Source organism: Delphinus delphis, chromosome 7 (assembly GCF_949987515.2).
Source record: "Delphinus delphis chromosome 7, mDelDel1.2, whole genome shotgun sequence".
NCBI classification, from domain to species: domain Eukaryota; kingdom Metazoa; phylum Chordata; class Mammalia; order Artiodactyla; family Delphinidae; genus Delphinus; species Delphinus delphis.
The window spans coordinates 56,674,491-56,818,669 of record NC_082689.1 but is presented as its reverse complement, the minus strand read 5'-3'; the positions used below and the strand labels follow the sequence as shown (position 1 = coordinate 56,818,669).

The window sequence follows — 144,179 nt, the reverse complement described above, 5'->3', positions numbered from 1 at the left end:
TAATTTAAATGAGGATGCATGGAGAACCCCGATACAAATGCAGTGTTTTTGCTGGGGAAGTGGGGCTAAAACCGGGCCAAGAGGACCTGTTGGACCAGGGCCTTTTTGAAGGATCGGAAAAGAGTGTCCCTGACTTATGAGGAGACAGGGAGAAGGTCTTCTGATGGCTCTATTGTTCAGAGTGCTGCCTTACAAATACCACATCCCTCCCAACTTCCACAAGGGCCCAAGGGCCAAGGGAGCGGGAAACTGGGTCGCTTGGGCTGAGCTCCAGGCAGTGGCAGAGCCACGACTGACCTCCCTCACCCGCGTCTCCTAACCTCTTGGGGCAGCAACGATGCCATCTCCGCCGCCGGCAGAAAACACACAAAGGAGGCCCCCACCCATCCTCGAACCTGGGGACACACTGGGGAGGGGCTGGCGTGGACCCCGAGTCCGAGCACCTCCCACCCCCGCGGGGAACAATAGCCGCCGCCTTCCCGGGGCGGCGGGGCGGTCGCGCTGCACAAAGGCCGGCTCGGCCCGCGCCATGTGACGCACGCTCGATCCCGTCTCCCGGAGGCGGCGCGGCGCGGAGCGGCGGGCGGGTGGGTGTTCCTGATCCACCTGGAACACTTTCTGAGAGACAAACGGTGAGTTAATCACCCAACCGGCTGGCGACCGCGTCCCCCTGGCCCGCGGGGAGGCCGGGGGAGGGGCGGGGGTGAAGGCCTGCTCTGCGTGTGTGTCTAGGGTGGGGGCGGGAAAGGTTAGTCCTATTAAGAGTTCATCAATCACCGGTGTGCACTTTTCGCTCGACAGCGGTCCCTCCTACTTCGGAGCAAGTCCGGGCCAGCTGGGATCCGACCAGAAACCGCAAGCGGAGGAGACACAGGCACGCAGGCTGAGCGCTGAGGGCGCGACCCGCCGCCACGCGCTCTGCCGCGCGAGGCCCGAGGGCACCGCGGCCGCGCAGCCGCCCGCCAGCCCAGCCTGCGGAGCACGCAGGGCGCGCAGGCCCCCCAACTGCCCGGCCCCAACGCCTCCCAGCCCCGCCTCCCACGCACCTCCCGCCGCCCCCCCCGACCCCCTTCAACGCTGCTGTCCCCCCAGAAAGGGACAAATCCATCTCTGAGGGCAGGACAAGAAAAATCTCAGTGGGTCGGAAGGTTCTTGCATACACTTTTATTTAAGAGTTTTATACACGATGTCCCGAGGGATCAGAATTAGGGGAGACGCTGAACTAGTTTCGTTCTCTCATTCACCTGCAGGACTATTTGTGTGGGAGGAAGCAGGATGAGACCCCTATTGAACTTGGAACTAAACTTGAATGCCATTTAAAATAACCATAAAAATACACTTAGAACACTAACCACAATGATATGTCTTTTCTCTCTTTTATGGTGTGAGGGAAGGATTGCAGTATTTCTGCTTTGGCTCTTTTGGGTTCATTTTTGAAACACCGTGAAGGAGGAGACTACAAGCGGTGGGGGCGGGGCGGGGGCAGGCTTCAAGTCTTACAGCTGTTCACAGCAGGAAGGCCTGGATGAGCGGGTAGCCCGGGCCTTGTACCCCCTCTTGAGCGGTACCTGTTGTCCTCTCCGTAATAAGTTCTAAGAGAGTTCTGGGCTACCCTCTCTTTAACCTTTGTTCTAAGTGACAACAGATGAGAAGTTTCTCAAGTTAATGTGTTTGCCTCAGCCCATAGGAAAGAGCCCCTGAAGGATAGAAAGTCCCAGATTTCTCTCCCTCCCCTCAGCCCTCTTCTCTCTCACCGTCCTCTTGGGTGGAAAAAACTTGCTCTGGAGGAATGGTCTACTGCCATTTTCCTCAGAAAGATAAAAACTGAAGCATTAAGCCTTGCACAGGGTCCTGAACTTCTCAAGCAATTAAAATACAATTAAAATACTCTTGTCCTTGGTTCAGAGTCCTCTCTCCCTTCACCAATAGCTACTGAACAGCTCCTATGTGCACTGTGCTGGGCTCTGGGATACAAAATTGATGTGTACGCCCTTCGATCTACTGGGGGGAGAAAAAGAATTAATCCTAAGACAGTGTGACAGATGCTATAACATAGGTGTGGCCAAAATGTTCCTGGAATAAAGGCTCCACTAACAGTATCGTCGTGTGAAAAAAGGCTTCTCAGAAGAGGTGAATTTGGGTCCCTGAAGTACAGGAGTTTTTTTAGGCCCAGGAAGGAGGGACATACCAGGTGGAGAGAGCAGCACATACAAAAGCAGGGAGGGAAGAAAGAGCAAGGTGTGGACCTAGAACAAGGATAGGAGCTGGAGTGGGGCATCTGGCTGGACAAGAGAGGTTGTGTAAGGGCCATGGAAAGGCGTCTGGACTTAATGTGTAGGCAAGGGAGAGCCACTGAAGGTTTTAAGCTGGGACATGTGGTTACCTATTATCTATATTTGGAAAGCTGACTCTTGGGGATACTATGTCTGAGGGGACAAAGGAGAGATAGCAAGCAAGAAGAACAAAGGAGGAGGCTGCTGCCATCATCAAGCCTAGAGAGGAAGAAACTGAATACGGATGAAGAGGAGAGCATTTAGGAGGAAGAATTCACAGGACTTGGTGATCAATCGGATCAGTGAAAGAGGAGTTGTGGTTATTAATCCCTAGGTTTCGATTCTGACGCCTGAGGGGGTAGTCAGGTCATCCACCAAAACGAACAGTGGAGGGGGAAGAGAAGACTCCATAGGGGAAATGAATGAGTTCAGGTTTAGGTCTCTGTACATTTGTTTCTGCTTTGCTAACTGATACACTGTGTGACCCTAAGAAATTCACTGAATCTTTCTGGCCTTCAGTTTCATCATCAATAAAACAGTCAATAAAGACATCTACTTTGTAAGTTTATCATTAGAGCAGTGTGCGTGTGTGCATGTGTGTGTGTGTACTCCCACACTTAGGTATTATCTTTACCAGGTCCAAGTGAGTGTCCTATATAATGCTAAAACTTAGGGAAAACGTCCTCTTACCCACACCATGATGATCAATACTTAGATCCTGGGTGGCCAGTGAGAAATGTCTCAGGGAAATTAAAAACAACACCCTACTGCTTTCCAGATATTGAATCCAACCTAATGCTTAGGGCTAGGTCAGATCAGATTGCTAATCAGAGTCCCTCAGCTTCCAGAGGGTACTCTCCAGGGGAACATGCAGAAATGTGGTCTTGGTATCAGACCACTAAAGGAGAGGGCTCTTAGCAGATGTCAAAGCTTCTGTGCTTTTTTTATACCATGTGTCTTTCAGGGAATGCTCTTTGAACCTCCTTAGGCTTCCTTGTGGCACAGTGTAGTATAGGAAAGAGTGCTGAACATCTGACTTTGGCCATTTACATTGGATGTGACTACAGTAAATTGTTTATCTTTTTTCTATGTCAGTATTAGCGTTTGTAAAATAAAATTATAAGAGGATAAAATATGATAAGGAAGAATGACATTTTTGGAGATGCTATAAGGGTAAGTAAAAGGTATTATTTTTCATTGATCAGATTGGCAAAAATAAAAAAAAAGTTTAATATCCCACTGACTTGTCAAAGGTGTGGGGAAACACGAATTTTCATATGCTGCTGGTAGAAGTATAAATTGATTCACTTCTAAAGAGATCAATTTAGCAATATATATCAAAATTGCCAGTGTACATACATTAGACTAAGTAATTTCATGTCTAGGAATTTTTCCAATAGGCAAAAATTTGAACATGTGTTTCTAATACCAAAATGAAAATAAATGCCCATTAATAAGGGACTGGCTAAATAAGTTGTGGTAGATGCATACAATAGAACAGCATAAAATTGTAAAAATAAAGTAGAAAGTTCTGTATGAAATGATCTTCAAGATATAATAGGGGGAAAAGCATGGTGCAGAAGGGTCTTGTAATATGTTATCATTTGTGGAAAAATGCGGGGAGATGTATCTATAACCAAATATATATTTGTCTATAATTGTAAAGGTATAAAGTATTTCTGGAAAGATATACTCATAAAAGTGGTGAAGAAACTCGGAAAATTGTTGTCCATGTGAAGGGGAACTAGGTGGCTGGGGACAGGGGTGGGAGAAGGGCTTTCACTGCACACCATTTTGTACCCTTGAATCTTGAACCATGTAAATTCAAACTTAATACCCTTTATAAAGATAAAGGAGCAAAAAAAAAAAAAAGATCAGTATAATTGACCTGGGTGTACCTATGTGTGTTCACACATGTCCTTATTTGTACTTGCCTATCCAGCTACATTAACCTAGGGACGCCTCTTGTTTTGTCTCCAGGGCCCTGATGCTGATCAAACTGAACAGGAAATGAGGGGATCCTTTACCTTTGCTTGGTGGAGGGTGTGAGGACCCGGGCTCAGTTCTGCCCTTTCTCGCAGGAGCAGCTCAAGGTGGCGCCTCAGAAGTCTGGGGCACAGGTTTAGCAAACAAATGGCAAAGGGAGGGATGCAGGCCTCCCAGTCAGCCCCACTGGCCGTGTGGTGTCCTTGAACACTACTCTGTTGCTCAGCGTGGAGGCCACCACTGTGCACAGGACGGGCTGCCTGACTCCGTCCTCTTTGCACACTGTGGGGATTCAGGAGACCCAAGCTTGTTCCCTCATCTTTTGAAGGATGGCTTTGTCTTCTAAAGTCTGAGTAAATAAAGTAACTTCCCCACTAAAATGAGGGGTTTGATGTCGCTTATCTCTAAGGGGTCTCCTAGCATTGACATCTTATGCTGCTAAAGGTCAATCTCTAGCCAGAGTGAGAGTCACACCTTAGGCCAAGGGACGGTTGGCCCCCTCTGGATCCTGAGGGCTCGAGTGCTCATTCCAGGCAATCTGGGAGACATGGAAGGAAATGAGAGTTGGCTCCTCTCTCTTGAGACCCCCATTCCTACTCCTTCCTTCTTCCCATTGCCTCAGAGCCACTCATCTTTCTCTGAAGGGATTGGGAGAGACAAATCCTTTCTTTCACTTCCTACCCCACTGGCATTCTCAAAGCCAAGTTAGGGAAGTGGCAAGAAGTAAGCTGGGTCTCTTCAAAGCACTATTTTGTCAGCAAAACTTGAGACATTCCTACTGACTACCTTTTAAGGATATTTTCTGGAACTTCAGCCCAGCCAGACTTAAGTTTGACCTTGACATTGACCTCTCTGCCCCTACTACCCAACAGGCTTCTGGACACTTTTCAGGTATAATCCTGCTCCATTTAGCCATGAACTCTCACTTGCTGGTCAAGAATCACCCCTCTCTCCCCACACTGCCCCCCCACCCCCGCTCCTAAAGCAGAAATTTTCAAAGTGTGGTTCCGAAGAACACTGCTTTAGAATCACCCAACAGGCTTATTAAAAAGAAAGACTCCTGAGCCAGACCTAGTAGATTAGAAGCTCAGTGGGGATGCAGGGGAGGCTGAGGAACCTGCACATTTAAACAAGCTTCTCTGGTGATTCCTACCCACCTGGAGTGGTGCCGGGAGCCAATAATCTAAGGATATCCTTTAGCCAATATTGGTCATGGTGAAGACACACCATTCTGTCCATTTTTATTTCTGCCTAACAAACGTTTCTTTTTTTCCCCTTTGAATTTTATTTATTTATTTTATACAGCAGGTTCTTATTAGTTATCTATTTTATACATATTAGCGTATATACGTCAATCCGAGTCTCCCAATTCTTCCCCCCCACCGCCGCTCCCCCCCACCCCCGCTTTCCCCTCTTGGTGTCCATATGCCAACAAACATTTCTCGAATGCCTCTTGTGTGCCAGACACGGGCTTGACCCACAAGTCTTTCACAAAACTCTAGGGAAAGGCACAGCACACTAAACTGTTTTCTTCAGGGAGGGTCACGTTATCAGACTTCAGACAGGTTTTGAATTCCTGTCTTTAGGATCCCGTTCATCCCTACCTCTACCTTAGGATAGAAGGATGCTGCAGAGAGCTGCAAATCTTGCTTAAGAGAAAAGAACCCTCCTTTTTATCCCAACAAGCAAGAGCCCTTCTGTCCTTTGGGGCTGTGGAGCCAAGAGTTTGCATGTGCTCAAGCATCTCCAAGGGATAACACAGTGGGGCTTGTGGAGAGGGATTGTAAGAGGCTTCTTAGGAACAACTGTAAACACACAGAAGACCAGACTGCCACCCTCCATCACTTCTGTCTGCAGAAAAGAAGACTGTTGTTTGAGTGGGAGAGAAGGGTAGTCCTGGGGGGTGGTTAGGGGGTGACTGCTGTGGTGAGTACGATGGGACAGATTTCAAAGCATTCCTACATCAAACACAACCTGGCAATCAGGCCCCTAGGCTGTCACCTCCTGCTGAGAACTCACAGCACCAAGACCCAGCAGGGTAAGTGACCCTCAAGAATCCATGACTCGAACAAGCAATAAAATCAGTAAGACATTTCGTCCATACTCTGTGAACTTCTAGGAGACGAACTTTAAAGTTACCAAAAATATCCTATATTCGTATCTTTATACACACAATTGCCCCAATAATATCTTCCAACATCTCCTTAGAAAATTATAGATTCAGATTTTCCTAGAGTAGATTTATAGTATAGCTAACATGTGCCAGAAATGAATCCCTCGTTCCTTTGGTTTGAGAATATCTTTTTTCTCAGCCTAACCTTCCCCTAACAAAAAAGTTCTTACACAGTAGGTCCTTGGCAAATGTTTATTGAATCTGAGTCTGAGATGATCAGAGTCTTGACTTTCATCCTGAGTAAGTCAAGAACCAGCCCAGGAGTGGAGATGTGGCCACTCTGAGCCCCAAGGTGTAGCATATGCCAAAGGCTGGGAGACGAAAGGGAGTAGAGAGAAGGAGGAACAGAATGTAGCTCTCTGCCTGCAGTTATCAGGGAACTGCTACTGGGTCTGAACACATACTGAACACCCCACCCACCCACCCTCACCCACAGTTGTTAAAATAGCACGATTTTTAAAATCTAATTTTTAGATGATTAATTTTAGATGTCCCTTTCAGGACATTCTCTTCTCTCAGCAAAAGCTCAATCTCCAAAATTTCTCTTTGGGGAAATAGTGTGCACAGCTCACTGGTGCACCAAAGTCAATGCTCAACTGTGACATGAAGGACCCAACCTTTGCTCCAAACGCTTAGCATTAAAAACCTGGTCTTTGTTGCAATGAAGGTTGCCAAGGCACCTAGGCTGCCTGTTTTTCCTGAAACCTTAGAGAAAAGGCTCTTAATTTGCTAGGTTTCGGTCAGATTTGCCAAACAATCAGGCTGGGTTTCCTGTCCTACATCCAGGTTTCTGCCAGCTGGTGTCTTTCTCTAGAGACGTTTACAAGGCCACCCTTCCTTCTTGACCCCTTGGGGCCTCTGGACCTAGAAGCTGTGATCAGATGAGTACCATTTGAGAGCGGGGTCTTATAGTTTTGAGACAAGAGTGTGAGAGCTGAGACATTGTGCTGGTAAAAACTGGTAAAAATTAAAGTCTAGCCAGTGGGGGGATGAGGGGGCATTGTGAACTCAGCAGCATCTGACCTGCTGATACTTTTGCAGAAGGGCACAGAAGGAGGACAGTGAAGAAATGCATCTATATGTGACGCCTGAGCTAGCTCTGAAGAGCTCTATCATTTCCCAACCAAGGTGCTAGAGAAGAGCCTTTTTCTCTTTTTAAAAACTATTAAAAAAAACAAACCTATTTAGGACCTTTGTTGTGGGACTGGCTACAGAAGAGAACTGAAGTAGCAATGTCAAGTTTGAAGGGCTATCTTCCAGCCCAGGATTTTATTTCCCAATTAAATCCAAGAACTTCAGCAGTGCAGGAATCCTCGACCTCTTTAGCTTTGTGCTCATTCCTAGCTGTCTACCCTCTACCTACCCTCTCCCCTCCAGGCTCAACCCTCCCCCATCCTGGCTCAACTTCAGCCTCAACACTGGTAACACTTTTGGTGTGGCTCTATTTATTCACAAGTTCACATCCCTGTAAGGAACTGGCTCCCTGGACTGTAAAAGCTCCTATTTTCCAGACTTCCTCAGACTGGAATTTTAGGCAAGGGCTCAATCGCTCTTTCATGACAAGTGGATCAGTAAAACAATAATAAAACCTCGGTCACCATAACTTAGAGGCTGTAATAGATCAAGTCCTCAAGGGCACTTGAATAAGCCAAAAGTAGACTCTCTATTCACACAGAGTTTTAGGAAACCACCCTCTTTCATTACCGCTGTGTGTAAATAACATTTATTTATTTAATTTGTTATTTGTCCTGGAGCCCCAAAGAGGGAAACATTTAAAAAAATGTTCAAGGAAGTTGGAAGGTTTATCCATGTAAAGCTTGTCTTTGTAACCATTCTACTTTTCATTTCCTGTGCCAATTGCACTTTTATTTCCCGTCTCTCTACACTCAGTAAACAAAACCATATTATCAAGGGAAAGACGTGAGCCCATTAACATTGTGAGACCTCAGATTTCACTCGCAAGAGACGACGCAGCACTTATCTGATGGAACAGAAGCTTTAATTGCTTCGAGGTACAAGGCTCTCCAAACCTCTGAGATCTGACCGGTCCCTGGGAAGCCTTTGCTCCCTGAAGCCAAAGCGCCTCGGAGAAACCGTGCGCAGCAACGGTGCGTGTGCCAACCGCCCAGAGAGCAGCACAACGAGCGTTCCACTCCAAGGGCAGTTTCTTTATTTTACAACCTAGTCAGAGGGGGAGAATCTGCTAAACGTCCCACAAGGCAGAAACTTTCTTCTGTCCAAATCAAACCCCTGGACTCCAATACTCGCCCTTATCATGCCGCCACAAATGGAAGCAATCGAAGAAGCTGCGAAATAACGTGAAAAATCTAGCTTAAAAGTGAAGAGTTTGTGCCGCCCCTGCTACACAGCACCTACAGCATAAAATTTAGTCCCCAGAATCGGGGCGAGAGGGAAAAGAGGAAAAATTAAACGTCTACTCAAGGTTTATGAGAGAGATTAGGAGGAGTGCCAAGAACACTGAAAGCGCTTAAGGGCTCAGAGAAAAAGGGAAGAGGAATAACTTTACCTTCCCAGGAGGAGGCTAGGAGCGGTCCCCGATGGCCTTTTAACACTTTCCACACCGCGGCGCCCACCCTTCACACCCGAGAGACTAGCCACCCACGATGCAGAAGAACGAGCTCACACCCTCTCCATCCTCTTGTCCTCACCCGAGCGGCCAGTCCTGCCTTTCTGCCCCCACCTGGTCCAATACCTGTCCGGGAAGCAGGCGTCCCGCGCTCTCGCCCCGCTCTTCCCCCCAGGCCAGGGCGCCTCTCCGCCGGGCCGGGGTAGGGCGCTGGTCGGCGGCCACCCGCCGGTTGGCAAAGTTGGCGGCCGGGCAGGCGCGTGCAGCGGCGCGCCAGTCGGGACCCAGGCCGTGCTGAGACGGCGCCCATTGGCCGGCCGGCGCCACGTGGCCACCCCGCCCCTATATTAGGCCTCTATTTACCCCCGGCTGGCTTGCCATGGCTCGGCGAGGGTAGTTCGGCTAGAGAGGGAAGGCGGAGCGGCGCCGACCGCGGCGGTCCTGCGGGCCCCGCACCTGGGCGCGGCCGGTGCGCTCAGGTGGGGTGGACCGGAACCATGAGTTCCTACCTGGACTACGTGTCGTGCGGCAGCGGCAGGGGCGGCGGCGACGTGCTGAGCTTTGCGCCCAAGTTGTGCCGCGCCGACGCTCGGCCAGTGGTCCTGCAGCCCGCCTTCCCCATAGGCAGAGGCGACGGCGCCTTCGTGAGCTGCCTTCCCCTGGCCGCGGCCCGAGCGGCGCCCTCGCCCCCGGCTGCTCCGGCGCAGCCTCCCGCGCCGCCCCCGGCCGCGCCCGCGTACGCCCCGTGCCCCCTGGAGGGGACCTACGAGCCGGGCACGGCACCTGCCGCGACTGGCGGCGCGGACTACGGTCTCCCGGGGCCCGGGCCCCCGTACGACTTCCCGTGCGCGCTCGGGCGGCCGGCCGACGACGGCGGGGCGCACGTCCACTACGCCACCTCGGCCGTCTTCTCGGGCGGCGGCTCCTTCCTCCTCAGCAGCCAGGTGGACTACGCGGCCTTCGGCGAGCCCGCCCCCTTCCCGGCGTGTCTCAAAGAGCCGGCCGACGGCCACTCCGGGGCCTTCCAGACCGCGTCCGCCGCCCCCGGCGTCTACCCCAATTCTGCGTCCCCTTCCTCCGGCCTCCCCGCCGCCTTCAGCACGTTCGAGTGGATGAAAGTGAAGAGGAACGCCCCGAAAAAAAGTAAGTGCTTGGGCCTTGGACGGACGGACGCCACTGGGGCTGGGGACGGAGCCTGTCTCGCGTAATTGCGCCGGGGGCGTGCTGTAGCTGTCCCTCTGGACGGCGGTTTGGGTTTTATGGGGGAAACGCGGTCCGAGGCATCATTAAAGCAGGCGAATTCCATTGAGCGTGCCCCGAGTGCCAGGCGTTGAGAAAATTGCGGGAAGGAGCACTCGGTGAAGCTTTTCTCCTGGCACAACTGTGTTCGGAGACCCAAGAGTGACTTTGATTCTAATGTGGCCCCAAAGCTCTCCCGAGCCTCGTCTCCGCGTGTTCTCGCCCCGCTGATTCCCTGTCTTTACGTTGCAGGCAAATTTGCCAAGTATGGAGCCGCCAACTCGTCCAGCGCGATCCGCACGAATTTCAGCACTAAGCAACTAACAGAACTAGAGAAGGAGTTTCATTTCAATAAGTACTTAACTCGGGCCCGACGAATCGAGATAGCCAACTCACTGCAGCTGAATGACACACAAGTCAAAATCTGGTTCCAGAACCGCAGGATGAAACAGAAGAAAAGGGAACGAGAAGGGCTTCTGCCCTTGGCCACCACCGTGACTTCCCTCCAACTTCCCCTCTCAGGAACGAGCCCCGCCAAGTCTGGCAAGAACCTGGGGAGCCCTTCTCAGGCCCAAGAACCTTCATGAGCCTTAGTCACGAGGCTGAGGAACTGTGGCCTGTAGAACTTACAGGCCACCCCACCCCTATCTGGACTTATTAGCTCAGTTTAGGATGGAGGTGGGCAGGGCAGAAATAATAAGAGGTTTCACTTGGGAGAGGAAGTATCCTGGTGGCTTCTGAGTTCGGAGCAGTGGGTGTCCAGATGTTAATTTGAAGTCTCTAAAGCCACCGATCTGTGTATTAATTGTGTCTTATCAGGGAAAAGGAGCCCAGCCGCCCGCCCAGCCCTGCTGCTATGTTGCCTAACTTAGTCATGTGCAATTCTCGGTGCAGAGTGGCAGAGCATTCCTTGCTGAGCTCAACCAACACCTTGATGTGCTCAGAAGAGCATCTACCCAAAGTTTTATCTGGTTTTAATTTAAAAGACAAGACTACATGTATTCAGCTTCTAGAGATGACCAAAGCTAGTTATAGGTAGGGCCTCCTTGATGTATAAGCTGCTTCAGCAATGATCTTCACGTTTGCACTACAGGTTTTTTTTTTTTTTAAAAAAAGCAGTTTCTACCTCTCCATGTGCCTGAGTGACGATACAATCTCTGTTTAGTTAGTAGCTGAACAAATCCGCAGGGTGGGTAAAGATCCTGAACTATACCTTGACACCAGTTACTCAAACTTGAATGTAAATATATACAGTATGTATATATTTTAAGAGGTTTGCTTGTAGTGAACTCATATATGACATTTAATGTCATAGCATGTAAAGGGTTTGAACTTTTTTTTTGTAATAAAAATAACAGAATGTGCTACCTTTTGCTTTTCCTTACACTCTTATGTTTTGATTATCTTTCTTTAAAGCTGATTCAGTTTCTTCTGTTTGGAATTTCTTGATTCAGCTATGGGAATTTGTTAGGCTGATAACTTTAAAAAACAACACTTCTTAAAGGCTGTGTATGTGAACTAGTTAGGGACGATTATCTGAGCCGTTTAAGGGAGAAAAAACTCTACTCTGCCCAATATCCAAGTAATTATGGAAGTATTTCCTTACCTTAAGTGCCCTAGTTTTATGGTGAATATGTAAACTGCACATTAAGTTTAGATGTCCACTGTGGGAATGTTGTATAGCCAAGGGGACACTGCAGAGAGATCTCCTTGTCTTTTTCTCTCCTGCTCTCACAAAAGGAAGAGGAAAGACAACTTGAAGACTTTGTTAGTTGGTTAGTGTTCTGAGAAAGGTAGCTGCACATCAAAAAATCTCAGTGGCTGAATTCCCATTTCCAAAGTCAAGAATTACAAAGGAGGATGGGAGAGACCAGTAGTCGCAGCTTTCCACTTCCTGTAACCCGGACTGTCTAGCCTTGTAAGAGCACAGGGGTGCCTTTCTGTTTTTGAAAAAATGATATATTTTCAAATGAATTCTTTGGAAGAAGTACAGGCAGAAAATTGGAAAGTTGGCAAGAAAGTATGTGATAAAAAACTTCTAACCTTATTTCCATCCAGCCCCCCAGTTCCCATCCCTGAAGGCAACTGTGGTTTTTCAAATATGATTTGAAAAACTGTGGTGTTAATACACAAAATCATCTGGATACTTGGGACAATTGTTGGGGGAGAGGGCAGGTCATTTCCCTCACTTTATAGATAGCTATAGCTCTATCTTTAAATTCTCTGTATAGTTCAACTGAAAGGCTTAAAGGCCCAAAATAATCCAGCTAAGAGCTTCAGCTCTCCTGTTAGCTGAATTTCTAGATTCTAGTGTAGTACTTCAACCCAATAATTCAGAAGTTTAATAACTGTGGAGGAATACTTTCCCTATAAAACAGTCGTGATTGTCTTAGAAGATTGAAGTTACACTTAAACTCTTGTCCATTGAACCCACAGTTGAATGGATTTGAAGAAATAAAATGATCAGCTCTAACAAACTCAGCTGATTAGGGGGGAAAGATATCATTTAAAAAGCAGGTCTGTCAATATTATTCTTGTGTTTCACCATCTGCCCTTCACTAACTTGATGCTAATCGGATCTTGTTTGAGACAACAGCTCCCCCTCTGAGCTCTGTAGCCATTTGAAAGGACTTGTTAAAGACTTGTGATCTGCTTGCTCACAGCTATCTCTGGGCTTACCCTGCAGTGGTCTTTGACAAGACAATGTTTCTTTTTTGATAAGCATTCAAAAGTGCACCTAAACAAAAAAATACCAACACGCTTGGTCATTTCCTTAATCTACCACCCTCTTCTCTGAGAAAATAAAGCTTTTCCTTTTGAAGCTACTACTAGCACTTAGCCCTGATGGATGTCTTCCCTGATGAAGGTGGCTATTTTGTCATACGTATAATGCTGTTCTATGAATCAGGCCAATATTAGCTATTTTTTGACCAACCCCAGGGATCTTTAAAAGCTTTCTTAATGCATATCGCTCTACAGCTATATTCAGTATTAGGGAGAGTCCTGGCTGGAGATTGGGACGAACTAGGTGACCTCTGGAGGTCCCTTCCAGCAATGAACATGTTACAGGAACAACTCGGTGACTTCTGCCGATTTTGTTTTAGGCCTATCATTGGAAGAAAGAGTTCAGTTCTGAGAATGCAGCCCCTAGGATTACAGTGATACTGTATTTATACAGGAAAAGTGCATATTTGACATTATTAAATACATCTCACCATTGGAGATAACCTGGCCCGCGTGGATGTTTGTAGAACATTCCCCTTCCCATTATTCAGAGCCTTGTGTTATTTTGAGTCAGATCCTCGATGAAGTATGATGGTTACTACACAAATTGTGAAATTGCCAGAACAATCCATCCCATTTCTATTTTATAAGATTTCGAACTAAATATGCTAATTTACCCTCTAGCAACTCGCTACAAGAATGAATACACAGTGGACAGCTCTATCTGTTATATAATGAACTATTCAATGTTCTTTTGTCTTCACAGAATGACCATGTGTCTATTTTTCTGGATTCAGGATAGCTGGGAGTGAGGATGAAGAAATAAAGCATTTAATAACATAAAAACTTTTCATTACTGTTCCTGACTACTGGCAAACAAAGGACTTGCTGATGTAAAAACCAAAAGCAATGTCACCTAGATCCTCAAAAGATTAATTGTATGTGATTTATTCTGCCTCAATCTTACATAAGGTGAGGCCCAAGACCAGAAGAGGTTATGTCTGATTATCATGTCATCAGAAAAGAGGAACAGGCTCAGGAGAGTTGCATTAACTCCGAAGTTCTTATTTCTTATGGCCAAACAAATGCTCTGTATTTGCTGAATATTGAATTTGAAGACATCAGGACCTAATCAGCTTCTAAGAGATGTTTAGCTTGACCACAGACCTCTCAACGAGAAAAATACTCATTGTTAAAACTTTATTTGTGGTTTTAAAGTGAAACCATACTGGACGTATCTCACAACTAATGATAAATCTCTATCTAAATAGAAATCAAGATTTTCATGGCTTTGAATTCTACAGCATATTTCTGGGGCCTGAACATGCAACAAATATACAAAATAGTTCTATTTAACATCTCACTTGTAACTGCTTCTGAAGTTATACTTGTTACGCAGAGATATAATTTCAATAGAAACTGTTTTAATTCAAGCCAAATGGAAAGAAATCCTAAATATTGGTATGAAAGTGAGGTCTATTATTTAGATTGTAAAGTGTTAAACACTATGTTGTCTATTTCTAATAGCCTTATTGGTATATTTAATAACTATAAAGAACAGCCAAAGAGTGGTCATTTGGACTTGTAACAGCTAATAAAGCAGGTCACTGACATCTTCGAGGCATTTCTAGAGGGCTCTAGACTATTTAGCACATCCCATTCTTAGGGGTTTTGTGCAGCCTAAACTACAATTTGAGGGAAACTCTTTAAGAAAAAAAAAAACGCCTCAAAATCATAAATACAAAATGGCTAGGGCACCTCCCTAGACCTGGTAGGGCCCAAGTTAGTGAAGTTTAAGTTTCTCTGGCTTCATCTCTGTCCCTTCCTGAAATGGTTGCTCTATTCCCACTGCCCAGCCATTGCCTGTAAGATGATATCAATAATTGCTTTTCTCCGACATCTTGGAGCCAGAATTACTGTTTGCTCCTCTTCAAGTGTATCAAATAGTAGGTAATGTGAACAATGGCTGACTGGGGCTCTGTTCTGCTCTCTGAGCATCTCAACCCCACTCTGTTCTTCTGGACTGCCGGCTGGATGAATTACTTCACTGCCTTGGAGTGGGAGCTCTGTCTCATCCTGGAGGTTCTTTTCTGGCGTGTTTCCTTCTCAATGATACAAAGAGAAGAGAATTGTAGAGCTAAAGATGACACAGCTGCACTGCTGACTTCTAAGCATTTCCTGGAAGGGTGGAATCACTGAGGCTGAGGCAGAGGGCTGGGAAAATAAGAACACTGTTCTTAAGGAAGGGGACCTGGATTTTAGCAGTAGTTGTATTTTCGGATTAAATGGGAAAATAACTTCCCTGGTCTCGGTTTCTCCTATAAAACGAAGGGGGCTGGTCTGGATGATCATTACATTTCCTTATCATCTTAGTATCCTTCCATAATCCTTTGCTGGTTATTACTGAAAAGTTTATTTAACTATAATGTAGCTCTGTAAGATTAGCATCCACAAGAGGCACTTATTGAAGTAATATCTGAGTCTTTGGTAAGTTAACCTACGGAGCTTTAGAATGTATGTGTGGTGTGTGCGAACTGGGTAATGTTTCTCATGGATCTCGATGCACAAAAAAGTTAACAATGAACAATGGTGATAGCCCCCTCCCCTGAAGTTACCGCTTTGCTCTGAACAGATAAATTAGGGTCTACTAAGAAACTTCAAATGGGTGTCAGCGCTTTACATTCAGATTCTCAGTCTCCTTGTTCTTAAGTCCATATTTCAAGCTTTCAGAATAAAGAAGTAATTTTGAATTTGTCTTCTTTGAAGATATGTGGGACTCCAAAGTAAATGCTTCGTTCTGTTGAAGACAAGAGATATGAATAACCAACTCACTCCTGCTTTCCATTAGTCACCAAGTTCTGCCCATTTTTCCTTCACGGGCTCCATCATCATTCATCTGTGCAATGGATGCCTTCCTTGTCTCCTTGCCTTCAGTCTCTTCGGCCAATCCATTTTAAATCCACTTCTTCACCGTGTTGTTCCACTGTTGGTTGTTTTTTTTTAAATATTTATTTATTTATTTAGGCTGCACTGGGTCTCAGTTGCGGCATGCGGACTCTTAGTTGTGGCATCCATGCGGGATCTACTTCCCTGACCAGGGATCGAACTCGGGCCCCCTGCATTGGAAGCATGGAGTCTTACCCGCTGGACCATCCTGTTGTTCCACTTTTAAATCCTTGGTAGCTCCTGGTTGGTTGTCAGTGGGAGAAACTCAAATGTCTTTAGCCTGAGACTCAAGTCCCCCAACATCTGTATTCATCCATGTTAATCTCATACCATTGCCTGACATAAAAACTTAACCCCAGGTAGTGTGATCTGTTCATTCTTTCCCCAAGGCAATTTATGCTTTTCTGCCTCTGAACCACTTCTCATTACATTCCTCTCTTGTAATTTTTCTCCCACCTTCTCTTTGCCTATCCTACGTCATCCTTTATGGCACAGCTCAAATCCTATCACCTCTGTAAAATCTTTTTGCATCATCCAAGTTTCAAGTGAGCTCCTCTGAGCTTCTGTAGCATTTATTGTTTGTATTACTTGTTCAGCACTTACAACCTCCTGCCATTTTATGAGACCTCTTTCTCGTTCACTTTCTCTTTCCTTCTCCCTCTTCCTCCCTGCCACTGTCTCCCTCTTCCCCCTCCCTCATTAGTTCTCTCTCTATACTATTTGCTGAAAGTTGAATGCAGTTTTAGCAGATGAAGCATACAGTGCTACTTGTTAAGTGCCTCTTCTACCAGGTGAAGAACACTATAACCACTTATTTGCTAAGTACTCTTTATATTTTATTATTTACTGTAGAAGACAAGCTATTCTTGACCACAGGATAAAATACCAATAGCAGGCCAGCAGGTGAAGGAGGGAGAACTATACACTTCTTTCATTGTGCCTCGAGGCACATTCTTTTGATTGAATACATTGTAGACTAACAAAGAGTGTGAATGTTGTCTAAAACGATCCATTTTATCCTTTCAGACTATAATTTATAATGTACTTTGGTTGTTGTTTGAGGCTTTCTAATATATTGTGTTAATTACTACAGTTACAGTTACAGTTACTTGAGGACCTTATGGGAGCAGAACCTTTAGAGGAGGATTGTTGAAACCAAACAAGGTCTAGTGTGGAGTTTATTAAGAAAGGTCTGGAAACAATTAAATGTAGTGGTTACAAGAGTGGAGGCAGATAGGCTTGGGAGCAAATGCTGGGACAGATGACTCAGTAACACTTAGCTTCTACATTCCTCCCTTAAGAATGGCAATAATAAAGGGACTTCCCTGGCAGTCCAGTGGTTAAAATTCCAGGCTTCCACTGTAGGGGGCATACGTTCGATCCCTGGTGGGGGAACTAAGATCACGAATGCCACGCAGCGCGGCCTAAAAACCCCCCAAAGTAACCATAAAAATAAAATAAGAATAAATAAAATAAAATAAAAAGCTTCTGCACAGCAAAAGGAACAACGAACAAAATGAAAAAGAAAAAAAGAATGGGAATGATAACGTCCTTACTTCATTGACTTTTGGAGATGAACAGAGATAATACATGCAGACTGCTTAGCACAATGTCTGATGCTTAATAAACAACCACTAATTACTAACACAGAATGAATTATGAGAGTTGTAATAGGCAGCCAGAACGAAAAGATGCAGGCTAAAGGAGAGAAATAATTTAGATATACCACAAATATTTATTGAGCTCCTGGGTGCCAGGCACAGAATATTAACAATCAGAATTGAAGAGATAATGAGAAGAAAACAAGAATTGCAGAGAATCAGTTTGGAGAGAATAAGTAAAGTCCTAGGGTTATTGATAAAGTTAGCAAAATTTGGGGGCACATGGTAACAGACTAAGGTAAAACGGCACTTAATGGATACCTGATGAGAGCAGTGGCTGAGAACTCTCTGAATTAAGTAAGAGCCCAGGACCTTAGAAGAAGCCTGGGGGAAATAAAAACCAAAAGGGGCATTAGGGCTTCCCTGGTGGCACAGTGGTTGAGAGTCCGCCTGCCGATGCAGGGGACGCGGGTTCGTGCTCCGGTCCGGGAAGATCCCACATGCCGCGGAGCAGCTGGGCCCGTGAGCCATGGCCGCTGAGCCTGCGCATCCGGAGCCTGTGCTCAGCAACAGGAGAGGCCACAACAGTGAGGAGCCGGCATACCGCAAAATAAATAAATAAATAAAAATAAAGGGGGCATTAGGCCATTAAACACTGCTTTCAATTTACTGGATCATTCCAGGCGACGCAGAAAACTTAAATCCATCACACTTCTGCTCAATTTTTCTCTATCCAAAGGACATGTGAATTGACATGCATGGTATTTTAAGGGTCAGGTGTCATAAATTAGAACCAAGTGCTGATTTACATGACTTTCCTACATTGGGACACCTCCCTGTGTTGAATGGATCATCCTTAAAAATAGACTCTGGCTGCTGTGTTCTGTTGACTTCAAAGTTAAAATATGATCAACCACGTTTTTTCCTTTGTTACTGCAGAAAGGAGGAATTCCTCTCTTTACCTACTCTGCCAGTGGGGAATTGTGAATTTCTCAACTGTGCATAAACCTATAACTATTTCCATTGTGGGTTTAAGAAAGCCTGCTCTTAACCTAAAACAACAACAACAAAACAAAACAAAACAACTTGCTGCGAAAAGGACACTTTGAGGTCTTATATAAAGTCCTATATAAATAGAAAGTATTTTATTTTTCCTAAATGCCTAGGACCTAATTGTCAAAATAGTGTTAGTATTCAATTGCTTGCATGAGTTATTATTCTACCATATATAAATGTTTATATCTTCTCTTCCATTTGAAACCTGAGCTACATTTCAAATTCATGAATTGTGTTGGCTTCACTATAGGGGGCAAGAAAGAAATTATCAGCTTATGAAAGAATTGTAGAAAAGATAGATTCAATGTAAATAAATAAACTGAGCTCCAAAGGACAAATTAAACTATAATATTTCTCATTCAGATGAAGATAGCATACTATTTGTCCCTAACATCTTCAATTGACTTTAAAAGCAATTTGCATTTTCTTCAGTTTACCTGACAAAAAGCCCAATTTATTCTTCTGTTTTGACTGCAAATAAAATCCCACATGCAATCAGAATAATCTATTTTTCTAGCAGCATATGGTTCGTTTGCAAAATTCAAAAGCAGCTGTGTTTGTACCTCTGAAGACGCTTTGGAATTTGTCACATGTTTACACTATCCAAGAACTAAGTCCACTGTTATCGAAGGTTTGTGATTTTTGCCTTGGCCCTCGATTTTGAAAATGTATATATTTTATAAGAAAATGTTACAGGTTCCTTAACTCATCCCACATAAACACAGGCTATTGTAAGTTACATATTTTGTTATACCACTGCACTGAATAATCTTCATTCTGAATGATCAAAGATAATAAAAGTATTGTTTTATACCTGTCCCTAACTCAGTATGCATCACAAGGACAAAGGCAAGCCAGCCCCGGGTTATTCATAAGTAACAGTTTCATATTTTCCAATTCTGTCCTCTTTCAATTTTAGTTATAAAACATAATTATCATTTGAACTCAGGACAAATAGAATTAACTTAAAGCTTTCTCAATTAAGGTTATGTGGCATTAGGGACACTTTAATAAAATTCAAAAACACATTTGGGTCACTAAAAAATCCAAACTTTTAAATATTTTCTTCCCTTAATGTCAGAAGGCTCTATTAGAAGCTGCTCTCTTAGTGAAGAAGAAACAGTTATCTGTTAGTTTTACTTGTTTCTCTCTTTTGTTAAATTTAATATTTTTATTTAAAAAATAATATGCATGGTATGTAGCCAGTTTTATAAAATTATTTCTGTGTACCAAACTCTCTATGTGTTCATCTATCATTCCTCACATCTATGTATATATAGAGATGTTAATATTAATGATGATTATTTCTACATAGTAGAATTTTGTTGATTTGTTTTCTCTGTAGTACATTTCTATATTGCTTAAAATTTTCAAATAATGAATCATTAAATGTAGAGATAATAAAGTCGTTACTTTAAAATATATGAAAAAGGGAAAAATGCATTTGGTAGCCACATTCTTTGCATTTATTTTTGCCGGTGGAAGACCCCAGAGGAATTAGATAATGCATCTCATGTGCCAATTCCTGAATAATTAAATAAAAATGTCTGTAATATACATGGGTGTACACACGAGTCAAATAAATGATAGATAAGGTCTATCATTCATTTCTTCAATAGGGAATTCAGTACTTGGGTGTCACATATGTTCAATTTTCATCCTACCAGTTGGAAACCAGCTCTGAATTGTGCTGATAAAAGCAGAATTCATGACTAGCATAAGAATACCTTTAGCCTAAGGAAAATGGAGAACCAAGAAATATGGAAAACTACACTTCAGAGTATCATTTTTTCCGTACTTATAAAGCAAAACTAAAGAAATATTGGCTTTTATTTTATTATTATTATTTTTTTTGCGGTACGCGGGCCTCTCGCTGTTGCGGCCTCTCCCGTTGCGGAGCACAGGCTCCGGGGCCATGGCTCATGGGCCCAGCCGCTCCGCGGCATGTGGGATCTTCCCGGACTGGGGCACGAACCCGTGTCCCCTGAATCGGCAGGCGGACTCTCAACCAGTGTGCCACCAGGGAAGCCCCTGCCTTTTATTTTAAAAGCAAGTTTATAAAGATACAAACAAACTTTTTATAAGAATGCGTATTCTTTTTTTTTTTGGCTTCGTTGGGTCTTCCTTGCTGCGTGCGGACTTTCTTTAGTTGCAGAGAGCGGGGGCTACTCTTCTTTGCGGTGCGCAGGCTTCTCATTGCGGTAGCTTCTCTTGTTGCGGAGCACGGGCTCTAGGCGCGCAGGCTTCAGTAGTTGCAGCACACAGGCTTAGTAGTTGTGGCTTGTGGGCTCTAGAGCATGGGCTTAGTTGCTCCACCCGGGCTTGGTTGCTCTGCGGCATGTGGTATCTTCCCGGACCAGGGCTCAAACCCGTGTCCCCTGCACTGGTAGGTGGATTCTTAACCACTGCGCCACCAGGGAAGTCCCTATGAATGCACAGTTTTAATGAGCTTTGCATTTTCCTGGAGAGCAACACCAAAATATTCTTTAATTTCTTTCTTTCATTTCTGTTGCAGAAAGACAAAATTTCATAGTGGTCTGTGAGATAAACACACAAAAGAACAAGTCTAGTTAAGCCTCTAAGAGGGTAGTTAGGAATTAGATAACCATGATGAGAAAATGCTAGTTCTTTCACTGTTTTATTTCGAAGTTGGCTTATTTCATTAGCAACTTGATACCTCTACGTATGTGTGAGAAAACTTAAAATAGATGCCTATGTTTTTCAAACTGTGTTGGATATCTCCATTTGCCTGAAATTGTGAACATTCTGCGGAGCCTCTGCTCTACAACGGCTGCCGTCGTTTGGTTGTTCTGGGCTGCCCAGTATCCACTCTTCCTTCCCGTAACAGCCCTTCACTTTTCCTTAAGGGAAAGGAACGGTTGATTCTAGTGGCCGTGGTGGTGATGCCAGCTCTGGGGCCTGAGCCTGACTTACTTTCAGGGTGTTCTCAGCCGCCTGTGGAGCCACCTGCAAGCCTAGTTCCATGGCCCTCCTGGAGATATAACTAAAATTAATCTTTTTTGTTTTCTGTTTAAACTGGCTTGAATGGGTGCAATATTTGTCTCTCAGAACCCTGTGTGATGCACTGCCCTCAAGGAACTTATAAACTCAGGAGTAAGGGAGATCAGACGAGTCCAAAAATAACGTTAAGTGCTTTAGGGGAGCTTCACATGCTGCGGACGGTGTCTACACAGCACAAAATGAAGTGGCAGTTGGGCATGCATCCAGTTGCTTTAATAATTTTGGCAGCCCATTGAATACATAAGGCTGCAGGGTGGATCATGAGATCTCTGGAGAAGGGGATCCTACAACTTCCACTGGGAGCTTGCTGGGAGTTGCTTCACAGACTCTGGCAATGGAGAAGAAGAGTGGGGTTTTTTCCTTCGTCTCTTTTGGTTCCGAAGAACTTTCTCAGCTCAAAGTGGGAATTTTGGACTAAATGATAACAAAGCTCTCACTACCAATTGCTTCTTGCTTGGTTTCATAGTTTGATTAATTTTAATTCCTTCTGTTTCCACACCCTTCTGTGCTCCACTCTGTACTTCATACACATCTTTATTGTATTCGGATTGCTGGTTATTGCAATGATCTGCGTCCACGTCTCTCTCCTCCAGGGCAGGAACTATAATATGCTCATCTTCCTAACTCCGGATTCTCCACCACACCCATTTTTGCTATGTTTGGTGTTATGCTGATTTTCCGTACCATAATTACTGGAGAGATTTTTTCTTTTAGAAAGTTGTCCATGTGCTCCACTCTGATCCTTTTAGAAGGTGCTTCCTTCCATGCTTGGGTTAGAATGAAAAAGTAAAACAAGTTTGTCTCTGTATCTCCTTTTTCTGAGGCTCCTTCTGTCATAACTCCCCTGTGGGTCTACCCACACCTTCCAGTCAGTCGTGGATTAAGTCAGCTCTAAAGCACTCACTGGCAATGTTCTGTCTTAACCTGGTTACATGAGTGGTCTCTTTTATTGTTATTTAAACTGTACCCAAAATTTCAATGCGCCCTTCTCCAATCAAAATAAGTGAAATAATGCACATTAAGAACATGTATCTTGGGACTTCCCTGATGGTGCGGTGGTTAAGAATCCGCCTGCCAATGTAGGGGACATGGGTTCGATCCCTGGTCCGGGAAGATCCCACATGCCAAGGAGCACCTAAGGCCATGTGCCGCAACTACCAAGCCTGCGCTCTAGAGCCCGCGAGCCACAAATACGGAGCCCATGTGCCACAACTACTGAAGCCCACGCACCTAGAGCCCATGCTCTGCGACAAGAGAAGCCACCGCCATGAGAAGCCCGTGCACCGTAAGGAAGAGAAGCTTCCACTCGCCGCAACTAGAGAAAGCCCGTGCGCAGCAACGAAGACCCAATGCCGCCGAAAATAAATAAGTAAATAAATAAATAAACAATTAAAAAGAAAAAAGATGGGATGCCCAGTTAAATTTGAATTAAAAAAACAAAAGGACATGTATCTACCACTACATATACTGGGTTTCGCTCTGTGTGAGAGAGAAGACTGTCTTACTACATTTTAAGCTTCTTCTAGAGGCAAGAACGAGACACTGAGAGTATTAAGCTCTGAGATGACATGGAAGGCAGTGTTGTAAGATGGATTAGATGGGAAGAGATGGAAGTCAGCCAGGCCATTTCAGGGTTCATTTCCATAGCATTGCTGAGAGATGTTGAAGTCTTGAGGCAAAGAAGACAAAAACATAAAACAGGCACTTGGGAGGAAAAATGGGAAGGCGTTAGTGACTGATGCAAAAGAGGAGTGATAAGACCAGATACAGACCTTAGAGCTCTAGAAACAGAAATGACTAAAACAATTTTTTTTATCATGGTAATATACATAAATTAAAAGTTACCATTTTACCCATTTTTAAATGTACAATTCAGTGGTGTGAAGTACATTCATACTGTTGTGCAATCATCACCCCATCCATCACCAGAACTTTTTCGTCTTCCCAAACTGAAACTCTGTGCCCATTAAAAAGTAACTAACTCGCCATTACTCTTCCCCTCAGCCCTTGGTAACCTACCCTACTTTCTGTCTCTGTGAATTTGCCTATTCTAGGCACCTCACATAAGTGAAACATAATACCTGTCCATTTGTGTCTGGCTTGTTTAAATTAGCATAGAGTTTTCAAAACAGATGAGTTTGCTGTGCCTCACCTCCATTACAAGTCACTTAAAGATAAAGTTGTATTTTTCAAAATGACATCCATTATGTATATGCTTAAATTTAAAAAGCCTAATTCTGGGTTTTCTGATTGCAAACTTCTGGATAATTGAAGCCAAACTTTTCTCTCTATGTGTGTCTGGGGTGTGAGTGGGGTGTGTGTGTGTGTGTGTGTAGGGGGTACTCTCTGCTCACCTACTAAGTAAGCACTCCTCCACTGCTCAGGAGGCCTTCCAACACCTGGAAACGCTACATTTTCAGATCTTCCTTGGACTCACCCCAGATTCAAAGGTATCTGGCCAGTCTCCTATTCCCTTTGGGCTCTGTTCTCTGCTAATAGGTCAAGGAGGGTAACAACAGGTTGGTGTGCATTTCCCAGGTTAAATATTTACACTTTAACCAGGAGTATTTTTAATGGACCTTAATGAATCCTGGAGAAAATGTGGAAATGGAAATGTCAGAAGAGCGGCAAGCTGATGGAGAAGAAGGTGAGACTCATGTGGCCAGGGCAGGCGTGGGGCTCTCCCAAACCTCCCGTGCAGATGAGCACCCAGGATGGCTGCAGGGTCCTGGCACACACCTAAAGGTGGAGGTGCTTTAAGTGCCACGAGGTAGGGTGGAGGAGGAGCCCCTCACGGCACAGAATCCTAACTGTTTGGGTGATTGCCTAGTCCAGTTCCAGAATATGGGCTTGGAAATTAGAGGGCCTGAGTTTGAATTTTGACTTCATGGCTTCGTGCCTAATTTGGGGCATGTCATTTGACCTCTTCTGTGCTTTCCCCACAAGTTGCCTTGTGGGGAAATGAACAAATGGTATCTACCTCATAAGATTGTTGTAAGGATTAAATAAAGACAATCTATTAAAGAGTATTTAAGAATGTTTTCTGGTATATAGTAAGCACTAAATCTATGTTAGCCACCCTTCACTTTACTCTTGAAAAAGACTGAGGCCCAGAGGTATTGCCCTGACGGCTCAGTGTAGAGCCAGGGTTGGAGCTACAGTAATAGGAAACTTTATGTGCCCATTAGCTCTCTGGGTTTCTTTTTTTTTTCCTATTGAAATATAGTTGATTTACAGTGTTATATTAGTTTCAGGTGTACAGCGTAGTGATTTAGTGTTTTTACATCTCTGGGTTTCTTAAAGCCAGGAGGAGGAAGAATAGCAGGTCATAATCAAGAATGTTTTTATCCAAGTCTGAGGGAGAAGGTGACCTACTGCCCAAAGCACTGCATTTTATTTTCCCACGATAGAAAGAAGGCACGGGGCGGGGGGAGCCTGGTGACGCAGAGGCTGACTGCCAGTGAGACTCTTACGCGTGTGCACGCACACGCACGCACACACACACAGACACACACACACACAGACACACACACACACACCCCTACCTGTTATTTCGGCATTTTTTTAAAGTGAGAGATTCTGGTTAAAGTATAAATGCCCCTCAAGAGGGGTTATATATTAACCTCTTGCATTAGTTATCCATTGTGGTGTAACAAGTCCCTCCCAGACTTAGTGGCTTAAAACAACAATAATCATTCATTAGACCCCCCAGTTTCTGGGGTCAGGAATTCTGGAGCGGCGTGGCCGGACGGCTCTGGCTCAGGGTCTCTCACCAGGTTATGGCCAGATGTCAGCTGGGCTGCATCAGCCTGAGGGCCTGACTGAGTCTGAGGATTCAGTCCCAACCCGGCTCGCTCACGTGGCTGGCAACTCGATCTTCTCACGTGGGCCTCTCTGTGGGGCTGCTTGAGTGGCCTCCTGACATGGCTACTGGCTCCCTCCAAAACAAGCAGTCCAAGAAGCCAAGGTCTTTCTGAACAAGCCTCTGAACTGACACACTATCACTTCAGAATGTTCTGTCAGTCGCACAGTCAACTCCACTCGGGGTGGGAGGGGACAGCAAGGTATGAAGACCAGGAGGTGAGGATCTCAGAGGCTGGCTACCACGCCCATCTTCAGCTCCCATCCCAGTCGTGAATTAACCCAGGAATTGGAGAAACATGGAGGTGGTGTGGCGTCTGGAGGGAGGCCTTAAATTGGCCCTGAGGGGGAAGGCAGGAAGACAGGAAGGCAAGCTTCATCCACCTTTCTCCGCCCTAATAGAGGGTCCGAAAGGCAGCTTGAATCACGAAGGCGTAGCCCCTGAAGGAGGCGACAGACGTCAGAAGCACACTCTTCACTAATAAGTACCGATAAAATGTTTCCTCTTTGAAGCAAAGCAGTTAGAACTTTGAAGCTTTTGACAAATGTCCTGGTACTCACTGTCACCTGGCTGGACAGCAGTTTGAGATAGCTGCTGTCGCTTCTGCCAGTCTAATGTGTGTGACATCAAGTCAGTCTCTTCATGTGTTACTGTCTCCATCCCTAGAATGGGTTTGACAATATTAATTCACTGGTGGTTGTTTTGAAGAACAGGTTTATTATTACCAATACACATTATACTTATTTTCATGTTATCATTTTGCTTTAAAAAATTCATTAGTATGTTTAAAAGATAGTACAAAGATTCTCATAGATGCATTAATCAACACACTTACTTGCTCATTTTTCTTTTAATTTTAGTTTTCAAAAATGCCCAAAGGCTACATCCATTACAGGGTAATGGACTGCAAAATGTTATTTAATTGCAATGAACATATTTACTGGAGTTACGGAAAAGAAAAAATATATAATTCTATGAACTTCTATCAATTTAAAGGAATCAAAACAACCCCTGGAAAGGGGTAAGAGAACGCTTCCTCATGTTCTCACTCTCCCTCTCGCTCCCTTCTCTGCTCATTCACCTTAGCTCCACTGACCTTGAGAAAGCAGGAGACCTTGGGCCAGAGTATCTTCTACACTCAGAAGGCCCGAGACCCGTGGCTCAGAACTCTTGGGAGATGGATGTATCTAACACCCTCCTGGTTTGATTCTGATACAGGGCTTTAGAAAATTGCTCCCCACCAGCAATTTTCCAGAGCCTTCCTCCTCTGCAGCCTGAGAATGTTCAGCAGATAGATCTTCCAGGGACTGGCGGGGGGCAGGGGCTGGTGGGGGGGTGGGGTGAGGGTGGGTGCAGCAGCCACAAGCAATCCCACTCGTGAGTTATTCCGGCGCTTTCCTCACTCACCTCACAGATAGTCTGAGCATTTTTTGGAGGTGACTAACCATGGCCTTACACCAACAATCTTATTTATGATTCTTCAATTATAAAATATTTTAAGGGAAGATTTTCCCCATAAATTTAAACTGATAATTAAAAATATCAATAGATAAAACACATAAGTTCAGGTATACTTAATATACCCAAAATTTTCCAGCAGATCCTGGTACCATTACATATACGATTATATTTAATTCCATCGAAGATGATTACTTTGAACTGGATTCGCCTGCTGTCTATTTCTTGTTCCTCAGGGATCCTGTGAAAAATCCAAGGAAATTCCTTGCTGATTGGGGAGATATTAGATGCAACATATGGCCCACACATGTGATTAGTATTCCTCCAAGGAGAAACGCCAAGGGTTATATTTAGAATATGGGGTATGTGTTCAGTGGTTCTGGATGACCCAGGGGATTATTAGATTCTTCGTGTGGAATTTTCTGTAGTTAAAAGAGGAATCTGGAATTCTGACTGTGTGTTGGAGCTCATCTGTAGGTTTTGTCAGGTGTGAGGCCTGCCACATTTTCACTATTGTGTAGTTTCTTGAAAGCTATTCCTATGGCTCTTCAGAGATTTTCTGAGTTTCAGGGTCTCTACCATGTATTTTAGAGGAGGCTAAATTTTTACTTTAGAAAGTACACAGGTACTTTCTAAAGTAAAAAATAATTCACGAACAGTGTTATTGGCTCCCAAATAAAATGGATTGAGCCTATAATAGCATTGCCAGTTTTGCGCCTACCTTAAATGAAATAATTCTACATTTTATTTTATTGTTTGTCCTGATGTTTCACCACAATGGTGTTTTACCATGCATTTGATCACGGCACTAGAGAATGGGATAGGATTTCTGATAAAATTCTGATGTTCATGTCTCCGTCCTGGGAGGCCACATGCTGGTAAGTCGGGATTTCTGCTGCCTTGGTCCAAGGCCTTGGCTCATCTGACCACCTCAGATGCTCCACATTCCCTTCTCCATCTCCTGGTAGGATGTCATCTACTGTACTATGAACTCCTAGTTTTCTGTGTACCCTACTTAAGCCACTGAAGTCCTGAAGAATGTAAGGGCTGCCTATACTTGACTTTTCCACCTGAATATCCTACTCTCAACTCAGAATCAATACCCCTGACCAATTTACTCCTCAGAACTGGAGGTTCCCTTTCCCAGTTACCTGACTGCTGTCCCTGTGGTGACACCTACTTCTCTTCACTTCCAGTCAGCCAGATGAGAACTCTTGGGAAGTATACTTTTCTTCCTTGTCTTACACTAATGTCTAAGTCCCTTTACTCACTTTTCTCTTCAAGTGTTTGGATTCACTTTCCATGTTCTCCTCATTTGACATTGCATGGGAAGCTTTGATTCTAGCTATTTGCCGTGACTCCTGTGTCCTCTCTCTCTCTCTCTCTCATTTGTGCTGCTCCCTTGGCCTCTAGGCAAACTGCACCAAGCTTAACTAGTTTATCTCACTCTCAAGGGCCACCTCTAGTAAGAATTTGCTTAACTCATCCAGCCTGGTTTTCCACTACTGCCAAAAAAAGCTTCACTTCTCTCAGGTTAATTTCCTTTTGTCTTTTATTCATATTAAGATTTTACTTGCTTCTGCTTATTTTTTCAGGCATTTTTTTCTTCCTGAAATATTCCTTTCCCCATCTTTCAGTTCTCCATATTCAGACCTCTGATAACCCCGCCTCACAGTACTTTCTTCTTATCCGGTACTTAAAATTAACGAAACAGATCAAAACCATAAAAATGTGTTCATACTCTTTGATCCAGTAATACCATTTCTAGAACTGTATCCTAAGAAATGAAAAATTAACCAATGAGAGAAAGCTCTTGGGCACAAAGTTTCCTCTCCCGCACAACATTATTGATGATAATATTGAAGAACTGGAAACAAACTATATATCCAATAATAGAATTAAATAATTATCATACATCCCTCTGTGGAAATTTTGCATGCACAAAACAAATATTATAAAGACTGGAATTATATGAAATTTTATTTAAAATATAAAGTTAACTAAACAATAGAAACAGAATGCATAATATTGTATGTATATAAACATTTAAAGTCAGTCCTTAATGTGCAAATTTTAAACAAGCTTGGGTATTCCTCTTTTTTAGATAATTTAACACTAAAGACGTTACTGACAAAAGAAAAACACATCCATTTACAAGTTTCTATGTAAATAAATTTGAATTTTTGTTAAAAAGAATCTAACATCTCTTATGTGCATATGACATTCTAGTTACTTTATAATCATTTAATCCTTAAAACGTACCCAGTGAGACAGGTATTATTAGCTCCATTTTGAAAAAAACAAGCCAGGAGAGGGTAAATAATTCTCCCAGGATCACACAGCTAGGAAATGGTAGATTCAGAATTTTCCCAGACTCTGATGCATGATAATCTGAAACAAAACATTTCAGAGGACTTCAATATTAGATAATGTGACTATTATCATCCTTAAAAAGTAGGGGACAAGAGAAAGAGAAAGAGAGTTTTGGAATTACTTACATGGACTTCTTCCTAAGGAGTAGTGGAAAACATCACAGAGGTTAATGACAAAGGCCATGGTGGTGGGCAGGGTGTCTTCTGGGAGTCCTTGTTCACCATTCTTAGCTTAAGGTTTATGATTCAGAGGTGACAGTGCTAAAATTCTTCAAGCACTTGAATGGTTTGATTAGGATGCAACCCACCTCAAAATCAGATAGAAGATTGGATGCTACTGTCTCGCTATAGATGGCAATTCAGCTTGGTCCTTCATGAGACTTTGGTTGCAAGTAATCTGTCAGCTTTCCAAAGGTAGTTGGAGCTCCAGACTCAGGGCTGTTTCTGGAGCACAGAGGATCCTGGAGTTATCTCCCATGTATAGGTCATAAGAAGCTGTGAGGTTTGGGCAATCTTTGGCTGCAAGGGATACCTTGATCTGCAGAGAATTTTGCAAAAATAATGTTGGCAAAAAGCTAATTTTACTGAATTCATGGAACTGGTAGCCACCTGGAAACGGGTATTTCAGATATTCATACATTTTCCTCTGGGACTTAACAGTGTGGATTCCTGATTGAAGAGGACAGGTAAGATGTAGTTTTTGAGCTTCTTCCATGCTCTTCGAGCTATATGGGGGTGGCCTAGGCACCATGGATGCAGTGCTAGCGAGAATTTTAATCTCACAGTGATTCGGTTATTAGGTCAACCTTTGATTCTACCCAAACTGTGCTGTACTTGTCAGAGCCTATGGATAGATAACGCCATTAGTTAAAAAGATGAGACTGTTCATACCTAAAAAACTCAAAATTTGTTTCACATGGCTATGGGCAGAAAAAAGGTCAGTGGCTAGTTTAGTTACTCATAAGCACCATCAGATAATTTTCAGAACAGTCCATGGGGTTAGCATGAATTGGGGAAATAATGCTTAGAGACAGCCCTTTGTTACTAGAGTGACCAAGACAGACAAGGATGGAGTGTACATTTGTTGTGTGGGAGGAGGGTTGAGGTAGGATGGCTGAAGATCATGTACGGCCAACTCTTATCAAGGTAAAAGGGAATGGAACTGCCTTTCCCCCTTTCCCCACACACATTTCAGACTTCATATTATTCATATTGCATTTATATATAGTATGATTCATATATATTCATATTGCATTGTTTTGACATTTTGTTTGCTTTCAAGTCTGCCCATACTGTGTATTTTAACTTGAAATCCACTGTGCAAAAATTCTGGGGTGCGGGAGGTAGTGAGGAAATTTTAACTTCCCCAAGCATGGTGCTAGCTTTTGTATCTCCCTCAGGGTGGCATTACTTTGGTTAAAATTTGCAGTTTTGTGAAATCTGTTCCCTGTTGAAGAGTGAGGAGTCCAAAGTTTAGAAGTGCCTCATGTCCACCAGTAGCCTTAGCATTGTTACCAACATGTTGTTAAATAACTCGGTTGTGTGGTATTTGCTAATGTGGGTATTAAAATTCCAAACAATTAAAAAAAATTAAAGCTTTTAGTGTGAGCAGCTTCAGGGGACAGAATATGCTGAAATTAGCAGAGGGGCATGGAATGACTAAGAAGATCCACCAACCCTTCTACCTGAAAATCTTAATGCCAGAGTAGAGAGGCCTCTTGGATCTTTGTTTTTCTTTCTTTTTTTTTTTTTAATTTTATTTATTTATTTATTTATGGCTGCGTTGGGTCTTCGTTGCTGCACGCCGGCTTTCTCTAGTTGCAGCGAGCAGGGGTTACTCTTTGTTGCGGTGCGTGGGCTTCTCATTGCGGTGTCTTCTCTTGTTGTGGAGCACAAGGTCTAGGCGTGCGGGCTTCAGTAGCTGTGGCACGTGGGCTCAGTAGTTGTGGCTCACAGGCTCTAGAGCTCAGGCTCAGTAGTTGTGGCTCATGGGCTGTAGGCACGTGGGCTCAGTAGTTGTGGTGCACAGGCTTAGCTGCTCTGCGGTGTGTGGGATCTTCCCGGACCAGGGCTCGAACCCATGTCCCCTGCATTGGCAGGCAGATTCTTAACCACTGTGCTACCAGGGAAGCCCTGTTTTTATTTCTTTTTAAAAGTACTTTTAAGCTTACCTAAAGTCTCTTTTTATTATGGAAATAACAAATATGCAGTCTAAACTTATCTTGAGAATTCTATTCACTTGGATGATTTTCAAGCTAGATAACTGTGATGCAACTTGGATATTTTCTTAGCTTATGTTTTCTGAAAAAAAGATTCAATATTTTGCTTTTGATGTACATCAGATGAGCAAAGAATAGAATATCATATCTCGATATGCTACTTAGGGATTCTATTATGAAGAAATTTTGGAGTTTTCATAGTGGTTGTTATATGAGTGGTATTATTTTTAATAAAAGCATGACTTTTGGCCATCATTTTATTCCCCTTTCACTGAGCTATAAGCAGCATCAGATAACTTTCTTAAGATTGTGAAGAAAAAACCCTATTATTCTATCGGTGACCTTTGCCAGGCACCTGCTCTCTTGAACTGCTCATGTCTCTGGAGTGTCTGACTAAGGTTTCTTCTGGTCAAGCCATCGACAATCCAAATGTCAAACAACAATGTGGCCATTTTTCATCTTGAGATAAGCGTTTCTCCGGTAAGATGATCAATTAGTCTCATTCACATTTTAACACTCCTCCCCATGTATTTTTATGCCATACAAGGATCTCTATAGTCCTATTACCTTCTTATTAGAAAACCTCTTCATTTAAATTTCAGGCTATTAGAACACATAATCAATCCAAACACACCTCATGTATGACCTATACGTGTATTGACAATTTCATTATACCAAAACATCCTGCAAAGGTGGTATTATGAAAAAAAAACTCTCTTCTTAAGGATATGAACTAAAGTCTTTCATAGAAAATGTCCTACTTTATTTCAAGTTCTGGAAATGTTTTTTTTCCTGAAACAAAACTTATGTTTAATTAATTACAAATAGGATTTTTTTTTACTTGGAAATAAAGCATTTCATGGAATGCTATGTAAGAAAAATTCCAAAATGTATTTGCTTTTTGCTGTAAAGACACTTAAGATGCTATATTTTATTCTAAAGAAAAGTATAATGTGGGAAACATTAGGTGTACATTTTGAGAATAATTCTCAGAGAATCATTACATATTACTTTTGGAAAGTTTGAGTGCTGTCTGGGTTTGCATAGATATAGCTATAACCACTGCTTCAAATGCAGCCAGATTTTAAATATGAACTGTTTTTTTCTTAATTCCTTGTTAATGGTTCATCATCCACATCTACCCAAGTTTTTGAAACTGTTTTACATTACAGCTGGATGATTTATAAATCCTGCCCAAGAGATACCTATGTTTTAGAGAGACTTATGAATGCTCTCGTTTTCAGAGAGCTAATTTTTAATTAATGAAATTTAAAAAGACCCTTTCAGAGAATGTTACTTGGGAGCTCAGAGTGCTTACACCTCTGAATATAAACTGTTTCAAGTCATTTTAGGAAGCACAATAAAAATATAGTACTAAATATATATGCATATGTGTGTCTGTGTATAGTGAGAGAGGAAAAATAGTTCCATGTCCAGAATCAGTCTTTAGTAACACACTTCAGAAATTTGGAATAGTTAACATAATCAAAACAGCTGGCTTAAAATAAGAAGATACTTTTTGACATTTGAAAGTGAAACAGCAGTTCCAATAGGCATTATAAATAGAATGATCTTCATTGGTTTATTAATTCATTCTTTCCTAAGACAAGCCAGTGACAAGCACCTAATCTGGGCCAGGTAATGTACAAGGCACTAGAGATACAAAGATAAATGACAATCTGTGCCCTCCTAGAGATTTTTTTCCTCTTGGAGTTTTAATGTTTAATTTCTTTTGTGCTTTTATTAGGAAGGAAAGGCAGAAGAGGAGGAAAATGATTGTCTAAAATAGGAATGGAAGCTTGAGTCAGAAGCCTGAACTCATTCCATTATTAGAATGGTCTCAGTTCTCCAACTGAAATGAAACATACACACTCCTTTTCTCTCATGCAAAGGGAGGATGAATAGTAACAAGAAAAGGGCATGGGTTCTGGAGTCAGGAAGGTATGGGCTGGAATACTAACCCTGCTACCAGTTGGATTGTGCGTTTCTGTAATTTACTTAACTAGCCTCCTCGTAGATTGCTTTCTTCATCGCAGAATGGGAATAGAAATATAGGTTGGTCCTTGCTAAAAGCCAGTTCTTTCCCCTCCTAGTGCCTTCCTTTCCCTTCAAGCACTGAATATCACTGATCTGAAAACAAGGCTCCAAACAAAAAAAATTAAAATAATTTGAAACCTGGGAATTATAACTTTCAAACGATGTAGCTTAACTGCTAACCTTGATGTTTTATAAGTTACTGGAGTAAAAATGATGTTGGGGACCCCTAATTTCTTGGTCTGGCTGTGCATGCTTGGCACTGGTCCCAGACTAAATATAGCACATCTTGCTCCTTGGGTCAATATAATTTCTAATCCCTAGGTTGAATGAGCAAACCTTCCCAGACAAAATTTAATTCTCAAATGCATTTAGGTAGACAGTGGATATATCTAACAGTGCATCACCAAGTGAAAACAGGTCATCAACATTAGCTCAGCTAACTGAAAAGAAACTTGCATTAGGAAGCCAGCAATCTCACCAACAATGCTGCTGGGGATTGACTAAACATAACTGTTAATTGAAAAAAAAAACGAAACATAGAGTATTAGGGATATATTCTCCCACATAATTCCCCGAAGTGTAAATGGAAGCTCAGCAAGTGCATCCTCAGAAGAGAATCTACCTCTTAACATCCATGTTCGTTGCTCAAGCTCCATTCACAGACTCTTGAAGGGGGGTGAAAAAGGAAAGAAAATCCCATGGAATTTTCAGGTAAGAGTCCATCTCTTTGCACTTACCAGTTCATCACAACATAGCCTTAGCTTTAAAATGGCTGAACCGTTTAGAGTCACGTGTTCTCATCTCTGGAGGATGGACTTGGCCCTTTACCTTTCTAGAATAGATTAATGGGTTTCATCTCACTTACCCACATGAAGGACAAGGTTTAAAAAGCCAGGCCCCTCTGATTTAGATGGACTGTAAAGCACTTTTTTTTTTTTTTTGGCCTTGGTCAAAATGTCTCTGAACTCTTAGACTTAAAGCTGAAAACAGGCTTTATGCTCTCAGAGTGTCAGGAGAAGTTAAACGTCTTTATTTTTCCATTCATTTCCCTTGAAATAAACAAGCCTATATTTTCCAGTTTCTTCACTAACTGGAATCAATTTCTGCGGTGGATGAAAGTTACTATCACAACTGAGTGTGAAAAATCAATGAGAAATTTAAGACTGCTGTTTCTGCCACCACTTGTAATGATTACGACAGCAGGCTTAGACTGCCTACACAGTAGTCCTATAAGCCAGGCCCCAAAGAATCCTTATATCTCTGTGCAATCCTTCCTAGTAAAACAACCATTTTAATCTAAATGAGACTGAAAAAGGTATCCTTTAGCAATTTGTTGTTTGGCTTGTGGCTGGTATTAGTTTTCTGTAACTGCCTTAGCAGAGTAGCACAAACTTAGTGGTTTAAAACAATCCAAACTGATTACCTTACAATTCTGGAGGTCAGAAATCTGATGTGGGTCTCACTGGCCTAAAGTCAAGGTGTTGGCAATGCTATATTCCTTTCTAGGGGCCTTAGGGGAGAACCTGTTTCCTGGCACATCCAGGTTCCAGAGGCTCTGTATTCCTTGGTTCAGAATCCTCAAAGCAAGCAATAGTAGGGTGAGTCTTTGTCATATCACATCACTCGACACTGATTCTTCTTCTGCTTCCTGCTTCCACTTTTAAAGACCCTTGTGAATACTGGATAACCCAGGATAATCTTTTTATTTTAAGCTCAGCTGACTAGCAACCTGAACTCCATCTGTAACCTGAATTCTTCTTTGCTCTGGAACATATATCCACAGTTTCCGGGGATTAGGACACAGACATCTTTGTCTGCCACGGGCTGAATAAAACCTCCTCTCAAAACAAATAAAAACAAGCAACAACAAAAAAGGCAATACATTTCCCTTTTTCAGAAGAGTAGAATAAAAACCTTTTTCAGATGAAGACATTTGTCATTTGGTTGGAGCCTTGGGAGCAACTATGTTTGAATCACAAACCCCGAGTGAGCCTTGTCGAGCTGGAGGAGTTCCCAAACTAGTGACAGTCGGAGCTAAAATAAAGTTCTGAGTCCTCTGGGGGTTCACCTCCTGTTTCAAACAGTAAACTGGAGTAAACAATTACTTTCTTATGGGTGTCTGGAGGAAACAGTTTAAATATGTATCATTCTAATCTGAACTGGGCTGAGAGAGCTAGCTGTCTCCCCTTTCCTAAAAGCTTACATTACAAGTTCCTGTACTAGGTGTGAAGACCCTGACTACCGTACTGGCAATCCAGGGTGGGCAATTTTGTAGAGAATGGCTTTGATTGGCAGCTGGCGCATAATTAGATACTTACTATCATTCCATAATTGATACATCCTTCTCTGTCTTTTTCTGATAATCTGGGGATAGGGAGTCATCTTTATTTCCTCTTCTTCCTCCCACCCCTCATTTCTGCCTGATTGTGTCTTTACCCAGTGCCTCGCAAATGGAAGGGTGTAAGTTATCATTCTGTGAAATGTGTGAAGTTTTAACAGCAGAATCCTATGTAACTGAGGCAAATCACCAGACTGGGCTTGGTTTTTCTCTACTGCCTTCTCATTCTTCCTCTGACCGTTTAAAAAATGTGATATAAAGGATCTTTCCCAAGTCAAAAGATTCAAAGTATTTCCATATTGCTATAAAAAATCTTTGTACTTACAACTTTTTATTTATTTACTTATTTTTGGGTGTGGTGGCTCTTTGTTTCTGTGCGAGTGCTTTCTCTAGTTGCGGCGAGCGGGGGCCACTCTTCATCGCGGTGCGCGGGCCTCTCACTATCGCGGCCTCTCTTGCTGTGGAGCACAGGCTCCAGACGCGCAGGCTCAGTAGTTGTGGCACACGGGCTTCATTGCTCCGCGGCATATGGGATCTTCCCAGACCAGGGCTCGAACCCACGTACCCCTGCATTGGCAGGCAGATTCTCAACCACTGCGCCACCAGGGAAGCCTTGTACTTACAACTTTTATTGGCGGCATAATATTCTCGTAAGTGGAAGTACAATAACTTACCTGATTTCCTCGTTCTCTTTGGGCATGTTGGTTACTTTCTATTTTGTTATTTCAATTTGCAGTTGAAAATAACAGCAATTATCGTCTTGTGTATCTGGTGCTGTCTTCTTTTTTTCTTTCACCACTTCGGTTTTTCCTTGGTACAGTTCTCCGTTTGTTGTAGTAAGTCCTCAGATAATCCTCAGTGGTCAGTGGATGGCAAAATTTCTGAGTCACTTCATGTCCAAAGTTATCTTTGTTTTTCTCTTCATTAAATATTAATTTAGATGGCTGTTGATTTAGATGGCTGTTGATTTGGGTTGCAAATTGCCACACGCAAAGATATGGCAATAGCAAACGAGAAATTCCATCTCCTCAATAAGAAGATAATTTAAAAGTTTTCTGCTAAAATTGAATATATGATTTTATACATGCAAACAAAATAGGTAATGTATATTTATAATATTTAACTTAATCTTTAATTTCATAACACAAGCATTTAAAACAACATTAAAAAATTACTTGTTCTTGTTTGAAATACTGCTTTCTTTTTTCTTGTTGAATTCTTTAATATTTTTGTTGTGGTAGAATATACATAACATAAAATTTACCATTTTAACAGTTTTTAAGTGTACAGTTCAGTGGCATTAGTACATTTACATTGTTGTGCAACCATCACTACTATCTATCTCCGATTGGTGTTATCTTCCTTCTGGATTAGGAATTTATTATAGGTGTGATTACGTGGTTAGAGGGTTTGAATCACCTGCCTGCTTTGAAATTCAATAATATTGTAGTGTCAAGCGCATGGATTATAGCGTTAGACAAACCTAGATTTGAGTCTTGAATCTGAGTAATATTTTACAACATTGGGGAAGTTATCTAACCTCACTAAATCTCACTTTCTTCTTCTCCAAAGTGGCGGTAATAATGGGACCTAATAATACCTAATAATAATCTGTCTGAAATGATATATATAAAGTACATAGTATGGTGCCTGGCACATAGGAAAAACCCATTATTTATTTAATAATATGTAAACATATGTAGTATGTAAACCTATTATTTATCATTATCATTATTATTATCATATTCACAATCATATAGAATCAATTATTCTTTGAATACTGTGGCTTCTGGCATTTTACCTCCATATTTTAAGGATATTTTAAACAATATTTTCATTTTGAACAAGTTGTGATAGTATCAGGATTATGTAAGGTGCCATTGGGGTGATTCTTGTTAGACCTGAAGGATCACCTTTTTACAGAACATGGAATTAAACCACAGAAGTATTCACAGCACACCACAAGGCAGATTTCAATATCAGATGAAGTGCGGTGGGAAAGAATATAAAACAATGAAAGAGAGAGACAGAGAGAGAGGGAAATAGATTGATTTTGAAAAAGTCAATAACTAGGGAAGCTTCTAGTTATTAATCCATTAAGGAAAGCAATTGTAGAAAAAAAGGGGATCAACGTATAATCAAGTCCTGCAAATATCCTCACAATACACTCATGAGACAGTGAAGAGTGTCTAAGCCTAAATACAGGAAAGCTTACTATTCCCAGCCTCACACAGCCATTCATTGGCTGATTAGAATTTAGGTTCCCAATCCCATGATTCCATTTGCCCGTGGCTCACTGATTAAGGACTGATTTTAGAAGGAGGTCTTTTTTACTTGGAACAAGTGGGTCTTTACACAGACACAGACTCATGGAGAATAGACAGAGCACAGCTGAGTGGCAGAGCTGACATTTGTCCTATGAGATCCCTGCCTACCCTTCTCTACCTTGCTCCCTGCATCAGAATTGGCAGGCAGAAGTTGCACTAAAGGGCTCTCTCTCTCTTTTTTAAAATATATTTATTGGTGTATAATTGCTTTACAATGGTGTGTTAGTTTCTGCTGTATAACAAAGTGAATCAGCTATATGCATACATATATCCCCATATCCCCTCCCTCTTACGTCTCCCTCTCACTCTCCCTGTCCCATCCCTCTAGGTGGACACAAAGCACCGAGCTGATCTCCCTGTGCTATGCGGCTGCTTCCCACTAGCTATCTATTTTACATTTGGTAGTGTATATAAGTCCATGCCACTCTCTCACTTCATCCCAGCTTACCCTTACCCCTCCCCGTGTCCTCAAGTCCATTCTCTATGTCTGTGTCTTTATTCCTGTCCTGCCCCTAGGTTCTAAAGGGCTCTCTTGCCCTCCAACTTTCTGCTGGTTTTGGCCAAGGAGACTGGAGGGAGGAGAGTTTTATCCTTCTTGTCTCCTCCCTGCGGGCTTGGGTCAGGCTGGCTGTGTCCTGGTTTCTGTCTGGCAGCCCTCTGGGCACAACCCCTCAGGCTTCAGGTTCCGGTAACTTCTCTTCACTCTTGTTAGTGCAGGGTAAAAATAACCCCAGTGCACTATCGTATTGTTCCTTGTTCATTCCTTATACCTTGATCATAACCTTGTAAATAGTCCTTTTACCAAAATCTCCTCAAACAGTCCCCATATTATCAGCTTTCTGCTGAGACTCCAACTGATACACAAGCTTTATTGCTGCTAACCAGAACTTTTGGGGAAGAAAGAGAAGGTGACCTAGCCTAAGAGGGATCTAGATGCTTACCACTCCAGACTGGGTTTGGCCCATGCTGATGGGAAAAGAATGTGAGTGGAGTTATTCCAATAGATATGAGTCCTCCAGAAAACGGGATCCTTCCTCTTCCAGTCAAAGGGGATGTGACATTTGCATTGATGGGGTCTCACCAGGACAAGAAGAGAGACCTGGACTGGGTGGTGTCCTGTTGCCCTGGGCTGTCCTGGAGAGTTGGCCATGAGGCCCCTCCCCTGGGTATAGCCTTTTGTCTAGAGTGGCCAGGCAATCTGGAGCTGGGCAGCCCAGGCATTTACTGATTCTTAAAAGTCATAGAGCTAAAAGGCAGCCGAATCCTTACATTTCAGACCTATCATTGGCACCTAAATTACAGTGATTTTTTTGGCCATACTGTGTAGCATGCAGGATCTTATTTTCCTCACCAGGGATTGAACCCATGCCCCCTGCAGTGGAAGCGTGGAGTCCTAACCACTGGACTGTCAGGGAATCCCTAGTATATATAATCAATATAATATCCCAGTATTATAATCAAGCTTTATATCTAAGGCTTTCAGGCTTTGGATACTTTAAGGAACAGTTTAGTGACCAAATAAAGTCATTTGTTTGGAGGTCTCTAGACTCCTGAGAAGAGATTATCCTGGGAAGCCCTACCACAAGACCAGTGTTGTCCCATATGGGGACAGCAGCTTTGACGTTGGAGTTGCTGCTTTATGCCCTCTCTTGGGAATGCTTTACACATTTGATAGGCTGCCAGGCTCTAGCCAATAGGGAGAGCTTCTTCTATTCTGTACGAAATGGGAAAGCCCAATTCTAACCTTACCTCCAAACCCCTTGACTATCATTTAGCTATCTTCGCTTCTCTAACTGCTTCAGGCTTTAATTTTCTACCCCTCACTTTGGTAGCTGACTGTGTAGAGGCTGCCTTTTGTTGTTACTTCAAAGGTGTATGTTCATTTATTTATTCAATTATTTATTGAGTGGGCAGGGACTGGGCTATAATAGGCAACTGTGAATATGATGAATATAATCTCTGCTGTCCTAGAATTTATAGTCCAGTGGAAGATACAGATACATGGAAAGATAATTACACATGCTTGTTCCTTGTTTTGCCAACTTTATTGTAAGCAAGAGGCAGAATTCATACCTACTGTTTTGTATCCATCAAGTACTAAGTACATAGTAACATTCAGTAAATACTTTGTTTTATACATTTCCTGTTAATAGTTCAAAGTTTGTTACTCTGTGTATTCTTTGGTGTCAAAGGCATCAGATCTGGCCTCTAGGCAAGGAAGGAAATCAGATTGCAAACTGATGCTTGCTCAGCCCTCTCTCTACACTCCGGGACAGCGGTCAAAGCAGACTAGCTCGCTTCGGGTGTCTGCTAGACCTGGCCAGCTCCCCCATTCTAAGCCTTCTTCCTGGAGGTACCCATGCTCCCTCACTGATGAGCCTGCCCACCGCACTGGGAAGAACTATTTTACAGTAAGGAAAAGAAAAAAAGAGGAAAGAACAGAAAGCTCTGTAGCTAAACCAGTTTCATCTCTCAGGGATAAAAAGCTGTTCTCCAAATGACTTCATTGTAGGGAATGGGAAAGGAATCTATCTGAGGCTCACTGGAGTTCAGCCACTATCTCTTACTTTGGTTTTCTTGCTACATTCTGGATATGTATTTCCACTGCTTGATGTATTTTACTATTGCTCTTTTAGGAACTAAAGCCCAGTTATTCCAACTAATATATTCTAATATTGTTTGGGAATGGTTAGTTTCAATTATTAATTTAATTTCCAACATTCTTGACATTTTAAGACTTTTAATTAAGATGAATTTGTTAAATGCATCAGGATTTGCATGATGGAAATGGTTCTTTGCGAGGTTCTTTTTAAACTGAGTGGTTTTAAATGGACAGTAACCCTTATACTGGTCACTATCATTTAGTATTAATACTAGCCTTTCCATCTAGATCAAATTAAAGACTTAAATCAAATGCAAATTCAAGAGTTAAATCAATTATAGTTATAATTACATTCATAAATTTCTTCAAAATTTTATTTTTATGAAGTTACCCACTTAGGTAACTTAATTTTCATTCATCTTAACCAGTTATGATTTTTATTTGATTGTTACCTTAACCTGCCAGCATGTCCATCTTATATTTGTAGTAATTTGTTCATGATCTTAGGCTTTATTATGTATGTATTTATTTACAGTTTTATTGAGAAATGATTGACATATAACACTGTATAAGTTTAAGGCGTATAGCATAACGGTTTGATTTACATATATTGTGAATAGGTTCAGCTAACATCCATCTTCTCATATAGACACAATAAAAAGAAAAGAAAGAAGAAAAGAATAACGGAAAAAAAATTTTCTCCTTATGATGAGAACGCTTAGCATTTACTGTCTTAACTTTCCTGCCTATCACACAGCAGTGTTTGCTATAGTCATCATGTACATTACGTCCCTAGTACTTATTTATCTTATAACTGGAAGTTTGTACCTTTTGAAAACTTTCCTTCAATTTCCCCTCACAAGTCTGATCTCTTTTCTATGAGCTTGGTTTTTTCTTTTTTTCAGATTTCCCATGTATGAGATCACATAGTATTTGTCTTTCTCTGTTTGACTTATTTCACTTAGCAAAATGCCTTCAAGGCCCATCTGTGCTGTTGCAAATGGCAAAATTTCATTCTTTTTTACAACTGAATAGTATTCTATTATATACACACACACACACATATGCTGTATCTTCTTTATCCATTTATCTGCTGATGGACATTTAGGTTTCTTACATATCTTGGCTATTGTAAATAATGCTGTTATGAACATTGGGGTGCATGTATCTTTTTGAATTAGTGTTTTTGTTTTCTTTGGATATATACCCAGGAGTGGAATTGCTGGATCAAATAACAGTTCTATTTTTAGTTTTTTGAGGAGACTTCATACTGTTCTTCACAGTTGCTACACTAATTTACATTCCCATCAACAGTGTACGAGGATTCCCTTTTCTCCACATTCTGGTCAACATTTGTTATTTGTGGTCTTTTAGATGATAGCTATTCTGACAGGTGTGAGGTGATGTGTCGTAGTTTTGATTTGCATTTCTCTGATGAATAGTGATATTGAGCATTTTTTCATGTGCCTGCTGGCCATCTGTATGTCTTCTTTGGAAGAATGCCCATTCTGGTCTTCCGGGTTAGACTTATTTATAATTTTGAGGCCACTGGAACTTCTTCTAACACTGTCTGCAGGGAACGAGGTAAAAGGCTCCTCTGCTGTTTACTCTGCTGCTAGACTAAATCCTAAACTACTCTTCTAGACCCAATCTGGTGCTCGCCGATCCCACTGAGACTTTCTCCACAGGTGACTATAACTCATTTATCCATCTAGTTCTTACCTTGTCCTTCTGTCTGGAAGTGCTCCAATTGTCTTCTGGCTTACAACTTCAGCATCTCCTAACTTCCCCATTCCAGCAACAACTTCAATGGCTACCACAGGAAATGTTCTCCCAACCTCCACATTGGAAGGGAAATGATGCTTCCATCAGACTTGTCCCAGGCTTGAGATGGAACCCAGATGCCCTGTTCCTTAAAAACAAATTTTTTTTTTTTGCTAATTAAATGTTGAATTGTGGAAACTGGTGGGATGGATTGGATCAGAAACCAACCTAGAGGTGGGCTTAGGGCTGAATGCTTTAGATAGAATTAGAATATAGCACGCTTTAGCAGAATTAGAATATGGCAGAAAGCCAATAACTGGTATTTTCAGCTATTACTTTAATGTTTGCAGCTATTCTGCTGTTTAAATCTTTTTTATAACTAGGATGGATTAACCAGAGCTGTGAAAAGCATAATTTTTCTCAAGGAATCTCTAGGAGAAGGAGTAATGATTTTCAAGGTAGAGAAAAAAGTATAAGTATTAAGAATGAATTCACCTAAGATGGAATAAACCAGGAATCTATAAGAAAATACATCAGTTAGGTTTAGACCTTGTAGCAAGTAACAGGAACCCAAAATAATAGTGGCTTTACTTAAGTGGAGCTTTATTTCTCTCCATGTAAAAATATTTCTCGATTTCTCGATTTCTACTTCTGTAGACAGTCCTTGAAGTCATCAGGGATTCAGGCTCCCCCGTCTTTTGGCTTTACTGTCTCTAGTGTTCCATTTCCTGGCCCAAAGTGGCTGCTAAAGCTCCGGCTGTCACGTTTGCATTCCAGCCAACAGGAAAGAAGGCTATTACATATATATATATTACTTTATCACATTAGATGTAACTTAGTCATATGGCCATACCTAGCTGCTAGGAAAGCTGGGAAATGTCTTTTACCAAGTGGCCACATGCCCAGCTAAAAATCAGTACTATTGCAAGGAAGAAGGAAAGATGTTGGGGAATAGATAAATATGATGTAACTGGGGACTGTTGGGGGTAAAAGGATCCATGAGCATTCTATGAAAACAACTGCCAAAGAATTTCTGCCTTCTAACATTAAGCAAATAATTTAAAATAGATGTGAAATCATTTTCTGGAACATTTTTATAATAGAACTACAGCACAACTCTCAAGAGCCCGGTAGTAAAAGCACATGACAAGTTATAACTCTTAATGTAGGTGCTGAGAATGAAGAAGAGTGAGTGACTGTTGAAAACAAAGACCTCAGAGACTTTCGGATGAAGGGACACCAGAAGTGTAACAGCAGCCTGTCACAACGTGAGGAATGGTTTTGATCATTGTCAGAGGAGTACCTCTGAATCGCAGATTTGGGACTTGCAGAGTTTTATTTGGGTCAGGTTCTCATGGGAAGCATTTCTGTACTTAGATTTTCAAATCAGAGAAACTGAAATCTCAACTCCAGAGGATACCAATTATTTTCAAAGTAGCATTTTCCTTCCAAATGAGTCAATTTCAGTCCCTTCTTGCCATTTCCTGAAGCAATAATATATTTATCCAGTGTACTCCAAGTTAACTTAATGTGCTTAATTTGTCATGAGGGAATGATTCATGTACCCTGAAAAATAGAATTCACTAGTTTGAGTGTGGGGAAAAAATCCAAAAGAATGTTCCCTATGAACCACCAGATCACTTACCATCACATTTGGCCTCATTTGTTCCCTCTGGAGGACTTTCAGATCAAAATCTCTTGAGGCTAGGGAATCTTTCTATTTCACTTGGTATCCCAAGTGCCTAGCACAGTGGCTTTCACAGAGCTAGCTCTCCATAAACATTTGTTGAAATAGTCTGAAGATGGTTCATCAGAGACATTGACAGAAAAGCACAGAATCAAAATTAACAACACAGCTCTTAGTTAGTCTTGGGTTGTTTTTAGTACTTCTAAGAGAAAAGAAAATTCACAGCAAGACGGCCCTGGGAAGTCTTGAGCTTTTGTAAAGAAGTGATGAAGGAAAAATATTTATTTGACAACTGCTCTTCAGTGTGAAAAATCCACAGCTGTAAACCACAACGAAGCAAAGAAAACCTAATCTATAAGAGCTTAAGCATTTTTCCATACTACATGTCAGGATACACGATTATTCCTTTTGCTACTTCTGTTTGCCAGTTCTGCCCATTTGCCAAAATAAAGACGTTCTTTCTCCAGCCAAACCTCAGCTGTGAGAGTGAACTAATGACTTAAGAATGGAAAACATGCTTCCTGCAGGAGGATTCCTGGGGAAGACAAAAATCATGTAACTAAGACCAGTTATAGAGTTTGTGAGGCTCAGGGCAAAATGAAGATGTTGGGGCCCTTTGTTCAAAAGTCAGGAAAAAAGTGCCATTAAAGTTACTAAAATATAAAGCTTTTTCCTTTCTTCCACCGCCTCTCTCTTGACTTGTCACATTGCTTTTTTATTATTACTTAGTTTTGCTTTAAGTAAAGAAGAATTAGACAGTTTAAATTACTGGTATGATTTTTACCATTCATCTTTTTATCGTGGAATTCCAGTTTTTTTTTTTTTTTTTTTTTTCCGGTACTAGGGCCTCTCACCGTTGTGGCCTCTCCCGTTGCGGAGCACAGGCTCCGGACGCAGAGGCTTAGCGGCCATGGCTCACGGGCCTAGCCGCTCCGCGGCATGTGGAATCTTCCCGGACCGGGGCACGAACACGCGTCCCCTGCATCAGCAGGCAGACTCTCAACCATTGCGCCATCGGGGAAGCCCTCAACTGTTTTTTATTTCACTTCTCGATACATGCACATTCTACCAACACTCCACAGAAGCCAATGTCTTCCATAAAATGCTTACCTTGTACTTGCTTTGAGTCCTGCTGAACTCCCATGCTGAGTCCACTAGAATTCTGTGCTCATGCAGCACCAGGACCGCTACATGCAAATGGGCTGGCAAGGAACTATGGACACACATATATTGTGCATATCTGCTTATGCTGCACTATGCTGTGCCTTTGGACTTCACTTACAAAACACAAGTTCAAAGATAAAATTATTATGAATTTCAACACAGTGACAGTAGCACATTAAACCAAGTATGGGGCCCTTCTGAATGTGGGGCTATGTGACTGCCCAGGTCACACATCCATGAAGCCAGCCCTGCAAGTAACCAAAGTAAGAGTTACTCTTTCTTTTTCAATAAGTTGAAAAATGTGTAATCATAGGAGGAGCACAAACAAAATGAGCACATGGCAATAGGGGCAATATAAAAAAATAGTACTGTGATGGGTAACTCAAGCATGAGGTGAATCTTGAAATATTTAAAAGAGTTAATAGGAAACAAAGAATCTGAAGGCAAATTTCAATTGAGAGACATCTGAAGTGCAATAATAGTTGTGTGGAAAATTAGTGGATTAAAAATTTTTAAAGAATTAAACATTTTTGTTTATTGCTGCAAACCTTACAACTTTTAAGAACTAAAGTTTAAAAATTACAGAGCGGTCGTATTAAAAAACTACTCACAATTTTAATATATTTTGAAAAATTTGTTGCATATATCTCTAACATAACCATGTTTACTCCTAAATCAGGGAGATGACTTAAGAATAAACAGTCTTGTTCTTTTCATGCACTCAAATTTTGTATAACTTTGTCGATGAGAGTCAGCGCCATAACAGCCCCAAAGGAAAATCCATCTAAACATTTTCAACTTGAAGAATTTAAAGAAACAATGATAAAGAAGCCATTAATTTGTTTTCATTTTAATGTATCTTGTTTTATATTAGGGTGAAAAATTCAGCTATATATTCAAATGATCAATAAAAATAGAAATAGCTATATTAGAATGATACAGAAAATCATTTGTGACAAGAGGGCCATGATTAAGTTGTATGAATATACAGCTCTGTGAGTATTAAAGTGTTGCTGCCAAATAAAGATGTATTATACACTCACTAATAATATTTTATAATAAAATTAACCAAAAGCCAGATTGTTCTTGTGCTTAATCAAATATTCCTTAAAAATAACTCTTCCAAACACATACGCATGCGTGCACGTACACACACCCACACCCACACCCACACACACTTGACTATGCATTGAATATTTCTAAAAGAACGTTCAAGAATGTGTAGTTAGGTGGTTCCACACCTCTGGGAGTGAGATTGGGTGTTGAGAGAAAGACTTTTACTTTTCACCATTTCCCTATCTTCTATGCTATTTGGATTGTTTGTCAGGAACTTGATTTTGTTTTAATAATTTAAAAACTGGTTAATTAACAAAGGTAGTCATTCAGTGTGTATACACTAAAACACAGTCTACAGGCACACAAGGAAGACACATGTTTCTACCTTGCCTTCATTTCTTTCTTAAGTTGGTTGCAGCCAGCCTCTAGCCAGGGGGGCATCTCTGCATGAATAATGTCATTGGGGGTCCCCAGAGAAACAAGCGTCTGCAAAGGAGAGGCACTTCTTGCAATAGAAAGGCTTAATTGTCAATCATGAGGAAGAGCAGTATCCATGAACCTTTTCCTGTCATATGTTGTATGTAAATGATATTCTCTCATACTTTTAAAACATTTTTTAAATGGAAAAATTCAGATATATACAAAGGTAGAGAGAAACGAGGCCCCACGTATCCATCACCCAACTTCAGCCATGGTCAACTTACGCACAATCTTGTTTTGTTTATACTCCCACCCATCCCCTCCTCCCAACTGAATTATTTTGGAGCAAATCCAAATATCCTATCTTTTCATCCATAAATATTTCAGTATGTATTCCTACGAGGACTATAAAAAAAAAACCACAATACATTATCACATCTAAGAAAATTCTCAGGAATTCCTTACTATTGTTAAGTATACAGTTACTCTTAAAATTTCCCTGATTGTCTCATAAATGTTTTTTATGGTTGACTTGTGTCTCTGTTTTTTTCCTTACCCTTTATTTGTTGAAGAAACCAGGTACTTTGTCCTACAGAATTTTCCGTAGCTTCAATTTTGCTGATTGCATCCCCGTTATCAACATGTTTTCTGTCCCCTGTATTTCTTGTAAATTAGTAGTTAGATCTGGATGTTTGGTCAGAGCATCTCCTATTATTGGGGAAGACTACTTCATAAGTGGTACTGTGTACTCCCTGCTACATTACCTCGGAAGCTGCATCATGCCTGGATGTCTCTCTCTGTGTGAGGCTAGCATTGACCGGCAGTTTAGGGGCTGTCAGTAGAGCGCACTGTAGTATCCTTCTCACTGGTCTCCCCACTTTGCCCTTGCTCCCACTCCATAAGGGGTATTTTCTGGGGAGACTGAGCTGTAGGTTGGCTCGGTGATTCTACTGATCTCTGTGGGTCGGCTGGGCTTGGCTGGGTGATTTTTCTGGGCTCATCTAGGGCTCACACACTAGTTGGTCAACTAGCAGTCTGATCTAAGGTGGCCTCCAGTGGGATGGGATGAGCCCAAGCATGTTCTCATGGGTAATTACAAAGGTCCAAGAGCTTTCCATATTTGATATAATCTGAGTCATTAAAAAGAGCAATCTTTCTTAGAAAATTCTTCATTGGGCTTCCAGTTAGTTTTCAATATGAGCATTCAATACAGATATACTATCGGATAGAGCTGACCTTTCTGAAGTTTCGGCAGTTCATTTTGTTTCTTATGTAACAGGATAAGGTTTATCATTAACGTTTTCTTGTTCTTGTACTTACATAGTTTTATAGACTTTCTGACGTGATTAAAGGTCTTTATCATTTTATTCTTGAGCTTGTCAGTTCAGTCCGCACCAGAATTCTTTATTTCCTTTAATTTGTCTCATTGACTCTTTTACTTCCTGAACAATTCTTTTTCTTTTGGAAGCCCAAGCAGATTTACAGACATTCCTGTTTTAGCTGTGCTGGCCTGTTTATTCAATTTATCCTTAGGAGATTCAGGTGAAACCTGTTGCAGTTAGCTTATAAGCTTCTGTGATATTTACTTAACAAATGTGGCCTTTAGGAGATCAAGGTAGGCATTGACTGAGTTGACAAATAAGAAAAATAGTGGGATGGCAAACTCAGGCACAGGTAGAGGGGACAGTCACTCTGGTATGATGCTTATATGAGATGAGGGATATTTTCCCCCCCAATGTTGGAAGCAGCTCTGCCAAATCATTCATTTCTTCAATAATTTACAACTTCTTGGGCCTCTTAGAGTATAAAAATTATATCTATATCTATTTTTGCCCCCTTGGCTTGACCAAATATATCTTATTTGTTGCTTCATACTCTTCAAACAATTTTAAAAGTAATAATTCACTTCATAGTGACAAAACCTTGTGTCATACACACTTCAGGAAGTATTAATTCAGAGGCAAAAAAAAAAAAGACCCTAAAGCTCAGGAAGATGGCTTTCCTCTAGCTCATGGCAGAGACGAGAGCACACAAGCCTAACTCTGTGCTTACAGGCAACCCCTTACTCACCCCATATGCAAAAGCAGGTAACTTACAGCCTGAACTTGAAGGATGTTGCATAAGAAAGTATTTTGCTGGAAATTAAGAATTGAAAGCCTTGGATGGATTTTGCTAAACAACACAGTGATCTGTGAATGCTAAAGAAGTGGAAAAGAGAAGCAACTCTTTTTTCAGAGCTTAGCCAGCCTTATGTGGACCCTAAGGGACAAGCTCAACAATAATTAAAAGTGAGAAAGAGCTTGAGTGTCTTACGTTATAAACAACCTTACAATCTGGGAACTTCAAAAAGCCTTCTGGAATACCATTATGACGAATCAGTTAAAAATATTATCAGTTTAACACTGATCAATAAAACACTCTCAGTTTAAAAATATTTCTTGAATGTCTTAACACTGTGTTTGGTACTTCCAGGGAAGGCAGATGAAAAGAAATTGGCCCTCATAACTTTTTAAAGAGACAGTAACCTCTTTTGAGTCACAGACTACTTAAGGATCATTTGAAAGCTATGAATTGTCTCCTCAGGAAAATGCACATCTGAACATACACTCCAAATTTTACATTTGGTTTTGGGGAGTTTAGTGGGCTTTCCAGAAGCCCTTTCATGGATCCTCTTGGGGTGAGTTATGGACTTCAGTTGCCCCTAGTGCACTGGGAAGAAACTAAGTAGGAGTCAGATATTCCCCTAACTTGCCATTTGATCTTGGTGAAGTCATTCATCATCTTCAGGACTCAGTTTCTCCATCTGTGGAAAAAAGAATAATGGACTCAATAACCTTCTTTACATAACGTCCTCTGTCTTTTGGACAGTAATCTGGCTGGAAAGTTAAAATGAACGCTCACAAAAATTCAAGGCAAAATTTTCCCAACATTTATTATGAAAACTGTTAGACAAACAGTGAGAGAGAGCGCCGAATCCTAACCACTAGACCACCAGGGAAGACTAGACAAACAGTGAAAAGGGGAGAATTTTATAGTGACCACCCATATCTCCTTCACTTGAATTCTACCATTAAGTTTTATCACATATTTATGCACTTAGTAATTCCTCTATTCATCTATCAATTCATCTCTTTAAAAATGCATTTCAGGGCTTCCCTGGTGGCACAGTGGTTAAGAATCCACCTGCCAATGCATGGGACAAGGGTTCGAGCCCTGGTCTGGGAAGATCCCACATGCCACGGAGAAACTAAGCCCGTGAGCCACAACTACTGAGCCCTCAAGCCGCAACTACTGAAGCCCATGCACCTAGAGCCCGTGCTCTGTAACAAGAGAAGCCACCGCAATGAGAAGTCCGCACACCGCAACAAAGAGTAGCCCCCGCTCGCCGCAGCTAGAGAAAGCCTGCGCACAGCAACAAAGACCCAATACAGCCAAAAATAAATAAAATTAAATAAATTTTAAAAAGTGCATTTCAAAGTAAATTAGACATCCCTACTTTCTAAGTTCTTCAGTACACATATCATTAAGTTGAGTTCAACATTTGTTTGCAGTTTTCTTCTTTTGGTGTGAAATTTACATATAAGGGAATGCACAAATCTTAAGTTTATGTTTGTTGAGTTTTGACAAACTAGTCACTCTATAATTGATCACTTGCTACACCCCAACTCTTCTGTTCCTTCTCTGTTTATTGTACTCAGCTGGAGAAACAAAACTCTGCTTAAATCCAGCTCTCCAACCAATAAAAACTTATCTGTGATGCTTAATGAGATGAGACAGAAACAACTATGTTGACTGTGTGTTTTAAATTCATGATTACTAGCATCAAGTGGGGGCATCATGCTTCCTAGCAGTTATACTGTTTGCTTAGTCAGTTTCTCCCACATTTTAAACAAGTGTTTTTCAAACTATCTGTGGTGAAGGGCCAGTTTCTTATAATTTAAAATTCATTTTAGAATAATACTTTTTTTTTTTTTTTTTTTCGGTACGCGGGCCTCTCACTGCTGCGGCCTCTCCTGTTGCGGAGCACAGGCTCCGGACGCACAGGCTCAGTGGCCATGGCTCACGGGCCCAGCCGCTCCGCGGCATGGGGGATCCTCCTGACCGGGGCACGAACCCGTGTCCCTTGCATCGGCAGGCGGACTCTCAACCACTGCGTCACCAGGGAAGCCCTAGAATAATACTTTTATAAAATACAACTGAAATGGGTTACAAGAAAAATGAAATAAAGACATGCAAAATGCAAATTCTAAATTTGTCTAAAAATTACTCTGTCAAATTGCTATAAAAGATTCTAAATGCTTACTCTTAATTTCTGTATTTATCCTTTCATGGACAGGTAACAGAATTTGCAAGAAAGCACTGGTCTGCGTGCTACCCTTTGAGTAGCACTACTGTAAGTGTCTAGACTATTTTGTACCTTCTCTCCTCAAACCGCCACCACCTCCTTGCCTTTTTTTACTCTCAGTTGATGACTTCCCTTCACCAAGACACTTGAATGAATCAGAAGAGAATTTTCACAGCTCTCACCATCTACCTGTATCCGCATCCACATGCACTGTCCTTTCTCATGTTACTGTGGATGAAGTGCCACATTCCTTGAAAAGGCCAATCCTTTCATCCATTTACGGCGTCACACTCTGAACTCAAGGGTGTTGCAACGGCAATTCTCTCCCTCTCTTCTGCATCGTTGTTCCCCCTACCTGTCTCTATATATTATTCCCATCAGCATACAATCATGTTGTTATTGCTCCCATCTTAGAAAACCTCCCTTGGCCCTCCCTTCCTGTCCAGCTACACACTTACCTCTCTGTCCCTTTCCTGCAAAACTCTCTGAATGAGTTGTTTATACCAGCCCTCTCCAATTTCTCTCCTAATTCTCTCTTCGACCCACTTTAGACAGATCTTCACCCCCAGCACTGCATTGAAACTGCTTTTTTTAATGTCACCAAAGGCATTCGCATTTCCAAACCAGTAGTCATCTCTTAGTCCTCATCTTCCTTGACCAATTGGCAACATTTGACAGTTGATCCTGTTTCTTAGAACACTTTCTACCGTCTTCCAGGACATCACTCTAGTTTGCCTTTCCTCCGACTTTTCTGGCCTTTCCTTTGGAAATGTTTGAGTACCCAATCCTTGGATTTCTCCTTTTTCCTGTCTCCATTTATTCTCTATATGATCTTAGTCAAATTCATGACTTTAAATATCATCTATAGGCTGATGAATCTGAGGTTCTTGGAACCTCTCCCCTGAACCCCAGATCACCTGCTTATATCTCTCATTGGGTGTCTAGTGAGCAACTGAGCATTTCAAACTTAACATGTTCAAGCATGGCTCCAGATACTTCCTTCTGCCCCCAAATGCTTTCTCAGTCCTCTGTATTTTAGTTAATAGCAACTCCATCCTTCCAAAGCCCTAAAACTTTGGCATCATCATTGGCATTTCTCTTTCTCACACACCACATCTAATCCCTCAGCGATTCTTGTTAGGTATCTCAGTTTATCCAAATGATGAAGAGTTTTTGCATAAAGATTGAAGAGTAATACTTTTTAAAACAGAAATACTAGGAGAATGCCAATATAGCCTCTGTGCCCATTGCATATGGGGATGGAAAATGAGCAGCCTCCATTCCAGAGGGCTGCAGAGGGTTGCTGGGGCACAGAATGTTCTCAGATTCTCCACAGGCAAGAGAGGAGTCAGATTTTGTAAACAGACTGAGGATGAGAGGAATTTGCTAACGTTAGAATTACTGTTCAGAGGGCACAAAGGAGAAGACTCAGGAGATAACACTGGGAGGTTATGTCATCGCCATCATCATCACCATCATTGTCGTCATCTCCGTGTAGTCTAACAGCCTATTAGAAGAGTAGTAGGGATACGTATACATATAGATGCATTGGGTTGGACCCTAACATCTTAAATGTGACATACATGTGGCAATGTTAACTTAATAATTTAATGCCAAGGCCAAGTAATCAATAATGAAGTCCCAAATTGTAGCTAATTTATAAGAATTGAAGAAAAAGGACAAATATTGCATGATTCCACTTACCTAAGATACCTAGAGTAGTCAGATTCATAGAGACAGAAAGAATGGTGGCTGCCAAGGGCCACGGGAGGAAGGAGGGGAGTTAGTGTTTAATGGGTAGAGAGTCTCAGCTTGAGAAGATGAGAAAATTCCGGAGATAGATGGTGGTGGTGGTGATGGTTGCACAACGATGTGCATGTACTTCACGCCACTGAACTGCACACTTAAAAATGGTTAAAATGGTACAGTTTATGTCATTTATTTTTTACCACAATAAAAAAATTGAAGCAGTGTGCATTTTAATCCAAGTGAGTTCACAGAATGTCAATTGCACACACTAATAGGGGTCTAATGCTGTGGAAAGTGTTCTACTCAGTTCCTTTTGTTTAATCCTCACTCAGCCTCATCAGGGAAGTATAACTATCTTCATAAGGGAAAACAGAGAACCAGAGAGTGTTCCTTTTTTTTGTTTGTTTTCTGTTTTAGTTGATTTATAATGTGTTAGTTTCAGCAAAGTGATCAGTCATATGTATATATATATATATATATATATATATACACACACACACACACATATAAAATATATATATAAAAGAATCTGAAAAAGTATGTATATATAATATAGATTATTACAAGATATTGAATATAGTTCCCTGTGCTATACAGTAGGTCCTTGTTGTTAGCCAGAGAGTATTCTTATCCAGTCATATAGCTGGTAAGCAATGGAGCTGGGAATTATATCAAAGCAAACGTGTCTCCAAAGTGTATGTGCTTTCTACATGCTAATCCCATCACACTGCAATAGGGGAGATGTCAGTTCTGTTTTTAAAATGTTCTGAGGTCCACATTTAAGCATGTGGCACAGTAGCGGACCGCTGGCAAACACTAGCAACAGACAGTTAAGGCAGCTTCTTGTAGACAAAAGCCAGACTGTGCTCAAGTTGAGAAGCCAGTGCTGTGAACCAGAGCAAGTTCCAGGAGAAGTGACCGAGGCCTTTAATGAAAGAACACTGCTCAGTGGGAACACTGCCGAAGGACTCACCAACATACATCAGATTCCTCAGCCATCTCTGCACACACAGGCGGTAATTGCTGTCATGGGGCATCACCTCTGGATAACGCACAGCCAAAACACGATGTGCTCAGAGGGAAAATTAAAAGTTTATATCTGTACTTTATAAATATAAGCATTTCATAAATACAAGGCATGAAAATGATTTAGATTTCACAAAGCAGTGTGGGAACAGGAACGGTTTTATCAGATGCGTGTCATAAAGTTCATGAACTGCCAAAACAACGGTGCCCGAAAGGAATTAGGTACAGACCACTCAGGGAAGCTTTGTATAATGCCACCTTGATTTTTTTTTTTCTTTTTCCCGCCAAAGCATGTTTTGGAAAATCTATGCATGTATCCTATTGTATAGAAAACTTCAAAAGACTAAAGTGGACCACTGCAGAAACCTCAGAATACTGTCTTGAGAATACTTCAAATATTTTCAAAACACATCAGTATAAAACATCTGCACTCTAAGTTAAAGATGCCAATTGGGTTGCCAGTAAGGGCAAAGTTTAATATTCCCAGATGTTATTATACAGTATCTGTGATATGCTGGCTGAGTAGGGTATTTGAATACCCTGTACCACATGTACACTGTGGTATTTTTTCAAAATGTAAATCTAGTCCCTGGAGATATAACAATAGCAAGACTGAATAAATTGTCTGAAAAGTAAAATTCATATTTCTTTTTTATTGTTAGTTTGAAAGATGGGGGAGGGAAAGAGCAAGAGAGCTAATTCCGCTATTAAACAATATATTTTTCTTATCAAAATTATAAGTAAATTCTTAATAAGCATAGATGTGAAATGAATAGTTTTTAATTTTGGCACTGAATATTCCTATTACAGATCTTCAGGAGGAAATAATGGAAAGTAAATATGCTAATTTACTTAATAAACTCTCTTGTTGTGGTATTGACCGTGTTATAGTATACTCCATTTTTAAAGCTTCCTATATTTTAAGACAATTGGTTGAATTCTATCTAAGATGTTCAAAACAAAACAAAGCATGGTGATTTCACAACATCAAAAAGCCACACCTATGTTACAGAAGTATTTTGGAGAATCCATAACATCCTTCCCCTTGTGGGAGTTGGTAGCGACGATAGAATAGTAAAAGCAGTTTCATTCTCGAAACTTTCTCCTACTTAACTCCATTCAGAGTTGAGATTCAGTGATAATAACCACAAAGAACATTTTTAAGTGCAAAGTTATTTTGGTTAACCCAAAGAAAAATTTTTATCCAGTCACTGTCTCATTCAATTATTCGATAGATTTTGAACTCAAAATATCATTATAGAAAGCAGAAAGGGAAAGTTATCAAGTTGTCCTTCATAAAAGTAATATAGCTAATGTACCAGTCTCCAAATATTCTGGCATTATGCAAAAACCTTCAAGGTATAGATCAGTAAACAAGATTTCTAAACTCTAACAGTGGGCAGTTGTGCAACATTGGAAAAGTAATTTTAGCTCTTTGGAACTATGTTTCTTTATCTTCAAAATAAGAAAGTTAGGTTAGACTGATGAAGTTAGCATTATCATCAGAGTACCTCATTTCAGCAGTTGTCAGAGGTGTCCTAGTTTGGAACTTCTAATTAGCTTATGTAGTCAATCTGAGGACAAATGCACAATGTCTGTTTGATGTTAGGCTAGGATGAGGGGGTTTTCAAAGTTTCCTTCCATCTCTAACCATCTATGATCCTATGACTTATTTGGTGGCTATCTTTCAATCATCTTCAACAACAATGTGTTATGGGTGTTATTGGACTAGGCAAGGAGGATACTAAAAAGTTTAAAAGATTCGTCTTCAGTCTAATTGGGAAGATAGGTTAGATAGATAAAATTAAGGGAACAGAATAGTGTGTACTGGTTGGGAATGACGCTCTAGGACCAGAGTGTTGAGGAAGGCCTTCACAGATTGGACTGGAAAGAGTTAACAAGGTAGAAGAGGGTGGACCTGTGCGAAGGAGTGATAAAGCCTTTCTAGGTGGGATAAACAGAGTCACTGGGAACATAGGAGCAGGAATATTTAATGTCTGTCTTGGAATAATGCGTAGGCCAGTTCAGCTGGAAAGAATTGTGTTATTATTTAATGAGTCTTTAATCCCAAATTGTGTACAGCAGCTTAGCTGTTATTTTAGCAAATGTGGTAGTTATTATTGCTATGTTTAGCCAGCCTGTGGTGCATCAGACTATCCAACTGTTTACAATTACTTTTATTAACCCTAGGGAAATTATTGATGTGTCTCAAAATCTAACATTGACACAATGGAACAATCGACAAATATTTATTGAATCCATATAGCGTGCAAGTCTTTATGGGGCCTAAAGCTGGATTGGAAAGTTTCTGGCCCTAAGGGAGAACACTAGCTGCTGTTATAAAATGCCCTCGAGGAAAAGCAAAATAAAATACAAGACAATATAGCCAGTTTAGCACCTTAAAAAATAAACCTTCAAGCCACCTATACTTACAAAAATGATCTTACTCATACCCACGATGCGAATGATTATCTTGGTATGCTGATCAGTCTAAACCTCTAGCTCTGGTCCAAGTCACTTTTTTTTTTTTTTTTTTTTGGCTGTGCTACATGGCTTGCGGAATCTTAGTTCCATGACCAGGGGTTGAACCCAGGACCTCGGCAGTGAAAGTGAGGAGTCCTAACCACTGGACTGCCAGGGAATTCCCCCAAGTCACTTCTTACCCTCATAAGCTCTGAAACAGCATTTCCTTTATTTTTTTCTGCGGATCTCTACCTGGTATCTCACAAGCATGCCAAACTTTAAGCTCCAATAGATTTTGACATAATCTTCTCTCCCCAACACAACATCTCTCTCCCAAACAAAATATAACAAAAGCAGAAACCACTACCATCATAAAAAAGCAGCCGCTAAAAAACTCCAAACCAAACAAATCCAAACCCATCCTTTCTCTGGCAATTCCCACCTTGGTGAATGGCACTACTTCCAATAACCCAGTCACTAGGTCAGAAATTTTGGACCCTGTAAGAAGGGCATGATGAGATGAGGGAGTATGGCATACACGAAGGGGGTAGGGATAAGGAACCACTATGAGGCCAAGGGATGTGCCTGTCTTAATCACTGTATTTCTACAGAATCTGTCACTTAGTAATTGTCCAATAAATGTTTGTTAAATTAAGTAGAAAGTTGCCCAAGAGCAGAAATTATTGCTTTATCAAAAGGGAGGAGTAAATTGTTATTCATCTTTTTGCTTTTTTTGGACAGCATAAAATTTTGACCCACAGATTCTTAAACTGGTCCTGAGCTCTTGGGTTCAGTTTCCTTAAAGGCTAAGTAGACTTCTGTGAGCTAGCTTCAAAATCTACACAGATAAAAATGAACTTATTTACAAAACAGAAATAGACTTACAGACTTTAGAGAACGAATTTATGGTTACCAGCGGGGAAGGGTAGTGGGGAGGGATAGTTAGGGAGTTTGGGATTGACGTGCACACACTGCTCTGTCTAAAATGGATAAACAACAAGGACCTACTGTATAGCACAGGGAACTCTGCTCAATATTATGTAACAACCTAAATGGGAAAAGAATTTGAAAACGAATAGATACATGTATATGTGTAAATGAATCACTTTACTGTACACCTGAAACTAACACAACATTGCTCATCAACTATACGCCAATATAAAATAAAAAGTTAAAAAAAATCCAACCAGCATTTATAATCTGACTTCTGAGGGAGATCATATTCAGCATTTCAAGCAGCCAATTTATAAAGATATCTTTGGAATACAACTTGTTTGTAAATTGGGGATTCTTTGTACTCTATGTGACAATGATGGGTGAATATTTGAGATGCTAGAACCTAATGGTGTACTCAGAGGGGCAAGATTCCTTCCAGGGTGTAGGTGAGAGAGCTTTTCAAGATGAAAGATTTGAATAGAAACTTTAAAAAATGGGCAGGGATTGAAAAGGAATAGAGAAGGAAGACGGGCATTCTAGATGAGAGTAAAATTATGAACAAAATCAAGAATTAACAAGGAGTACAGGCGGATAGTGAGTAAATGTCTAAGTTGTATAGGGAAGTATGAGAGAAATGTAGAAAGCATGTCACTCAAAGAGCAGCTTTTTAGGAAGATTAATCTGGTGGTTACCTGTGGCATGATTTGGAATTGAGAGAGACTGGAAATGGTAAAATTGGTTGAGTCTATTTTATAAATTCCGGCATGAGGTACTGGCCTGAACCAGGGTGATAGTAGATGTACAAGGAATATGAAAAAAGATAATAGGAAATGAATGATATTTTATTATTTCACAGAGCAGAAATTGTATCCTAAGCCTTCTGATTTATAACTAATATATAAACTATAGTGAGACATTCTCTGAAATACATCACTGTAAGATCTTGTATTATTTTTCTTGAAGGTACTTTTTAAAAAAAATTATTTATTTGTTTGTTTTTTTTGGCTGTGTTGGGTCTTCGTTGCAGTGCCCAGGCTTCCCATTCTCGTGGCTTCTCTTGTTGCAGAGCACGGGCTCTAGGTGTGCGGGCTTCAGTAGTTGTGGCACAAGGGCTCAGTAGTTGTGGCTCACAGGCTTAGTTGCTCCGCAGCATGTGGGGTCTTCCCAGACCAGGGCATGAACCCGTGTCCCCTGCATCGGCAGGCAGACTCTCAACCACTGCGCCACCAGGGAAGCCCCTCCTGGGCCTTTTGACTCCATTGGTTTGGTGTTCTCCCTAACCCTCAACAGCGTCCCTCTCGTCTTCAAAGCACCCTCCTGCTCCCCCCAAGCTCACAGGTGCCGGCTTTAGAGTAATTCTCAGCATGCTGTTCAGCTGGGGCTGCGGTGTGTCAACACTAGGAGTACTCTGGCAATCTTCCAGGGTAGGAAAGTTCTGTTTCCTGTAAAATAAAAATAAAATTCCTAGATTCTGTGTTTGACTTTGAAGGCAGAGAGGAGGCTGAAGAAAATTGGTTTACAGTGTGCTCTAAAATTTCCAAAGTGTATTCCAAGATACATCTTGTCCTGAGGATCCCTTTGGAAAAAAAGATTGGTTAGGGCATCATTAGGTGGGACTTCCCTGGTGGTCCAGTGGGTAAGACTCCGTTCTCCCAGTGCAGGCGCCCGGGTTCCATCCCTAGTCGGGGAACTAGATCCCACATGCATGCCTCAACTAAGAAGTCTGCAGGCCACAACTAAGAACTAAATATACTGCATGCCACAACTAAACATGCTGCAGTGAAGATCCCACTTGCTGCAACTAAGACCCGGCGCAGTCAAAAAAAAAAAAAAAAAGGCATCATTAGGTTAATTTACTACAAAACGTATGCAAAATATTTCTTTTTGCACATAGTATGACCTCTATTAAAATGAATGCTACAACTCAATGAACAGATTTTTGAGAAATCCATCCAACTCTTTGTTATCTGGCTTCCACTGTTACTCTAATTTCTTTAACTTTTAGTTGGTTAAAAAAAAAGTGTAGAGATCTGCATACTGTTCTCTCTTATGGGAATTCATAATCCATGGAAGTATGTTAATAGCTCTGAGAAATCCTGTTTAATTTTGATTAATCCAATGTTTTTCAAAACTTTTTGCTCTCCATTAACATTTTTCGAATAATACCTGTTATCAGCCTGAAGGAACTAGAATGCTGGGAACTGAGCTTTGGGAAACACCAGAATTACCTGCATTCAATGGCGTTTGCTCAGGCCTCACTGACTTTGCAGCTTCTGCATAGAGGCTCACTTTTACTCTCTGGATCTTTCTTCTTTCTTGGCCTCTGTGACTTCCCTTAGTCTGATGTTCCTCCTACCACTGTGTGTCCTAGGCCTGGGTGTTCTTCAAAGTTCAGGCCTCAGCTTCCAGTTTTCATCTTCTTTTTAAAAACTCTCTTCCTTTGGTATTACATTCCCTCTCCTGGTTTCAATTATCATCCATACCTAGATTAAAAGAAAAAAATTCAGTCCCTAATACTTCTCCTAGCTTGAGTCCTGCATCTCAAAATGCCTCCAAAACATTTTCACTGCCACCTCAAATTCGACATGTCTACACTTCTCTTCCCACAATATGTGCCCCTTTCTGTGTATATACACAAACAATAACCAGTTACAGTTTATAAATTTGGAGAAAACCCCATTTTAATAGCAATAAAGAAGATTAAATACTCAGGAATAAACATAATAAGAAATGTGAAAAACCTAGATGTGAAAAGTTTAAAACACTCCTGAAAGCCAAAAATGTAGACTTGAACAAATGGAAAGACATTCTCTATTCCTGGATAGGATGAGTCAACATTATAAAGATGTCAGTTCTCCTTAAATCAGTGTATAGATTTAATGCAATTCCAATAAAAATACCAACAAGCTTTTTTTTATGGAGCAATATAAGTTGATACTGAAGTTCATGTGTAAAAATAAACATGCAAGAATATACAGGATAACATTCAAAATTTATGAGAAGAGAAAGACACTGAAGAAGATAAGTTACTTCATGTAAAAAGGAAGGAGGTTTTAAGAAAAGAAACATTTATCTGCTAACTTCTACAAAAGAAATGCAGGAACAATAAACCAGAAATAATGAGATTGGTTACTTATAGGGAGTGGATGAGAATGGGTAGAAAGAATGTGTACGATGAATGAGGGAGACTGACATTTCTCTGTGACCGTCTTTTTATATTGCTTTGACTCTTAGAACCATGGTAGTGTTTCACTTGCTCCCCCCTCCCCAAAACAAATAATTGAAATAAGCCAGGACTTGGGGGTAACCTCAACTAGAACATGAAGAGCCATAAATGAACCTAAATGTATTAAATGAATAACATAGTCACACTGAAATGTGTGGGGAAGAAAAGAACTAACTTAACTAACCTTGGAAAAATAGTTTTTTAGCTATAAACTATAAGGCTAAAGCCAAAAATCCTGCACAGAAATATTGTACTCTATTTAGTAAATTTGTTTCCCATGGAGATATGGCTTTGCAATTCTGAAACTACTTTATGTGTACACTATGATTGAACAAATAAGAAAATATATTGTGGATAATGCGAGCCAGGCTTCTCACTGTCAGAGAAAGAAGTTACAAATAAGGAAAGGGGGGAAGGCTAAAATGAATTTTGTGGTGTTGGATTAAAATTGAAGGTATCAGTATGAACTCATGGTTTTATATATTTATAATGTATATTTTATATAATGTATACATATATGTATTGTGAAAATAAAGGAAACCTCATCTGAACTGGAGTGGGGAAGTCCTGAAGGAGGAGCTCTCATATACTACCACTTGCCACTCCTTGCAGACTCCAGCAGGAAGAAGCTTGCTTTACACCTCTGCAGAAGGTGGAAAGATTTTTCTCCTTCCCTAGCCAATGAGAAACCACTACACTCAGCCAACCAGAAGCTACCACCACCCTGAACTCCTGCTCCCCTCCAATAAACTTTTGTGGCAGACAGCCCCTCCTAACCTCCTCCTTTTCTCTGTAAAAGAAGATGGCTTCTCCTCTGTTCTCTAGATTTGTCTATGTATGGTTCACCATGGTTTGCATGTCCCGAACTGCAATTCCTCTGCTATTCCTGAATAAACTTAATTTTGCTAGCTAAACCACTTACCATTTTGTTTATATATGTTGATATATATATATATATACATACATACAGATATATGTGTTGATATATTCACACACACGGATGAATAGTTTTAGAAATAAATATAGGTGTGTGTGTGCATGCGTTACCATACACACATTTATTTCCTACCTTTGTTCACTGAGTGGGTCTGAAAGCAATAAAAACCCAGTGGCATTGGGCATACCTAGCAACCAGATCTTGATTTCTAACTACCACTCCACTAAAAGAAATCAGGCTTCCTTAGAAAATGATTGATTCCATGGCTGGAGCAGGGAAAATACAAAATGAGCCTGGAACATCTTCTAGTGCTAGAAAATAAGGAAATGCTCAAAAAATGATAGAGCCATTTTGAAAAGACACAGGAATCAACTTGAAAGATCTACCAATAGATCTTCCCCAAATCTGGGGAAATTTGAGCAACAAAATAAACTATGATAGCTTTGGTTTATAACCAATAGAATAAAATTAATATTCATGAATCCATACTGATATAAATGAAAAATCAAATGAATAAATAAATAAATTTAAAAAAGAGGAGAAAGCACAGCCCTTTCTCGAAGTAGGATTCTATTTATAAATGTGAGAGGAAAGACAAAAGTAGAAAGTCACCATTAGGCAAACATCAAAGTAGTAATTGTTGCAGGCAAGAACCATCAATGGGTATCAAAATTAGTGGACAGAAGTATGATCAGAGACAGGATTTTGTATAGTCTCAAAGTATCTTCCACAATGTACTTATCAATTACAAAATAAAATGTAACTGTGCAGTGGAGAAAACTCAGTATCTTAACCAATGATCAGATTGAACATGACCAGTAATAAGATGTATTGATGTCTACCCCTCATATGATGTATTGAAAAAGACACAACATCACTTCTGGGGGACTCTTGCCAAAAACTCATAACCTCAATTTATCATGGAAATATCAGAGAAATTCAAATTGAGAGACATTGTACAAGATAACTGAGCAGTATTTTTCAAAAGTGTCAATGTCATGGAAAACAAAGAAAAAGAAAACCGGAGAAACTGTCACATATTGGAGGAGACTAGAGACATGACAACTAAATGCATGTGAGAGCCTGGACCAGAAAAAGTAAGTTAGTAGGAAAACTGGAGAAATTAGTATAGGTCTGTAGATTCGCTAATGGTATTATATCACTGTTAATTTCCTGGTTTCAGTAATTTTATCATGTTTTATTTTACATTTACAAATGCACATACATTTTACAAATACATTACATTTACAAATACAATTTTGTATTTACATAAAATATAAAATTATATTTTTCTCTAAGATATTAACATTAGATAGAGCTGAATAAAGTTTATATGGGAACTCTGTACAATTTTTGTCACTTTTCTGTAAGTCTAAAATTATTCAAGACAATAGTTAAAAACAATTAGATAAAAGGACTTAACTACAGCTACTAGGAAGATATACTTCAATACTCAGGAATGGAAATTTTAAAAATACTGGGAAGGCTATGATACTAATTTTAATTTTAGGCTTGTTATTGTGTGTTTTAATCCAACTTACACTTTCCTTAATATGCTTTCTTACCACAAAATGATCAGGCAGTGCTGGTAAGCTTAAAGTGTTTTCCAGTGTGCCATTCTTTTTCTAAAAGCCTTATATCTTGCTGTTAACATACACTTCAACATGATGGACATTAAAGAAAAGTTGAAAGATATATTTTTAGCTTATCATAGGAATATATTGGCTACTTATATGACCTTTAAGTTGTTAGATACCAAAGTAAATTTATTATTATTAAAAAAAGTTCTCTTAGGTATCATCTTTTTTCATTCTGTCTTCATCGCATCTTAAGATACTGAGATTCGTTGTTTTTCACACTTGTGTTTATGTATGTGTGAAACTACATCTTTCTAGATACATTATATATGCAGGTTCTCTTTCTCAGATATGGGGGAGTTTAGCTACAAATCCTCTGGAGAAAACTGGATGAGGGAGTCCTGTGCAAAGAAACAAAATTCTCTTATCCCTCCTTAGCTAGTGAAAGGCCTTCCTATTTGAGTTTTTAATACTTCAGCTTTAGATTACAGTTGAGATGCAACTAATGTGCTTTGAGTGCTCCTCATACAGTACTTTTTCTCATGATTTTGGAGTAGTAGCCTAACACTGCTGGTGTTATAAATACGACTTTAAACAAAGCAAAGGCAGTTATTCTTTGTGATTTTATAGTTGGAATTAGGTTCTTTACTGACAGTAATATACAGACAAAACTAAATAGAAGATCTCAGTAAAGTTCATGTGGGCTCATGCGAATGACCGGGTTCAACAGCAAAGAGAGGAATATTCAGTCACTTATTAAAAACTTTCCAGGAAGAAAATGGGAAACATTGCTGTGATTGGTGAGAAGTGCTGCTTTCCAATATTAGTTGCTTCTATTCCTTTTGAGTTCCTGTGTTTTATTTCTGGGATACTGTTTTAAAAAAAGGGAAGCTGGTAAGATACCAAATGTTTCATGCTGAAATTTGAGCTGACCAACAGCTTAAAATCGTTGCTTTTAATTTTGAGGAGTATATGGTGAGATGTTTTCATTTTATCTAGAAAGGAAAAAAATAATGAATTGCCATGAACAGAAGCACGTTGTGCCCCTGAGAGACTGTGAGGTTCACACATGTGCCAAAATAAGGTTGCTCGTTACCCCTGTGAAGGCTAAGATATTTGATGAGTTTTCAGGTTACTGAAGGTGCACTACGTACCAGCCTAAGGAGTTAATTTTCAGACATCTAATTTCAGAAAGGCATTTGGTGTCCTGGCAAGGGCATTTCACTTACCCTGAAGAGTTGTGGTAGCTATGGCAACACAGCAACTTAAAATATTTCTTACGTCACATTGCCTGTGACTTTGAATGGGTTTGGACACTCATAACGCTTGTTACACTGTTGAAATGGCTTGTTTGCTTGTGCATCTTCTCAACTGGGTCCATCTCAATTAGATGGTAATTCAGAGCAGACACTGAATTTTGTTCACCATAGTATCTCCATGATCATGTTAAGGGCCTAGCATTACAAAAGGGGGGCCAATAATTACCTGATGAATGAATGAATGAGTGAATAAATCTCATGCTCTAATACAGATTCTGATTTGAAAAAAGGGCAAAGGAAAACAGTGGTGGCCATGTTGATGGACATAATCTTATAGATGCCAACTTTATATCAGAGGTGACCTATTTTTCCATAATGAGAACCTTTTCCTCCAAGTGTCTCCAAGTGTTCAGGCGTCCTTTCAAATTTCTGCTGTCTTAGGCCCATTCTTTACCAGTTGTTGGTGACACACATGTTGTAGACACTCTTGCTTCAGGTTCCTTAACCACTTTCCTCTTCAGCTTTGTTTAAGGGTTATAAGGTAAAACATGAAAACTCAGACAAAGTTTAAAGTCAATGCCAAACCATCATCAAAAGCAAGAGTCTCTATAACTAGTCTACAAAGTTTGCTAGTTTCTCCCTATTCAATGCACCAATCAGTATTTGACGATAGGAGTCACGCTTTGAGATATATCTCGTCCAGGTGTGTGCAGCATTGACTAAGGACATGCAATCAAGCAGTAATGTATTTTGGATGTTGTTCTGTCTGCACGTGTTCTTCTCTCGCTACTGTAGCAGTGAATCTCTGCTATGGAACATGCAACTTGTTAAGGCAGGTTCTCAAGAGTATAATTAAGGCCGTGGAGACCTGTACTGTGAGGCCTGCATGTAGACAGGCCAGCGTGCTTGTCCTCCTAGTCACCTTCTAAAAAGTTCTACTCAGTGTGATAAAAACACTTTTTTCCTAAGTTGTAAAAGTGGTAGAAAATACGGCAGAAAGTTTAGAAGACAGCCAAAAGAAAAAAGATCAAAATCCCATCCCTATGTTGCGACAGTTTTACCACATATGAGAAATCCCACCCAGTTATTTTTGTGCATATTTTTACATCGTGGTATTCACAATAAAATACATTTCACTTTCTGCTCTTATTACTTAACATTGCATCATTCATATTTTCCATGTTTCCATGTTGTTATATTCACACATATTATTTATAGCTTCAGAAAGCGTATATCCTTGTTAGCCCGCTCTGGAAGGATAATATATACACCAAGGGATGAGACAATTGTGTGTGGGTTTTTCGTTTTGTTTTGCAAACCTGTAAGTTTACTGCTCTAGTGATTTAGGACTGAGTTAGCTTATTACATTTATGTAAAAGTAATTACTTTTCCGTAAGTATAATAATGTCATAATAAATATATATAAATAATAAATATAACTTGTTGAAGGTATCCTCAGCTCTTCCTTTTAGTTAACACAATCATCAGAATTTCTCTCTCTTTCCCCCACCTCAGAGACTGTAGTTAAGACGTCATTGCATTTTATTATCCCCTTTGTAGAAATAAAAAATACCAAAGAGGTTAAATGGCTTTTCTAGTTTTAAAACAAGTGGCAGCCACAGTGTAGCACTCTTGAGTCTTACTGTAGACTGTGGTACTATGGTTTTGGCTCCTAGCATCTTTTCTTCCATTTTTACTTCTTATAACACGTCCCATTTCTCCCTGGCCTGGTTGATCACTGAACCCATTCACTTGGACAAAATATTAATCCAGAGGTGAGAACATCCAAGCAATTATCATTCTTCCCTGGGATTGATTTAAGGAAGTTGGGGTTGCCTGACTAGGAAGGTGTTAAGTCGGTGCTGCTGGCAGCTATCTTTCCTGCCATCTGGGAGAAGGTGTGTCTTCAATTTAAAAAAAAAAAAAAAGCTGAACAGAGATGAGAGGTGGTGAGACAGAGAGCTGAAGCACTAAGGTCCTGGTTCCTAGAGCTCTTCATTCAGTTCTGGGAATTACTCTCGTGTCTTTTCTGCCACTATGAGGCAAAAAACTTAAACTTTCTTATGTTAGGTTTAATTGTGTTTTTATAACTTGCAACCAGAGAAGTCCTAACTCATTCAGTTCCTGTAACTGTAGATAAGACATTTATCCACCACCAGTGAAGAGCACCCTCAGTAGATACGGTTAAGAGACTCAGCTCCCAATAATAATGAAAAGCTGTGAAAATGAGGTAACATACATATCCTGCAGAATATTTTGGAAATTAAGCATTTTCACTTCTTTTGATAACCAGTTAATGTTTGAAGAATCTAGGCCCACTAGAATCGATAATGTAGATAGTTCCCAAAGTGTAGGCCAATAGACTTGCAGTTCATATGAGGGTGTGCTAACGTAAAATGCAGGAGGGTGGGATCAGAAAGTGAGAAAGGGGTAAGAACCTAATAGTCCTGGATTGACCATGATTTCTTAGGAATTAAACAAAATGCGGGAAAGAGGGGTTGAGAGAGATAAGAACCAATGGCTGTCACATTTCTGTACCCTTTAAAAAAAAAATCTCTGTAATATATTAGATTGCTTATAGTTGCCTACAGTTCCATTGTTTTTAAAGAAGTAAAAACTGTTAACAGATGAACAGAAAAGCTCTGGTGCATAACATGGTTACCTTAGTGTTTTAAACTATATTAACACTCTATTTGGATTGATTGAATTCATCATAGTTAATTCTGTTGATGGGAGTTGGGGGGGGAACTAATTTGACAAAAAAGACCTGAATTTATTATATCATTGTTAAGTAAATAGTATAATTTTGAAGAAATCTCAGTCTCAAATTTTCTCTTGCAGGCATTTTTGAAAAAAGAAAATATTTACATTTAAAATATTAACATTCTGCTACAGAAAAACGAAACGAAGATAAAATGCCTTAGTACTTTAAGCTTAATAAAGCATATATTCATCATGATCACTATATATTTTTAATTTAACATGGTAATATAAAATCCAGATTAAGACTTGAAAATGACATTGACAGAACAGTTTTGCAAGAAAAGTGATTTTGTTAGGGCAAACAGTAAGGCTGTTAGCGTCATGCATTAATATTTTATTTTAAATAATTGTGTGATTATCCTTTTAGTAACATATGAATTCCCTAGCACTTTTGTTTTATGACCTCATTCTTAGAAATTCCAGTGGCTTGTTTTCTTGTATGTTCCCTAATTGTGGTGATCTTAAACAGATCTTCAGTTTTAAATCTGCCAGTTGTTCTAATACAGATGCATAAATATATTTTCTCCAGTTGGCTATTTATTACAAAGACAGCTTGTTTGTGGGCACCGTCAGGACATCTGCATTTTATTGGATTTAATTTTTAGTAATAAAGACCTCCCACATTTATAGATTCTTTCCAGCACAAATTAGCCTGTGTGGGAAGCAAAGAACTATCAGTCAGGGAGAAAAAGTGAATCCATATGGTGCCAATGATTCTGTTTCCCTGGCTACAATGAAGAAAGAGTTGAGCATAGACGGTTTCCCCTAGCAGATCTTTGTTTTTTTCTCAAAAGCTTGCTAGAACAGGATTGGTGTCAGTCCCAACGCAGTACCTTTCAGCCAGCCCAGCTCATCCATGTACCACGCATCAAGTCATAGACGCTCAACTGAAATATCGAGGGTGAATTCTCCTTTTCTTCTAATCTTGTTCTGTTTCTCTTACATGTGTGCCCAGTCCCTGGCTCTTGCCATTCTCTTCCATTTTGGGGCTCACCTCTGCCCTTTGTACTTGTTTTGGTTTTGCCAGTCCAAATCCTCAGCACTTTCTCAGGGCTTTGGTTCAGGTTCCCACACAGGGTCTATGATATGGAGAAATCTTTTAAAAAAAACGTGCTTGTGTCAAAAAGCAGTCAAAACATTCTATCTTCAGCTTTTTAAAGGTGACAAACTATACTTGGTAATAGAACTTGAACAGATGATGGCTATTCTTCACTTTTAAAAGTTATATATAATTCCCTGTTGTGAGAGAACAGACAGGAACTGAAAGTTTTTCTTTCAGTTGACACCAAAGTACCCGGAACAGTTCATTTCCCTTGGTCAATGTCATCCATGGGATGAGGAGGAAACTGGGCATAGCATGCATACACTTTACTATCAGTGTTAAGTCCTTCAGCACAAGAAGAAACCTATTATCTCTGCCTCTTGGCAACTCTTAATCTCAGCCAGAGAGAAGATGCTGCTTTTTTTTTTTTTTCCGGTGCGCGGGCCTCTCACTGTTGTGGCCTCTCCCATTGCGGAGCACAGGCTCCGGACGCGCAGGCTCAGCGGCCATGGCTCACGGGCCCAGCCGCTCCGCGGCATGTGGGATCTTCCCGGACCGGGGCACGAACCCGTTTCCCCTGCCTCGGTAGGCGGACTCTCAACCACTGCGCCACCAGGGAAGCCCGATGCTGCTTCTTAAACACTACTATGTTTATGTCTCCGTGAGATTTTGGTAAATTTAAATTTAGTTTAACAAGTTTCCTAGCTGTAGAAGGTGATACAAATATTGATGACTTATCCTTAAAAATTTATTATCTAGTACAGTGGGTAGAACTGTGTTCCCTACCCCCCACCCCCAATAAGATATGTACACATTTCTAAACGCTGGTACCTGTGAATGTGACCTTAGTTGGAAATAGGGTCATTGCAGATGAAACCAGTTTAAGATGAGGTCATACTGAATTAGGGTGGGCCCTAAGCCAATGACTGGTGCCTTATAAGAAGAGGGAAATGTGCCCACATAGACACAGAGGGAGAACACCGTGTGATGACGGAGGCAGAGATTTGAGTGATGTGTCTATAAGCCAAAGAAGGCCAAGGACCGATTGCTGGCAACCCCCGAAAGCTACAAAGAGGAATTCCCTAAAAATTCTTCCCTGCAGCTTGGAGAGAAAGCATGGCTCTGTTGACACCTTGATTTCAAACTTCTAGCTTCCACATTTTTGAGAGAATAAATTTCTACTGTTTTTAGCCACTCAGTTTGTGGTTATCTGTTATGAAACTACTGCACTAGTTAAGGAGGCAGAAATGTGAACAATAAACTGTCACACAGTTTTAGAGACCTATGGAAGCGTAAAGAAAGGAGACATTGCTTTCTAAATGTCATGGGCAATAATTTTTGGAACATCAGGTTTCTTTGCAGAAACTTAGTAAGCTATCTGACTTCTAAATGTACTGTGTGATTCTTTTTTTATTGAGGTATGATTGACATACAACATTGTATGAGTTTCAGATGTACAGCTAAATGATTCCATGTTTGTATGTACAGTTGCAAAATGATCACCACAATAAGTCTAGTTAACAGTCTGTCACTATACATAGTTACAGAAGTTTTTTCTTGTGATGAGAACTTTTAAGATTTAGCAATTTTTAAATATGCAATACATTATTGTTAACTATGGTCACCACGATGTACATTATATCCCCTTGACGTATTTTATAACTGGAAGTTTGTACCTTTTGACTCCCTTCAGCCATTTCACCCAATACTTACACCCCGCCTCTGGCAACCACCAATCTGTTCTCTGTATCTATAAGCTTTTTTTCTTTTCTTTTCTTTCTTTCTTTTTTTGAGATTTCACTTATAAATGAGATCATATGTTGTCTTTCTCTGACTTATTTCAGTTAGCATAATGCCCTCAAGGTCCATCCATGTTGTTGCAAATGGCAAGATTTCATTATTTTGTATGGCTGAATAATACCCCATTGCATGTATAAACGAGTACCACATCTTCTTTATCCATTCATCTGTTGATGGACACAGGTTGCTTCCAAATCTTGGCTATTGTAAATAATGCTGTGAACATGGGGGTGCATATATCTTTTCGAGTTAGCATTTTCCTTTCTTCAAATGAACACCCAGGATTGGAATTGCTGGTTTGTATGGTAGTTCGATTTTTAATTATTTTGAGGAAACTTTATACTGTTTTCCATAGTGGCTACACCAACTTACATTCTCATCTACAGTGCATAAGTTTCCCTTTTCTCCATATCCTCACCAACAATGTTATTTCTTGACTTTTTGATGATAGCTGTTCCAACAGGTGTGAGGTGTATCTCATTGTGATTTCGAATTGCATTGCCCTGATGATTTGTGATGTTGAACATCTTTTCATGTTGGCCATCTGTATGTCTTCTTTGGAAAAAAGCCTGTTCAAGTTGTCTGACCATTTCTATTTTACTTTATTTTATTTTATTTTGGCTGCACTGCACAGCTTGTGGGATCTTAGTTCCCTGACCAGGGATTGAGCCCGGGCCCTGAGCAGTGAAAGCACAGAGTCCTAAACACTGGAATGCCAGGGAATTCCCTCTGCCCATTTTAAAACCATATTTTAAAAAATATTGAGTTGTATGAGTTCTTTATGTATTATAGATATTAACCCCTTAACAGCTATATGATTTGCAAATATTTTATCCCATTCAGTAGGTTGCCTTTTCATTTTGTTGATTGTTTCCTTTGCTGTGCAGAGCTTCTTAGTTTGATGTAGTCTCACTTGTTTATTTTCACTTTTTTTTTTTTTTTTTTGCGGTATGGAGGCCTCTCCCTGTTGTGGCCTCTCCCGTTGCGGAGCACAGGCTCCGGACGCGCAGGCTCAGCAGCCATGGCTCACGGGCCCAGCCGCTTTGCGGCATGTGGGATCTTCCCCAACCGGGGCACAAACCTGCGTCCTCTGCATCAGCAGGCGGACTCTCAACCACTGCACCACCAGGGAAGCCCTATTTTCACTTTTGTTGCCTTTGCTTTTGGTATCAAATCTAAAAAAATCATCACCAAGATCGATGTCAAGTTGCTTACTGCCCATGTTTTCTTCTAGGAGATTTATGGTTTTAGGTCTTATATTCAAGTCTTTAATCCATTTTGAGTTAACTTTGGTGTATGGTGTAAGGTAGCGGTCCAGTTTTATCCTTTGCATGCAGCTGTCCAATTTTCCCAGTATCATTTATTGAAGAGATTGTCCTTTCTCCACTGTATATCCTTGGCTCCTTTGTCATAAATTAACTGACATATACATTGGTTTATTTCTGAGCTTTCTATTCTGTTTTATTAATCCATGTGCCTGTTTTTATGCTAATACCATTCTCTTTAGATTACTACTGCTTTGTAATATAAATAGTTTGAAACCAGGAAGCATGATGCCTCCAGCTTTGTTTTTCTTTCTCAAGATTACTTTCGCTATTTGGAGTTTTTTGTGGTTCCATACAAATTTTAGAATTGTTTGTTCTATTTCTGTGAAAAATGCCATTGGAATTTTTATAGGGATTGCATTGAATCTGTATATTGCTTTGGGCATTATGGACATTTAAAAAATATTAATTCTTCCAATCCATAGCACAGAATATTTTCCATTTATTTGTGTCTTCTTCAATTTTTTAAAATCAATTATTATTATTTTTTATGTTTATTTATTTATTTATTTTTGGCTGCGTTGGGTCTTCGTTGCTGCGCACGGGCTTTCTCTAGCTGCGGCGAGTGGGGGCTACTCTTCGTTGTGGTGCGTGTGCTTCTCATTGCGGTGGCTTCTCTTGTTGCGGAGCATGGGCTCTAGATGAGTGGGCTTCAGTAGCTGTGGCATGCGGGCTTAGTTGCTCCGCAGCATGTGGGATCTTCCTGGTCCAGGGCTCTAACCTGTGTCTCTTGCATTGGCAGGCCGATTCTTAACCACTGCGCCACCAGGGAAGTCCCTATTTTATTATTTTTGATGGAATTGTAAATGGGATTGTTTTCTTAATTTTTCTTTATGACATTTTGTTGTTACTGTATGGAAACAACAGATTTCTATGTATTTATTTTGTATCCTGAAACTTCACTGAATTCATTTATTAGTTTAAAGTGTTTTTGGTGGTCTTTAGGGTTTTCTACATTTAATATCATAGCATCTGCAAATAGTGACAGTTTTTCTTCTTCATTTCCAAACTGAATTTCTATTATTTCCTTTTCTTGCCTAATTGCTATGGCTTGGATTTCCAATTACTGTGTGATTTAAAATGAGTCACCTCATCACTCTGAACCTGTTTATCATCAGTGAAAGAGGGGCTTTGGCCCTCCAGATGATCTCTGAAGTCTGTTTCACTTGTAATATTTCATTCCTCTAAATCTGTAATATAGTCTGAGTTTTCTTGAATTGTTTATGTATAATTTAAAAAGTTATTAGGTTAAGGGGTAAAAAGTCACCTATGGGATTTAGGTGTCTCCACTTCCTGCCCCTCTTACCCCTGAAAGGGATGAACTGAAGTGTGTGACTAGAGTATTTTATTCTCCAAGATGAGCTTCATTTCAGGTGTACAGAGATGAAGGGCAAACTTTTAGCTTAGGTGCTGCTCAAGCCGCCTTCTCTCTGGCAAGCATGTTTGAATAAAGAAGTAAACACTAACGTCTGTCCATGGACTAATCAACCTAACAGTATAGTTGAACAGAGGAAATTAATGTGGGTTTGAATCTGGGCTTGAGTGGACTCCCTGCGCAGGCAGTTTAAAATCCCTAAGCCTGTTTCTTTATCTGTAAAATGGCAAAAACATCATCTTATTGGTCATCTAGAGGATGACATGAAATAGAATACTGTACATATTTTTTAAGTGCCTAGTATCCAGTGGACACTTAAAACTGTTACTTGCCTTGATGATATCCCTTATTTGTGGAATCTAAAAAATACAACAAATATTGTATTTGTGAATATAACAAAAAGGAAACAGACTCACGGATATAGAGAACAAATTAATGGTTATCAGTGGCAGGGCGTAGAGGCAATACAGGGGTGGCGGAGTGGGAGGTACAAACTACGGGGTGTAAGATTAGCTACAGGGATGTACTGTATCAATACAACACGGGGAATATAGCCAATATTTCGTAATAACTGTAAATAGAGTTTAACCTTTAAAACTTATATAAAAAATAGAATTAAAAAAATCACCAACCTATACAATTAAGAGCAAACAAATGCTTGTTGTTTGAAACGACTTTAAAAAAAAGTTACTTGCTTACAAAATCCTCGCTTAGAAAGGAAACTGAAAACGTCTGGGGTACCCCCGCCTTCCGGGTAGGCTGGAGTCGGGAATCAAACACCCTTCTCCCCTCTCCCTCCCCTCCCCCCGCCCACCGGCGGCCCCCAGCGGCCGTGAGCCCGGAACAGCACCGCCGGGAGGAGTCAGAGGCGGGGCCGGCGGAAGTGCTTGCTCGCCGCTGTCAGCTGCGCCGGAAGTTCCTGGCCTGGCCTGGAGGTAACCTTAGGGTCTTCGCCGCAGGAGCAGGCACGGCCGCCGCGGGGGTGGGCTTTTCTAGTCCGAGCCTCAGCCGGTGCCAGGTCTGTTAGGTGCCAGGAATCGCCGGGGTGCGCAGGAGTTCGCTGAGGTTCCCGGGGAGTAGGAACCGCGGGCGCAGGGCCGCCCAGCCGACATGTCTCTAGTGGCAGAAGCCTTCGTCTCGCAGATTGCAGGTAGCGTGCATGGCCGCGGACCCGGACGGAGGCGGGGACCGGCGTGGGGCAGTCGTGGGGAGCACTGTGGGCTTTAGGACTGCAGGTTTCCTCCAGCCTTGCAGCATTAGACGCTGAACTCAGGCCTGGGGATGGAGGTGGGCACTGACTACCAGCCGCATCTCATAGATGAGAAGACGGAGGGGGAGAAATTTGGCCAAGGTCACCCGGTAGGACTGGGAGTTCCATCTGTCTTTCCTGGGCACTGCTTTGTCCAGCTGCCCACTGGGTCTGGACGTGTTGGGGTGCGTGGAGAACGCCGTGGGTTGGAATTAAGGTAGGGGCGTGGCCACAGGGGCAGGGCTTCCGAAGGCTTCAGTGATTAACTATGGGGGCAACCTCGGTGTGGGACCTGAAGTTTAAGGTGATTGTCACTAGTGAGTCGCCATTGTCATTTGAGTGGCCACCGAAGTTTCCTCTCCGAGCAGCACAGTATTATCATTTGCTACGTCTCTAGGATTCATTGACACATTTTTAAGTCTACATGAATTTTTTGAAACACCTTTGACTTGACGGACTGAACATGACTGATGTAAATAGATTTATAATGTATTTCTGTTATCGAGGTTCTTATTTACTGTAGTGAAAGAAATTACATATTGTTGAGAAAGTGAGGAGACTATTGTAAGTGTAGGTTGATGGGTCATCGTTAATCTTTAAATGGAGTTAACCTTAAACAGCCTAGCAGTATTCTCACGGTGAGTACGGTAAATATTCAGTCACGAGGATAAATAGGTACATTTACAATAAGGTAGTATTTTTGAAATGGAAAGTACTGAATGTGTTACAGAATTTGCCAAAATGTTTTTCATTGCATTTGTGTGAACATACACTTCTTTTTTTCCTTTTTTCACTTAAAGACTGTTTTCTAAAAGAGAGGGAGGCTCCCACTAGATTGCAAGCTTCATAAAAGCTGGGATAATACTTACTTTGTCTCTAGTATCCTTTTTTCTTTTTAAAATTTATTTATTTATTTTTGGCTGCCTTGCGTCTTCATTGCTGCGTGAGGGCTTCTCTCTAGTTGCGGTGAGCAGGGCCTACTCTTTGTAGCGGTGCGCAGGCTTCTCATTGCAGTGGCTTCTCTTGTTGTAGAGCACGGGCTCTAGGCATGTGAGCATCAGTAGTTGTGGTACGTGGGCTCAGTAGTTGTGGCTCGTGGGCTCTAGAGCGCAGGCTCAGTAGTTGTGGCGCACGGGCTTCGTTGCTCCGCAGCATGTGACATCTTCCTGGACCAGGGCTAGAACCCCTGTCCCCTGCGTTGGCAGGTGGATTCTTAACCACTGCACCACCAGGAAAGTCCCTGTCTCTAGTATCTTGAGGACCTGTCAGTTGGTGCTCAGTAAATATTCGTGACCTGAATCAATGAATATTCTTGAGATTTCAAACAACGATTATTTCTATTTATACCATTTATGTTTAAAACAAATTAGATCATTAATTTAATTTAGATTGCTGCTATGTTAAAATATTTCAGTGTATGCTGATATTAGTATACTGTATTCCCTAATGTGTGATTTCTTTTAAAGAAAAAATGATGAATATCTTTTAGTAAGCTTTTAATAAGTTTGGAACTTTGCTTCCATTAGTGAAATTTAAGAATTTCTAGGAATTTTATCAGTCTTTCATCTTAGCTTTTTGGAGTGGTCACTCTAGGAGGAGGCGTTTATAGATGGATAATTCAATAAATGGTGTTGGGACAACTCGTAAGTCATAACATTGCTAGAATAAATTCCAGATGAATTAAAGATTTAAGTGTAAAATAAGAACAAAAACCAAACTGTAATAAAATAATTAGGAAAAAATATAGGAGATATAGCGTAGGAGGCCCAAGCAAGACACAGAATTCAGAGTTCATGGAAGAAAAAAATTATGGATTTTATTGCACATAAATTTAAAAAGCTTTGTACAATGAGAGACATAAGTTTCTACAAATTAAGAAAAAGACAGTCCAACAGAATCAAAGATAAAGGACAGGAACAGGCAGTTCACAAAAGGGGAAATGCAAATCAGCAGTGAAGGTATGAAAAGATGCTCTCCACTAATTTCCACTCAGTTGGACCCTCAAAGTATTGGTGAGTCTGTAAGAAATCACTGCCTTTTGGGAACTTAACATAGCAATATTTATTTAAATGCTGTTACTTGACCCAGAAATTCTTCTTAATGAGATTTATCTGATAGAAATAGAAGGACCAGTATTTAAAGAAATATACAACAGTAATAATTGTGGTATTATTTGTAATAGCAAAAACCCAGAAATGTCCTAAGTTATGGCATGCCCACATTATTACAGATACTAAAAATGAAGAGGTATATCTGTTAAATGTATTGGCTTGAAAACTCTGATTATCTTAAGTAAAAACAAGTTATAGAATAGTGTATGTGTGTATATGTATATAGTATGAACCCACTGTCGTTAAATAAACGAACCCTGTATAAACATGTATATGTAAGCAAAGAAAAATGTAGAATAATATTCAACTAATTTTAACTAGTAATGTCAGGGTAATAAGGTTAGGATGTTAGTGGAGTGAGAATATTTTACTTTTGAATTTAAATGGTTCTAATTTTAAAAATTTGAAAGATTATATTTTGGCAACAGCGAAAAAAGGGTGGCTATACCAATAATTTATATGAAACCTTGTATTTGACTTGTAAGTGTGACTCAAATCTAACAACTAATCACAGCAGTCTGCTTCTGGCAGTAATAACGTTGTTCTTGGAAGAGATCAACCTCAAGAGATTAGAGATATATATCTACATAGTCCCGTTATAACTTAATAAGTAAATGTGAATCTGTTTTTGTAGTTGAGAGCTCTGTTTTTTAATGTGTTTAACACTTTGCTTATTATTCTTTCTTTCAGTGGGCCAACAAACTGGTATTTCTTTGGAAACATTTAACGACATCTTACATCTATCTGTGCTATTCATGAAGTGCCTTCCTTGAGAACCTCATTCTTAAGGACATCTTTTTGAAAGCCTTCTCTGAACTCCCCCATTTAAATGAACCTTCTGTCGCTTTACCACTAGTGTATCCCTCACCAAGTCCTCTCAGTTCTTACTCCTTATTATGACTCAGTAGCTATTCTCTCCGTCTCCACTGCTATATTATTACCTTAGTTTACAGCTTTGTTATTTCTTGCTTGGATTACTGTAGTAGTGTCTGAATAGGTTTTCCTGCTTTCAGTCTGTTCTCTTTCTAGTACAGCCTCTACACTGCAAAGCCTCTGTGGGTTTTTGTCTGTTTGTGTTGTTTTATTTTTATTTTCCTAAAATGCAGATTTAACTCCTCTTGTTTTAACACCTCATTGGTTCCCCACTGTCAGTAGACTGGAGTGAGGCATACAAGAGCCTCCGTGAGTTATTCCAAGTCTGTCTCTCCAGCCTCATCTCTCATCACCCCTTTCCTTGAACTCTTGCCTTTCTAAACTATTAGTAAATAAATAAACTATTAGTAGTGTCCATTTTTGGCAAATGTTGCCTTTTCCCTGAACTGTCCACTTTGCTTGGATAACTCCTGTTTGTCCTTTAAGACTCTGAGCACATTTTAGCCTGTAAGTCTACCTGACATTTTTTTCCTGTGTAATAAGAAAGGTTTATTGTTTTTTTTCTTTTTTTCTCATAATAAAAATGATACATTACTACTGTAGAAAATGAAAACAATCCAAAAGAATACAAAGTAAAAATCACCTAAAATCATAAATTTAAAATCTCATCCTCATCATTAAAACTTTGGTGAACAAAGCTACCTCATTTACTCTCCCTACAAATAAAAAAAATGAACATAGATAATATATAATATGATTACTTTTTTGTAATCTGTTTAGTCATGTAGCATATCGAGATCTCCTTCCATGTCTATGAATGGACTGACATATATATCATCATTGTTAAATGGTTGCATTAGTATTTCACGGTAATGAAGAAATCATAATTAGCTTATCTAGTCTTATTATGATGGGTATTTGGGTGTTGTATTAATTCGGCCTGAGAAGCAGAAGTGGTAGGAGCTCTAGCGCTACTTCTAGCTCTGTATACACTCTCACACACACACACACACACACACCCACCCCTCATGCACGCACGCACGTGGAACTGGCTTATGCTGTTGTTGTGGGGTTGGCCAAGCAAATGCTAAGTCCAAAGGCAGACAGCCCTGAAGGGGGTCCAGGAAGAGGAGGGAGCACGTGCCACAGGTGCTGCTTGCAGGGCCCGAGCTCAGGGAGGACTTAGGTCCTCTGTTGGTAAGTTGGGCCCACCCAGGATAATCTCCCTTTTGATTAACACAAGGTCAGCTGATCCTGGACTTTAATTATATCAGCAAAATCCCTTCACAGCAACGCCTAGATTAGTATTTGAATAACTGGGAGGTGTTTGCTACAAAATGGCTGTTGCCTCCCTTCTGTCTTCCCAACACCTGCTGGAGGATACCCCTTGTAGCTCACCCTAATAAACAGTAGAAAGGGTATTCTGGCAGATGTAGTTCAGTCTAGCCAGTTTCACGTACCTCAAAACCATCACAGGTGTATATGACTTTGTAAACAGTGCTTACAAATACATATTTGTGTATCTGAGTAGTTTCTTTGGATAAATTTCTTAAAGTGGGAGAGAATTTTGAATTTTTCTTTTAACTCAGTGACATGGAAATAAATGGTAACTTATGATTTTGAATTAATAGCTTGGATCTCTAGATAATGATATGCTAGATTAAGAACTTTAAAAAGAGGATGAAAATAGTCCTGGATATTGAGTGGTTTTCAAAATCTTTTGTAATAGCGTATGTATTTTAAATTTTAACTTGTTTTTTTAACTGGCAAAATTTTCCAATACATTAGTCGAGTTTCAGGTTAAAAAAAATTATTTTTTTCAGATAGTTGGGTAGGCACATATCCCGGGGAAGGATTGAGTATTCCCATTTGGGTTGTATGACCATATTTGGAGTAGTTACTGTAGCCGAAAGGACAGAGTACTGTGATGGACAGGCCTGACTCACTTGCCCATCTCTTTACCAGGAGCGACTCCAGTTTTTAGGGCTCCACAGTGCCACCAGATACACGCAAAAAGCTTAGAGAGGTGCTGAGCGCTAAACTGCAGGAATCTCTTACAGTGTTGATCACTTCCTTCACCTTGCTTTCTTCCTGTGGACTTGGAAGTGAGAGTCAGACCTGGGTTCTTATTCAGCTACTTGCTAAATGTGTGACCTTGGGCAAATTACTTGCCTTTTTAAGCCTCAGGTTTCTTATTTGCAAAGTGGTAAAGATAATTATAGATTATTTAAGGAATAGATGACAAAGGATAGAAAATGCTTGGCATTGTGTCTGGGACATAGTAAGCACTCAATAAGTGTTCATTAATATTATTTTTAGCTCATTTACCTATCAGTTTTTCTCTTTTACTGGACTTTGCTTCTGTCTTCCTGTGTGAAGATATAAGTTTGGTAAAGGTTTTAAAATTACCTATAAATAGGGCTTCCGTGGTGGCGCAGTGGTTGAGAGTCCGCCTGCTAATGCAGGCGACACGGGTTCGTGCCCCGGTCCGGGAGGATCCCACATGCCGCGGAGCGGCTGGGCCCGTGAGCCATGGCCGCTGGGCCTGCGCGTCCGGGGCCTGCGCGTCCGGAGCCTGCGCTCCGCAGCGGGAGAGGCCACAACAGTGAAGGGCCTGCGTACCGGAAAAAAAAAAAATTACCTATAAATAGAATACATAATTTATTTCAATAATATAAAACATCTGTAAACAGTTACTTTTATTAAAATTACTCCTGTAATAAATTATTATAAGATATTTGTTTCAAGATTATACCTTTGATAAGTTCCAACCATATTTATCTTCATTATATAATTGGATCTTCAGTATAGGTCATAGGTATAAATACTCTGAGACTTTTTCAGTGGTGATTTGTTTGTTAGCATTGCCAAAAGGTTTTAGCCTTAAAAACTTAGCTGCTAAGTATCTGGTTGATGATAAGAGTAAGCGTCCTTTTTTTTTTTCCCTTTTCTGCGGTACGCAGGCCTCTCACTGCTGTGGCCTGTCCAGTTGCGGAGCACAGGCTCCGGACGCGCTGGCCCAGAGGCCATGGCTCACGGGCCCAGCCGCTCTGCGGCATGTGGGATCCTCCTAGACCGGGGCACGAACCCGTGTCCCCTGCATTGGCAGGCGGACTCTCAACCACTGCGCCGCCACCAGGGAAGCCCCTAAGCGTCCATTTTTGACCGACTGTGCTAGATGATATATTGATACATAGTTGCTAGTATTAACAATTTGATCATGTTAGGCATTTTTCTTGTTTTATGGATGAGGAAATTGAAACTCTGTTAGGTAATAGAGTATAAAGGTTAGGAACAAGGCCATTGGAGTGAGACAACTGAATTCTAAGCTCAGTTCTGCTTTCTGTTTTATGATCTTGGGCAGAGCTTTCTAGGCCACAGTTTCCTTATTTGTGAAAAGGGGATAGTATATTTTATAATGTATTCTAATCACCGAGGGTAGTACATGGTATGTTCAGTATGTGGTAGTTTGTTACTGCTTTTGTTCCCTAGGTGCCTCTGAGGATGTTACCTTTGTACTGTTATCCCTTTACCATTTTGGTCAGCAAAATATCCAAAGTGTCTTTATTTTTATTAATTTCTATACCATCGTTTCTGAATGATCTTATTACTTCACTAATGTGTTGATATAGTTTAAGCATATTAGTTAATTTCATCATACTATGATTATTAATCTTTTGAAATCAGGACAATATCTGTTCTGTTCTTTATTTAGAAGCTCTGTAAACTATGTAAAGGATGAAAAAGAAGACTTGGAATATTTCATTTATCTCATTGTGGGCATGCAGGTGCTTAATTATTTAAATTCATTATTAATTTCATTCTCGCAGTTGCATTAATTTATGGTATGATCTAGGAAAGTAGTTTTATAGGTTCCATGGCACCGATATATAAGCATTTTGAAAGTAAGTATAATCAATATAGGCATGTTTAAAAAATTTTGTTTTTATATCAGTAATAAAGTGCTTTTTATTCCATCTTTCTTCCACATGAATACTGGGAAATTTGGACTTTGAAAGCATCTCAGAAGCGTCTTAGAGGCCCAAAGTGGAAACTATGGGTTAAAGGTCCTTTGTAAGATAGAAGTGATGCTATTGCTCACAAGATACATTAAGAGTGAAGAAAATGATAGTCAAGGCTCTTACATCTGTATATCTAATATCTAATAATTGCAACAGATATTTGAAAAAATACAATACGTTCAATTCTTTTGCTCTTGAAAATAAAGATATTTTGTTAGTTATTTGTAGTCCACATTCTGAGGATTCTCCAGTATTGAGGGAGGCACGGAGGAATTATTGAGAGGTTATTGAAGTGGCCATTACATTTCAGAGAATCTTTTTTCATTTGTATTAGTTGTATGAATAGACTCAGACCGTAGTGCTTATCACCTTGGCACATGTAAAGTTGATATTGAAGGGGCAGATGGAGAAGCAAAACAAAGACAAAATAGGTTATACTTTAGATTAGAGGCAAAATACAGTTGATTGACAGCAGTGTGACCTATTTTCTTTTATCATATGAACAGGTTGAAAACCAAATTCTTAAAGACAATGTTTATTTCCTTTTAGAAAACTTTGGTATGCTGTTAAGATCACTTGGAACGCTTGTTTTTGATCTCGTATAATAGTCCATATTAAGCATAATGTGAGTTTTGATTTTCTTGTGTGCTTCATTAACATTCTGTACTATGAAATTACATGATTTTTCATTTTTAACTTAAAAGATTTTGGTGATGTATGCCCCATAAAATTTGTCAGTCTTTCTTCTGTGAAGACTTTTTTTTTTTTTGCGGTACGCAGGCCTCTCACTGTTGTGGCCTCTCCCGTTGCAGAGCACAGGCTCAGGACGCGCAGGTTCAGCGGCCATGGCTCACGGGCCCAGCCGCTACGCAGCATGTGGGATCTTCCCCGACCGGGGCACGAACCCGTGTCCCCTGCATCGGCAGGCGGACTCTCAACCACTGCGCCACCAGGGAAGCCCCTTCTGTGAAGACTTCTGAGTTATTAATGTTAGCTCAAGCCTTTCATATATGAGTGAAAATTGAAAGAAAACATCAAACTTCTTAACATTTTTCAAACATTTTTGATATTTCTTGATAAGTAGTTTTCAGATGGGCTGAAGATGTCACATGAAGATGAGATATTAAATTCAGGCTTCTCATTTTTTGTTCAAAGACAGAAGTTATAATATTCAGCAAATCCAGCCACAGACATTTATGTGTAGCAGTTTCTGCCTTGCCAGTAAGAGAAATGCACATTTTAATTTTTTATTGCTTTGTAAATGATCCTGTACTCTATTCTTGAACACTTCTTATTTTTGTACGCTCTATAAATGAATCATGGTTTTGAACTTTCCTACATCAGTAATAAAAATGAAATTTGATTGGTTAGTAATAAAGAAGGTTCTTTTCATAAAAACAATCATTTTGTCATGGCAATTCCCATTAACTGTAACTGCATTAGCAAAATAGAAACCATAAAAAGCATTTCATTATGCTTGTACACTTAGCTATGTTTTTGTACTGATTATATATATATATATATATATATATTTAAACATCTTTATTGGGGTATAATTGCTTTACAATGGTGTGTTAGTTTCTGCTTTATAACAAAGTGAATCAGTTATACATATACATTGATTATATATTTTTATCTCTAAGAACTTTTATAAACCAGAGAAGTTTCTTCATGGCTTAACCTGAGATGTTATCATTCCTAATTTGGTTAGATGGTTTTATTGCTAGACTTACAGCAATTTTTTGCTGTCAGATATCTTTTAGGCTTTAGATAGCAAAAGACCTGCTTGTATTTTCCACAGAATATGTCTTTAGGTTGCGTATCTAATTTGCATTAGGTGCTCTGCTAAGTGCTGGGGTACAAAAATGAGTAACAGTTGTTGCCTTTGGTGAACTTATATTCTTGTGTTGGTCAGATCCATTGAAACAAATACAAAGTGGTGTATCCTGTAATAGAAATGCTAATTTACTGAGCCTTTTACCTCACTTCTCTCAAACTGAATTAGGGGTGTTAGATATTTAGTGAACATCTCAACTCCTCTCCCTGCCCGTCACCTTCTGTCTAGCACACTTGTGATTATTTTTTTTACCCGGTTCATATTTCGTCTCCTCTCGTGAATTCTTTCCTGTTTTCCTCAAGCTGATTGTTATTTCTTCAAGAGGATTCCTGTAGTGCTTTATACATCCCTCTGGTCTGATGCTTATATTAATAACTGCTACTGAGTACATTCTGTGAGCTTAGAGACTGTATATGGCATTTACGTAGTTTATCTAATTTTATTCTTCCAAGAACCTTACAAGGTAGATGATATTTCCCGTTTTTACAGATGAAGTAAATGAGGCAAGAAGAGGCTATGCAACTTGGCTAAGGTCACTTAGGCAATAAGTTGTAGAGTTGGGAGGGGAACCCGGGCATGTCTCACTTCAAGACTTATGTTTTTTCCCTACACCACCTGTATTCATTTATTGTATTGTAAATGGTTATGTGCATCTCAGTCACCTCTTCTCACTTCCTCTGCTCTGTGCCCCCCACCCGCTCAACAAAATTAGATCTTAGAGAGCAATGGCAGTTTTATATTCATCATAGTCCCTGGTACATTTTCCAAGTTTAATAACCTATGGTTGTTTAGTTAAGTGCTTTAATATATTTTTTCTAGCCTCTCTGAGGATTTTCTATCCCTGTGCTTCTGTTCATGAAGGGATTCTGTGATGGTTGGTCTATGTTATCTTATTTCTTGTTTGTTTTTTCCTTTTTTTGCTGTTGTTGTTCTTGGGGAATCTGGCAATTCTGCCAAGACTTCTGCAGGTATAACAACAGATCAAATCCTCTGTAGGGAGTCATCTGTTTCACGGCTAGCTGAGAGGAGTGAGGGAGGAGGAATAGAGAGTTCTTTGGTTACCTAGCTTGATATGAGAGAGTGAGTATATGTCACGTACTAGAAAAGGGCAGATACTTAAAATAATAGGTACTATTGTTACAGTGATTGTAATTGGTTTAGAGTAGTGGAGAGGATTGTTTCTTAGTTGGAGGGACATTTATTTTCCATTTTCTCGGATTAGATTTAGAGAACCATTAAATCTTGAAGGTTAACACTGTTAACAATGTTGAGGTCTGATACTTGTGTGGGACTGTTTGTCTTCTCTCTGTTTTTTGGCCAGATACTGCACTTTTAATCTTAACCAGCTGTTTTTGCATAGTTCTGCTATCGATCTCATATTCATCTCTATTTCTGAGAAAAGTTCAGACACAGTGTCAGTGTTTCCTCTTTTATGAATTACAGATTACCATTTTTAAAAAGAGAATTCAAATTTTGAGCCCTAGCTACAAGGTTCATATCTGTTCATAGTCACCTGGAGTTGGCCTGCTGTTTATTGGAAATTAATGAAAAATGGTGGATCTTTTTTATAATGGGGTGAAGTCTAAATATAACCATTTGAGAGGATGACACATGAATCCTTACTAAGAATGGAAGGTTTTCAGTTTAACTTGTATTCATTTTAGCCTGAGTTATTGGCTTGCTGATGCTGTGAATTTGTTTTCTTCACCCTTGTTAACCTCCAGAAGTTTGTCAGTTTTATGAAATTGATCCTTGAATACTATTTTGAAATTGATCTCTAGTGTCACATAGATAGGTTCAGATGGCTCACGTTCAAGTCTCATAACTACTAACTTAATTTTACTTTCCTTATTGATTACATCTAATGGAAAAACTATCATTTAACCACTTTTTGGTTCCAAAGCAAGTGCAGCCTCAGTTCATTAGTCTTAAAAGCTTATTCTGGAACACTATTAAATTGCAGCATGTTACTAAAGCATGTTTTAAAACATGGCTTTAAGCCATATCCACAAATACTTAAGTAGAATAAGATGGGTAAGAATCTTCTTGAATAAAATTAATCTACATAGATCCTTACTGCCACATTCTATGAGGCAAATGAATAAAAGGGGTGAAAAGAACTTAATCTTATTTGAAGTGTACTCCATGTCCTGTGGACAGTACTTTTTTTTTTTTGTGATGGTGGTCGCAGACCATCTGCATCAGATTTACTGGAAGTGTGTGTGGCAAGTTTGGATTCTTGGCCCTCGTTTCTACAGTATCAGAATATCTGAGTTTAGGGTTTGGTGGAAATATGCAATTTTACAGAGTTCCTTAGCGGATTCATGTACATTAATGGTTGAGAACCATTGTTGTAGGATGATTGTAATTTCTTTAATTATAATTAATTAATTATTATAATTATTACCTAAGAACGTTTATTTGTGGGCTTTGTAAGAAGTTAGCTAATACAGTTCTGTGTTCATTGAATCCGGAGCCAGACTACCTGGGTTCAAACCCTGGCTCTTGTCACTTACTAGTCACTGTGACTTTGGCAAATTACTTATGGTTGTTCCTTAATTTTCTTATTGTAAAATAGGGATAATAATAGTAGTGTCTACCTCATAAAGTTGTTGTGAGGTAGTTACTATGTCAGGCACTTAAGTGCACAATAAATGCAATAAGTCTTTTAAAATCTATTTCAGTTTTACTGAGGTATAATTTATATACCCTTTTAAAGTGTACAATTAATTTTTAAAATATATTTGCAGAGTTGTGATTATTACCACAATCCAGTTGTAGAAGAAACATTTTCATCACCCCCAAAAGAAATTTCTTGCCTGTTTACAGTCATTCCCATTCCCATCCCAGCCTGAATCAACCACTAACCTACTTTCTGTTTCTGTAGATTTGCCTATTCTGAACATTTCATATAAATGGAATCATACAATGTGTTTTCTTTAGTGACTGGCTTTTTTCACTGGGAATAATGCTTTTGAAGTTAATCTGTGTCGTAACAGGTATTAATGCTTGACTCTTTTTTTATTGCCAAATAGTATTCTATGGTATGGATATACCGCATTTAGTTTATCGACTCATCAGTTGATAGTCATTTAGGTTGTTTCCACCTTTTGTTTACTGTGAATAACACTGCTGTGAACATTCTTGTACAAATCTTTGTGTGGATATGTTTTTCCATTTCTCCTGGGTGAATACCTAGGAGTGGAATTGCTGAGTCATAATGGCAATTCTGTGTTTAACATTTTAAGAAACCTCCAAACATTTTATACTCCCACCAGCAGTGTGTGAGAGTTCCAAATGCTGTACATCCTCTAAACATTTGTTATTGTCTGTCTTGTTGATTAAAGCCATTCTAGTGGGTGTGAGGTGGTGGCATCTCATTGTGGTTTTGATTTGCATTTCTCTAACAACTCATGATACTGAGTATCTTTTCATGTGCTTGTTTGGCCATTCATGTATCTCCTTTGGAGAAATATCTATTCATATCCTATGCCCATTGAAAGGATTGAGTTATTTGTCATCTTTGTTATTGAGTTGTAAGTTTTTTATATATTCTAGATACTAGCTATAAGGGTCTTAAGGGACTCTTAACTGCTGTCACCATCCCCCCCGCCCCCCACCATTATCATCTGCCTCAGTAGCAGTCTAGGTAGTTTTTGACCAGAAAGAGGTAGATTCTCATTATTCTCTAGTTTCATTTGGGCACCGGCTTTGGTTGTAAGAGAGAAGTTCTGCCCTTTACAAGTTTTCCTAAATTTTCAATCTGTTTTGCTTTCCTTCTTCTGCCTCCTGAATGGCAGGATATTAGAACCCATTTGCCTTGGATATTAATTCTAATGTATCATTCATTCATGTGCCCTCACTTTGAATCATTTTAGTCCTTTGTTTACCACGTTGTTACAAATGAATAGGTGGTTGGAGATATTGATGAGGGATTTGTGGGGTTGATGATTTGTCTGCCATGGGCTCAGTAAATTGGCATTCATTTGGCATTCTGGAGATTGTGTGCTGTTTTATGTAATTTTTTTTCTTAGCTCTGTGTAACATGTAGACAGAATTAAGCCTTGTTATGGGTGTATCAGATGATCTTTATTGTTATTTTCAGATAGGTTCCAGTATTCGTCAGAGTTTTAAACTTGAAACATTATAAAGATAACAGATAGGGAGATGGGCCATATGGTACCACTAAAGTCTAAGTGCCTTAAAGGCAGTGACTTGATTTTCTTTATAATTTTATCCCTGGTGCTTAGAATGGTACCTGGCACATTATATTCAGGGTGTGTGTGTGTGTGTGTGTGTTTGTGTGTGTGTGTGTGTGTGTGTGTGTGTGTTCTGTGAATATTTATTGAACGACTGATAAAATGGATTTGTAGAATGTGGCTTAATTTACTTTCTAAAATGAGAGCTATGTACAGTTTACTACACATACTTATATGCAGCAAGCAATATAGAATATGCAGTGGATTCTGATGTCAATCAACAAGTTTTTAAGGACTGATGATAACTTGTAGCCAAGGGAATGGTTCTAGTGTGAATCTTCTTCCAAAGTTTGGCAATCCCTTTGTATTTTTGTCTTACACTTCTCTAGTCTGTCTTAGAATGTCTGCTCCTTGCTTCAGGACCCTTATTTCAATCTAAGGTTTTTTTTTTTTTTTTTTTTTGGTGGTACGCGGGCCTCTCACTGTTGCGGCCTCTCCCATTGCGGAGCACAGGCTCCGGACGCGCAGGCTCAGCGGCCATGGCTCACGGGCCCAGCTGCTCCGGGGCATGTGGGATCTTTCTGGACAAGAGCACGAACCCATGTCCCCTGCATTGGCAGGCAGATTCTTAACCACTGCGCCACCAGGGAAGCCCTAAGGTATTCTTTAATCTTTCTATCTGCACTTCCTTGCAGTATATATTTTAAGTGCCTCCTGTGATCTGAATGTTTGTGTCCCCTCCAAATTTATGCATTGAAACCCTAATCCCAAGGTGATGGTATTAGAAGGTGGGGACCGTTGGGAGGTGATTGGGTAATGAGGGCAGAACCCTCATGATTGGAATTAGTGCCAAGAGATCCCAGAGAGCTCCCTAGCCCCTTCCACCATGTGAGGACCCAGCAAGAAGTTGCAGTCAGTGACCTGGAAGAGGTCTCCTACCAGAACCCAACCATGCTGGCACCCTGATGTTGGACTTTGAGCTTCCAGAACTGTGAGAAACAAATTTCTGTTGTTTATAAGCCACCCAATCTGTGGTATTTCGTTATAGTAGCCCAAGTGGACTAAGACAGAGAGTAGCCTTACCACTGTGTTACAAAATACTACCTGTCAGTATTTTAACTATTGGAACTATTTTAAGTTTATGGAAATGACAGCATGGCACTACACCTCTCCATTCTCTAACATGAGCCACTTTCTTTAAAATTTTTAAAAATTGAAGTATAGTTGATGTACAATATTGTATAAGTTATGAGTGTACAATATAGTGATTCACAATTTTTAAAGGTTATATTCCATTTATAGTTATTATGAAATATTGGGTATATTCCCTGGGTTGTACGATACATGAGCCACTTTCTGACGTGAACATTGATCTCCAACTGTTGAGGTGATGGGAGAATGTTTTTTTTTTTTTTTTTTAATAAATTTATTTATTTATTTTTGGCTGAGTTGGGTCTTCCTTGCTGTGCGCAATCTTTCTCTAGTTGCAGCCAGCGGGGGCTACTCTTTGATGCGTTGCTCGGGCTTCTCACTGCGTTGGCTTCTCTTTGTTGCAGAGCACGGACTTTAGGTGTGTGGGCTTCAGTAGTTGTGTCACGTGGGCTCAGTTGTTGTGGCTCACGGGCTCTAGAGCGCAGGCTCAGTAGTTGTGGAGCACGGGCTTAGTTGCTCCGCGGCATGTGGGATCTTCCCGGACCGGGGCCCGAACCCATGTTCCCTGCATTGGCAGGTGGATTCTTAATCACTGCGCCACCAGGGAAGTCTGAGAATGATTTTAAACTCTTATTGTGCGAAGCGTCATGTCCTGCTTACACATCTTTGAATTGTACTATAGTTTGCAGGCTGAATTGTTGAATCTAATATATAGCTCTTAAAATTCTAGCTTTGATAAAGTCACATGTCATCATATTTTAACTCTGAACATCTTAAAAATCTACTTTAAATGAAGGCTTCAGATCATAACTGCCTAAAACTTGACAGGTGTTGAACTTAGTGTCTATGTTGATATCGCTGAGATCATCAGTATAGTATTTATGTCAAACAGTAAATTTATTTCCTTCCTTTCTCTGTGTGTCTTGCAGTAACTTGTCCATGTTTAAGAACTGTCAAATGTTCTTTGAGCATTTTGTTATATTAGTCGTATTTGCATTTACACCTTTGGCAGAACGACATCCAAATTTGGAGATAGGTTGCATGCGTTTCTTATTCCTTTAGACTGTCTAAATAGTCTTTGGAAGCAGAAGAGATGACATCAATGAGCTTTTGGAATCTAGTTGCCTAAGGATAAACTGGGTTTGACTTCATTAGTGCACAAATGATAGTTTTGTGTACAGTTATTATAGCATTAATCTACTTGATGGATTGGAAATATGACAGTACTGAAGCAGCATGTAATATTAGTGCCTATTATCCTACAAATTATGTCTTCACCTACATTCATATGCCAGAGGAGTCATGTTGTACATTAAGAATGAAGAATTAAAAAAAAAAAAAACCCCAACAACAGAGGGCATCTCTTTTTATGGCCCTTCTCTTGTCCTTTTAGATTAGATCATCAAGAGATGGACTTTAGAATTAGACTTGTTTATTAGGTCATAGCACTTTCATACTGTGAAATACCCTGAATTGAATGGAATAGATAGATCATTTGCCACCAGAATGACTTGATACTATAGAGAATACTGCAGGTAAAATGGAGTCTTTAAGAAACCTAGGTATATACATATGTGAATTTGTTGGCCAGTAGTCATTTCTCTAAAAATTGTAATGGATTTGTAGTAAAGAATATTGATGTTTTTGTTATATTGGTTGATAAAGCTTAAAAATAATAGGTACCTGGGGCTTCCCTGGTGGAGCAGTGGTTGAGAGTCCGCCTGTCGATGCAGGGGACACGGGTTCGTGCCCCGGTCCAGGAAGATACCACATGCCACGGAGCGGCTGGGCCCGTGGGCCATGGCCGCTGAGCCTGTGCGTCCGGAGCCTGTGCTCCACAACAGGAGAGGCCGCAACAGTGAGAGGCCCGCGTACCACAAAAAAAAAAAAAAAAAAAAGTAATAGGTACCTTAAAGATAATTAAATGAGAATCAAGTATGTATTTCTGGGGGCTATGGGTTTTGCTTTATCATGTGTGTATTTCTAGCACAAATTCATTTATTTATGTATTGTTTATTTTATTTTATTTATTTATTTTTTTGCGGTACGCGGGCCTCTCACCGCTGTGGCCTCTCCCGCTGTGGAGCAACAGGCTCCGGACGCGCAGGCTCAGCGGCCATGGCCCATGGGCCCAGCCGCTCCGCGGCATGTGGGACCCTCCCGGACCGGGGCACGAACCCGTGTCCCCTGCATCGGCAGGCGGACTCTCAACCACTGCGCCACCAGGGAAGCCCTGTATTGTTTGTTTTATATTAGGGCTTTCAAAAGTCCAAAAGTATGTGTTCTCTCTCTTTCTAAGCTTTTTCCTCCTCCAACATAAATACTTGTGGGAGGTAGAAAATATCTTTGAAAAATTTAAAAACATTCCTTTGCATAAAAAAAGCTATCACTAAAGGCTGAGACTTTAAGAGGAATCACCTTTGCTCCTGGTAAAAGAGACACTAGTGTAAAATACTCGGGGCAGTTTTACCTGGGCAAAATTGGAAAGAAAGTAAAGGATAAAGGGGTTAAAAGACCTTTAATAATGTTATTTGGATAGAAAGTTATGCGGTGTTCTGATATTTGCTTTATTTCTAGATGTTTTTTATTTATACCTGTAAAATAGGAATATATTTCTTCTTTATAAAAATGATAAACACTTTCATGGACCTTTTGCTAGGGAATAAGAAGTCATTCTAATTTTCAAGAATGAATGTAGGTCACTAAGAGTATCTTGGAGTAAGTTATTGCTTTGGTATGAAAATGATATAGTAGTTTCTGATTGTGAAAGAATTAATTTCTGAAAGGTGGGTAGTTTTACTTTGGAACTCTTGTGGTAAAGATTAGTTTTAAATGATACTTAGACCAAAAAAATTTAAATATTGCTTAATTTGAATTTCATATTTTGGCATGTATTGTACATATTATTATAAATGCTATATTCAAGTTTGGAGCAATTGAGAAGCCTAGTCTTTAATAAATAATCTCAGGACCATAGGAATTTTCACATTCTAGGAACTTAACTGCCTAGAAACGGAGATAAGATATTGACATAATAATAGAATAGAGAAGAAAGCAATATATGATATAAGACAAGTACAAACTGCTATGAGCAGTATAGATAAAGGAGAAATTAGATTTGTTTAGTTACAAAAGCCTTCTTGATAGAGGTAGCATTTTAAGCTTGGTCTTGAAAAAGGTGTAGGATTTGGATATGTGGTAGGGAAGGAATATTCTGGACAGAGGGGAACAATTTGAGCAAAGTCACTAAGGTGAGGAAGTATGAAGTATATGGGGGAAATTTTAAGTACTCTGGTAGGATACAAGGGTACTATTATTAGGTAGATGGGTAGGCAGGTATTCCCCCCCCTGCCATTAATTTGTGTGTGTTTTTTCCAAGCTTTTTTCGTGGTCAAAAAAGGTGATTTCACTAGAATAGAGGAGGACTCTTCTTTGTTCAAGGGTACGTGAATGGCTGGGTTCCCTGTTGAAACTTCAAATAAGTAGTTATTTAATTAGAACAATGTTTTCCAAGGTGGGGTGAGGTATATATACACCCTGTTTTATGCAGGACAATCCTTTGAAGTACAGGAAGAAAATATTGGAACTTAGGTTTCAGTTTATTTTTAACTGTTTTTTTTTTTTAGTGTATGTTTAATAATGTGCATGATTTATTAGCTTAGGAATACCAGCCATATGATTTCCAAATCTATTTGGGTCTGCATACTCGAGTATTTCTTTTTTTTTTGGCTGCGTTGGGTCTTCCTTGCTGCGCACGGGCCCTCTCTAGCGCAGCGAGCCGGCGCTACCCGTCGTGGTGGTGGGCGGGCTTCTCATTGGGTGGCCTCTCCCGTTGTCAAGCACAGGCTCCAGCAGCCGCAGCACGCAGGCTCAGTAGTTGTGGCTTGCGGGCTCCAGAGTGCAGGCTCAGCAGCTGTGGCACACGGGCCCAGCTGCTCCGCAGCATGTGGGATCCGCCCCGACCAGGGCTTGAACCCGTGTCCCCTGCATCGGCAGGCAGATTCCCAAACACTGTGCCACCGGAGAAGCCCCCTCAAGTATTTTATTGATGGGGACATGAGATTTTAAAAAGTGATATGTTAGAGTTAAAGAATATGGAAAGGGGAATAGTGAGATGACTTGTCAGATGGTTGAGGGCCGTGTGTTGGTCTTAGGAGCATTTCAACAGTAACATCCAGTGAAAATTGTATATTTGGTATAAAACATAGAAACAGATTTCCAGTTTTAGGGTCAGTGCATAGGTAAGTTTACAGGATTAGATTCTGCCAACTATTTCAGGCAGCTGTTTAATATTTTCATAGTTGTGCGATTGGTTGTAGTATTGGAGTTCTCTGGGTAAAAGTTTCCCTTTTTTTGGCCAGGTTGTGTAGTTTTCTTATCTTCCCTGATTCATTCTTAGCCTAAACAGTACAGAATCATAATAATGATAGTAGTAATAGTAAACACAAACATTTATTCAACCAGCATTTACTGATTGCCTGTTTGGTGCTAGGTTCTAGGAATTAGGTGGTAAGCAAAAATCAGACATGAACACTGGATTCATGTGCTTATTTTCTAGTGGAGGAGGTAAACAAGTAGTCCTCAAATCCCTGTAAAAATGTTGACTGTGATAAGTGGTTCAAAGAAGTGTGCATCTTATTCAAGCTTGAAACAGAGAGGGTTTGAACTATTCCGGAGGTCACTGAAGTCTTCCCTGAGGACAGGACCAGCTATATAATTTGTAGGGCCCAGTGCAAAATGAAAATATGAGGCCCCTGTTTAAAAGAACAGGGGCCTCAAGACTGGCACAGCAGAACATAAAAGCACCCGTGGAGCCCTTCTAAGTACGGGCTCTGTGCAGCTGTTTAGGTTGTAAGTCCATGAAGCTGGCCCAACCTGAGGAAGTGATGTTTTTGCTAAGATGTAAGGACACTAAAGGAGGGGAAGATAGCTCCAGGGTAGAGGAAACAGCTTAAATGAATCTCTGGGGCAGGAAGGAACGTGATGCATTCAGAAACTGGGTGAAGGCCATTGTGGCTGGTGTATAGAGTGGGTGGAGAGGAATGATGAGGCCAGAGAGGGAGAGAGGGTGATGTGTAAGGCCAAGCCGATCTTTATTCCAAGAGCCACACAAACTACTGATGTGTATGAAGCATAAAAATTACTTTTGATATGCAAATAATACCAGTAATTGGCACCTTGACAGTGTTGGACAACGTTGTCTCTCAGTCCTCATTTTCTATCAGTCTCCTTTTCAGAAACATTTATCCTCACCTTCTATATTTATTCTAAGCCTGGCCCTTCCCTAAGGCAGGTTTAAAAAGGCTCTTCACATCAGGGAGAGATTTTGGTGGTAGAAATTGAAAATAGGATAGGTGAGTCATGAAATTTTATTCACTATTGAATTAGTCTGTGGTCTAAAACATTTTAGGTTGGCTAAAGTAAAACTAGTAAGAGATGAAAATGTTTTATTATTTATTTTTAAAGATTTTTCTTTTTAAATGAGGCAGATTTTTAAGGTCTATTATTTTGAATTCTTAATCTCCCTCTCTTTTACACATGATCAGGGACAAGGGTGGATATTAACTTCCCTAACCTTGGGAAAGAGGAGTGGGGAAGAAATTGTATTTTTGGACTTTGTCTTTCACATAACAGGCATTCTCAGTGAAAAGGCTTTAATTAATATTACCCAAACCAAGAAATAGGCTTTGTACTTTGTTATGTGTAGATAATGTTCATGATTCATGGACTTACTTATGAAAGCTCATTTCCTAGAAAGAAACCTACATGGTTGATTTGTAGATCCATTGCCATGTCACACAACTTAGTATTTTCACTATTGTCTCTCTGTTGAATAACACACCAGCCATTTCTTCTCCCATGTCATTCATTCCCTGATCATTCCCTGCATACTCTGCTATTTCTTGCCTCCTGGACTATGGATATACTGGAATTCCAAGCTGCTAAAATAGCATGGTTATATAGGTTTATATCCGCCTACTTGCCTTCTCTTTTTAAATGATAGGTTCTGTTTGTGAAGATAACATCAAATGTTTTGGCAGAGTTACTTTCTGAGAATTTACTTTCAATAATAATTCCTGAGTTGGAACATAGTCTGTATATTGGAGCAAGGAAAATATACTCCGTCATCCCCATTTCCAGCTTTAGGTTCTTAATAACAGAGCTTTTAGTATTTGTAGATAACTCCTTTGTTCTTACTTGCAGTCGGGTAATATGTTGCAAGATTTCTCTTACTTTTACATATGTAGGTTGTATTATATCAGGAGAAAGGGGGTGATGATAAATGAACTTTTAACTGGAATTACTGAACACAGAAGTTCCTATTCATATGAGAACTCTGATACTGCAGAGTAGTGATGTAGCTTCTGATTTATCAAAGAACACTTATATTCAGCATATATTTAATGCTAAATGTATGTTTTTCCATTGTTTTGAAAATTTGTAATTCATGTCTAATATGTACACAAAATAGCTAACCGAAAGTTAAAATTACCGGAATATTTAATTAGAGCACCCTATTACTTTAACATAGTTGATAATTAAGTTCAGTAAAACTTTGATTAGCCAGAATGTTTAGGAGATTGACTGGTAGGTTTCTTTCCATGCACAATTAATGATCACCAACTGTACGCAAAACATGGCACAGTGTGGCATACACAGATGCATATGACATATTTGTGTCCTCAAGGAACTTAATTTCAATGTCTTTGGAACTTCTGTAAATTTTATTCCTCTGCCTTATTGCTTTCTTTAATAAGATTAATATAATGCATATAATTAAGTCTTTGATGATGTAGACTCTTATAATGAATGAACCTCATTGTATTGTTTCTTATATAGATGTAAACAGTGTAGGTGTGCTGATCATACAGTTTATCCTAAAAGGTTATTTTTTAGTAAATTGCTGATGTCAGCTTGTTTTTGTTTCCCTGACTTTTATTTTTAAAACTGTTACACAGGTTAATTGGGTTCTTATTGAAATTTTACTTTGTTAAAAAGTTTACAGTAACATGTAGTAATATTTAGTTGCACTGCCTTTTTGTTATGTGAGTTGAAATTCAGTAGCCTTTACATATATGTATACAGACAGTCCCTAACTTACAACGGTTTGACTTACGATTTTTCGACTTTATGATAGAGCAAAAGCAATACGCATTCAGTAGAAACTGTATTTCAAGTTGTGAATCTTGATCTTTGCTTGGGCTAGCGATATGTAACTAGATACTCTTGATGCTGGGCAGCAGCAGGGAGTCACAGCTCCCAGTCAGCCACGAAATCACAAAATCAAAAGGGTGAACAACTGATACGCTTACCACCATTCTGTACCCATAAAACCATCCTGTTTTTCACTTTCAGTACAGTATTCCATAAATTACATGAGGTATTCAACACTTTATTATAAAACAGGCTTTGTGTTAGATGATTTTGCCCAACTGTAAGCTAATGTAAGTGTTTTGAGCACGTTTAATGTGGGCTAGGCTAGGCTATGATGTTTGGTAGGTGAGGTATATTAAATGCATTTTCAACTTACAGTGGGTTTATCGGGATGTAAACCCATGGTAGGTCAAGGGAGGTCTGTAATACTGTGGATAACAGTGTGCAAAACTGTGTATGGTCCATTATTTGCTTGGTGACTTCATGTATTATCCCTAAGTATGAGTTTAATTTTGTGTAGCCCAGACCAAACCAAAATTTATAATTTACAATAATACAATGTTTTTCTTTTCATTCTAAAGTGGAAGTAAAAGGAAATTAAGGTGTCCACCCCTCCCTCCCACTCCTAAGACTGTTTTAGTGCATCTTAAATGATCAGTCTTAAGAAAAAAATGCTTCATGTGTATAAATTTCTTTTTTAAAAAACCAGCTGGAAGTATATATTAAAAAAATAATTTGTTACTGTGTCACAGAGACTGTATTAATTTAAACACAGTAAGAAAAATACCAATTATTATCAAATTTCATATTTGACTTTCTTGCTGACAGCAAATATAGTTAGAATGTTAGAATTGGTGATTCTGATGTTTTATGGCTTTTACAAAGAGGAATTCAACAAATGATATACTGTATATTCTGTCAGTGGAGGCATTGCTTCTTAAGTGCAGTTGATTAGACAAATTCAATCCTAGTGCTTTTTCCAAGCACTGGTAGGTTGCTAATATTCTCTTTGTAGTTGGAGTCTTCTCTGGATGAGAGATTGAGTCAAGGTCAAGCCTGGCTTCAGGCCTAAAATTAGCTTTAGTAGCTCTATTTCACATTGTAGGTACTTAACTGCTTCATCATGTTACTTCCCTTTGTTTTTGTGAGATGGTATTGGTGAGGTCAAGGCAATGAAATGTAGACAACAACAGGATTCCTCTGTCTGTTTAAATACTACCAGCTTATGAGGAAAGATGCACAGCCTGATACAGATGTATTTGATTCTTTCATACAGTGTTGTCTTTTGAAAATTTGCTTTGTTAAAAGTTTACAGTAAAATATTATAAATATTGCTTCACTACTTTTCTTTTTGATAGTGAACTGAAATTCAGTATCTTTTTATATGCATGAGTAACATTTTGGATATGTCTGTGTTTGAAGGAGGCTAAAGGAATAGTAGCATTTAGGCTGTTTTATTTTTTTAATTTTCCCTTTTGATTGGGCAAGATGTCTTCCACCTCCTCCCCATAAAAAATGAAACTGCCACCAAACATTCACTTAAAAGAAATTATCTAACCTGCTTATATAGGTTCCCATAGAATCTGAAGTAGTGTGACTAGTTGCCATATTTAAGGTGTCCTTGGCAATTGACTTTAAATGCTCTAGGCAAATGTATGTGATTATTAATTTGGTTGGTCATTGATATGTTTTTACCCTATGTGCCTAATTATCACTGCTGTGTTTCCACAGCTGCAGAACCTTGGCCTGAAAATGCTACATTATATCAGCAGCTGAAAGGTAGGTACTTGTTCTCAGTTAAAAATGGCTTTGTATCAAAATATATTTATTACCAAAAACACCCTTCAATAATAGAATCCTTTGCAAAGAGAACATAAAATATAAAGAAGGGATTCCCTTGTATAATTTGTCTAGGAGATTTTACCTAAATTTATATCTGCCAGTGTAAACCAACTATTCATGGCATATAAGGTCCTTAGTTTATTATTGACTCATTATATTGGCTGCTGTAGGCAGTGTAAAATGATGTGGTTGCAGGAGCAGTTGGCAGATTTACTGTGCCAATAGCTGACACAGCAGATTTTTGAAGTCCTGTGGTAAAGTGGGCTCTCAGTAAAAAGGAACTGTTAAAATGTATAGGCTAGGATGGTTCAGGCTCCCTTTAGCAGCTCTTCATATATCATCAGGTCACATTATGGACCCCATTTGGGGCTCAGCAGCCTGCTACAGTTGTCAGAAGACTGCAAAGTAATGAAGACTAATAGGCAGCAGCCCTAGTCTTCTAAGCATGGAATTTTTATTGCAGCGAACTTGTCATCTTTCTTTTGTGTGACAGACCTAGACACACTGTGTAATATTAACTGTAAGCTGGTTTTATATGATTTTGAATGCTTTTACTTTTAACTAGAGAGGTTTGAGTAGAGATACTATTTTACTTAATTTTAATGAAAAGAAGAGGAGTTTCTTGAAAACTTGGAAAACGAATTTGTTTTTAAGTGAGCGATTTTCATTATATATTGTTGATAAAATACAGTAAGTGATCAATTAGTTTTAGAGGAAATTGTTGATAATATACAATAAGTGATCAAATAGTTTCAGAGTAAATAGTTTTGTTTCATTGTTATTTACATACTATGATAATTTAATCAAAATTATAATCACACATTGATATAGACATATAGACACAACAGCATTGATATAGAACTTCATGATTACATTTTCTTTTTAGAAATAGGAATACTTTTAAAAAATAAAAACACTTATAAATGTATTTTACTTGTTTAGCAGTTATGCTTTTGACTCAGACCTTTCATTGTATTTCCACAGGGGAGCAAATTTTGCTTTCTGACAATGCAGCTTCTCTTGCTGTGCAGGTAAGTATGTAAATAATGTAATTTTTTAAATTTTGAGTTGCAAATTTTTTTCCTCTCCAGTCTGATACTGTATGTTTAGAATTTTTTATGATTTATCATTATCAATATAACATCTCTTTGTGAAGTATAATTTTATTATGTAATATTATTCAGGTAATTGTTGCCAGTACATTATCAATATAACATCTCTTTGTGAAGTATAATTTTATTATGTAATATTATTCAGGTAATTGTTGCCAGTACATTATCAATATAACATCTCTTTGTGAAGTATAATTTTATTATGTAATATTATTCAGGTAATTGTTGCCAGTATGTAAAGTGAACATAAAAATCTTCATTATTCATTCTTTTTATAAACATCACTTATGTTGTGGGTGCATTTTCTTTATTTGCTGTTTTGCTTTTGGCTAGATATGATGGTATTGATTAGTTGGGGTGATATGTTCATTTATAGGCACAAAACTATTTTCTAACTTATTTGTAAAGTTTTATTCACTACATATTTTTAAGCATCATTCTCTCATTCTAGCCTTAATCCATTTGGTAATCATGAAGCAAACATATTCTTCTCCAGCCATTCCTTATATATTTATCGATTACATTAGTGTCTGTTATCCCCAGACCACTTACTGAATATAATAACTCTTCAAGTTGTATATCACAGTTGTGTAATCCAAAAGATTAGTGGCCCTGTAAACTTTAAACTGCACTATAGGAAGAATAGGATACTTGGGAATTGTTTGCCTTAAAAAAAAAAAGAGAAATGTTTATGTAGATTATGGAATTATAATTATTGAAACATTTTACATATTTAGTTGCTGTTTGGTTAGCTTACATAGTTTGAATCACAGAGGATTTTATTGTGTAGCACTTAAAAGAGAAATCTAAGACGTGACATTTGTTGGAGATGAGACTGTGAGCTTCTTGAGGACAGAAAGAAAAGGAAGAAGAGGGAGTGCTTTTGCTGCGTTCTAGGCATGATGCTAGGCACTTGGTCATCTTGTTTTTTTTAAATTCAACTTGATAATCATCTGGGCTTAATAACTATGTCTGATACATAGTTTGTCATTCAGTACATTTTAGTTTTGTTTAAGGCAGGGAAAGAAAGAAAAGACAGAAAGAAATGTGTTTGGACAATAATTTATTTGTATGAGTATGAGCTTTTTTAAGTTTCTTTCTTTTAGAAGATTTATATATTTTTACCAAGAATATAAATTTTGTTTATTTTATTTACTTACCTTTATTTTATCTTTAGGCACTAGTACTATAACTAGTGTATTTTCTTTCTTACGGTAATCTTTGAGAGGCAGAACTTCTTAGTTGGTTATACTTAATAAATATGGACTTTATACTGCCTTTTTGGCAGGGGGGATAAGGAAGTTGAAATTTAAGTTTAGTTTTCAAATACTAATGACACAGTGTCTAGCTTATAAAATGTACTCAATAAATATTTGTTGAATGAAGGGTTTATAAGTGTGGTAGAAGCAATCTTGCTTGATAACTGATAGCACAAGTAAATTATCTGCTGTGTGTGAAATAGTGTCTTCAATCTTTATACTTTTGAAAAGATAGCTTCAGGGCACAGTGAATTTTTTTTTTTTTAACATCTTTATTGGAGTATAATTGCTTTACAGTGGTGTGTTAGTTTCTGCTTTATAACAAAGTGAATCAGCTATACATATACATATATCCCCATATCTCTTCCCTCTTGTGTCTCCCTCTCTCCCACCCTCCCTATCCCACCCCTCTAGGTGGTCACAAAGCACCGAACTGATCTCCCTGTGCTATGCGGCTGCTTCCCACCAGCTATCGATTTTACATTTGGTAGTGTATATATGTCCATGCCACTCTCTCACTTTGTCCCAGCTTACCTTTCCCCCTCCCTGTGTCCTCAAGTCCATTCTCTAGTAGGTCTGCATCTTTATTCCCGTCCTGCTTCTAGGTTCTTCATGACCATTTTTTTTTTTTTTTAGATTCCATATATATGTGTTAGCATACTGTATTTGTTTTTCTCTTTCTGACTTACTTCACTCTGTATGACAGACTCTAGGTCCATCTACCTCATTACAAATAACTCAATTTCGTTTCTTTTTATGGCTGAGTAATATTCCATTGTATATATGTGCCACATCTTCTTTATCCATTCATCTGTTGATGGACACTTAGGTTGCTTCCATGTCCTGGCTGTTGTAAATAGAGCTGCAATGAACATTGTGGTACATGACTCTTTTTGAATTATGGTTTTCTCAGAGTATATGCCCAGTAGTGGGATTGCTGGGTCGTATGGTAATTCCATTTTTAGTTTTTTAAGGAACCTCCATCCTGTTCTCCATAGTGGCTGTATCAATTTACATTCCCACCAACAGTGCAGGAGGGTTCCCTTTTCTCCACACCCTCTCCAGCATTTATGGTTTGTAGATTTTTTGATGATGGCCATTCTGACTGGTGTCAGGTGATACCTCATTGTAGTATTGATTTGCATTTTTCTAATGATTAGTGATGTTGAGCATCCTTTCATGTGTTTGTTGGCAATCTGTATACCTTCTTTGGAGAAATGTCTGTTTAGGTCTTCTGCCCATTTTTGGATTGGGTTGTTTGTTTTTTTGATATTGAGCTGCATGAGCTGCTTGTAAATTTTGGAGAGTAATCCTTTGTCAGTTGCTTCATTTGCAAATATTTTCTCCCATTCTGAGGGTTGTCTTTTCGTCTTGTTTATGGTTTCCTTTGCTGCACAAAAGCTTTTGAGTTTCATTAGGTCCCATTTGTTTATTTTTGTTTTTATTTCCATTTCTTTAGGAAGTGGGTCAAAAAGGATCTTGCTGTGATTTATGTCATAGAGTGTTCTGCCTATGTTTTCCTCTAAGTTTTATAGTGTCTGGCCTTACATTTAGGTCTTTAATCCATTTTGAGTTTATTTTTGTGTATGGTGTTAGGGAGTGTTCTAATTTCATTCTTTTACATGTAGCTGTCCAGTTTTCTCAGCACCACTTATTGAAGAGGCTGTCTTTTCTCCATTGTATATTCTTGCCTCCTTTATCAAAAATCAGGTGACCATATGAGGGCACAGTGAATATTTTAGCTCAAGCACTAATTCTTAACCCTTTTTTTAAAAAAATATTTATTTATTTATTTTTGGCTGTGTTGAGTCTTCGTTTCTGTGTGAGGGCTTTCTCTAGTTGTGGCAAGCGGGGGCCACTCTTCATCACGGTGCGTAGGCCTCTCACTATTGCGGCCTCTCTTGTTGCAGAGCACAGGCTCCAGACGTGCAGGCTCAGTAGTTGTGGCTCACGGGCCAAGTTGCTCCGCGGCATGTGGGATCTTCCCAGACCAGGGCTCGAACCCGTGTCCCCTGCATTAGCAGGCAGATTCTCAACCACTGCGCCACAAGGGAAGCCCCCTCTTAACCCTCTTTTAGTTGCCATTTTTGGGATAACTCTTTCAGGATCTCATGAAAGCTACTATGGAATGTTTCTCTAGGAAACATTCCAGTGCGTATAGAAGTATAAACATACCCAGGCAATTCTGCATGTGGTTTCAGGAGGCTTACTGATATCCCTGCTGAAGGTATCTGGGGGTCCCTTGTTAAGAGCCTCTAAAACTAAAGAATAGTAGTTTAGGAAGTACTGAAGTAATTTTCACCAATAGGAAGGTTATTTTGGGTAGGAATAGACCAGTAGTTCTTAACTGAGGGAGGATTACTACCCCACAGAGGACATTTGACAGTGTTTAGACATTTATTTTTTTTTTAACATCTTTATTGGAGTATAATTGCTTTACAGTGGTGTGTTAGTTTCTGCTTTATAACAAAGTGAATCAGCTATACATATACATATATCCCCATATCTCTTCCCTCTTGTGTCTCCCTCTCTCCCACCCTCCCTATCCCACCCCTCTAGGTGGTCACAAAGCACCGAACTGATCTCCCTGTGCTATGCGGCTGCTTCCCACCAGCTATCGATTTTACATTTGGTAGTGTATATATGTCCATGCCACTCTCTCACTTTGTCCCAGCTTACCTTTCCCCCTCCCTGTGTCCTCAAGTCCATTCTCTAGTAGGTCTGCATCTTTATTCCCGTCCTGCTTCTAGGTTCTTCATGACCATTTTTTTTTTTTTTTAGATTCCATATATATGTGTTAGCATACTGTATTTGTTTTTCTCTTTCTGACTTACTTCACTCTGTATGACAGACTCTAGGTCCATCTACCTCATTACAAATAACTCAATTTCGTTTCTTTTTATGGCTGAGTAATATTCCATTGTATATATGTGCCACATCTTCTTTATCCATTCATCTGTTGATGGACACTTAGGTTGCTTCCATGTCCTGGCTGTTGTAAATAGAGCTGCAATGAACATTGTGGTACATGACTCTTTTTGAATTATGGTTTTCTCAGAGTATATGCCCAGTAGTGGGATTGCTGGGTCGTATGGTAATTCCATTTTTAGTTTTTTAAGGAACCTCCATCCTGTTCTCCATAGTGGCTGTATCAATTTACATTCCCACCAACAGTGCAGGAGGGTTCCCTTTTCTCCACACCCTCTCCAGCATTTATGGTTTGTAGATTTTTTGATGATGGCCATTCTGACTGGTGTCAGGTGATACCTCATTGTAGTATTGATTTGCATTTTTCTAATGATTAGTGATGTTGAGCATCCTTTCATGTGTTTGTTGGCAATCTGTATACCTTCTTTGGAGAAATGTCTGTTTAGGTCTTCTGCCCATTTTTGGATTGGGTTGTTTGTTTTTTTGATATTGAGCTGCATGAGCTGCTTGTAAATTTTGGAGAGTAATCCTTTGTCAGTTGCTTCATTTGCAAATATTTTCTCCCATTCTGAGGGTTGTCTTTTCGTCTTGTTTATGGTTTCCTTTGCTGCACAAAAGCTTTTGAGTTTCATTAGGTCCCATTTGTTTATTTTTGTTTTTATTTCCATTTCTTTAGGAAGTGGGTCAAAAAGGATCTTGCTGTGATTTATGTCATAGAGTGTTCTGCCTATGTTTTCCTCTAAGTTTTATAGTGTCTGGCCTTACATTTAGGTCTTTAATCCATTTTGAGTTTATTTTTGTGTATGGTGTTAGGGAGTGTTCTAATTTCATTCTTTTACATGTAGCTGTCCAGTTTTCTCAGCACCACTTATTGAAGAGGCTGTCTTTTCTCCATTGTATATTCTTGCCTCCTTTATCAAAAATCAGGTGACCATATGAGGGCACAGTGAATATTTTAGCTCAAGCACTAATTCTTAACCCTTTTTTTAAAAAAATATTTATTTATTTATTTTTGGCTGTGTTGAGTCTTCGTTTCTGTGTGAGGGCTTTCTCTAGTTGTGGCAAGCGGGGGCCACTCTTCATCACGGTGCGTAGGCCTCTCACTATTGCGGCCTCTCTTGTTGCAGAGCACAGGCTCCAGACGTGCAGGCTCAGTAGTTGTGGCTCACGGGCCAAGTTGCTCCGCGGCATGTGGGATCTTCCCAGACCAGGGCTCGAACCCGTGTCCCCTGCATTAGCAGGCAGATTCTCAACCACTGCGCCACAAGGGAAGCCCCCTCTTAACCCTTTTTTAGTTGCCATTTTTGGGATAACTCTTTCAGGATCTCATGAAAGCTACTATGGAATGTTTCTCTAGGAAACATTCCAGTGCGTATAGAAGTATAAACATACCCAGGCAATTCTGCATGTGGTTTCAGGAGGCTTACTGATATCCCTGCTGAAGGTATCTGGGGGTCCCTTGTTAAGAGCCTCTAAAACTAAAGAATAGTAGTTTAGGAAGTACTGAAGTAATTTTCACCAATAGGAAGGTTATTTTGGGTAGGAATAGACCAGTAGTTCTTAACTGAGGGAGGATTACTACCCCACAGAGGACATTTGACAGTGTTTAGACATTTATTTTTTTTTTAACATCTTTATTGGAGTATAATTGCTTTACAAACTTGTGTTAGTTTCTGCTGTATAACAAAGTGAATCAGCTATATGCATACATATATCCCCATATCCCCTCCCTCTTGCATCTCCCTCCCACCCTCCCTATCCCACCCCTCTAGGTGGTCACAAAGCACCAAGCTGATCTCCCTGTGCTATGCAGCTGCTTCCCACTAGCCATCTATTTTACATTTGGTGCTGTATATGTCAATGTTACTCTCTCACTTCATCCCAGTTTACCCTTCCCCGTCCCCGTGTCCTCAAGTCCATTCTCTACATCTGCATCTTTATTCCTGTCCTGCCCCTAGTTTCATGAGAACCATGCTTTTTTTTTCTTTTTTTAGATTCCATATATATGTGTTAGCATACAGTATTTGTTTTTCTCTTTCTGACTTACTTCACCCTGTATGACAGATTCTAGGTCCATCCACCTCACTACAAATAACTCAATTTCGTTTCCTTTTATGGCCAAGTAATATTCCATTGTATATACGTGCCACATCTTCTTTATCCATTCATCTGTCAGTGGACACTTAGGTTACTTCCGTGTCCTGGCTATTGTAAATAGAGCTGCAATGAACATTGTGGTACATGACTCTTTTTTGATTATGGTTTTCTCAGGGTATATGCCCAGTAGTGGGATCGCTGGGTCATATGGTAGTTCTGTATCAATTTACATTCCCACCAACAGTGCAAGAGGGTTCCCTTTTCTCCACACCCTCTCTAGCATTTATGGTTTGTAGATTTTTTGATGATGGCCATTCTGACTGGTGTGAGGTGATACTTCATTGTAGTTTTTTTTTTTTTTTCCTCATTGTAGTTTTGATTTGCATTTCTCTAATGATTAGCGATGCTGAGCATCTTTTCATGTATTTGTTGGCAATCTGTATGCCTTCTCTGGAGAAATGTCTATTTAGATCTTCCGCCCATCATTGGTTTGGGTTGTTTGTTTTTTTGATCTGGAGCTGCATGAGCTGTTTGCGTATTTTGGAGATTAATCCTTTGTCTGTTGCTTCATTTGCATATATTTTCTCCCATTCTGAGGGTTGTTTTTCCGTCTTGTTTATGGTTTCCTTTGCTGTGCAAAAGTTTTTAAGTTTCATTAGGTCCCATTTGTATTTTGGGTAGGAATAGACCAGTAGTTCTTAACTGAGGGAGGATTACTACCCCAAAGAGGACACTTGACAGTGTTTAGACATTTTTGATTGTCACAACTGCTAGGGAGGCTGCTTTTGGCATCTATTGGGTAGACACCAGGGATGCTGTGAAACAGTGCATGAGATAGTCCCTCCACGGAAAGAATTATCCAGCCCCAAATGTAAATGGTGTCAATGTTGAGAAACCCTAGAATAGGTGGTTTAAATAGTTTTCAGCCCAAACCAAGATATCGTTATATTACTGTTAAAAAAAATTAACATTTTAAATAATCTGGGGAAGGAAAGAATAAAGAAATCTTAGTGTGTACCTTATCTAGTAATTCTGTTTTTATGGTTCTTATTAATTTCCTTTCTCACCATGGCATCTCAAATCACAGTTGCAATTAAAACCAGAAAATAAGAACCTTTTAAAATGCAGAATTTTGCATAACTGTTTTAATTTTTTTTGTTATCCTACGTATGTCACTTAGATGATAAATTAACCAGCATATATTAAAAATTCTTGGTTTTCTTCAATATTCTTTGACTTGACAGCTGATAGTAGCCATGACTATAAATGTGACTTTTCCAGATATCTGATGTAAACTTTATGGAGTAATTTTCTTCTATATAGTGGACCAGTATCCGTTTAGAAGAATCAGTTAAATGTATAAAATTGATCAAAACAATGTGATGGGTATCCATAAACTGGTTATTTTCTAGAAGATATCAGATATCAAGCATCGGATATTTTAGTAGTCTGCCAGTTAAGCCATCAGGAAATTTAAATTTTACTTACCACATAGAATTGGCATTTATTATATTCCTGGAACTGAGTGGTTAGATTTTTTTTTGTTGTTGTTAAAGGAACTTTTATGATTTCAGTTTAAAAGAAAATAAATTTTTTTTCCCCCATGGCTGTTATTTCCTCTTAGATTTGCTTTCCTTCTTTCATCCACAAAGTATTGGTATTACCTGAAGTGTTTGCCTAGTCATAAAATAATCTTGTATGTTGAATATTTTGAAGTATTAGAGTAGCGTGTTCCTCTGGTTCTCATGAGCAGTGTGTGTGTGTATAAATATATATACACACACACATATATATGGCAAGGTGCACATACACAGTATTACATACACAAACATGGGGGAGAGAAATCTTCTATTTCATAATATTACTTCCACTTTGAAGCTTGTAATGGTTGGTAAAAGAATTTTGATAACAATTCTCTGTTGCTGTCCTCTCATCCCCTAAACCTAAATCAACTGTCCAGTAAATATATAATGTATATAATGTTGCCCATATATGTAATTTAAAATTTTGAAGTAGCCCCACTAAAAGAAGTAAAAAGAAACAGGTGAAATTAATTTTAATAATATATTTTATTTAATATTATCAAATATTATCATTTTAACATGTAATCAGTACATAATTTATTAACGTGATGTTTTTGGTTTTTTTATATTAAGTTCAAAATCTGTTGTGTATTTCACACTTACAGCACATCTCAATTTCTGCCAACCACATTTCAGGTACTCTGTATGTAGCTGGTGGCTCTTGTATTGGGCAGTACGTGTCCAGAAATACTGTATGAGCAAATGCATATGGACTTCAAAGTTTTCTGCAGAAAATGTTTCATTTGATTTTTCTTCAAGAAGTTTATGTCTTTACTGATTCAGTATATGTTGTTTTTTATAGCAGATTCCACAAATGAAAATGGGTGGTTGGTCTCTGTTGCAAATACCTTAAACATTACTCTTTGTTTCAAGTTTCCTCATCTGTAAAATGGAGATATAATAGAAGCTATCCTACTGGGTGTCATGAAGACTGAATGTGTTAAAAAATATGTAAAATATATATAAAAATTAAAGCATTTAGAAAAGCACCTGGCATATTGTAAACATGCAATGAATATTGGTTATTATTTCCTTCTTTCCTGATTCTTTGACAGAAATATACATAATCAGTGTCAGCATCAGGAATGGAAGCTTGCAGGCTTTGTAATGCCTAAAGTAATTAAAATAAATGTTAGGTGTAAGAATTATTTTTGGACATATTTAAAGCTGTATGAACATTAATAATTTTTATATTCATTGTTTCATTCCGTAACTAAAAGTTGTTAATATAGAGTGCTTGAATTCAAACAAACCATTATTTTAATAATACTAAATAAGGTTTGTTTTAAAGTTGAGTATTTATTGAATGCTTTTATTGTCTAAGGCACCTTATTGAGAGCTTTTATGTGCATTATCTCATTCAATCTTTACCGTAACCCTAGTGTAGGGCACTATTATTAAGCTCATTTTAAAGATGTGGAAACTGAAGCTCAGGAAAGCTCTGGCCAAGGTCATAGAGCCCACAAATTGAGGAGGTAAACAGACACCAACAGCATTGGTGGAGTGCCTACTATGTACTCATCACTGTGCTGAGCACTTAATTCTTATGAGCTCATTTAATCCTTATAATAACTCTATGAGGTCAGTGCTGTTATAATCCCCATTCTGCAGATAATATTAATAAGAACAACAGTAATAACTGAAGCTAAAATTTACACAGCACTTACTCCATGCGCCAGGTCTTGTTCTGTGTACTTTAGGTATCATAGATAATGTTTACACACAGGCACCATATGAGGTAGGTAGCATTGTTATTTCCATTTTGCAGATTAGGAAGTTGAGGCAGAGAGGTTAAGCAATTGGCCCAAACTTATATAATTAGTAGTTGACAGAGTTGGAATGCAAATCCAGGGAGTCTGGGTCTAGAGTCCACCCTTGTAACACCTTGCTGCATACCAGTCCAGTCCAGTGATACAGACCTTTGGAGTTTTATCCAAAAATAAGTAGACACTTAATTCAAAAATCATTTCTGACATTTCCTAGCAAATTATATCTTACAGTTTACGGATTACATTAAGATGTGAGAGAGAGATATGTTGCAGCTTTTGGATCTCTGAGATGTGATAAAGGTAGTATTACCTATGTTATGGGTTATTAGGAAGTTCAAGTTAGGTAATAAATGGGAAATTCTTTTGAAAAAAGTGAAAGCAATAGAACTACAAGATGATGTTGAATGCTGAGTTAGTGCCTATTTTTGCTTCAAAGATTTTATATACATATTTTGTGAATGTCTTTATATAATAAAATGTTACTTCTAGTAAGTTTTAGAAAGGATTTTTGTTTATTATATATGAAGCCAATTTAAAAAGAAACCTGTTTTCCTTTTTTGTATGGCTTAATCTAAATATTGTAAAAGTTTAGTTATTGAATTTATTTTTTAGAGAGTGTCTCAAACTGATGATTATTAGAATGCTGAATGAAAAAGTAGTCTTACTTTTTACTTCTTCATTTTTTAGTTACTTCAAGTAAGAATAACATTTAAGCTCAGGTTAAGGGAAATAATATTCTTATTTTTTCCTATCCTTTGTGAATAAATACTTAATCTCTAAAAATGAAAGGGAACACACAGAAAAAAACTATATTCTTTCTGTTGAATATGTTGTTTTTTTTCCTTCAGGTTTTGTGGTTTTTATTAACACAGGCTGTTACAAAAAAAAATTTGTTTTGCTTTTTAAAATTATATCTAGTCATATAGATAGACTAGAAAGAATTATTTACTATTGGTACAAAAGGAAATAAACTCGGAGACCGAAGTCCTATTTTAACAGTAGGAAAATATAGTTTAAGCTATTCCATTGAGAGCCTGCCTCTCTGTATGCTCCCCCAAGTTTAATCATTAAAAATGTCAGCATTTTTATAGGCCCCATTAATACTGGGCCATGAACACTAACATGTCAGATCTGCTGATAAGCAGTTAGCTGACCCTTGCTTTTTCCTTTTCACAATTGATGCTTTTTAGGTGGACATAATAATTTGAAGTTAAATGATAACATCCTAATGTAGTGATTGGGGAGGAACAGGAAAGAGGAGTATCTCTCTTTCCTTCAGGACTGCAGGTCAATTGTTGCATTGGAGAAAGAACTGTGATTATGAAATTACAGCTGTTGTAAACTTGTTGTGTCATTCAGATGGTCACAGTGGACAACTTACCTATAGAACTTTAGAGGAAATGATTTTGAATTTTCAGTTTGGTTTAATACATTTTCTACTTTAAACAGCTTGTTTATGGTTGTATGTAGTTTCTAAGTGTCAGTTTAAACCTGATATAAATACAATAGGTGGGAATGCAGTGATACATTCATTTTAATAGAGAATTAATAGAATACTATTTTATGTAAAACATTTTTAAATTGATATCTTTCTTAAAGTTTTATAAAGTATAAAATTTTAGTTTTTTAAAGTATGTTTATCCCTTCCACTTGATCATTTTCTGCAAGATGAGGCTTCTGTGTTCACTTTCAGGATTTGGAGAAGGAAAGCTAAGGGATAGAGAGAATTTAGTGGATCCTTTTCAGTGTTCTAAAATGAGCAAAATAAAGGCTGCAGATGTTTCCTTGATATCACTGAATTTAAATTCTTCAGATTGAATGTGTTACATTACATTACCTTTTTTATATCAGAAGTATTATAAAGCATTTTGGTGATATATGCATATAACACCTGGAATGATTTAAATGTATAAAATGTGACCTTTAGGAGGGATGATTGTGAACTTAAAGTGCAAATAGAATTTAGCAGATTAAAAAATTCTCAGTGTTAATATTAATCCCTCAACACATAAATGGTATGGTGTATATAAAACATTTAAATTAATCTTACAGATTTGTGAAAATGAAGTATATTCAAAATAGAATTAGATGGCTATTAGAGTTGTCATTTTTAGTAATTAGTGAAATAATGTAAAATGGTTATACAGGATAATGGTTTGCTAATATAAATATCTATTTAACTTAGCAGAAATTTACATTTCTGTAGTTCTGAGAGTTTGCAAGTTAGAGTATCAACCGTATACTTTTCTGTTTAAAAAGTAAATAGCAAGCAGGATTTTAAAATTTGTTACTGTTAAACAGAACAATAAAGACATAGCAGTAAGATGAAAAAAATGACAGTCTATTTTTTAAACAGAAAAAGGCTAGAATTCTTCATGATTAGATATACAGTATCAACGTAATCGATCTAGCAGCATTATATTTGAGCTGAAAATGCACTTAAATTTGAGACCATACACTACCCCGTGTGAGCGAAACATCTTTCATATAGTTCTAAGATGAAATTACCCTTGAATGAATAGCATCTTCATTTATCTTCAAACCTCTTCTGTGCTTTTAGTGAATCTACTCTTTCAACATTCTACAACAAGAATTACATTATACCATTATACCAGAGTATTTCTGCAGTGTGAAATAGATTGGTTTGGAAAATGAACCTGGCTTTGATATAAATTACATTGCCAGGTACAAAGGAATTTGTTATTTTGTTTAAAATAGTCACAAATATAATTAAGGTCTTAATTTATGTTAAACTACAAATATGGCTATTATTTTAACTGGATTAGGAACTTAATCTGTCACTTCAAGAACGATACCTAACACTCTTCATTTGTAACCTTAGATACATTATTTCAATTACAGGGTCTGCAGCTGTTTGATATAAAAAGTGAATTATTTTGTAGATAGATTTGTTCATGGTTTTTAATTTTAAAACATGTCTCTTCAGTAAGGTGGAAAATAATCCTTCAGTTGTTGTCACAGATTCTCCTTTGTGTTTGGGTAAAACAAGATATGAATTAAAATTCAGAACCATTTTTATTTTGTGCCCTGAAAATGGTATTGCGTGCTTTAGAATAGTTCTTAGTGAGTTCTTACCTAAAATATTTCAAATTTAATTATGAAATGAATAGAAGCTTTGTCCTAAAGAAGAAAACCTGAGGCCTGCTGTCTAAGGATAACTGGTAATGGTTGGACTGAAAATGGATTTTTTTCTATTTAGAATTTGGATAATTTTGTTAATGTTAAGTTTACATACATTTAGAAACTATGTTTATAATCCCTTAAATTCTACAGTGTTAATCAATTTAAAGCACTCAATCTTTTAAAAGGTTATTGAGGACAATTCTTTAAAATGTTGAGTTCTTTTAATATTTTTATTGGCAAGCAATGTTGATTTTATTGCTTAAGTGCAATTAAAGAGTATTGTTATGTATTTAACTTATAAGATAAATGTTCATTTTATTTTTGGAATAAAGAAAAGAAGTTAATTGGTGTTGTTCACTGGTAAATGATTCAGTATCGAGTTACCGTTAGGTTATTAAAATGAAATGAATACATTTTATATTGCTGCCATCTACTATTTAACTTATACTGAGAATTTTAAATTTAGTGGGTTTTGTTGTTGTTGTTATTGTTATTTTTCTCAGTTGGGAATATTTAATCTGTAAATCACAAAACTTTACAACATACATTATAGGAACTCAGAAAAAAAGTAGTTTCCTGTCATTATTCCCAAATTGTTCATTGAGTGCCAGCTCTGTGACTGGTACTATATTAGGTTCTTGGGTTACGAGAATTATTCTTTCTGTGTCTTTGACTATTTTATAACTCTTTTACTTAATTTTGACCCTATGATTTACTTTTATTTATATTTAATTCTAACAGGGAAAGCTTGTATCTTTTCCTATTCTGGTTATCTTTTTTGTTGCTTTCTTTCTGCACTTGATTTTTTTTCTACAGCTGTCAGATATTGATATATTTAAACTTGAGTCATATATTCCAAGAGTGGTTTTCAGGTGAGAGTTGTGTTAATTAGGAAGGTCCTATTTTCTGATGTAGTGTTTCATATGTGCTCCCAATAGCATTTCATGTTTTTGGTAACAAACTTGCTGTATTTAGAGCTTTTTGTGCATATTGAATTGTGGTTTCTGATGATTTCTGCATAGCTAATTTTTTAAGAAGTTGAATTCCTGTTATTGTTTTTCTAAAACATACCTACTTAAATACCTCTGAATTTAACAGGAGTTACATTGATCTTTTTAATGCAGTGAGCTTTGGTAACATAAAATGCTAATCTTTGTTGTAGCTTACTCGTTTTCTATGAACTTAGGTATGTTTGTATTTATTATTGTGAATATCTGTGTCTTATTCATTAAGCAATCGTTTATTGAGAACCTGTGGTGTGCTGAGGATAAAGTAGTGAACAAGATAGGCGTGGTCATCATGTACTAATGGAACTTATGTTCTGTAGGGGGAGGCCTTTTATCAGTTTCATCAGTGTGTATGACTTTGAAAAATTATTTGTAAAGTAAAAGTTTATGTCAATACCAAAATGTCTTCAGTTGTTTTTGCCTTGTTGAGAAGATTTTATATTGTATAAGCTTTTGGTTATGTTCCCTTATTTATTCTTTTAATATCTACTTAGAGATTTCTGTCTTAGTGCACAATTTTTCCATTTTGATTATAAATAAATATAACTAAGTTACAGTATATAATTATTATTTGCCCTTTTCTCTTAAGGAGGTGTTTAATAGGTAATAAAATAAGTGAAGTTTTCTTGTGAAATCACCAAGATTAAATAGTCTTTCTTCTTTTGCAGATAGCTTTATGAGTATTTATTATTACTAATATTATTACTACTAATTTTAATAATAATACCTTATATTTATTGAAATACTATTTGCCAGACAGTATGTAAAGTGTTTTACATACAATACTTCAGTTAATTTGCAGAATAAGGTGTCTTCATTTTAGAAATGGGAAAGCTTACAAGGTAAAGAAACTTTCTCAGATTAACAGTCATCACCAAGATTCCACCCAGAGCTGTCTTACTGCTCTATTAACTTTTTTTTGTTCTATATTGACTTTTAAGACTGATGCAGGGGATTCCCATTTTTCAAAAGACACTATAGTCTCCCACTTAAACAGTTTGCTTCTTAAATCTCTACTCTGTTAGGATCCATTAGGTTCTGCTAGGGCACTTAACCAGTGACAAACAAGGAGTGAGAGTGTGCTAATAGTAGCCCAGTCATAAGAGTGGTATGGCTTATGAGTCAGCAACAGAAAGTCAAATTACTCTAAATGATGGTAAGGACAGCATCTCAATGAGGCAGCATCTTCCATGTGCAAATGCAGTGACCAGGGTGGGCCTGTTGTTGGCTGGCTGTGTTTCCATTCAACCAGGGTTGAGCCCTTTACACCATTTCATGAACTGAATATTTTTAATTACCTTTTTGGTTGTTGTTAACATAATGCAATTAAAACAAAGGATATTTGATATTTTAAGGTTTTTAAGGTTGTAGATTCTATTTCCTTACTTTTGTCAGGGACCATCATAATTATTGTTTTCTGTAAAAGAAATTGATGACTTTTTGGCTTAAATTTAATTCCACTGATTTCCCTCTAGATTTTTTCTGGAACACTATTTGAGATGTTTCGTTTTGTTTGATTTGCTCATTAATGTTATTCTGCTTACCTGCTTATATTAATTGTGAGACTTGCATGCTTATTTTAAATTTTCTGACAACTGGGACATAGTTGCTGAGATTTTAAAGGACTCCGGCTGACAGTGGCTCCTTCATGTGTTACTTCTCAGTAAATTTTCAGAAGATAATACTGTTCTTATCAGATGGTTTCTTAGCTTCTTAAAGCTTCTTGTTTAACCAGGTGTTAAATTGACTTTTCAGTTTTTAAGCGTGGTGGGCTATAGATGCAGAAAAGATCAAAGATTAAAACTGTCCTTGATTGTGTTTTTATTCTGCATAATATCTGTAGCTCTACCCATTTCTTAACACCTTGATATTACCATACTTGCAGGAAAGTGTTGACAAAGATGATACTGATTTGTGGGTATTTCTGTCACCTTTGTTCATAAAAGAGATGGGGTGGCCTTTGAGATTGGGCTTCTTGATGTTTCATTAGAATCTGTTTATTTGGTTTCAAAGCATATAACTGTGCCATTTGCAACTCCAGACCTTTGAAAAGAGAGCAGAGTTTTCTGCTGTTCATTGCCTGTCAGAAGTCTAATGGAGAAGCGGTAATTAGAGAAGACCATCTAAAGACCCCTGAATCCTCCTCCTCGCACCAAAACCTGCTCATCCCACAGTTTTTCCTATTTTGGTAAATGGCAATTCTGTCTTTCTTATTGTTTATGTGAGAAACTTTGAGTCATCTTTGGAGTCCTCTCTTTTTTTGCTATGTCCACATCCAGTTACCAGCAAATCTTTTTGGCCCTACCTTGAAAACATAGCCAGAATCTGACTTCTTACCACCTCCAGCTCTCCTATCCTGGCCTGGGCTGCCATCATTTCTTGCCTGGATTAGTGCAAAATTTTCTTAACTAGTTCTTGTGTTTCCACCCTTCTACTCTTTACAATCTAATCTCTGTATAGTGGTTTGTAATCCTTTAAAATGTCAGTCAGATTCCAGCAATCCTCAGCTCAAGCCCCTGTAATGATTGTTCGTCTCACTCGGATTAAAAGCCACAATCCTTACAATTATCTATATGTCCTACATGATCTCCTGGTTGTCTCTCTGAGCTTGTCTCTTACCACTCACTTCCTTAGTCTGCATTGTCACACAGGTCTCGTTGCTGTTCCTCAAACACTCCAGTTGAAGCACAGAACTGCTTTGAACTTGGACTGCTCTTCTCCTAGAAACCTACATGGCTTGCTCCCTGACTTTCTTCAGGTTTATGCTCAAATGTTATGTTACCGGTGAACCCTTATCTGACCATCCTACATATAGTGGCAATACCCTCACACTGCTTTGTATTTCTAAGTAGCAGGAATCACAGTGGATCTATTCTTGCTTATTTGTTTATCATCTGTCTCCATTAGAATGTAAACTCCATGAGGTCTGGGACCACTCTATTCCCAGTGTCAAGAACAGTTTCTGATATTATAGCACGTGCTCAATAATACTGAGTGAGTGAGTGAATAATTGCTTTCCATTCATTCTTCTAGATATTCAAAATTATATCCTCCTACCAAGTTAGTTCACAGGAAGCTATGCAATGGACCAAATAAATTAGCTTTTTGCAGGCCTTATTAAGCTATGGTTTAAGTGATTTGCTCCAGGCCTTTAGAAGAAAAATAATACAAAAAAGAATTCTGCATTTGGTGTATACTGTCTTATGTCATTCAGTAGCCCAGATGAGAAATGTCTTTGGAGTTTAGTGTGAGAAGTTCAGTTGAGGGGCAACCCCATTCTCTTTTGAAGGCTACAAATATTCCATTAATAGATTCACCACAGTTTATTGAACCAGTCTCTTATTGATGGATATTAGGCTATTGTTATAATTATTACTTTGCTACTATAAATAGGGCTTAGGTGTGAATATCCTTATATATATCTTATATAATCTTATGTAAATATGCCCATATGATATATTTCTAGCAATACAATTACTGGGTCAAAGGCTATGTGTATTTAGAATTTTGGTAGATGTTACCAATGTGCCCTTTAAAAAGATTACATTGATTTATACCCCGACCAGTGGTTGAGTATAAATTTTGTTTTGAATTCTGACAAAAGCAGCCTTTTTTTTCCCCCTGTGTTTTTATTATCAGAAGTTTCTATTGTTTCATTTAGAAAAGTTCATGTATGACTAGAACTAGGTGTACTGAGTTTTGGATTCTCTACTCTTTGTTTATTTTGTGGTTTACGTATTGTTCAGATTTTTGTGTGTTTGTTCATTTATTCATTGAGCTGATAATTATTATCTGTTATGTACCAGGCACATAACTGGGAATTACAGCAGTAAAAGCTAGTTTTAGAAGACAGAGTGTTCTGAAATGAGAAGGAAGAGGAATCAGAAGCCTTGCCACCGTGTTACTGAAGGATTGCTGTTACAGGATCCCTGTCTATATTTCTGACATTCTTTTTTTAAAAATTTATTTTATTGACGTATAGTTGATTGACAATGTTGTGTTAATTTCTACTATACAGGAAAGTGATTCAGTTATACATATATATACATTCTTTTTCATATTCTTTCCCATTCTGGTCTATCACAGGATACTGAATGTAGTTCCCTGTGCTCTACAGTAGGACCTTGTTGTTTATCCATCCTATATATAGTAGTTTGTTTCTGCTAACCCCACACTCCCAGTTCATTCATCCCTCCCACTGCTGCCACCCCCACCCCACCTGACCCCAGCAATCACAAGACATTCCTTTATCTGCAACATGTGTTAGGTTTTCCCCCAACATTTAAGATGCTAGTTTTATGATCTAATAAAAGGAGTGGCACTGTTATCTAAAATAACTTTAGAATATAGGATTTAAAGTATTTGTAAGGGTCAAATTGATTGGTAACAGATTGTTCTTATTTCTTTAGACTCCTGGCCTTAGTTTCAATTATATGTAAATGAAATATATTGTTTCTCAAAACTAGTTTTTACAAAATATTTGAGCTGTAGTTCCCAGAAGATATGATTCAGAAGTAATTACTGAAGAAATAGAATTTAGAATCTTCATGGATTATCATAGGTGTTACCTTCTGGGATTGTTTCTAGAATTTCTCTGATTTAAAAGTTGTCCAAGTATGCTATTTCTAAAGAATTTAGAGTTAAGAAAAATGTGTAATCTTTTTATATTTTTTGCTTTTTTATAATAGCAATTGGTAACATTATATATCCTTTTTAGCTTGGAATCAGGAATTTTAGAGTTGCTGCTCATGTTAACGGACATTTGAGTTCCTTTATTTGATTATATGGACGAAGTTGCTAGGAGCATTCTTGTATGTTAGTGGCTATATGCCTCGTTTCTTTTTGGTGTATTTCTGGGAGGGGAATTGTTGCCTGACAGAGTAGGCATCTGCTTAATAGTCAATATTACCAAACAGTTCAAAGTGGTTGGCTCGTTTACCACTCCCACCATCAATATATGGGAGTCTTATCACACACAGAAAACAGTCGACTGTCCCACCCTTACCTCACCCCAAATCCTGATACCCAGAAACAACCACTTTCTGTTCTTTCAGCTGTATTTTTTTCCCCTTGGTATTTACCTCTATATTTCTAAGTAAGATGCTTGTGTTGCCATTTCATTTTTTAATTTAAATATATCTATTGAATTCCACTATGAAATTTACCATTTGCAGCTCTCTTCCGCTTCTCCTTCTCCATTTTCCCAATAGTTCTTTAACTTTTGTTAAATTAATATTCAGTGTTTATATTATAATTAGAATGTAAATATTGACCCCAACTGAGTGGCTTAGTGTACAATGAACATATTCTTTCTATATGATTTTTTTTCCATTGAGTAAATAATTGCTTTATTTAATTCATTTGGGTAGTTTTCTCTCCTAAACTCTTTGAACTGTAAAACTCCCCCTCACAATGGTCAAACGCGTCAGGTCCTTTATTTATTTATTTATTTATTTATTTCTTGGAACTATTACCTTTGAAAGCCCTGTTCCTTCTACTGTAATTGGGACAGTTTCTTACTTGGTTGGCGTCATAGCTCGTTGTTAAGACTGCTGTTCATCATCATTCAGGGAATTCTTCTTGCCTTCCTTTTGTGTTGGATTCCCTAATTTTCTGCATCCTATGTTCTTTTTTTCTTGGTTTATTATTTTTATTTTAGGCTTTTAAAAAAGACCTTGCTTGTGTTATGTTTTTTTAAAATTCTATCGTCACACCTGATTGATTCCTTGGCCACATGTAGAATTTTAGGTTGGCAAGATTTTTTGTTAGAATTTTGAAAGCCTTTTGTCATCCTTTAGCTTTTGGAGCTTCTTTTGAGACATTCAGTGTCATCTCAGTCCTTTGTATGCTTTGCTTCTTTTCATTTTCCTTTTTTCCCTTTTTCTTTCTTTCTTTTTTTCCTTTCTTTCCCTTTTTCTCTCCTTTCTTCCCTCCCTCCTTTCCTTTCTTCCTATATGCCTTGAAAAGATTCCTTGACCTCCCTGTACTTCTGTTTTCTCATCTTAAAATAGGGATTTTTTTTTTGTACCTACCTCATAGAGTTAAGCTCTTATGCAAGTACCTGGCACATAGTAAGTGCTCAATGAATATTAGCCATTATAATTTTTCTTTGAAGTTGCTGTCTGCATTTTCTGTTTCCTCTCAACTACTTTTTTTTGTAGTTTGTTTTGGCTCTGTATGTTTGAGGCTTTCCTCAAATATCTGTTGATCTCTGCTAACAATTTATATTTAAGATTGAGGCACTAAAAAGCTGATGGGGCATTGAGGAACTTTTTGACATGCAGGCTTCACTATAGACTGATTGCACGGTGGCCATTTTTTGGCCACTGTCCCTACCCCTCACTAAAATCATCAGTATTGGTAGGTGTTTTCTATGGAGGGGTACTCTGGAGGACTTACTGTGGCTGCCAGTGTTTGGGAGCTGAGAGGGAGAGGGTGCTGTGGCTCTCTACAGTGTACATACTTTCCCTTAACCTTCCTTCCAGTGTGACCCTCTACCCAGGGCCCTCTGCTGTGCTTGGGTCCTGCGTCAGGAGCCTCTCTGGTTGGGTTTCTCCAGAGAATGAACCCCTGTCTCCTGCCAGATTGGGGGCGGGCTAGTTGTCTGATGCTTTTATAGACTTTCATCCAATTCTATTTGTAGTCCTTTACCTCACCTCTGCCTTCTGTGGTACTTGGTGCCTCCAGTTTCGGAATCTTCCCAGTTTCTGTGTTGCAAATGTATTGATTTTCTCCTCTGCATGCCCTTAGGTTTCAGCTTGCTCTGCCCTGCTAAGTCTGCTTTTTATCTTTAAAAATGGGTTGACATCTCTGGTCTGCTTTGGTCTCCTCTTCCATTCTTTGTGTTTTTCTGGGTTTACACATTTTCTGCTTCTTCACAGTTCCTTCATTGGATTTTTTGAAAGGTTGCAGAGATAAATGTGTAAGTTCAATCCTTCATGTTTAACTGGTTCTCGATGATCTAGTATTACTTTTTTCCTCTGAATTTTTTTGTGGAAATAAAAAAATATACAGACATACCCTTCAATGAATTTTTTTGACGCTATGAACTCAATTAATTCACTCAATATGTTGAAACTGCATGAAGCTGATTAAATTTCAGGGTCTTAGACTTTAGGTACTGGGTATTATGTTCTGTGTGCATGTGTGTGTGTGTGTGTTTAAAAAAGTCCTACCATGTCATATGTTTAGGTACTCAGTAAATTTATATTCAAAGAATATATTGATTGGCTGTGCTTTAATTTATTCATTCTAAAGTTCTTAGTTTTCACATTTTAATAAACTTACCTGACCCATTTTGTCAATTGGGGTTGCTCAGCAAATGAGTAAACCCTATATTAGTTCTTTCTGAAAATTGAAAATATTATGGTGTTTAATGTCTCACAGTCATCACTGTAATACTATGCAGGTTGTTTTTATAATATTTAGCCTAATCTCTTTCAGATGATGTCAGCCTGTTTTGCTAAGGTATCTTTTATGCACTGATTACCATTGCTATTGCTATTACCATTGCTATTGCAATAGACCCACAGTGTCCAGTAGAACTTTCTGTGATGATGGAAATGTTCTGTTATTTGTACTGGCCAATAAATATGGTAGCCACTAGCCACATATGGCTATTGAGCATGTGAAATGGCTATTGAGCATGTGAAATGGCTAGTGTGACTGGGGAACTGAATTAAAAATTTTATTCAAATTTAATCAATTTAAATTTAAGTTAAATAGCCACAGGTGGCTAGTGGCTACCATACTAGACAGCACAGTTATAAATCATTGTTCTCATAGGATGTGCTAAATTTTTTATTTAAATTATTTTATGTTGTCAATCACTTGAATTAGTTTGGAATAATGTATCCAACAGAGGAATAGGAGTTGGCTGAATTTTCCTAACTTTCCTTATTATGATTAGAACTACATTTTTCTTTGTATTTACATAAGAATAAAAGTATGCAGATTGCTATTCAGAATTGAAAATAAAATGTGTTTTAGGTTGGTGTATCACACCTGTTTTAATTAGAGTATTTGAGGTGCTGATAAGAGATTGAAAATGCAAGTGAAAGGTGAAAGTCCTATTCTGGAGCCTCAGAGATTTTTCTCCTGTGCTACAAGAGAAAGGAGAAATACTGTTGAATCAAAGTCTGTTTTGGATTTGGAATTTTTATATTCTTGAAGACAGTAATGGTAATGTTTTGGTTTGCATTTTTAATGTTTGGATGAAAATACTGTGTTTGTGACATCAGACTTCTTTGTGATTAATTCAGATTAATTCAGAAAATTTCTTTTGAATCAGGGATGAAGAATAATTGCAGTAAATGCCATAAAATTAATCTTTGGCTAAGTAGAATTGTGCCATCAATTGAGGTCTGTGGTAAGTTGAATGTTGTTAAATTGGTTAAAATTAAGCCAGTTATTTTTTAGTAAAGAAGTAAAAAATTCACAGGACTGGAAACACGGCTTCAATTGTAGAATGTTTCAATTTTGCTTAATCTCTTTTAGTGAAACACAGCTTTTTGGAACAATGATTAGTACAGTTACCAATATACATGGAGGTTAGCAAAATATACCATATTTACTATTTTATATAGTACTGTGATTGTTAACTAACAACTGAGTATTATTCTGACCTTTGCGAAGACGCATTAAGCAGTTCTTTCAAATTCTTTTTGTTCTTCTGAAGGCCTAAACCCCCTCTTGGTCCTACATTCTCGGCAGATGGTTTTTTCTCCCATTTCACAGAATATGAGCACTCCCTCATTTTCTTGTCCTTCTCACTTATCAGCTTGCAGTCATCATCACTGATGCTGACCACCCCTTGCAAGTACAGTGGAAAAAGTGTCCTGTTTCCTGAAAAAAACAGATGCTTCCACCTGTGCTCTTATTTCATTCCTTTTTATCTTCTCATGGATCTTGTATGTCAGTTATTCTGCCTGGTTCTTGTCATTTCAGCCTATTTCCTATATATGTTTTAATGAGCTCAACCTTTTTCCATCATTGGGTACAGATACATATATAATAGAAGGGAGCTGACCCTTCTTAATTCCCTTCCTCCTTCTCAGTCTTCTTGAAAGGTCTCTTTATACTTATTCTAATTCTTCCCTTCTTAGCAATCCGTGTTTTAACAAGCCTTCCACATGACTTTGATGGTACACTGAAGCTTGAGAACCACTACCTGGAGTCCATACTTGTGGGCCAACCAAGAAGCTCACTATTATTGTTATAAATTGGGAGCATAGGTTATAGTATTTAGAGGACTGTTAGTTATACTTACATAGACATAGAGGAGTCAACTTTTGTTTGGGTGAGGTGCTGTTTCAACTTAGAAACAGTAATTGTTGGTAAATTAGTCAGGATTAGGTTTGGCTGTGAGTCATGGAAAACCCAAAATAGCAGTGGCTTAAAAAGATAGAAGTTTCTTTCTTTTCTTTCTTTCTTTTTTTAATACAAGTAATCCAGGTTTGGGACTGAATGATTATCAAAAACTTAGACTTCCTGCCTCTTCTTGTTGCTCTACCATCTTCAACACTCAGCTTTTACTGTGATTCAGTTTGGCTACGGTGGCTGTAAGTCATCTTTTTCACATTCTAGTCAGCAAGAAGGAAAAACAGGAGAGGTCATATCTCTTCTTTTTAAAGAAACTTCCCGAGCAGTTGCCCAGAACTTTGAGTCCTGTTGGCCAGAATTTAGACATTGGTCACACCCAGTTGGAAGGAAGCTTTGGAAATAAAGTTCTTATTTCAGGCAGTCATGTGTGAAGATATAATTAATGATTTTAAAAAATTGTTGTATAAAATTATATGGTTTGCATTTACCATAAATAATTTAACAGTTCCCTATTGTTAGACAATTAAGTCACTTATAAAATTTTTGTTGCTATAAACAAAGTAAAAATAAACAATTCTATATCTTTAAAAAGTGAGTTAATAAGCATGAAAGCTACACATTAGGATGCTGAGTATTATTGGAGAGAACTTTGAAGTAGTAAAATTAACATTTTGAGAGTTTTCCCCTAAGACGGGAAAGATAAGGATTCTGTAAAGAGTGGTGGAAGTTAGTAATAGCTTATAAAGTTTGGACTTCAGTCATCTGTTAAAGAAAATTAAATAAATACACAGTATTGCTGACTTACATAAACTAATGCAGTAAAATAAGTGGATAATTTACATTTTTGTGTATAAATGCTTTAAGTTTTATACATTTACTGGTGTCTAAGTCATATTGATTTTTAGTATTGAAATGACATTTTATTTTTGTTTTAGAGTACAAATCTTTCACTTTAAGTTGATTCATTCTTTTTCTTTTCCTGAGCTATTAAGTTTGGAAAAGAAATAAATAAAAAGTTGTGTTCGAATATGCATATACTTTCACTAGACTTACTGTAGACTTCTCTTGGTTGACAGGCCTTTTTGCAGATGTGTAATCTGCCCGTCAAAGTGGTTTGCAGGGCAAATGCAGAATATATGTCTCCATCTGGTAAGTGTTTTTTAGTTTTGTTTTTCTTCTCTGTTAATATTCTGCATTGATAAAATTGCAGTGATAGTCCAGTTTGTACCTAGATTTTTTAAATGCCTATATTTTTTGTTTACCCTTTGAAGAATTTTCCCATTCTATAAAGTAACAGTTGCAAACTTGACAGTCTTGGGGTGACATGTCTACTCATTTCAACTCTGTGGTCAGAGATGATTACTGGAAAGTTAGGGGAATTGTTTCAAATAGTAAATGTTAAGAAAATGCATAATCTCAGATTTCCCCCAGTCTTATTTACATAAGACTGTTCCTTCTTCAGAAAACAAATTTTAATATATGAATCCATTTATTATTAAATACACTTCTCTAAATTGTATTCTGCCATTATGCCAATGGAAGAAGAGAGATTGTGGAATAATTAAATTAACATGTCATAGATCTGTCTTTGAATGTCTTTGGTCTTTGGTTTCTGATTCTTTTTGTTTCATTTTAAGTTTTTAAGTTACTTTTTCTTACTAAGGTTTTAGCCTTTCTGTTATTTTTTATAATCAGTATTGCCTTTTCTGTGTATCATGTATTAGTAGATTAAGGTACAGTTTTAAATAAATATGATTCAGGTAATTTTTAATATAAAAATATAGTGCCACCAAATCTGATAAATAAATAGAATTGGTATGGGTTATTATAATTATGGTTTTGCTGGAGCAATAATAACACATAGAACCACTGCTTTATGAATAAATTCGTTGAATATAACTGATTGGTACAAGTGTATTACGTTGCTTTTTAGGGAGACATTTATCGATCTCTTTATTGTGGTGATAATTTAGGAATGACTTGGATTGTTAGGAATGACATTTTTTTCATCATAAACTCTTAAGGGTGGTAATAATTGTCAACAGTTGTGAAGACACCCTCTCTATACACACTGAAAATTCTATATGAATATCTCTACATTTATAGGTTTATGAATATACATTTTAAAAACGTTTCAATAAAAGAATTTTTAGACTTATAAACATATACATCTTTTAGATTCTTGAAGGCTATTAATTGAATCATTTTGTTTTAAGTTTATACATAGGTTTTATAAACTGTATTGAATTCTGGTGAAATGAATTATATTGGGTTCTGTCCATCTTTTTCCTCTGTGTAGTCATACAAAGAGTGTAGATATACATATAAAAAGGTTAGTAATCTAATACTAAAGTTAATATCTTTGACAAATCAAGGAGAAGCCATATAGCTTATCCACCTATTTCCTAAAATGACTGTACTATATGTAGTATTACCTAGGTAGTTATCCATCTTTATAGATTCTAGGAAAGACAAACATAAATAGTATAGAGACTACAATACATGCATATATACATATATGCATAGGAGAAGTCTCCTATAGGTAGATGAAAATGACACTTTCTATTAAGGTATTTAAATTTCATCATCTCTAGTGTTTCTTTCATCATATGATTTGGGTGACCATGGGAATGTGTTATACTTTATTTGCTTGTTTGATCTGGTTGTTGGTAGATTTTTAAAGCAGAGAACATCATGGAATAGTCAGAAGACCACTTGGCTAAGAGTTAGGAAATTTTTAGTCTAACCCTTCTGTGACTTTGTCACATGTTAACAGTTTTCTTGGGAAATTCACTTCTTTTCTTTGAGCCTCAGTGGCTTCATCTGTAATATGAGGTGGTTTCATTAGATGACATCCAAGGTCCTTTCTATTTCTAATATTCTCTGAATAAATAAACTTGCTTGGCAACATCTTGCTTTCTTTAAATATAAAAGTTCCAAAAATGATTATTCTGCCTAAAATGAGAAGCAGGGCCTTTGGGGTTTTTTTTTATGACCTTTGATTGGTACCAGAGAATAACTGTCTCACTCTGCATTTGCCTGATCACCTCCAATAATAAGGATATAACACTGGCTCCACCTTAAGTCAGGCTAGTGACAGAAAACATTATTTACTTCTAATTTGTTGCCTTGATTTTTTAAAAAAATTAATTTTTTGGCTGCGTTGGGTCTTCGTTGCTGTGAACGGGCTTTCTCTAGTTGTGGCGAGCAGGGGCTACTCTTCATTGTGGTGCGCGGGCTTCTCATTGTGGTGGCTTCTCTTGTTGCGGAGCATGGGCTTTAGGTGCCTGAGCTTCAGTAGTTGTGGCACGTGGGCTCAGTATTTGTGGTTCGCGGGCTCTAGAGCGCAAGCTCAGTAGTTGTGGAATGTGGGCTCAGTTGCTCCATGGCATGTGAGATCTTCCTGGACCAGGGCTCAAACCCGTGTCCCCTGCATTGGCAGGTGGATTGTTATCCACTGCGCCAACCAGGTAAGTTCCTTGTTGCCTTGATTTTTATTTATTTCTTTGTATTTAGAGATATATGAGTATTCAATTGGCTCCCCACACTGCTTCCCTGCTTCAGAATCTACAATGCTCGAAGTATTTTTAAGAAAAGAAATAAAATACAGGCATACCTTGAGATACTGTGGGGTTTGGTTCCAGACCACCACAGTAAAGCGAATATCGCAATAAAGTGAGTCACATGGATATTTTTGGTTTCCCGATGCATATAAAAGTTATGTTTACACTGTACTGTAGTCTGTTAAGTGTGAAATAACATTGTGGCTAAAAAAACACTATACATATCTCCATTAGGAATATTTTATTGCTAAAAAATGCTAACCATCATCTGAGCCTTCAGTGAGTCAAAACCTTTTTGCTGGCGGAGGGTCTTACCTCCATATTGATGGCTGCTGGCTGATCAGGGTGGTGGTTGCTGAAGGTTGGGGTGGCTCTGGCCATTTCTTATTGTTTCTTTCATTCATTCATTCATTCACTCATTGATTGATTGATTGATTGCTGTGTTGGGTCTTCGTTGGTGTGCGCGGGCCCCCTCCAGTTGCGGTCAGTGGGGGCCACTCTTCGTTGTGGTGTGGGGGCTTTTCATTGCAGTGGCTTCCCTTGTTGCGGAGCACGGGCTCTAGGTGCGTGGGCTTCAGTAGTTGTGGCACATGGCATCAGTAGTTGTGGCTCACGGGCTGTAGAGTGTAGGCTCAGTAGCTGTGGCGCACGGGCTCAGCTGCTCCGCAGTACGTGGGATCTTCCCGGACCAGGTCTCGAACCCGTGTCCCGTGCATTGGCAGGCGGATTCTCAACCACTGTGCCACCAGGGAAGTCCCTGGCCATTTCTTAAAATAAGACAGCATTGAAGTTTGCCTTTTCGATTGACTCTTCCTTTCACAAACGATTTCTCTGTAGCATGGAATGCTGTTTGATGGCGTTTTACCCACAGTAGAACGTCTTTCAGAATTGGAGTCAATCCTCTCAAACCCTGGTGCTGTTTTATAAACTAAGTTTATGTAATATTCTAAATCCTTTGTTGTCATTTCAACAGTCTTCACAGCATCTTCACTAAGAGTAGATTTTATTTCAAGAAACCACTTTCTTTGCTCATCCATAAGAAGCAACTCCTCATCCTTTAAAGTTTTATATTTATAACAAATATAATAATCATGAAAATGTTTGAAGTATTGTGAAAATTACCAAAATGTGATATAGAGACATAAAGTAAGCAAATGCTGTTGGAAAAATGGCACCAATACACTTACGCAATTCGGGGTTGCCACATACCTTCAGTTTGTAAAAACACGCAATATCTGCAAAGCACAATAAAGCAAAGTACAATAAGACAAGGTATGCCATTATAAACTCTGTCTTCCAAGAACTCCAAACTGGATAATGAAAATGAGAAATATACTTTGATCTCAAAATGTACCACCACAAAATACTCTTCAGTCTAGACATTCATTCACAAATCGTTTTCATTCTCTGGTCATATTATCTCAGAGGACCTGCACTATTTCTATCAGTATAGTAGTTACAAAGATATTATCCCAAGTTTAAAAAGAGTATGATCTAATTCTTAATGCAGATAAGAAATTTTTTTCTCTTTTGAAAGATTTATAAAGCGGTAGAATAAAGGAATGCAGAATTCAGTGTTTTTATATTGGTAAATGGAAATGTCTTCTAAATACCTCTGTTGAGTTGTATTCCAAAAGGCCTGCCTTTCCTTTGTAATGTCCTGTGGACGCAGATGAAGCTTTTGTTGGTGCTGTGCACCTCATCCATTACCCTCAGGCTGTCTAAGCCAGAGAGGAGTGAATCTCTTGAAAAGGACCACGAAGAAGCCAGCTGTTAGTGTGAACTCTATTTGAACTAGGTCTGACAAAGTTTCATCCTCTAGCATTTGAGGTAGACTTTATTGCTATTTGGAGATCGTCATCTCTGATAATTTCATCTATTATTAGTATTTAAAAAAATGAAATATTACTTTTTTAATGTGGCATTTATTTAGGGAAACCAGTTTTTGTAAGCATACTAATTCTTTTTTCCCCACATGTGTTGGGAGCATACTTTGTATTATAATTCATAAGCTAGCATACCTTCAAAGATTGTTATTGTCTTAATTCCTGAAATTTTTGAGTCAGATAACATTTATTAATGTACCATTATGTGCTTAAACAGTTGATCTGAATGGGTACCTGAGATTTGAAAGTAGTAGATGTAAAAAAAAAAAAAATAAGCTTCATAAATGTAGCTTAAATATAGATTGATTCATTGTACTCTGAAGAGAAGGCCCAGTTTAATTTTTTCGGATCTATCAGTGGTCATGAACCAATGACTAGGCTTGGTTCATATAATTTGAATAATTAGTATTTACTGCTATATAGTGATTTATTAGTGTTAGCTCTGAAAAGGGAATATTTTGATCTGTTATTACATATAAGAACTCTAGAAATGAATCTCCTTTTTTTTTCTTTTGTTTTAAAATTAGTAATGTTTAAAAAGTTTTAGAATTTAACATACACATTTAACTATGATTTTCAAAAGTCAGTGTTAGGAAACTGTGTGTATTAATAAAACATATCCCAGTTTTGTGTTGATTTCCTTTTTAGCACAAACTTTAATTTATGAAGAGTGTTTTCACATTTTTTTTCCCCCTCAACAGGTAAAGTACCTTTTATTCACGTAGGAAATCAAGTAGTATCGGAACTTGGTCCAATAGTCCAATTCGTTAAAGCCAAGGTAATAAAAAAGATATTAAATGCATTTGATCACAGTTACTTTTAAATAAGTCATTCATCATTCTTTAGGGTGTTGTAACATTTACGTTGATTTTAACCTAGTTTTACAAAATGCTGATATAAACTACCAGAGAAATATTTCTAAAGAGTAAGTTTTTTTCCCCCCATAATGTAAGTCAGTGGCAGAAGAGGCCATTTGACCTTTACAAAGTGATAGATAATTTTCTAACTCACGCTTAAGAGAATTTTGGTCACAAATGAAAACTCTTCATTGTTGTAAAATATCAAGTTAACCTTTGAGAAGGGAGTTATAGAATATGTTTAAAAGTTGAATGTATCAATGCTAATTTACCCATTTGAATTATTATTCAGTTTAGATTTTAATAGTTATCAAAGAACAACCTCCATTAACATTTTGGGGAACATGCTTCCAGAATTTTTTTTTGCATATGTAGAAAAATACAGGTCATACTATTATGTATTATTTCGCAACCTGCCTTTTAAAATCATAAGTGTGTTTTGAAATTCTTCCATTTAATGACTATAGATATATGTCATCCTTTTAAATTGTTGTATAATATTCTATCATATGGATGTATTATGATTTATTTAAGTCTTTATTGATGGACACTGAAATTGTTGCCAATTTTCTGCTGTTATTGAGTGCTAATACAAATATTCTTGTACGTACACCTTTGTACACTCGTTAAGTTATTTCCTTAGGATAAATTCCTAAGAGTGATAATACAGTGTTATAGGGTATGCATTTTAAAAATCTTACAACTAAAGCTTATACTATTTTATGCATCTACTCATTACTATACTGTATTAGAATTTAAAAATTAGTGTCTATTTCCCTATCCTTTACTAATAACATTTAAGAAAATCTTTGACCACTTTGTAAGTAACACATGTCAATCTTTGGAATTTGTTTTATTACTAAAAAGGTTAGTCTCTGAAAAAAAACAAGGTTTACTGACCATCGCTCTTTTCTTCTTTTGTGAAATAATTAATTTTGTCTCTTGAAAGATACATTTTTATAATGACAAGTAAATACTTCTTATTAATATTTTGTAGTGATATTAATATTTTGTAGTGATAGCAAAGTATTATTTTTTCACATAAAATAATTATGTTTTAGGGGGCATTTTGGAAATGAATCCATTGGACATTTACAGTAAAACATTGATGGTGTATTACTTGGTAGTAAGATAACTGAAAGTTTTTGTATATTTAATATGATGCTCTTTTAAAGTTTTTTAAATTCCCTTTAGGGCCATTCTCTTAGTGATGGGCTGGATGAAGTCCAAAAAGCAGAAATGAAAGCCTACATGGAATTAGTCAACAATATGCTGTTGACTGCAGAGGTATAATAGAAGATAATAGGCCTTGAAAATAAGCTTTTTCTCTCATAAAAGATCATCTTTTTTATGGGTTATGTTAAAGTTACTGAAAAATAGGAAAACATTCAAGCCACTTCTTGGGCTAGTGTCGTTACCCAAATTATTTGATCATTATCATTGAACAAGTTGCCTGATATTATCATTTCTAGTTTTTCTGTTTGTAAACAGGAGTGACTCTTGCCCACTCATTATTTTATTTTGGTCTTGTGAAATTCACTTAAATGGTATCTGTAAAATACTTTAATGGCATTTAGAGATGTATTCTATGAATAAGAAATATTTTTATAGGTACCACCATTAAGTTTAATAATTCTGTATAGCAACATTAGCCAAGAAAAAACAAAAACAACCCTCACATATGTGACTTTTATGACGTTGGCTTATAAAAAATTACCCTGGCAAGAAGTAACTTTCTTTATCCATTTTCTCTTTGATACTTTAAAGTTTTGGTGACTGTTTTTTTTTTCCTAGTTGTATCTTCAGTGGTGTGATGAAGCTACTGTAGGGGAGGTGAGTGGTTCTGCAACATTTATCTTAATTAAAATTTAATGAAAAAACACTTTTGCTCAGAATCATAGGTCCCTGCTCATAAATGAAACATTGTGGTTTATACCATTAGTGATATAGTTTTTCACTTTAATTTTGCTTGCACATACATTTTAAGGAAGCTGTGTGTCATTGTTTGATATAACTGGTTGCAGAGTATGTGAAAGTTTATATATTTTTAAAGAGAATGGTTTAAAATTTTAATTTTTAGATTGCAAGCTATGTTTTGTTTTATTTTTTCAGATTGCTCTGTTTGTGGTCTCTGGAAATATATTTCCCTTAGAATTTTATTTGTGAAAACAGGCTATGTCTTTAGAATCATATTTTTAACATAATCTTTTTGCTTTAGATCACTCATGCTAGGTATGGATCTCCTTACCCTTGGCCTCTGAATCATATTTTGGCCTATCAGAAACAGTGGGAAGTCAAACGTAAGATGAAAGCTATTGGATGGGGTAACAAGACTCTGGACCAGGTCAGTTCAGATTGAAGTTGGTAAAACCCTCAACTTTAATACATAAAGAAAAAAGATTTTTAATTGTTGGTCCTTTAAAAAAAATCCCAGGGGACTTCCTGGCGGTCTAGTGGTTAAGACTCTGCGCTTCCAATGCAGGGGGTGCCAGTTCCATCCCAGGTCGGGGAGCTAAGATCCCACATGCTGCGCGGCGCAGCCAAAAAAACCCACAAACTCTCAACATAATAAAAAAAATTAACAAAACATTTGCTCTTATTTTCTCTGACATGAAGTACTTTTTTGTTTTATAAAAATCACACATGCTTATTGTAAAACAAATTATGTAATACCGAAAACTTCAAAAACGGAATAAAAGTTGGCTGGAATCCTACCATCTAGAAATTGCCACTGTTAACTATATGGAGAACATTCTTCTAGGTGTCTCTTAATAACATTTTCTTTAAATGGGGTCATAGTATAACTGCCACTCTATAGCCTAATTTTTTTTATCCATTCAGCAATACATTGTGGACATTTTTTTATGCCAATAAATATAGATCTGCAGCATCAGGGCTTAAAAAGAAAAACCCAACCCTGTTAGATGCAGTGCTTAATATACCTGCTTTTCTTTGGTCTTAAATTTACTGAAGTAGCAAAATTATAAAAATATATATCTTGTCAAGGTCATGAGTTTGAGCATCATTAAGCTAATTAATGTCTCATTTTCAAGGATACCCCTAGTCCTAGTCAGCCAACTCATTGATGTGTGCCGTTGGCCACAAGGGGGATTGGGTAAATGAAGAGGAATGGAGTAAATAAAATCTATTTCCACTAGTGGGAAAACAATTCAAATGATTTTTACTCATGGTAGGTCAGCAGTGTCATCTTTATGAAGCAGATTTTTTAATATATGTGAAGTCATTTGATTATATGGATTCAGGAAAACATTTTTGTAGGGAGTAGAATTTTGAGATAAAAACTTTCTTGATCATAATCCTTATAAGTAACTTAAATGTACTTGTATTTAAAGGAAATTTGCTTTCAAATTTTCTTCCGGTTTCTTGTATAGAAATTATTACGTATGTTCTCTATGTGGTCTATAGTCTGATTTAAATATACTAAAAATGGTTACCTAAATTTATATTTTTATTATAAACTATGATACATATTAAGTTTTAGACACATTTTATTGCTTTGCTAATTTAAATATTTTTCTCTGGGGTCTGTTGCTTGTGTTAGGTCTTAGAAGATGTAGACCAGTGCTGTCAAGCTCTTTCTCAAAGACTGGGAACACAACCGTATTTCTTCAATAAGCAGTAAGAATTTATTCTTTTTAGTTAGTTTCTTTTCTGTATTATTATTTTATCATACATGTCGTATCAAACATTTTATCATAGAGGAATTGTTTTATCAAGAAATATTTACGAAAAGATTTAGTTATATTAAAGTTCATTTTTGCATTCATTAACCATTTAATTTCTTGGGTGTCAGGCATAGCACTAGCTTCTGGGAGACCAAGATTTCTAAAATGCAGTGCTAGCTATTAAGAATTTTCTCCTGAGGGTAGACAATGTAAACCAGTCATTATTGTATGATATGATAGAGGTTCTACTAGAGGTAGTTCAAGGTGTTTTGTATGGAACTATGACATGTTAACAAAATCTGAGCTTGCAAACTACTATTAAAATGTGAAGTGTAGCCATACTTGTCTGTAAAGGATGATACCCTGAGGACTAGAAAAGTGAATAAAACTAAACTGTAAACAATATTGTTGGATGGACAAGCATTATGATGAACTTTTCTTTTAAAATTTAATGAAAATATTTGTAAAGCATAGAAATAATTGTGAAGGATATAGATTAAATATATGTATGTGTATATATGTAAATTGAGTAATTCATGTTTTATTAAGACAGAATTTTTCTGTAATTTGGAAAATAATATCTAACATAGGCAAAGAATGAATTTTCCTTTTTTTTTTTAAAGTTACAATTTTAGTATATCAGAATCAGCTATCCTGTGATCCAGTTTAAGATGGGTTTAAATTAGCATTTTAACCTCATTGGTTTGCTTAGAATTCTAATCTTTTCTTGGCTTTTTAATAAAAATCTCTTGACTTTTAGATTGATAATTTTTTTTTAATTTTTTTAATTTTTTATTTTTTGGGGTACACGGGCCTCTCACTGCTGTGGCCTCTCCCGTTGCGGAGCACAGGCTCTGGACGCGCGGACTCAGCGGCCATGGCTCACGGGCCCAGCCGCTCCGCGGCATGTGGGATCTTCCCGGACCGGGGCACAAACCCGTGTCCCCTGCATCGGCAGGTGGACTCTCAACCACTGCGCCACCAGGGAAGCCCTAGATTGATAATTTTTAAAAAGGTTTATTTGTTATTATTTACATCTTCATAGGCATTCATCTATAGCTATATCAAACATCTTTTGGTAGAGATGTTAATATTTGTAGCAAAAATGGCTATGGTGATAGCTTGGAAATATTAAAGTTATATTAATGTATGTGCTATACAACTGATATTAAAATAAAATTGGGCTCTGTTGATCTTTGAAGCAGAAAGGTCATAGAGTTCAAACCATGAAATCCTGGTAGGTAAAGTTTCTACAGCTATGTTCTTATTTCTAGTGATGTTTGCTATGCTGATTCTAGTTGTTTCGTCTCTAATACAAAAGAAAGATATCAAAATGTTAGTATTATGTAGTCCCCTTTCTTTCTGATATAGGAATTCTTAGGAGCTGAAAAGCTCAGAAGGGGTGCATTTTATTGTTTGAAGTGCATCACTCTGTTTTAGGAGTTAGTTTTGTTATGCACCCTGTCTCCATGGGAAGCCAGGATAATAGATCTAACTTATTTTTCTCCTCATTGAAACTCAGTGTCAAAGAGTTAGTAACCAGGTATCATTTGGCATGTGATTCAGTGGAAATATCAAGAAATATTTTTCTTCATAAGGGTATAATTATTATTATTTTTAACAACCTTATTGGAGTATAATTGTTTTACAATGGTGTGTTAGTTTCTGCTTTATAACAAAGTGAATCAGCTATACATATATCCCCATATCTCCTCGCTATTGCATCTCCCTCGCATCTTCCCTATCCCACCCCTCTAGGTGGTCACAAAGCACCGAGCTATTTTACACTACCAAATGTAAAATAGATAGCTAGTAGGAAGCAGCTGCATAGCCCAGGGAGATCAGCTCAGGTATAATTATTTTTAAACTTGTAATGAAAAATTCAAAATTTAGAATAGGTACAAAAACAATTGAGAAACTGTTTAACTGGTATTAAGATGTAGGTTTTTGAAATAATTTTACCTTATATGAGACTTAGATAAACATTTTTATGATTGAAGTATAGAATAGTTTTAATTTTTAGTTTTAATTTTTAGTTTTAATTGTTTAATATTAAAATTTATTTCCCTGTGTATCCTCTCCTTACCCTCTAAAATTAGAATCAGCTTTTTTTCTAGCTTACCTACTAGACATGTTGAGAGGCCTCATGAAAGAAACTCAGTAGCTTTACTTGATGTGAGAAAGGGAAAGATAGTTGAGGGAGATCTTGCAGCAAAAATAGTAATTGGGAAAAGAGGACGAAGAAGCTAAATGGTGGAAAGGAAAAAGGAAAGCGAATTTGAAAAAAATTAGAAATAATACAAAGTAGATACTAACAATTGTCCTTTTTATCTTTCATAATATATAGTTGGTAGCTTTTAAATATTTAAATCATATTTCTAAAATGCAGCTCAAACAAAATCTGTGTTATCTGTTGTATCTGTGATCTTGCTGATGTGATATCTGTTAACACACCTGCACAAAGACTGGGTAATTTATTCCCTTTCACCTGGTGAGTGGATTTGGAATAAAAAACCAGAACTGTTCTTGAAGTGATATTTTCATGTTACCTTTTTAATAAAGGGGAAGAAGAAGAAAAAAATAATTTTTCTAAATGTAATCAGAATAGAAAGAGTTAATACTACTCCAAAGCATTTATAAGCTCCTTGAGGGTTTGTGTTTTCCAAACAAAACCTATTAGAGGAAGCTCAGTAAATGTTGGTTAAGACTAGATTAAATTGAATGAGAAATTGGAAAAGGAGTTAGGTTTGAAAAAGAAAAAATACTGCTATTAACCATTAAGTAAATGGTAAAATTTGAAAATATACCTTCATATACTGATAGGAAATATACCTATTTGAAAAAGGTTTGAAAAAGAAAAAATACTGCTATTAACCATTAAGTAAATGGTAAAATTTGAAAATATACCTCCATATACTGATAGGAAAGTATTTTGAAGAAATGATGCAAAAATTATACTTGGGAACCTTAAGAAAAATTTCAGGGGGTAATGGGATTTCATTGAAGTTTATTCAATTGAGAAATCACTAGTTAAGAAAATTAAGGGGAAATTGCTTAAAAATATCCAAAAGCAAAATATAGCAAAGTTGATGGCAAGGGGCTTGATTTACAAATTTGAATGATAGTCCTAAAGATCAGTGATTGATACATAAAGAAAGGATATGTAGATTATTTCTGTTAGTATGAAGAAATGACAAGTTAATAGTATAATGGGAAAGAAAAATTGGGGAACATTCAGACAAAATTAATGTTTTTGAAACTAGACTGTGAAACGTATCAGAAAGAGAGAAATATGGAACCACAATAATTGAAGAAAAAGATAAGTACAAAAAAATTTTTAGTGGGAAAGGTTAGGAAAACATTCGCATTTTATGGTACTGTTTTTATTTTGATATTCAAATGAAAGAATAGTAGATAATCGGTGGATGTTAGCTGAACCTGTTGTGGCAACGATTTTACAATATATTTATGTAAATCAAACCATCATGTTGTACACCTTAAACTTATACAGTGATGTATGTTAATTATTTGCCAATAAAACTGGAAAAAAAAGAATAGTAGGTAACCAACAGAAATGTGGAAAGAATGATAATGCAAGATGAGAAGGCAACAATGTGAAAGTTGTTGAAGGTCTTAGGAGGAGAGTTGCTATCTATATCCAAATTACAATCTACAAACTACTTAGTAAGCAGAAGGGTGGAAATGTTATGTTTTCTCTCCATATTGTATAGAAAAGGTAATTAAAACTGGAGGTACATGAAATCTTGGCTTGATTAAACAATTCAGTGGAAGTATTGGCTAAAGTGTAATTCTTTGTCCTCGTCTCTCATAGGAGTTGCAAATATTTTTCTGAGCTTATTGCTTTTTTTAAAAGTCAGGTTTATCGTGGCATAATTTACAAAAAGTAAAATTGACGCTTTTATGTGTATAGTTCTGTGAGTTTTAGCAGTGGTATACAGTTGTGTCCCCATTACCACAGTGTACTTTTTTTTTTTTTTTAAATATATTTTTGGCTGTGTTGGGTCTTTGTTGCTGCGCACAGGCTTTCTCTAGTTGGGGCGATCAGGGGGCTACTCTTTGTTGCGGTGCGTGGGCTTCTCATTGCAGTGGTTTCTCGTTGTGGAGCACGGGCTCTAGGCGCGTGGGCTTCAGTAGTTGTGGCACGCGGGCTCAGTAGTTGTGCCTCATGGGCTCTAGAGCGCAGGCTCAGTAGTTCTGGCTCATGGGCTTAGTTGCTCCGCGGCATGTGGGATCCTCCCGGACCAGGGCTCGAACCCGTGTCCCCTGCATTGGCAGGCGGATTCTTAACCACTGCGCCACCAGGGAAGCCCACAGTGTACTTTTTAAAAAGAAAGAATTGTGGGAATTGATAACATATATGTCAGAGTCAACTAATATAAGTAGTTGCTGAAATTTGTAAGGATTACAAAAAATATGCATTAAGTTATGTGTGTGTTTTGTTTGATTTAGTATAGTGTATTCTGCTTCCTGTTAGATGTTCTAAAAGTAATTTGTCACGAAGTTGCTATCTTTAGGTAACATCAGATCAGTTTTTGTATGCTCATTACCCTACATAATTCAGCACCTTTTGAGTTATGTGGATGTATATTTGAAGCAAATAATATTTTGACCACTTCAGGGGTACTTCTAGACTACTCTGGTTTGAACATACCTTCATTCCTGAGCTCATTCAGAGCCTTCCCTTATTGATAAAAGATGCCCATCTACCCTACTGGAAGTTGCATCAGAGAATATATTCACCTTTTCTTAGGCTCTTGTACAAGAAGCAGAGGGTAGTTAATCCTAAATAAGGATTAGGAAAATAAATCCTAAATTGGTAAGATACACGTTTTAAGAAATATGTTTAGGGATCTGGAAGAGTTGGTGTTTATATTACTTCTCACAAAGTGCCTCAGCTCAATATTTATCCACCTTCTACATCCTTGGTTTTTCTCAGGTATCCATTTGTTATTGATTCTTCATCTGTAATGCTAGGATCATGGTGCTATTAAGTCCCAGGACACTTGTGAGTTTTTAAAACTATCCTATTGACTACCCTCTTAAACATGGCCATAAATTGCACATTTGACTTTGATTAATACTTCATGAATGTGTCAAAAGAGGGAAGGCTTTGGAAGAATGTGAATAACTACTATTGAAAAATTAAATATCCTATACAACTTAGGCAGGATGCTTTCTTTCTCTTTCGTGTATTCATTCAGCAAATAACCATTCAGTTCCTTAGATACTTTGCTAAGAACTGGGGTTATAAAGATATATGCAGTGTTATCTTTAGAGAACTTAGAGTATAATGGGGGAAACATTAAGTAAACAGTTATAGTATGGTATGAGAAGTACTTCACCTTTTTATCGATTCATTAAACAAATTTATTGAGAACCTACTTTGGGCCAGGCATTGTTGCAGGTGTTGGGGACACAGCAGGAAACAAGTAGACTATGTCCTGGTAGAAAGAGATAGACAGTTAATTAAAAACAAATATTAGATAGTTTTAAGTGCCATATAGAGAATTAAAATAGAATCACATCACAATAAGCGGCTATATGTCCACTTTAGTTTGAGTGGTCAGGGGACGCTGACCACTCAAACTAAGATGTGATATTTAAGTTGTATTCTGAAAAACAAGGAGGAGCCAGCAGTATGAAGTCAAGGGCAGGGTGTTCCAGGCAGCAGGAATAGTTGGGTCAAGGCCCTAAGATTGGCTAGAGTTTATGTTCAAATGGAAGAAGCAAAACCATTTATGGTTGTGTGTAGAGAATGGTAGGAGATGAGGCTGAAGAGGTAAACAGGAGCCAGATCTTCTAAGATTTGTATGTTTTGGATAAGGAGTTTGGCATGTTAGTGTAAGTGGAGTGGAAATTCATTCCAATGTTTTATGCTTGGAGGAGATATAGATAAGTGGTGGCATTCAGGACATATTTTGGTGGTTGTGTCTCACCAGGCTTGCTAATGGATATGGGAGGGTAAGAGAAAGAGAGGACTGAAGAGTAACTCAGATTTTTAGCTTGAACAGGTGGTGGGTAGTGGTGACTTTTATTTTGGGAAGATGAGGGGACAAGCAGGTTTGGGATGCTTATTCAGCATTCAAGTGGAATTGTTATATAGGCCTTTGAAAGTATGATTCTGGACTTCAGGGGAGAGATTCAGATTGGAGATAAATATTTTAGGAATTAGTGGCATGAAGAGATACAAAGCCATGCAACTATTAAAAGAAGTCAGTCATCAGTGGCGATCAAGGCCACATAGCTAGTAAGTGACAGAATTAGGATTTGACGGACCCCCAAATCTGTTTTGCCAAACCAGATTACTGCAACATATTTTTACAGTTTAGGTCGACTAATATGTTTTCTCAGTAACTTTTTCACTGTAGGGCTGACAGCAATAATTAGTTCATAATAATGATGGTATTTTCTCCTTTTGTAATATTGTACTAGTACAGTACAATGAGGGGGCTCAGGGTGCTGACCCTTTGCTGCAGCTGAAAATCCATGTATAACTTTACAGTCAGACCTCTGCATCTGTGGTTCTACATCTGCAGATTCAGTCAACCCTGGATTGTGTAGTATTGTAGTACGTATTTATTGAAAAAAAACCTGCGTGTAAGTGGACCTTCACAGTTCAAACCAGTATTTTTTAAAAATTAATTAATTAATTAATTATTGGCTGCGTTGGGTCTTTGTCGCTACGCACGGGCTTTCTCTAGTTGCAGCGAGTGGGGGCTACTCTTTGTTGCAGTGCGTGGGCTTCTCATTGCAGTGGCTTCTCTTGCTGCGGAGCACGGGCTCAGTAGTTGTGGCTCAGGGCTCTAGAGCACAGGCTCAGAGAGGTGTGGTGCATGGGCTTAGTTGTGGCACACGGGCTTAGTTGCTCCGCGGCATGTGAGATCCTCCCAGACAAGGGCTCGAACCCTTGTCCCCTGCATTGGCAGGTGGATTCTTAACCGCTGCGCCACCAGGGAAGCCCTCAAACCAGTGTTGTTCAAGGGTCTACTGTAAATATTTTAATGTAATATAGATTGGTGATGTCCCATTTATAGACCGTTAGTAGCAAGGTAGATAAATTTCATCTTTTTGTTAGTAATATATAATTAAAGGGAAAGAAAACATAGAAAAAATTTTGTTGAAGCCATTCTTACATCTCCTTCAGAAATCTAAGTTTACTTTTAAAATGGTAAAATTAAAATTAAATCATGTTGTAATATGATGATCAGGTAATCAGGTATCATTCTGTTTTCCTAGCACCACAGTGAAATTCTCTGCTTTGACAGCATTTTGGTTATGCATCTACAAAAGCACTTACTAAATTGTGTTGTGGTAATTTATGTTTTGTGTCCATGTCTTAGAATATCTTTCTTGCTTTTATATCTTTAGCATCTGGCATAGTTCCTGGCACACTGGAGACCTGTTGTATATATTTAGTGAATAAATTAATGAATAAAATGAATATGATCATTTACACCAATATTATTATTATTTTAAGGTTACACACTATATAATTCCATTTGTGTGACATTCTTTTTTCTTTTACACCAATATTATTTTAACACATTTAAATGATGCTATTTAAAAAAGCAAGTCACACAACTAGCAAATCGTAGTTTAAAAGATCTTTTTTCTTTCATATCTTATAACAGAAACTCCAATAAAATAGAATAAATTCTATCAAGTTGGGGTAGGATTTATTGCTTACATGACTTTTTTTCTTCTAAATAGATGAATAAAGTGTTTAAAAAAATAGTATATAGTCTACCATACAAGTTAAACACTGTTCATGTTACTCTCATTTCTGCTTTTGTCTTAGGCCTACTGAACTAGATGCACTGGTATTTGGCCATCTGTACACCATTCTTACCACACAGTTGACCAATGATGAACTTTCTGAGAAGGTGAAAAACTATAGCAACCTCCTTGCTTTCTGTAGAAGAATCGAACAACACTATTTTGGTAAAGTCAGCTCATCCATCAGATTGTCTTAGAGTTATGTGTTAATTTAGTTATTATTTTTAAAAAGTTTGACTTTTGAAATATATGTTACTTGAATGATGTAATAGATAATAGTATCAGAATTTTACAACCAAAAATACTGCTTTTCACAACCTCAAAACAAATTACGTAATGTATCGTATACGTGTACCTTATACTGCTATTTGTGTATACATTAAAATAATTTTGAATGATTTCATTTGATATGTTGTACTCTATATCTTGAAATTTTTGGTTTCTTTGACACATGTATGCATATAAAAATAAAGCTCAAACAACTGTGTGGCCGGTGTATTTACTTTCTTTCCATCTTTCTGAAAGCTACTCTCTGAGCTTTATACATGGAATAAACAGTGTCTTTTCTAAGGCAATAATTTGTATTCCATACTTCCAAGATTACTTTGTAGATGTAATGCATGGTAAACCTGGTCACGGGAAGAATGTTCTTAACGGTGAGCACTTAGAAAATGCGCATGATTACAAAGTGATTAAATCCTGGAACAGATTACCATTTAAGAGCATTTTTCTTATCTAAACTTTATTGAACTTAAAAACATTTTATCAGAGCAGCTATTATTTACATTTGATAAAGGGATAAGTTTCAAGGACCTTATTTTTTTGAAACTTCTTTTTGGAGAAAATAATATTTTAATAATGCTGTTTTATTCCTTTTGTGGAGAAGGGAGGATAGATTTCACAGAAGTATCAATTTATACGTAAGCATAAAAGATTATATGCTGTATTTCTTTCAGTTTTTCTAGTATTTTATGTAAAGCCAGAGATGCTATAAAAGAGTCAGATGTACAAATAATTTCTTGAAAATGTCTAGAATAGTAGTACTTCTATATTCCTTTTTATGTACCAGACATTTTAACTCATTTAATCCTTACAAAAACTATGAAGGTTATTATTCCCAGTTCACAGAAGAGGAAATGGAGACACAAAATGGGTAATACCTTGCCCAAGGTCATAGAGTTAGTAAGTGGTAGAGTTGGAATTCAAACCTAGGCGTCTGGCATCTGTTTGGCTTTTAAAGAAAACTACATTTTTTTTTTTAAGATTATAGATTTATACCTTATAAGGGATGTATTAGGTTCTCCTTAGCCCAAGTCCCACATAAACTTTGGGTGCTCCCTTTTGACTATGGTGCTATTTATTATTTTCCTGAACTAATTTTGTAATTTGTTTTATTATTAAAATAAAAATTTCCAAGTTATCTGTGCTTTTGTACAATTTTTATGACAGTTTTTTTTGGTATGTATTTTTGTATGCTTGTTTTATACTGAATGATGCTCTTTTAATAATGCCATAGGGCTTCCCTGGTGGCACAGTGGTTGAGAGTCCACCTGCCGGTTCAGGGGACGCGGGTTCGTGTCCCGGTCCGGGAAGATCCCACATGCCGCGGAGTGGCTGGGCCCGTGAGCCATGGCCGCTGAGCCTGCGCGTCTGGAGCCTGTGCTCCTCAATGGGAGAGGTCACGACAGTGAGAGGCCCGCGTACCGCAAAAGAAAAAAAAAAATAATAATGCCATAACGTTCATTTCATAGAACAAGTACCTTCTGTACTCAGTATATAAAATCTAGACTTTTTTCTTCGAGCTTTTTGGATATAAAGATATTACAACAACATGGGCTCTGATATTTTAATCTTAATCATTACAACTGGCTGGCTGTATTATCTTAATATGAGAAACTTTGGCAGACAATGGTTGTTTATTCCAAGTTGAGATATTTACTCTTATTTAAGACTTACTGACTATGGATCACTTTGATAGAGGTCTTGTTTTTCTCTAGTGTTGAGTGAATCACCCTCAAAACAGAATGTCTTAAAAAGTAGAAAACTTGACATTCAGTTATGGTTATTTAATACCTGCTTTTATCTTTTAAATTTGGGTCCATCAAACCAAGTCACAGTAGCTAAAAGTTACCACTGAAAAGCTAGTTTGCTGACCAAAGAGTTAAAGGTTTTGCTGCCAAAACACTTAGGTGTGTACTGAATTTTAAAGTAAGTAGCATGATTCCTTATTTAAATTAAAATTTAAGTCATAAGTAGTGAGAAACTTTAAATCAAGATGGGTATAGTCTACCCTGTCATTTGATGACTTCTGAATGATGTACATTGTTGGGTTTAAAATAACTACAGTCATCCAGGACCTCCCACAAATATCAAGATCTTTGGATGCTTAAGTCCCTCACATAAAATGGTACAGTATTTGCAATAACCTACACACATTCTCCCATATACTTTAAATCATCTCTAGATGACTTGTAAATGCCATGTAAATTGTTGTAAACACAATGTAAATAGTTGCTGGTGCAAGGCAAATTCAAGTTTTGCTTTTTTGGAACTTCCTGGTTTTTTTTTTTTTTTAATATTTTAGGTACGCAGTTGGTTGAATCTGCTGATGTGGAAATTGCAGATATGGAGGGCCAACTGTATCTTCTATCAAACCCTTTAGAAGCCCAACTTGTTACTTTTTTAATTGATTTGAATGTTGGATGAGTAGATATTGTATTAATTCATTTGGAACCCTAAATCCAGGAAAAGGAGAAATTATAAAATATGTCAATCTAAGAGACTAATATATTTGGATACTTTTTTGATGAATAGATAACAAGTAGTTTTCTTACTGTTGTTTATGATTGTCGTTTAGTGAGAATGGGTAAAAAGCAGTTGTACATTGAGATATTTCAAGATACTACATTCTAAAGTAAAATTTAAGATACAAATTTTTGCACTTATTTTACTTTCTTTTTTTAAAGTATTACAACCAGTTGCTTCTTATGAGATAATTTGTAAATTTCATTGAGTCAAAAGGAAATATTGAAAAGTTTGATTATATCTAGATCGATAGAAATATTTTCCTAATCTATTTTTAAGTTCCTAAGAATTGGGATCGGATTTCTATTTTTCATTTTTTTTTACATTTTTATCAAATTATGGTAATTGAATTTGTCATAAGACTGTAGTAGAATCTCTGGGTATTTCTCCGTTTTTTTGGCCATGCTGGCTTGTGAGATCTTAGTTCCCTGACCAGAGATTGAACCTGGGCCCTCAGCAGTGAAAGCACAGAGTCCTAACCACTGACCGCCAGGGAATTCCCAGTCTGAGTATTTCTACTTAGTCTTGTTTTCTGTGAATAGAAATAATTTTATTTAATACTTTATAATCGGTATGCCTTTTGCTTGTTTTGCCATATTGCAGTAGGACTTCCAGTACAGTGTTCAACAGGAGTAGTGAGAATGGACGTCTTTGCCTTATTTATGATCTTAGGAGGAAAGTATTCAGTCTTTCACCATTAAGTATAATTGTAGGTTTTTGTAGTTAGCTGCCCTTTATCAGGTTGAGAAAATTTCTGTTTCTAGTTTGCTCAGAGTTTGTGTGTGTGTGTGTGTTTCAATCATGAATGAATGGTGTATTTTATCAGAAGCTTTTTCCATATCTGTTGAGGTGATTATATATATTTTTTCCTTTAGACTATAGAAATGGTGAGTTATGTAATTGATTTTCAAATGTTGAATCAACATTAGTTTCCTGGGATAAACCCCATATGGTCAAGATGTATTACTCTTTTTATATATTGTTGGATTTGATTTCCTAGTATTTTGTTAACGATTTTTGTTTCCATATTCATGTGGCATGTTGGTCTCTGGCTGTCTTGTAATGCTTTTTTCTGGGTTTGGTATCAGGTTATTGCTGGTCTCATTAAATGAGTTAGGAAGTATTCCTTCCTCTTCTATACTCTGGAGTTTAGATTCGGTACTACTTTTTCCTTGAATGTTTGGTAGAATTTACCAATGCAGCTAACTAGGCCTGAAGGTTTCTTCGTTGGAAGATTTTAAGCTTAACATTTTTATTTACTTAATAAATTTAGGACTATTCAGATCATCTGTTTCTTCTTGAGTGAGCTTTGGCATGTGCCTTTCAAAGAATTTATTTTCTCTAAGTTGTTGAATTTATGGGCATAGAGTTGTTCTTGGTATTCCATTTTTATCCTTTCTGTGGTACCTGTAGTGATGTCCTTTCTTTTATTCTTCATATTTGTAATTTTTATCTTCTCTTTTTCTTGATCAGTCTGTGCTAGGTTTATCAATTTTTATTGATCAGCCCCCTCCCCAATCCAGCTTTCGGTTTCATTGATTTTTCTCTGTAGTTTTGTTATTCTCATTTTCTTGTCTACCCTTATTATTATCTCCTTCCTTCTTGCTTTGAGTTTAACTTGCTCTACATTTTATAGTTTTTAAATATAGAAGCATAGACTGATTGAAAGCTTTCCTTTCTAATGTAAGCATCAATGCTAAAAATTTCCCTCAAAGCACTGCTTGGAGGGAATTTTGAAATGCCATGGTTTTATTTTCATTTGGTTCAAAATATTTTCTAATTCCCTTGTGATTTCTTCTTTGACCCATGGGCTATTTGTAAGTGTATTCTTTAATTTGAAAATACTTGAGGATTTCCCAGGTATCTATTATTGATTTCTAGTTTAATTCTGTTGTATTTCTAGAACATATTTTGTATTTCAGTTTGTTTAAATTTGTTAATATTTGCATTATGGTCCAGTGTATGGTTTATCTTGGTGAATGTTCCATGTGTAATTGAAAAGAGTGTGCATTTTTCTGTTATAGTATGGAGAATTCTATATATGTTAAGCTCATCTAATTGGTAGTGTTGCTCAGGTCTTTTATATCCTTATTAATTTTCTGCCTACTTGTTCTACATTGCTGAGAGAGGAGTGTTGAATTATGGCTTTTTTTCCCCTCCTTTTATTTCTATCAGTTTGCTTCATGCATT

The 144,179-nt window shown here is 38.2% G+C and overlaps 2 protein-coding genes across 3 annotated transcripts; both read left to right on the top strand.

The window, feature by feature from the left end:
• Window positions 1-9,516: 9,516 nt before the first annotated feature.
• On the top strand, window positions 9,517-10,845 carry HOXD1 (homeobox D1). Its single transcript, XM_060015636.1, has 2 exons — window positions 9,517-10,162; window positions 10,511-10,845. Exons 1-2 carry the CDS (start codon window positions 9,517-9,519, stop codon window positions 10,843-10,845), a joined length of 981 nt encoding a protein of 326 aa, XP_059871619.1.
• A 62,831-nt stretch (window positions 10,846-73,676) lies between these two features.
• Window positions 73,677-140,591, top strand: MTX2 (metaxin 2). Of its 2 annotated transcripts, XM_060016544.1 has the most exons (10): window positions 73,677-73,885; window positions 97,065-97,112; window positions 98,160-98,206; window positions 122,472-122,544; window positions 127,546-127,622; window positions 128,896-128,988; window positions 129,496-129,534; window positions 129,920-130,045; window positions 131,264-131,340; window positions 139,207-140,591. In XM_060016544.1, the coding sequence occupies exons 1-10, from the start codon at window positions 73,846-73,848 to the stop codon at window positions 139,379-139,381; spliced, it is 795 nt and encodes a 264-aa protein (XP_059872527.1). In that variant the 5' UTR covers window positions 73,677-73,845; the 3' UTR covers window positions 139,382-140,591. The 2 variants fall into 2 exon arrangements, with proteins under 2 accessions (XP_059872527.1, XP_059872528.1); XM_060016545.1 differs by lacking the exon at window positions 128,896-128,988.
• Window positions 140,592-144,179: the final 3,588 nt, after the last annotated feature.

What these genes read in the sequence shown, in the direction of transcription:
- MTX2 (XM_060016544.1), top strand. Translation starts at nt 73,846, where the DNA reads ATGTCTCTAGTGGCAGAAGCCTTCGTCTCGCAGATTGCAG. An exon ending in ATTATATCAGCAGCTGAAAG is followed by an intron (nt 97,113 to 98,159) that starts GTAGGTACTTGT and finishes GTATTTCCACAG; the next exon opens with GGGAGCAAATTTTGCTTTCT. An exon ending in GTAACAAGACTCTGGACCAG is followed by an intron (nt 130,046 to 131,263) that starts GTCAGTTCAGAT and finishes TGCTTGTGTTAG; the next exon opens with GTCTTAGAAGATGTAGACCA.
- HOXD1 (XM_060015636.1), top strand. Translation starts at nt 9,517, where the DNA reads ATGAGTTCCTACCTGGACTACGTGTCGTGCGGCAGCGGCAGGGGCGGC. An exon ending in GAGGAACGCCCCGAAAAAAA is followed by an intron (nt 10,163 to 10,510) that starts GTAAGTGCTTGG and finishes TTTACGTTGCAG; the next exon opens with GCAAATTTGCCAAGTATGGA.